Source organism: Pristiophorus japonicus, chromosome 23 (genome assembly GCF_044704955.1).
Source record: "Pristiophorus japonicus isolate sPriJap1 chromosome 23, sPriJap1.hap1, whole genome shotgun sequence".
Taxonomy (NCBI): domain Eukaryota; kingdom Metazoa; phylum Chordata; class Chondrichthyes; family Pristiophoridae; genus Pristiophorus; species Pristiophorus japonicus.
In genome coordinates, this window is record NC_091999.1 from 15705583 (window position 1) to 15849761 (window position 144179).

Genomic DNA, 144179 nt, shown 5'->3' on the forward strand with positions numbered 1-144179 from the left:
AACTGTGACTAACCCTTGCTGTACCTGAGCTGGGATTCTTTAGGACAGTGCAGGAGGAGCTTTACTCTGTATGTAACCCGTGCTGTATCTGCCGTTGGACTGTAGAGAGAGAGAGATTTACTCTGTGTTTAAACCGTGCTGTACTTCACCTCAGAGTGTTTGATGGGACAGTGTAGAGGGAGCTTTACTCTGTATCTAACCCGTGCTGTACCTGCCTCAGAATTTTTGTAGGGGTATTGTAGAGGGAGAGATCACTCTGTATTTATCCCGTGCTGTACCTGCCCTGGGAGTGTGTGATGGGACAATGTAGACGGAGATTTATTCTGTTTCTAACCCCGTGTTGTACCTGCCCTTGGAATGTCTGGTGGGACAGTGTCGAGGGAGCTTTACTCAGTATCTAAGCAAGGCAAGTCTCTCATTCCTTAGATAAGGAGACCAAAACTGTGCACAGTGCTCCAAGTGTGGTCTCATCAAGGCCCTGTACAATTGTAGAGAGAGATTAGAGAGAGAATTACACTGTATCTAAATTATGCTGTATCTGCCCTTGGAATGTTTATTTGGACAGTGCAGAGGGAGCTTTACTTAGTATCTAACCAATGCAGTACCTGCCCTGGGAATGTCCGGTGGAACAGTATAGAGGGAGATTTAGTCTATATCTAATCCATGCTGTACTTGCCCTGGGATGGTTGGGACAGTGCAGTGGAAGATGCACCCCGTGTCTAACCCATGCAGTAACTGCCCTGGGAATGTTTGATGGGACAGTGTAGAGGGAGGTTTATCCTGTATCTAACCCCGTGCTGTACCTGCCCTGGTGCTGTTTGATGGAACAGTGTTGAGGGAGCTTTTCTCTGTATCTAACACATGTTGTAACTGCCCTGGGAGTGTTTGGGATATTGTAGACTGAGATTTAATCTGTATCAACCCTAGTAGTGTTTGGGACAAGATGGAGTGAGATTTACTCTATATCTAACCCCTGCATTACTGGTCGTCCTGACATCAGTCACAGCAAAAATGCTAAAATCTACTATTAAGCACGTTGTAAGTACTAACAGGATTGGGCAGAATCAGCACGGATTTATTTAGGGAAATTGTACTTGACAAATCTGTTCGCATTTTTTGAGGCTGTAACTAGCAGGATAGATAAGGGCGAACCACTGGATGTGGTGTATTTAGATTTGCAGAAGACATTCGATGAAGTGCCACACAAGAGGTTATTAAACAAAATTAGGGCTCATGGGATTGAAGGTAATATACGAGCAAGGATTAAGGATTGGTTAAAGGACAGAAAACAGAGAGTAGGAATAAACGGGTGATTTTTGGGTTGGCAGGCTGTAACGGGTGGGGTGCTACAAGGATCGGTGCTTGGGCCCCAGCTATTCACAATCTATATCAATAATTTGGATGAGGAGACCAAATGTAATATATCAAAGTTTGCTGAGGTTGCAAAGCTAGTTGGGAATGTAAGTGTGAGGAGGATGAAAAGAGGTTTCAAGGGGATATATACAGGCTCAGTGAGTGGGCAAGAACATGGTAAATGGAATATAATGTGAATAAATGTTATGTTAGACACTAATAGTAAAAATAGAAAGGCAGAGTATTGTTTTTTAAATGGTGAGATTGGGAAACATTGTGTTCAAAGGGACCTGGGTGTTCTTGTACACAAATCGCCAAAAGTTAATATGCAGGTGCAGCAAGCAATTAAGAAAGCAAATGGTATATGGGCCTTTATTACAAAAAGATTTGAGTATTTGCGTCTTACTGCAATTATACAGGGCCCTGGTGAGACCACACCAGGAGTATTGTGTACTGTTTTGGTCTCCTGACCTAAGGAAAGATAAACTAGCTGTAGAGGGACTGCAATGAAGATTCACCAGACTGATTCCTGGGATGGGGGGATTGTCCTATGAGAGATTGAGTAGACTCAGCCGATATTCTCCAGCGTTTAGAAGAATGAGAGGTGAGAGGCGACACCCACAATCTTGAACACATTTCTGAAAAGAGATGTGAGGTGTTTAAATTTGATGAAGGACGCCAGCCAAATTATTAGAGACACTCCCTGTCCTTCAGGACATGTATTCAGGGGAGAAGCTGATGGGTTTATCTGATCATCTTTGGGTTAACTGTTGTGTTCATCGAGCTGAGCACCTCGTGCCAGCATCAAACACTCTCCAGTCGGGCACAGCACGGGTTAGATACAGAGTGAACCCATCAGTCGCTCCCCGGCATAGATACTGAGGAACAGGCAGTGTCCGGGACACTGACATTTCTCACTCAATAAGGTATAAATTGATCCTGTACCTCTTCCCATTAATCCTGCGCTCCACACAGCTCGAATCCTGCTCCTGTTTCCTTCCTGTAACAGCACTGCGATCAACCCATCTCATAATGAGCAGGGCTCAGGGAGGGTGGTTGCTCGGCGCTGCAGTGATGTCATAAAGCAGGGCCATTCAGGCCAGCTGGTCCTCTCCTTGTCCCTTTAAAGGTGGAGAGCTGGGACATCCTGTCTCCATACACATCCCCCTGTTCACACTGAGATTCCCCGGGGAAGGCCCAAGGCCCAGAGTGTGGAACACAACCAAGGGGGAAAGAGGAGGAGAGAAGGGGAGGTAAATCAAGGAGTGAGGACTGAGGGCCACCACGCTTCAGTTTTAGAGCCTGGAGACTTCAGGAGGGATCAGTGAGTTCTGTAGTTTCAGGATCCAGGAAGAGAACAAGGAGCAGATGGGGAGACTGGTGTGGATTCCAGCACAGTGAGGGTGTAGGGGGAGGGAGATTGTGTCGGGCCGTGTATTAGGGATGTAGGAGGGACAAGAGAGGAAAGGTCAGAGAGCAATTACTGCAGCAGTGTCCATCAATAGTGAGAGAGAGAAGGTGGGGGTCAGAGTGTGCCCTGGACAGGCCGGGAAACTGTTTGTTTGCTGTGACCAGCTTTCCTTCTGTCACAAATAGCCTCCTGTCGCCCAGTGACACAAACAGCCCATTAAATGCCACCAATGTCCTTTGGTCGGGTGAGATTTCCCTTTGTGAAACACGGCTGTTGTTAAAGCTTCTCATTCTGACTCGCTCACAGTGAGACAGTATCCACTGTACCCTTTATTCCATGGGCTTCATCTTTGCTAACACGCCCGGGATCACTAAACACAAAACCCAGTCTGTTAATCACTTTCAGCTACTGGACTTAGCGTGTGCCCCACAACATTTCTCTCACCTTCAATGTGTGAATAGAGCATCATGCCTGCAAAGCTCATTTAAGTTTGTATCCATGGAGCAAATTTATTTGAGAAAAGCCGGCAGGCCGATGAGACACTGTTCAGGTGCCAGTGTGCTGCTGGTTTGCCCGGCATTTTGCCTGTCATGGAAAATAACTGAACATTTCTCCCAGTGTAACCTTTGCTGTAATGAAATGTGTCTTTTAATAAGCCTCATGTCCTTGCTCATGTCTGCTGCAATTGTGTAGAAAGGGGATGTGTGAAGTGATGGTGTTTGTATGGAGATGTGAAACAAGGAAATGGTTTCTGTGTGTGGCAGTGACACAGCCTTGTGGTCACAGGCAGAACCATGCACCGATATCCTTGTGGTTATGGTTTGAGCAGGGTCAGTTCATGAATGCTCAAGCTAAGAGGTGCCAGGGATCAGGAGCAGCGGCAGTAAATAAAATCTAAATGTAAATTCCGATGTAGTTTATCTTCATTTATTCCTATTATAATAGCTTTTGCTGAATGTGGCCCATGCCTCGTGCCAATATATTGGATCAGGCCCACCATAGAAAATGAGTTTGACACCTTGAGGTAGACAATGTCAACCGGATTCCCCCATCTACCAACCGAACAACTTCTTTACACTCAAGCTAGTTTGTAAGATGTGACCATGTTTACCAGAATCCATGTTCAATATCTGTAATGGCCCCTTCCCTTTCCCCATGATGGAAAACAACAGCTCTCAGGATCCCTTCAAGCACCTTCCTGGTGATCAAAGTCACGTTGATGGGCCTTCAGTTCCTGAGCTCTGACTTGTGGCCAATTTGGAAAATGGGAACTACATGTGCTACCTTCCAATCTCAGGGAACAACCCATGACTCTACTTGAGCTGATGGAGATATGGGAAAATGGCTGACCGAGCACCCGTCCCATCTCTTTAAACACCCTTGGGTGGATATCATCCGCACCTTACACCGTCAAGATTAACCCGCACGGAGACTTTGCTGACAGTGAAGAGAGATGAGAAAGACCAAAGTGCCGTTTGCCCCTCTCAGTGTAACCCTGAAGGACTGTGTCCAGGCTGAAGTTCTCCCCCCATACGATCTTCCCCCAGATTGTCCTCGCTGAGCTCCAGCCAGGTGATGCTAAACACACGGGTGGGAAAGACAAAAATCTACAGCAATGTGTTGAAAGCAACACGAATTTATTTGTCTATATCCCAAATATTAAACTCCAGTCCAGTTACAGGAGTTATTAAAATCAGTGGAAACAAACCCAACTTGTCAGAATGAACATGGTTCAGTCGGGATGTGATTAACAGCAGCAATAACAGCAGATACCAACCCCTGCAGTCACTTGTGAACTTGCTGGTGTCTCAGTAGGTGCAATGACTGAATGAATCCCTTCTCACACTCAGAGCAGGTGAATGGCCTTTCCCCAATGTGTATTCGCTGGTGCCTCAACAGATGGGATAACCGAGTGAATCCCTTCCCACATTCAGAACAGGTGAATGGCCTCTCCCCAGTGTGTATTCGCTGGTGCCTCAACAGATAGGATGACCGAGTGAATCCCTTCCACACTCAGAGCAGCTGAACGACCTCTCCCCAGTGTGAACTCGCCGCGATGTTTCCAGCTGCAATGGGTAGTTGAAACGTTTCCCACAGTACCCACATTTACACAATTTCTCCCCAGTGTGACTGCACTTGTGTATCTCCAGGTTGGATAATAGGCTGAAGCATTGCCCACACACAGAGCACGTGTACAGTTTCTCCCCGCTGTGAACAGTGCTTTTTGCTTCCATGGTCAAAGACCGATGATATTCTGTTCCCATGAATCGAGTGACTCCATCAGATCTGAATGTGATGGTTGGTTTGAGCCTCCAGTCGACAAATCCTCCTCTTTTACTACCCTGCAAAGTGAATTTCAGACAGGAAAAAGGGTGGGTGAGAGAGAATCCTCAAAAACACAAAGGCATGTTGAGAAATTGAGCTGAGTGAACTTGTTAATTTGTGGGGCCAGCACTAGAAATAGTAACCATGAAAGCTGCCAATTTGTGATAAAACCCAACTGGTTCATTAATGTCCTTCAGGGAAGGGAACCCACCTCCATTGACAGCCCCACATGGGGAATTGTTGGTCCCACTGGGCCCAGAAATACTGGGGTGAAACCCAGCAGCTTTTCCTCCATCTCCACTCCAGCTCAAACTGATGCAACAAACAGATCCACACAGGAGGCCAGGTATCCAAAGCATCTTTCTAACATTTGCAGCATAGTTGAGAGGCGATCTACTCTAAATTGCCGCAGATTTGGAGATTTGAGAGTCTAGATTTTGCTTTGTACCGGAATCCAGGTCAGTGATTGGAGCATGGGTAGGACCATTGGAACGGCCCAGGTACAGCAGGCGATGCGGCAAGCAGCAGAGGAGTGGTGAGGTCGGGGTGGAGTAGCGGCGAGGGATCAGGGCTGAGAGATTGGGGCCCACAAGAGGTGAGAGTTTGGGGTGGAGAGATTGTGGCCTACGAGAGGCACGAATTCGGGGCCCAGAAGAGGCAAGGGCCCAGGGACAGCATGGGCCAGACCACACTGTGATCTATGGGCAGTAGGAGTATGTGCACCAGGTCTGTGCAGCAGAGCTTGGTCTCCAGTCATCTTGTTTAACACTTGCCACTGGACCAAGACCTCACTCTGTCCAGCCCGTGTGGTGGCTGGTGTACAACGGACACACACATTAAAAGAATCTACGCACAGGCATCTCCCACCCTTCAATATGTAGTTTGGGACCTGGAATATCAGATCTCATATTGAAACATCTGTGAACTCATCCCTTTTTGGTGTGGAAGTGGGTCATCCTCGATTCAAGGGACTGTCTAATACTATACTGCACAGGAGGCCAGGGAATGACTTCCGCATCCAGCACCCACCCTGATACAGAATGGCTGGAAATTGCTGGGCCTGCTGTATAAATGCAACCAGTTGTTTTCATGGTTTGGGGGAGGCGTTGCCCCCGGTGTTTGCTGGTGCTGAGCCCAGCTCTCTGACTTTAGGCGGGGGAGGGGGCCGCACTCGGTGTTGCCCGGGGCCTGAGAGCCACACTCGGTGTTGTCCGGGGCCTGAGAGCCGCACTCGGTGTTGCCTGGGGCCTGAGAACCACACTTGGTGTTGCCTGGGGCCTGAGAGCCACACTCGGTGTTGTCCGGGGCCTGGGAGCCAAACTCAGTGTTGTCCGGGGCCTGAGAGCCACACTCGGTGTTGTCCGGGGCGTGAGAGCCACACTCGGTGTTGCCCTGCGCTGTGCTCGCTCCGCTCTGTCCCTGGGAGCCTCTCCGCACAGGGTGGTGCTCTCTGGAACCAGCCCTTCTCACGTGTTGCCTCCCTGCTGATGGAGATAGGGTGTATTCCCCCGGGTGGAGCACTCTGGGTACAATCATTCGCCATTGTCAGGGAGTGGTACAGCACAGAAGGCCATGCGACCCATCGTGTCTGTGCCAGTTCTTTGGTGGAGCTGTTCAATGAGTCTCACTGCTCTGCTGTTTACCGATAGCTCGGTATATTTTTCCCGGCAAGTATTTATCCAATTACCTTTTAAAAGTTACTATTGAATCTGCTTCCACCACCCTTTCAGATAGTGCATTCTGGATCATAACAATTTACTGGGTAACAAATGATCCCACATTTCACCTCTCGTTATTTTGCCAATCATCGGAAGTCTGACTCCTCTGGTTACCTTCCCTAATGCCGCTGGAAAGAATTTCCATATTTACTCGTTCTTCTAAATCATTCATAATTTTGTACATCTCTGTCAAATCTCCTTTTACCCTTTTTTGCTCTCTGGAGAAAACTTCACCAGGCTCTCCACATCACGGAAGTCCCACATCCCTGGCACCGCTCCTTCTGCACCTTCTCGAAAAGCTTGGCATCATTCCCAAAGTTTGGATTCCAAACTTGAATACAATTCTCCTGCTGAGGCCGAACCAGTTTTTTATAAAGGTTTGGCAAACTAAACATCAAATGCTGATATTTCTCTGATGGGGTTTAAAGGGCGACGTCCATCCAGTCAGTGTCAATGAGACTGCGATCTGAAATAAGCGCATTTGGAGTGGAGAGCCAGGGACATGCTGTGTAACTGGGCGCAAACAGTCCTGCACTCCCCCCACATCACTTGTTTCCCATTTGGCATGAAAGGAACGTGTTAGTTGCAACAATTCATTTGATTTGATTTCAAATAGTTTAGTATAGAAATTGAATTATGTTTTTATGTTTTTTTTGCCCCAACTCAGGTTCAAGGCCTCAATTTTTCGCTTCGACTGTGTACAGGATTCCAAATCTGCGACTGTACATTGCAATTCCAACCCTGGGACTGTACATTGGGATTCTAACCCTGGGAGTGTATGTGGGCATTCTAACCCTGGGGGAGAGTACATGGGGATTCTAACCCTGGCACTGTACATGGGGATTCTAACCCTGGGACTGTACATGGGGATTCTAACCCTGTGACTGTACATGGGAATTCTAACCCTGGGACTGTACATGGGTATTCTAAACCTGGGAGAGTACATGGGGATTCTAAACCTGGCACTGTACATGGGGATTCTAAACCTGGCACTATACATGGGGATTCTAAACCTGGCACTGTACACGGGGATTCTAACCATGGAACTGTATATCGTGTCCAGGCGTTCGGGCCCCCTTTGGAGACGACCAGGCCTCTACTTCCCCGCAGTGCTCCAGGTATGGTCTAGCCAGGGCTTTGTGCAGCTGCAGAAGGCTGGCAGTGCCCATGGAATAGTATCAAGGGAGGTAGCTTAGTCGTGACTTTCATTTTAAACTTTAAATCAACTTGGGAAGCTTATAAATAACTTGGGAAAACTTTTTTAAAACTCCAGAAGAAACATTTAAAACTTCTGAAAAAACTTTTAACCAACGTGGAAGAACTTTCAAGAATTCTTTTCTTTAAAAATGTTTTTTATTGAGGAATTGAATACTGTACCCCAATCTAACGAGAAAATAGTTTGGTGTGTTTTATTAGCATCATTTTCAGTCATTTGAAACCAGGTTACACACGACGATGCCTGGCAAGCAGGTGTGCCTCCGACCAGGTGACCTGGACACCAGCCTCCCGTCTCCTGCCTCCCCCCAGAGGCGGGATTTCATCCCTCCATTTATGTATTTATTTGTCTATATTCCAAATATTAAACTCCAGTCCAGTTACAGGAGTTATCATCAGCAGAAACAAACCCCAATTGTCAGAATGAACATGGTTCAGTCAGGATGTGATTAACAACAGATTCCAACCCCTGCAGTCAGTTGTGAACTCGCTGGTGTGCCAGCAGGGTGGATGACCGAGTGAATCTCTTCCCACACTCAGAGCAGGAGAATGGCCTCTCCCTAGTGTGAACGCCCTGGTGTGTCAGCAGGTGGGATGGCTGAGTGAATCCCTTCCCACACACGGAGCAGGTGAACGGCCTCTCCCAAGTGTGAACTCGCTGGTGAACTACAAGGTGGGATGACTGAGTGAATCCCTTCCCATACGTAGAGCAGGTGAACGGCCTCTCCCTCGTATGAACTCGCAGGTGTGTCAGCAGGTGGGATGACTGAGTGAATCTCTTCCCACACACGGAGCAGGTGAATGGCCTCTCCCCAGTGTGAATGCGTCGATGAATTTCCAGTTCTGATGGAGACCTGAATCCCTTCCCACAGTCCCCACATTTCCACGGTTTCTCCATGGTGCGGGTATCCTTGTGACTCTCCATGGTTGGATGATCAGTTGAAGCCTCGCCCACACACACAACACATTTACAGATTCTCCACGCTGTGAATGGTGCGATGTTTCTTCAGGCTGTGTAACTGATTAAAACTCTTTCCACAGGCAGTGCACTGGAACACTCACTCGGGTGTGTGTGTCTTGGTGCCTTTCCAGTCACACTGATATTTGAAATCTTTTCCCACAGGCAGGACAGACAAATATTTCTCCTTCCGCTTTCAAAGACCGATGATATTCAGGTCCTGATGTATCGATTGACTATGTCAGATCTTGACGCGATGTTTGGTTTCTGTTTCCTGTCTGAAAATCTCCCCTTCTAATACGCTGTAAAAGGAGATAACAAAACTCATCACTGTCAGTACAAGACACAAATTCAGGATCTAGGGGCCAAGTTTCGACAGGAGTTGCTCCTATTGTTTTGGAGTATCCAATAAATCACAATTCTCCACGTTTGGTTTGTTCCACTTTCAGTCAGTTAGTTCAGTTTATTTTTCCAGCCACTTACGCCCGTTTTGGCCAGTTAAGCAAGTTTAGACAGCGAAAAGTTACTCCAAACTAACTTAGGCCTGAGTCAGTGCCCACTTTTGTACGCTCAGAAAAACCTTGTGGACACTTCAGAAATCAGGCGCTGGTAGCAAGAGATGGCGGGCGGGGGAGGGGTTGTGGAGGGAAGGGAAGTTCAAGAATTTTCCAAAGCATTAAACACTTCACTTTTAAAAATAAAGAACCATCATCAATAATAAATGATCAATAACTCAATCAATAAATAAAATTTAAAAAGAAATTAAAAATCAATCAATAAATAAAAAACTAAAAGTTCCTACCTCACCTACTGCAGCACCTATCCGTTCCGGAGCACTGCGAGCCCTCCAGCAGCACACACAGCCCTGCCTGCCTCCTTACATTTTCAAGGTTGAAGAGTTCGGGCGGGGCGCGCCACCGGGGAGGTGGTCGGGCGGGGCGCGCCGGAGAGATGGTCACGGAGTTGGTGTTTGGGCGGGCCGACAGGGAGGCCTCGAGGTAAGAGCAGTGGCAGTGATGCGACGCCCAAGGACAGGCAGCGGCGAGGTGAGTGATGGTGAGGCAAGGCGAGGGGCGACGAGGCGAGGCAGGCAGGCCACTCGGCCCGGGCTAGGGGCAGCGAACATCGCGTCGTTCCTTCGGCCAGGGATAGGGTCGCCCGGAGCCACGACACGCTGGGAGGGCCAGGAGCTACTGTGTACACACGCAGACCCCACTGCACACACGGGCAGCTGCCGACATTCTTTTTGACGCATGGCTGTAGCTCCGCCCCCCGCTGCTTCTCTTGTGCTCAGCCCAAAGCAGGCCAGATCACCGTGGAGAATCGCGAGGTAAGTATAAGGCTCACTTTTCCTTCGAGAAAGTCGGCGGACCTCTCGGAGGTGCACCGTTCTATGGGTCAGTCGAAACTTGGCCTCCTCGTTTTCATGGAACATTCTTTCCTCTCTTGTTCTTCCAAAGCTGTAAATCCCTGTCCCACACATTGTCCCTCCTGCTGTGCTGAAATCCAAATCAACACACAATTCTAAACTGTTTCTCCTCCGCTCCCACTTTTCACCACCAATTCTGACTGGGTTCAGAAATACACTCACTGGTACACTTCCTTCTCCTATAGGAGTGGACTCTGGCTAGATTCACTTGTACACTCACTGGTTCCCCTTCCTCTCCTCCCCTGAAGGTACTGACTCTGGCTGGGTTCAGTTCTACACTCGCTGGTTCCCCTCCCCTGAAGATGCTGACTCTGGCTGGGTTCAGTTCCATACTCACTGGTTCCCCTCCCTCTCCTCCCCTGAAGGTGCTGACTCTGGCTGGGTTCAGTTCTACACTCACCAGTTTCTCTCCAATATGTGCCCCATGTGCCCGATCTCCATGTGTGAACCTCGACAGTGAGTGTCGACAGTCTATTCCACTGTTCTCACCTGAGGCCTCACACATGCATTTTCCAGCAGGATCACTGGACCCTCCTCACAATGGCTCAGTTTCTAAACAATAAGGTGATAAGTGGTTATGGGGAGCGGGCAGGGAACAGAAGAACATAAGAAATAGGAGCAGGAGTAGGCTATAGGGCCCCTCGAGCCTGCTCCGCCATTCAATAAGATCATGACTGATCCGATCATGGACTCAGCTCCACTTACCGGCCTGCTCCCCATAATCTCTTATCGTTTAAGAAACTGTCGATTTCTGTCTTAATTTTATTCAATGTCCCAGCTTCCACAGCTCTCTGAGGCAGCAAATTCCACAGATTTACAACCGTCTGAGAGAAGAAATTTCTCCTCATCTCTGTTTTAAATGGGCGGCCCCATATTCGAAGATTATGCCCTCTAGTTCTAGTCTCACCTATCAGTAGAAACATCCTCTCTGCATCCACCTTGTCAAAACCCCTCATAATCTTATACGTTTCGATAAGATTACCTCTCATTCTTCTGAATTCCAATGAGTAGAGGCCCAACCTACTCAACCCCCTCATCCCCAGAATCAACCTAGTGAACCTTCTCTGAACTGCCTCCAAAGCAAGTATATCCTTTCGTAAATATGGAAACCACAACTGCACGCAGTAGTCCAGCTGTGGCCTCACCAATACCTTATATAGCTGTAGCAAGACTTCCCTGCTTTTATACTCCATCCCCTTTGCAATAAAAGCCAAGATACCATTGGCGTTCCTGATCACTTGCTGTACCTGCATACTATTCTTTTGTGTTTCATGCAGAAGTACCTCCAGGTCCCGCTGTACTGCAGCACTTCGCAATCTTTCTCCATTTAAATAATAACTTGTTCTTTGATTTTTTTTTCTGCCAAAGTACATGACCTCACACTTTCCAACATTATACTCCATCTGACAAATTTTTCCCCACTCACTTAGCCTGTTTATGACCTTTTGCAGATTTTTTGTGTGCTCACACATTGCTTTTCCTCCCATCTTTGTATCGTCAGCAAACCTGGCTACGTTACACTCAGTCCCTTCTTCCACGTCGTTAATATAGATTGTAAATAGTTGGGGTCCCAGCACTGATCCCTGCGGCACCCCACGAGTTACTAGTTGCCAACCCGAGAATGAACCATTTATCCCGACTCTCTGTTTTCTGTCAGTTAGCCAATCCTCAATCCATGCTAATATATTGCCCCCAACATCCTCAACATTTCCTCATTAGTCCACCCCCTCATCTCCAGAATCAACCTCGTAAACCATCTCTGAACTGCCTCCCCTCTCCACTGCTGAAGATGCTGAATCTATCTGGTTTCAGTTATGCACTCACTGGTTCCCCTGCCCTGAAGGTGCTAACTCTGGCTGGGATCCATTTTGCACTCACTGGTACCCCTCCCTCCCATCTGCCACTCCCCTTAGGGTGCTGACTCTTGCTGGGTTCAGATATAGACTCTCTGGTTCCCCTCTCATTCCCTGAAGGTTTAGACTCTGGCTGCGATCAGTTCGACAATCACTTATTTCCCTCCCACCCATCTCTCTCCTCCCCTGAAGGTACTGACTCTGGCTGGGTTCAATTCCACACTCACTGGTTCCTCTCCCCTGAAGGTACTGACTCTGGCTGGGTTCAGTTCTACACTCACTGGTTCCTCTCCCCTGAAGGTACTGACTCTGGCTGGGTTCAGTTCTACACTCACTGGTTCCCCTCCCCTGAAGTTACTGACTCTGGCTGGGTTCAATTCCACACTCACTGGTTCCTCTCCCCTGAAGGTACTGACTCTGGCTGGGTTCAGTTCTACACTCACTGGTTCCCCTCCCCTGAAGGTACTGACTCTGGCTGGGTTCAGTTCTACACTCACTGGTTCCCCTCCCCTGAAGGTACTGACTCTGGCTGGGTTCAGTTCTGCACTCACTGGTTCCCCTCCCCTGAAGGTGCTGACTCTGGCTGGGTCAGTTGTACACTCACTGGTTCCCCTCTCCTCCCCTGAAGATGCTGACTCTGTCTGGTTTCAGTTCTGCACTCACTGGGTAACATACGACATAGGAGCAGCAGTAAGCCATGCGGCCCCTCGAACCTGCTCCGCCAGTTAATACCATCATGGCTGATCCGATCATGGACTCAGGTCCCCTTCCCTGCCCACTCCCCATAACCCCTTATTGTTCAAGAAAGTGTCTATTTCTGTCTGAAATTTATACAATGTCCCAGCTTCCACACCTCTCAGAGGCAGTGAATTCCACACATCCACAACCCTCAGAAGAAATTTCTCCTCATCTCAGTTTTAAATGGAGGCCCCTTATTCTAAGATTATGCCGTCTCGTTCTAGTCTCCCCCATCAGTGAAACATCCTCTCTGCATCCACCTTGTCATGCCCCCTCATAATCTTATATGTTTCGATAAGATCACTTTTCTATCTTCTGAATTCCAATGAGTGTAGGCCCAACATATTCAACCTTTCCTCAGAAGTCAACCCCCTCATCTCCAGAATCAACTTTGTGAACCTTCTCTGAACTGCCTCCAAAGCAAGTATATCCTTTCATAAATATGGAAACCAAAACTGCACGCAATATTCCAAGTGTGGCCTCACCAATACCCTGTACAACTGTAGCAAGACTTCCCAGCTTTTATACTCCATCCCCTTTGTAATAATGGCCAAGATTCCATTGGCCTTCCTGATCACTTGCTGTACCTGCATACTAATCTTTTATGTTTCATGCACAAGTACCCCCAGGTCCCGCTGTACAGTAGCACTTGGTAATCTTTCTCCATTTAAATAATAATCTGCTCTGTGATTTTTTTTTCTGCTAAAGTGCATGACCTCACACTTTCCAACATTATACTCCATCTGCCAAGTTTTTGCCAACTCACTTAGCCTGTCAATGTGGTTTTGCATATTTTGTGTGTCCTCCTCACACATTGCATTTCCTCCCATCTTTGTATCATCAGCAAATGTGGCTACACTACACTCGGTCCCTTCTTCCAAGTCGTTAATATAGATTGTAAATAATTGGGGTCCCAGCACTGATCCCTGCGGCAACCCGCTAGTTACTGATTGCCAAACTGAGAATGAACCATTTATCCCGACTCAATATTTCCTTATAAGTCAACCCTCTCATCTCCGGAATCAACCTCCTCTCAACTGCCTCTCCTTTCCTCCCCTGAAGATGCTGAATCTATCTGGTTTCAGTTCTGCACTCACTGGTTCCCCTCCCCTGATGGTGCTGACTCTGGCTGGGTTCAGTTCTACACTCACTGGTTCCCTCCCCTGAAGGTACTGACTCTGGGTGGGTTCAGTTCCACACTCACTGGTTCCCCTCCCCTGAAGGTACTGACTCTGGCTGGGTTCAGTTCTACACTCACTGGTTCCCCTCCCCTGAAGGTGCTGATTCTGCCTGGGTCCAGTTGTATACTCACTGGTTCCCCTCTCTCCCATCTGCCCCGTCCCTGAAGGCACTAACTCCGGCTGTTTTCAATTCCACACTCACTGTTTCCCCTCCCTCCCCTCTCCAGCAAGCAGAGTTTAGGGAGCTAGGAGAGAGATTAAAAAGCAGGACCTCAAAGGGTAGTAATCTCCGAATTCCTCCCGATGTCACGAGCTAGTGACTACAGAAACAGGAGGATAGAGCAGATAAATGCCTGGCTGGAGAGATAGTGCAGGCGGGAGGGCTTTACTTTCCTGAGGCACTGGGACCACTTCTGGGGGAGGTGGGACATGGACAAATTAGATGGGTTGCATCTCAACAGAGCCGGGACCAATATCCTCACGGTGGGGTGTGCTCGTGCTTTTGGGGAGGGGTTAAACTAGCTTGGCAGGGGGATGGGAACCTGAAAATAGATTCAGTAGGGAGGGGAGTAAAACTGGAATTAGAAAGCAAAAATAAAGAAAGTGAGTTTGAAGGAGAGAGGAAACAAGCAGGAAAAAAGTGTAAAAAAACACTTTGTCTCAATGCACATAGCATTTGAAACAAAATAGATGAGTTGACGGCACAAATAGATACAAATGGGTATGATCTGATAGCCATTACAGAGGCGTGGTTGCAAGGTGACCAGGTCTGAGAATTAAATATTTAGCGCTACTGGACAGTCCGGAAGGACAGACAGAAAGGAAAAGGAGGTGGAGTAGCTCTATTGATAAAGGATGGAATCACTGCAATAGTAAGAAACGATATTGGCTCAAATGATCAGGATGTTGAAATGGTTTGGGTGGAGATAAGGAACAATAAGTGGAAAAAGTCACTGGTGGATGTCGACAATAGGCACCGTAACAATAGCTACTCTGTTGGTCAGCGCATAAACCAGGAAATAGTGGGGGCTTGTAAAAAGGGAACAGCAATAATCATGGGTGATTTTAACCTCCATATTGAATGGACAAATCAAATTGGTCAGGGTAGCCTTGAGGAGGAGTTCATAGAGTGCATAAGGGACGGGTTCCTTCAGCAGTATGTAACGGAACCAACCAGGGGGCAGGCCATCTTCGATCTGGTCCTGTGTAATGAGACAAGATTAATAAACAATCTCCTAGTAAAGGATCTCTTGGAATGAGTGATCATAGCATGATCTGAATTTGAAATTCAGATGGTGGGTGAGAAAGTTGGATCTCTAACCAGCGTACTAATCTTAAATAAAGGAGACTATGCAGGTATGAGGGCAGAGTTGGGTTAAGTGGACTGGGAAAATAGATTTAGGTGTAGGACGGTTGATGAACAGTGGTGTACATTTAAGGAGATATTGATTGCACAACTCTCAAGAAAAATATATTCCAGTGAGGAGGAAAGGGTGTAAAAGAAAAGATAGCCATCCGTGGCTAACTCAAGAAATAAAGGACGGTATCCAATTAAAAACAAGGGTATACAAAGTGGCCAAAACTCGTGGGAGGACAGAAGACTGGGAAGCTTTTAAAAGCCAGCAAAGAATGACTAAAAAAAATGATTAAGAAAGGGAAGATAGACTATGAAAGTAAACTAGCACAAAATATAAAAACAGATAGCAAGAGTTTCTATAGGTATATAAAAAGGAAAAGAGTGGCTAAAGTAAATGTTGGTCCCTGAGAGGACGAGATCGGGGAATTAGTAATGGGGAACATGGAGATGGCAGAAACACTGAACAAATATATTCTATCAGTCTTTACGGCCGAGGACACTAACAATATCCCAACAGTGGACAGTCAAGGGGCTACAGGGGGGAGGAACTTAACACAATCACTAAGAAGGTGGTACTCAGTAAGATAACGGGACTAAAGGCGGATAAATCCCCTGGAGCTGATGGCTTGCATCCTAGGGTCTTGAGAGAAGTCGCAGCAGGGACAGTGGATGCATTGGTTGTAATTTACCAAAATTCCCTGGATTCTGGGGAGGTCCCAGCGATTGGAAAACTGCAAATGTAATGTCCTTATTTAAAAAAGGAGGCAGAAAAAAAGCAGGAAACTATAGACCAGTTAGCCTAACATCTGTGGTTGGGAAAATGTTGGAGTCCATCATTAAAGAAGCAGTAGCAGGATATTTGGAAAAGCAAAATTTGTTCAGGCAGAGTCCGCATGGATTTATGAAGGGGAAGGCATGTTTGACAAATTTGCTGGAATTCTTTGAGGATGTAACAAACAGGGTGGATAAAGGGGAACCAGTGAGTGTGGTGTATTTGGACTTCCAGAAGACATTTGACAAGGTGCCACGTAAAAGTTCACAGGGTTGAGGGTAATATATCAGCAAGGATAGAGGATTGGCTAACTAACAGAAAACAGAGAGTCGGATAAATGGTTCATTCTCTGGTTGGCAACCAGTAACTAGTGGGTTGCTGCAGGGATCAGTGCTGGGACCCCAACTATTTACATTCTATATTCAAGAACTTGGAAGAAGGGACTGAATGCAATGTTGCCGAGTTTGCTGATGATACAAAGGATGGGAGGAAAAGCAATATGTGAGTACACATAAAATCTGCAAAAGGACATAGACAGGCTAAGTGAATGGGAAAAAATTTGGCAGATGGAGTATAATATTAGAAAGTGTGAGGTCATGCACTTTGGCAGAAAAAAAATCAAAGAGCAAGTTATTATTTAAATGGAGAAAGATTACAAAGTGCTGCAGTACAGCGGGACCTGGAGGCACTTGTGCATGAAACACAAAAGGATAGTATGCAGGTACAGCAAGTGATCAGGAAAGCGAATAGAATCTTGGCCTTCCTGATCCATGTTTCTGAAAAGATATACTTGCTTTGGAGGCAGTTCAGAGAAGGTTTCGGGGATGAGGGGGATGACTTATGAGGAAAGGTTGAGTAGTTTGGGCCTCTACCCATTGGAATTCAGAAGAATGAGAGGTGATCTTATCAAAACGTATAAGATTATGAGGGGGCGGGACAAGGTGGATGCAGAGAGAATGTTTCCACTGATGGGGGAGACTCGAACTAGAGGGCATAATCTTAGAATAAGGGGCCACCCATTTAAAATTGAGATGAGGAGGAATGTCTTCTCTCAAAGGGTTGTAAATCTGTGGAATTTGCTGCCTCAGAGAGCTGTGGAAGTTGGGTCATAGAAACATAGAAAATAGTTGCAGGAGTGGGCCATTCAGTGTTTTTGTGACTGGAAGGCTGTTTCCAGTGGGGTTCTGCAGGGCTCAGTGCTGGGTCCCTTGTTTTTTGTGGTATATATCAATGACTTGGACTTCAATGTTGGGGGTATGATTAAGAAGTTTGCAGGTGAAACTAAAATAGGCTGTGTGGTTGAGAATTAAGAACAAAACTGCACACTGCAGGAAACTATAAATGTACTGGTCAGGTGGGCAGTAAAGTGGCAAATGGAATTTAATCCAGATAAGTGTGAGGTAATGCATTTGGGGAGGTCTAACAAGGCAAGGGATTACACATTAAATGCTACAACACTGAAAATTGTAGAGGAACAAAGGGACCTTGAAGTGTAGGTCCACAGATCCCTGAAAGTGGCAGGCCAGGTCGATAAGGTGGTTAAGAAGGCATATGGAATACTTGCCTTTATTAGTCGAGGCATGGAATACAAGAGCTAGGAGGTTATGCTTGAAATGGTTAGGCCGCAGTTGGAATACTGTGTGCAGTTCTGGTCATCACATTACAGGAAAGATGTGATTGTACTGGAAAGGGTACAGAGGAGATTTACAAGAATGTTGCCTGGACTGGAGAATTTTGGCGATGAGGAAAGATTGGAGATGCAGAGTCAATTTTCTTTGGATCAGAGGACACTGAGGGGAGACCTGATGAAAGTATTAAATTATAAGGGGCTTGGATAGAGTGGATAGGAAGGACCTGTTTCCTGTGGCAGAGTGGTCAATAACAAGGAGGCACAGATTTAAAGTAATTGGTTCAGAGGAGATACGAAGGGAAATTTCTTCACCCAGAGGTTTGTGGGGGTCTGGAACTCACTGCCTGAAAGGGTGGTAGAGGCAGAAACACTCAGCACATTTGAAAAATACTTGGATGTGCACTTCAACTGTCATCACCGACAGGGCTACGGACCGAGAGCTGGAGAGTGGGATTAGGCTGGATAGCTGTTTGTTGGCCGGCACGGACACAGTGGGCTGAAATGGTCTCCTGCCATGCTGTAAATTTCGATGATTTTATGATTTATGACCTAGATGAAGGGACCGAGTGTAATGTATCCAAATTTGCTGATGATACAAAACTAGGTGGGACAGTAAGCTGTGAGAACACAAGAGTCTGCAAGATATACATAGATAGATTATGTGAGTGGGCAGTAAGGTGGCAGATGGAGTATAATGTAGGGAAATGTGAGGTTATTCACTTTGGTAGGAAAAACAGAAGAACAGAATATCTTTTAAATTATGAGAAACTTTTAAACTTTGGTGTTTAGAGAGATTTGGGGTGCCCTTGTGCAAGACACACAGAAAGTGAGCATGCAGGTATGCAAGCAATAAGGAAGGCAAATGGTTTGTCCTTTATTGCAAGGGGTTAGAACACAAGAGTAAGGAGGTCTTGCTACAATTGTACAGGGTCTTGGTGAGACCACACCTGGAGTACTGGGCACAGTTTTGGTCTCCTTATCGAAGGACGGAACCACTTGCCTTGGACACTGTGCAACAAAGGTTCACAAGATTGATTCCTGGGCTGTCTTATGATGAGATAGTGTGTAGAATGGGCCTATACACTCTCAAGTTTAGAATAATGAGAGGTGATCTCATTGAAACATACAAGGTTCTGAAGGGGACTGACAGGTTAGATGCCGAGTGGTTGATTCCCCTGGCTGGACTGTCTCAAACTAGGGGGCACAGTCTCAGGATAAGTGGTAGGCCATTTAAGACAGAATTGAGGAGGATTTTCTTCATTCAGAGGGTTGTGAATCTTTGGCATTCTCTCCCCCAGAGGGCTGTGGATGCTCAGTCTATTCAAGGTTGAGATAGATAGATTTTTGTATATTAAGCGAATCAAGGGATATGGAGATCAGGCGGGAAAGTGGAGTTGAGGGCGATGATCAGCCATGATCTCATTGAATGGCGGTGCAGGCTCGAGGGACCTTATGGCCTCCTCCTGCCCCTATTTCTTATGTTGATATCCAGGGGGCTCTAGATTTTTTAGTCCCACCCTTTTTCTTGAAGGTAACATACTTCCTCTGAACCCTCATTATCTCCTCATTGAATGCCTCCCACTGCTCTGAGACTGATTTGACTTCAACATAACATAAGATTTCAGAGCAGGAGTATGCCATTCGGCCCCTCGAGCCTGCTCTGCCATTCAATGAGATCATGGCTGATCTTCTACCTCAACTCCACTTTCCTGCACTATTCCATATCCCTTGATTCCCTTAATTTACAAAAATCTATCGATCTCTGTCTTAAATATGCTCAAAGGCAGAGCCTCCACAGCCCTCTGGGGTAGAGAATTACAAAGATTAATGAGTAAATAAGTTTCTGCTCTTCTCAGTCCTAAATGGCCAACCCCTTATTTTGAGACTGTGACCCCTGGTTCTAGACTCCTCAGCCAGAAACATCCTCCCTCCATCTATCCTGTCACGCCTTGTAAGGATTTTGTATGTTTCAATGAGTTCATCTCTCATTCTTCTAAACTCTAGAGAATACATGCCTAGGTCTACTCAATCTCTCCTCATAGGACAATCCTCCCACCACAGGAATTCAGTTTGGTGAACCTTCGTTGCCATCCTCAATGGCAAGTACATCCTTCCTTTGGTAAGCAGCCAAAACTGTACACAATACTCCAGCTGCAGTCTCACCAGGGCCCTATATAATTGCAGTAAGACGTCTTTACTCCTGTACTCAAATCCTCTTGTAATAAAGGCCAACATACCATTTGCTTTCTTCGTTGCTTGCTGTACCTGCATATTAACTTTCAGTGATTCGTGTACAAGGACACCCAAGGTCCCTCTGAACACCAACGTTTCCCAATCTCTCACCATTTCAAATAGCTGTTTCCAGTCCACTTTGGCTAAATCACATGTCAGCTTCGTAAAATTGGCTTTTCCCCAATTGAGAACTTTTATTCCTGGTCTATCTTTGTCCTTTTCCATAACTACCCTAAATCTAACTGAATTACGATCACAAGCACCAATGCTCTCCCACTGATACCCCTTCCACCTGCCCAGCTATAGACCCTAATACTAAGTCCAGAACTTCCCCCTCTCTTGTTGGGCTTGCTATGTACTGGCTAAAAAGTTCTGCTGGTTGCTGACCCCTCTGTGAAGGGAAACAGGTCCTTCCTCTCCACTATATCTGGGCCCCTCATAATTTTATACACCTCATTAAAGTCTCCCCTCAGCCTCCTTTGTTCCAAAGAAAACAAACTATGAAGAGGGTTGGTGGAGGAGGTTACAGAGATAGCAAAGGGTGAGACCCTGAAGAGAGTTGAACAAGAGAATGCCACCAGCCATCTCGCCCAGCACAGAATGTAACTCACTACTAACAGGAAGGATGTTACTTTAACTACTACGAATGCATAATGCGGGGAAATCAATCTCTGTCCCTTTAACTAACAGTGTCATGGAAAGAGGGAAATGAATGACCTTTAAACACCTGATTATCTTGGCACTGAAGTGTCAGAAACTCATAATAGGAACTCCAGGAAAACAAAGTACTGAGCAATGTTACATTGTTTTGTTAACAAAAGAAATCTCGATTTAATTTTTAAAAGATAAATTGTTTAACAGGGGTTCACACAGACTCACCTGACAGGCCGACTCAGGATCCACCCCTCAAGCACCGCGATTGGTTGCAGAACACGCTGCTCCCTGGGCCCAACGGCCCCTGACCTCTCTTCCTGTTGGTTCCCAGGGCAATCAATCACCACTCGCCAACATTACACTGCAAGATCAAGTTGAGGGGCTTGGAGGAAGAAATAAAACAAGACCGTGAACCTGAGTGAAGAAATAAAATTGGAGAAGCATGATGAAATAAACAAGGATAGACAATATAAACTGAAGGGTACAATCCGAAAGGGGGTGCATGAACAGTGAGACCTGCGGGTATATGTGCACAAATTACTGAAGGTGGCAGGACAGGTTGAGAAAGCAGTTAAAAAAGCTTACAGGTTGCTGGGCAAGAAAGTTATGATGAACCTTTGTAAAACACTGGTTCGGTCTCAACTGGAGCATTGTGTCCAATTCTGGGCACCGCACATTAGGATGTGAAGGCCTCAGAGAGGGTGCAGAAAAGATTGACAAGAATGATTCATGAGATGAGGGACTTTGGTTACGTGGATTGACTGGAGACGCTGGGGTTGTTCTCCTTGGAGCAGAGAAGGTTGAGAGGAGAATTGATAGAAGTGTTCAAAATCATTAGGGGTCCGGACAGAGTAGATAGAGAGCTACTGTTCCCACTGGCAGAAAGGTGGAGAATCAGAGGAGATGGATTTGAGGTGAATGGCAAAAGAACCAAAGGTGACATCAGAAAATCTATTTTATGCAGCGAGCGGTTAGAATCCGGAAAGCACGGCCTGAAAGGGTGGTGGAGGAAGACTCAATCACAGCTTTCAAAAAAAAAAGTTGGATAAGTATCTGAAAGAAAACATTTGCAGGACTGAGGAAAGGGCGGGTCAGTGGGACTAGCTGGGAGCAGGCAAGGGCTCGACGGGCCGAATGGCCTTCCGTGCTGTAACCATTCTCTGATTGTGTGAGCAGAACCACTCTGTTCCCTGACTCAATCTAAAGCCTTCCTGATTGTGAGCACCTGTTAAACCTGCCCTGCATCTTCACTACTCCAGGAGAACCACCCCAGATGCTGCAGCCATCATCTTATTGAATGGCAGCAGGCTCGAGGGGCCAAAGCGCCGACTCATCTCCTATTTCTGATGATCTCATGTGTTCATGTCACTGGTCCCCATCCTGCACCTGCTCCCTGCAGTAAGATGGCCGCCGCGTATGCTCCCTGCCCTGCAGCGGGACAATGGAAAGTATTGTGACGCCGAGGAAGCCCCGCCCCTGTTGTTCCCTGCTCCCCATGGCGGGCGGACCCGTGCTGCCCAAATATGGCGGCCAAACTCCCGGCAACCCCCGACAGTAACCAAGGCCCGTCCCCGCCCGAAGGTGCCTCAGCCGCCGACTCGGCGGCAAATCTCACCGCCCGAGCGTGTCCGTGAGTCTGTGAGTCCTCAGGGAGGCTGGGCGCACTGCCCGGGCTGCTCAGCCATCCTCCGCGGGGGGGCAAAACGTCGTCTGTCCGCAGCTAATCTCCCACAATAGGCTGTCCCCACGTCTGCGCACAACTCCGCCTCACCTCACCTGGGCCCGAGCTCAAAGGCTGCGAGCGGAGCCCACCAACAAACTCCCCAACCGCCCGCAATCAGTGGCGGGGGGCGGGGCCGCGGCACCAATCAATCACTGGTCCCTGAAGATGCTGACTGTGGCTGGGTTCAGTTCTACACTCACTGGTTCCCCTCCCCTGAAGGTACTGACTCTGGCTGTGTTCAGTTCTACACTCACTGGTTCCCCGCCCCTGAAGATACTGACTCTGGCTGGGTTCAGTTCTACACTCACTGGTTCCCCTCCCCTGAAGGTATTGACTCTGGCTGGGTTCAGTCCTACACTCACTGGTTCCCCTCCCCTGAAGGTACTGACTCTGGCTGGGTTCAGTTGTACACTCACTGGTTCCCCTCCCCTGAAGGTACTGACTCTGGCTGGGTTCAGTTCTACACTCACTGGTTCCCCTCCCCTGAAGGTACTGACTCTGGCTGTGTTCAGTTCTGCACTCACTGGTTCCCCTCCCCTGAAGGTACTGACTCTGGCTGGGTTCAGTCCTACACTCACTGATTCCCCTCCCCTGAAGGTACTGACTCTGGCTGGGTTCAGTTGTACACTCACTGGTTCCCCTCCCCTGAATATACTGACTCTGGCTGGGTTTAGTTCTGCACTCACTTGTTCCCCTCCCCTGAAGGTACTGACTCTGGCTGTGTTCAGTTCTGCACTCACTGGTTCCCCTCCCCTGAAGGTACTGACTCTGGCTGGGTTCAGTTCTACACTCACTGGTTCCCCTCCCCTGAAGATACTGACTCTGGCTGGGTTCAGTTCTACACTCACTGGTTCCCCTCCCCTGAAGGTACTGAGTCTGGCTGGGTTCAGTTCTACACTCACTGGTTCCCCTCCCCTGAAGGTACTGACTCTGGCTGGGTTCAGTTCTACACTCACTGGTTCCCCTCCCCTGAAGGTACTGACTCTGGCTGGGTTCAGTTCCAGACACTGGCATCATTCACTTTGTTCCTGCACCAAGATGGCTGCGCATGCGCTCTGCTACTCACCATCAAGATGGCGGAGCGCTGAACCTGCCTTCCTGCACGAAGATGGCCGCCGTTAGCCGGAGAAAGCCCCGAAGCTGCAACCGCCGATATTCCTATTATTATTCCGGGCTTAGGGCGTGCACCGGTTCTTTATGAAGCCTCCACGACTCCCTGCTGGTCGATTATTCCCCTCCGCCCCGCCGAAATGAACAGTTCTCAGGAACCTCTGAAAAAGATATCTCCTCCGCCATTACACGCACTGCGCATGCTCCTGTAGTCTGGGTGCGTCACATTCTCCCCCGCGGGGCATGCTGGGTACATAGGGCCATGAGAAACAGGAGCAGGAGTGGGCTCGTTACGACACGGTTATATACAGAGTAAAGCTCCCTCTGTGATGTCCTAAAGAATCCCAGGGCAGGGACAGCACGGGTTAGTTACAATTTAAAGCTTGCTGTACGCTGACTCATCAAACACTCCCAGGGCAGGTACAGCACATGTTAAATACATAGCAAGGATCCATCTGCACTATCCCACCAGGTATTCCCAGGGGATGCACAGCACAGGTTAGATACAGAATAAAGCTCCCTCTGCACTGTCCCAAGAAACAATCCCAGGGCAGGTACAGCACAACTATTTTGTTGTTGACCTGTAAATCAAATGCATCCTGATTAAAGGAGGGAGGGGAACTATAACCGACAAATAAACCAATTAAACTTTGGACGGTAAACTTAAATCAAATTAAAATTTGGTTGCTGGAGCTGATGATGCACTCCAGTCCCTCCGGTGCCGACCTCTTACAGAAGGCTGCAAGCGCACTGGTGGCAGGTACAGCACGGGTTAGATACAGAGTAAAGCTCCCTCTACACTGTCCCATCAAACACTGCCAGGATATGTACAGCACATGTTAGATACAGAGTAAATCTCCCTCTACACTGTCCCATTAAACACTCCCAGTGCAGGTACAGCATGGGTTAGATACAGAGTGAAGCTCCATCAACAGTGACGCATCAAAAACTCCCAGGTCAGGTACAGCACCAGTTAGATACGGAGTAAATCTCCCTCTACACTGTCCCATTAAACACTCCCAGTGCAGGTACAGCATGGGTTAGATACAGAGTGAAGCTCCGTCTACACTGTCCGATCAAACACTCCCAGGGCAAGTACAGCATAATTTAGATGCAGGGTAAACGTCTCTCGAAACAGCCAATCCAAAAATGCACAGGACAGGCACAACACAGGTTAGGTACACATCATCATCATCACAGGCAGTCCGTCAAAATCGAGGAAGACTTGCTTATACTCTAAAGGTGAGTTCTTACATGACTAAACAATCCAGTACGGGAATTACAGTCTCTGTCACAGGTGGGACAGCCAGTCGTTGAATGACAGGGTGGGTGAGACTAGTTTGCCGCATGCTCCTACGCTTGGTTTCTGCATGCTCTCAGTGATGAGACACGAGCTGCTCAGAGCCCTCCCGGATTCACTTCCTCAACTTAGGGCGGACGTTTGTCAGGGACTCCCAGGTATCAGGGGGTTGTTGAATTTTATCAAGGAGTCTTTGAGGGTGTCGTTGAAAGGTTTCCTCTGCCCACTGTAGGCTCGCTTGCCATGTAGGAGTTCCGAGTAGAGCCTTGCTTTGGGAATCTTGTGTCAGGCATGTGAACAATGTGTCGAGCCAGGGTATCCCTGGAGATTGAGCATGCAGTGTCCACCGGTAGACTCGTGGCCTTCCATGAGAGGTGAGCAGCAGAGAGACTGGAGTGCATCATTCCAGAGGGAAAAGAATTGTAATTTTAATTCATTTGATTTGATTTGACAAAAGTTACCTTTAGGTTGAATTGTTAATATGTGTTTTTGGTTCCCTCCAAAAAAACAAGGGGGCACTTTAATGAAAGTTTCTGGAGTGTGACCCCCCTCCACCCTTTAATCAGGGGGAACCTGATTATTGTTCTACTTAAAATAGTTGTGAACAATGTGGCCCACCCAATGCAGCTAGTCGAGTGTGGTCAGTGCCTCGATGCTGGGGATGTTAGCCTGATCGAGGAAACACCAGGACTGGTTTGATGAGAATGACCAGGAGATGCAAGAGCTAATTAATCACAAGCACAGGGTATTTCTGAACCTAAAACAACAACCCAACTCGGGAGCAGCAAAGCAGCATTACAGACGGCTTAAGGCCGAGGTCCAAGAAAAAAACCTGTGACCTAAAGCATAGATGGTGGGTGGAGAAATTAAAGGAGGTTCAGCAGCTGGCTGACAGCCATGATGTGCGAGGATTCTTCATCGCAGTCAAGGCCACCTATGGCCCAAGCACCCAAGGCACCACCCCACTGCTGGCCAAGAATGAGGAAACACTCATCAAGGACACTGAGGCCGTCAGGACTCGCTGGAAGGAGCACTTCGAAGATGTCCTTAACCGAGACTCTGCCTCTGACTCGAGTGTCCTCGACTCCATCCAGCTGCATGCTACCCGCCAACATCTCAGCAAAACCTCAGCCCTGCACGAGATAGAAAAGGCCATCCGCCAGCTCAAGAACAACAAGGCAATGGGAGCAGATGGAATCCCCACTGAGGCACTAAAGTATGGTGGAGAGGCAATATTGGCATGAATGCATGACCTCATCTCTCTCATCTGGAAGGAGGAGAGCAGGCCTGGAGATCTCAGAGATGCAGTAATCGTGACCATCTTTAACAAAGGAGATAAGTCCGACTGTGGCAATTACAGATAAGTCTCCCTGTTACCAGCCACTGGGAAAGTCATCGCTAGAATCCTCCTCAACCGTCTTCCCCTGTGGCTGAGGAGCTCCTCCTGGAGTCACAATGTGGATTTCGTCCTCTACAGAGTACAACGGACATGGAGTAGATACAGATTAAAGCTCCCTCTACACTGTCCCATCAGACATTCCCAGGGCAAGTACAACATGGGTTATGTTATGTATGCAACCTGATGAAACCAGCAATCTACCGCCATCAGAGGGCATATCTGTTGGAGTCCCAAGGGATCCCAGCATCGCTTGGGAGCATTGTATATAAGCAGGCCCCCCATGCTGTATGTGCACTCTGGAGTTAGAAAAAAAGAGACCAAGATCACACTTCCTCATGTCTACAGTACTCAATCACATTACTTTATTCTGGACATAACAATTGGCGACGAGATAATGAAACATCATGCAAAAATGCAGAGAACTGTTGGTATCCTGGAGAAATTCTCAGAAGGGGACGATTGGGATGTCTTCATGCAGCGACTCGACTAATACTTCATGGCCAACTGGCAGGGAATGTGAATGCTGCCAAACAAAGGGTGATCCTCCTCACTCTCTGCGGGGCAACAACCTATGACCTCATGAAGAATTTTCTTGCTCCGGTGAAACCAACAACCAAATCGCATGAAGAACTGTGTACGCTGGTCCAGGAGCACCTAAATCCGAAGGAGAGCATTCTGATGGCAAGGTATCGATTTTACACATGTCAACGGTCTGAAGGCCAGGAAGTGGCGAGCTACGTCGGCGAAATAAGGCATCTTGCAGGACATTGCGAATTTGATGGATGCCTGGAGTAAATGCTAAGAGATTTTTTGTGTTTGGCATTGGCCATGAGGATATCCTTCACAATCTATTGACTGTTGAAACACGGCACCTAAGCAAAGCCATAATGATAGCCGAGGCATTTATGTCCACCAGCGATAACACCAAACAAATTTCGCAGCAATCAGATGTTTCGGCAAGTACTGTACACAAAGTAACATCGTTTTCAGGCAGGAGTCGAGAGAGGCAGCGGCCTATAAAGGACTCAGCAGTCCGGGGAGCGTCGAGAGAGGCGGGAGTCGAGAGAGGCAGCGGCCTATAAAAGACTCAGCAGTCCGGGGAGCGTCGAGAGAGGCGGGAGTCGAGAGAGGCAGCGGCCTATAAAAGGCTCAGCAGTCCGGGGAGCGTCGAGAGAGGCGGGAGTCCAGAGAGCCAGCGGCCTATAAAAGGCTCAGCAGTCCGGGGAGCGGTGCAGCTCCAGCTGAGAGAAGTCAAAAAAGAAGTCGAAAGAAATCAAAAGGTGACGTCACAGCCAACGTGGTAAGTGATTGGCTGCTGATTGGTGAGTAGTTTTTCTTTTTCTTTATTAGTCAGTAACTTTTAACATTGTTGTCGGCAATTTAAGTGTATCTAAGGGTTAAGTCATGGCAGGACAGCTCGGTCATGTGATATGCTCCTCCTGTACCATGTGGGAACACGGGGACAACACCAGTGTCCCTGACGACTACATGTGCGGGAAGTGTGTCCACCTCCGGCTACTGACGGTCCGCGTTGTGGAGTTGGAGCTGAAGGTGGATTCACTCTGGAGCATCCACGATGCTGAGAATGACGTGAGTATCACGTGTAGCGAGTTGGTCTTACCGCAGGAGAAGGGTCCATGCCAGCGAGGGAATGGAAGACCAGCAGGAAGAGTAGTGCAAGGAAGGTAGTGCAGGGGTCCCCTGTGGTCATCCCACTGCAAAACAGATACACTGCTTTGAGTGCTGTTGAGGGGGATGACTCATCAGGAGTGGGCAGCAGCAGCCAAGTTCATGGCACCGTGGCTGGCTCTGTTGCACAGGAGGGCAGGAAAAAGAGTGGGCGAGCGATAGTGATAGGGGATTCAATTGTAAGGGGAATAGATAGGCGTTTCTGCGGCCGCAACCGAGACTCCAGGATGGTATGTTGCCTCCCTGGTGCAAGGGTCAAGGATGTCTCGGAGCGGGTGCAGGACATTCTAAAAAGGGAGGGAGAACAGCCAGTTGTCGTGGTGCACGTTGGTACCAATGACATAGGTAAAAAAAGGGATGAGTTCCTACGAAATGAATTTAAGGAGCTAGGAGCTAAACTAAAAAGTAGGACCTCAAAAGTAGTAATCTCGGGATTGCTACCAGTGCCACGTGCTAGTCAGAGTAGGAATCGCAGGATAGCTCAGATGAATACGTGGCTTGAGCAATGGTGCAGCAGGGAGGGATTCAAATTCCTGGGGCATTGGAACCGGTTCTGGGGGAGGTGGGACCAGTACAATCCGGACGGTCTGCACCTGGGCAGAATCGGAACCAATGTCCTCGGGGGAGTGTTTGCTAGTGCTGTTGGGGAGGAGTTAAACTAATATGGCAGGGGGATGGGAACCAATGCAGGGAGATAGAGGGAAACAAAAAGGAGGCAAAAACAAAAGACAGAAAGGAGATGAGGAAAAGTGGAGGGCAGAGAAACCCAAGGCAAAGAACAAAAAGGGCCATTGTACAGCAAAATTCTAAAAGGACAGAGGGTGTTAAAAAAAACAAGCCTAAAGGCTTTGTGTCTTAATGCAAGGAGTATCCGCAATAAGGTGGATGAATTAACTGTGCAAATAGATGTTAACAAATATGATGTGATTGGGATTACGGAGACGTGGCTCCAGGATGAGCAGGGCTGGGAACTCAACATCCAGGGGTATTCAACATTCAGGAAGGATAGAATAAAAGGAAAAGGAGGTGGGGTAGCATTGTTGGTTAAGGAGGAGATTAAGGCAATAGTTAGGAAGGACATTAGCTTGGATGATGTGGAATCTATATGGGTAGAGCTGCAGAACACCAAAGGGCAAAAAACGTTAGTGGGAGTTGTGTACAGACCTCCAAACAGTAGTAGTGATGTTGGGGAGGGCATCAAACAGGAAATTAGGGGTGCGTGCAATAAAGGTGCAGCAGTTATAATGGGTGACTTTAATATGCACATAGATTGGGCTAACCAAACTGGAAGCAATACGGTGGAGGAGGATTTTCTGGAGTGCATAAGGGATGGTTTTTTAGACCAATATGTCGAGGAACCAACTCGGGGGGAGGCCATCTTAGACTGGTGTTATGTAATGAGAAAGGATTAATTAGCAATCTCGTTGTGCGAGGCCCCTTGGGGAAGAGTGACCATAATATGGTGGAATTCTGCATTAGGATGGAGAATGAAACAGTTAATTCAGAGACCATGGTCCAGAACTTAAAGAAGGCTAACTTTGAAGGTATGAGGCGTGAATTGGCTGAGATGGATTGGCGAATGATACTTAAGGGGTTGACTGTGGATGGGCAATGGCAGACATTTAGAGACCGCATGGATGAACTACAACAATTGTACATTCCTGTCTGGCATAGAAATAAAAAAGGGAAGGTGGCTCAACCGTGGCTATCAAGGGAAATCAGGGATAGTATTAAAGCCAAGGAAGTGGCATACAAATTGGCCAGAAATAGCAGCGAACCTGGGGACTGGGAGAAATTTAGAACTCAGCAGAGGAGGACAAAGGGTTTGATTAGGGCAGGGAAAATGGAGTATGAGAAGAAGCTTGCAGGGAACATTAAGACGGATTGCAAAACTTTCTATAGATATGTAAAGAGAAAAAGGTTAGTAAAGACAAACGTAGGTCCCCTGCAGTCAGAATCAGGGGAAGTCATAACGGGGAACAAAGAAATGGCGGACCAATTGAACAAGTACTTTGGTTCGGTATTCACGAAGGAGGACACGAACAACCTTCCGGTTATAAAAGGGGTCGGGGGGTCTAGTAAGGAGGAGGAAGTGAGGGAAATCCTTATTAGCCAGGAAATTGTGTTGGGGAAATTGATGGGATTGAAGGCCGATAAATCCCCAGGGCCTGATGGACTGCATCCCAGAGTACTTAAGAAGGTGGCCTTGGAAATAGTGGATGCGTTGACAGTCATTTTCCAACATTCCATTGACTCTGGATCAGTTCCTATGGAGTGGAGGGTAGCCAATGTAACCCCACTTTTTAAAAAAGGAGGGAGAGAGAAAACAGGGAATAATAGACCGGTCAGCCTGACATCGGTAGTGGGTAAAATGATGGAATCAATTATTAAGGATGTCATAGCAGTGCATTTGGAAAGAGGTGACATGATAGGTCCAAGTCAGCATGGATTTGTGAAAGGGAAATCATGCTTGACAAATCTTCTGGAATTTTTTGAGGATGTTTCCAGTAGAGTGGATAAGGGAGAACCAGTTGATGTGGTATATTTGGACTTTCAGAAGGCGTTCGACAAGGTCCCACACAAGAGATTGATGTGCAAAGTTAGAGCACATGGGATTGGGGGTAGTGTACTGACATGGATTGAGAACTGGTTGTCAGACAGGAAGCAAAGAGTAGGAGTAAATGGGTACTTTTCAGAATGGCAGGCAGTGACTAGTGGGGTACCGCAAGGTTCTGTGCTGGGGCCCCAGCTGTTTACACTGTACATTAATGATTTAGATGAGGGGATTAAATGTAGTATCTCCAAATTTGCGGATGACACTAAGTTGGGTGGCAGTGTGAGCTGCGAGGAGGATGCTGTGAGGCTGCAGAGCGACTTGGATAGGTTAGGTGAGTGGGCAAATGCATGGCAGATGAAGTATAATGTGGATAAATGTGAGGTTATCCACTTTGGTGGTAAAAACAGAGAGACAGACTATTATCTGAATGGTGACAGATTAGGAAAAGGGGAGGTGCAAAGAGACCTGGGTGTCATGGTACATCAGTCATTGAAGGTTGGCATGAAGGTGCAGCAGGCGGTTAAGAAAGCAAATGGCATGTTGGCCTTCATAGCAAGGGGATTTGAGTAGAGGGGCAGGGAGGTGTTGCTACAGTTGTACAGGGCATTGGTGAGGCCACACCTGGAGTATTGTGTACAGTTTTGGTCTCCTAACCTGAGGAAGGACATTCTTGCTATTGAGGGAGTGCAGCGAAGGTTCACCAGACTGATTCCCGGGATGGCGGGACTGACCTATCAAGAAAGACTGGATCAACTGGGCTTGTATTCACTGGAGTTCAGAAGAATGAGAGGGGACCTCATAGAAACATATAAAATTCTGACGGGGTTAGACAGGTTAGATGCAGGAAGAATGTTCCCAATGTTGGGGAAGTCCAGAACCAGGGGTCACAGTCTAAGGATAAGGGGTAAGCCATTTAGGACCGATATGCGGAGGAACTTCTTCACCCAGAGAGTGGTGAACCTGTGGAATTCTCTACCACAGAAAGTTGTTGAGGCCAATTCACTAAATATATTCAAAAAGGAGTTAGATGAGGTCCTTACTGCTAGGGGGATCAAGGGGTATGGCGAGAAAGCAGGAATGGGGTACTGAAGTTGAATGTTCAGCCATGAACTCATTGAATGGCGGTGCAGGCTAGAAGGGCCGAATGGCCTACTCCTGCACCTATTTTCTATGTTTCTATGTTTCTATGAATGCATATGGCAGAATGTAAACGCCTGCAGCTGCATGATCTCAGATGACTCAGAGTCTGCCATCAAGCATTAATGCGAGGCAGTTAACAGCTTGTTGGCACTGCGGAGGTGATCATCGAGGCCATCAATGCAGCTTCAAACACTATGCGTGCAAAGGCTGTGGAACAATGGGACACCTCCAGCGAATGTGCAGATGAGCTGCAAACACTGCAAAGCACCACATTGCAGTGGAAGACCGATCCATGGTGGATCAAACTGAACTAGAGACTCAACCCGAGGAGGCAGATGTGTATGGGGTACACACCTTCACCACGAAATGTCCACCGATCATGTTAAATGTTGAACTGAACGAAATTCCAGTATCCATAGAATTGGACATGGGTGCGAGTCAGTCCATCATGAGAAAACGGCCTTCGACAGGCCCAAGCTGAGCCCCATTCACACCAAGCTGAAAACCTGCACGAAAGAGCTGATTCCTATAATTGACAGCACAGCATATTAAAAGTCTCTTATGATGGAACAGTACACGAACTACCACTAAGGATCGTGTCAGGAGATGGCCCCACACTGTTCGGCAGAAGCTGGCTGAGAAAAATACGCTGGAACTGGGATGACATCCGAGCGCTTTCATCCATCGATGATGCCTCATGTGCCCAGGTTCTGAGCAAGTTTCCATCGTTGTTTGAGTCAGAAATCGGAAGTTTCTTGAGGGCGAAGGTGCAGATCCATTTGATTCCCGGTACATCACCCATCCATCACAAGGCACGGGCAGTGACATATATGATGCGAGAGAAAGTGGAGATCGAGTTAGACAGGCTGCAATGAGAGGACATCATCGCACTGGTGGAGTTCAACGAGTGGGATAGTCAGATTGTTCTGGTTTTCAAGGGTGATGTCACGGTCAGCATATGCGGGGACTATAAATTAACGATTAAGCATTTTTCGCTGCAGGACCAGTACCAGCAACCCAAGGCAGACAATCTATTTGCGACACTGGCAGGAGGAAAGATATTTACCAAGTTTGACCTGACCTCGGCCTACATGACGCAGGAGCTGGCGGAATCTTAAAAAGGCCTCACCTGCATCAACACGCACATAGGTCTGTTCATCTACATCAGATGCCCGTTTGGAATTCGATCGATCGCGGCTATTTTTCAAAGGGACATGGAGAGTCTGCTAAAGTCGGTGCTGCACATCGTGGTTTTCCAGGATGATATACTGGTCACAGGTCGGGACACCATCGAGCACATGCAGAACGTGGAAGAAGTTCCAAATCGGCTAGATCATGTGGGACTCAGGTTGACACGCTCGAAGTGTGCTTTCCGGGCGCCAAAGGTCGAGTTCTTAGGCAGAAGAATCGCGGCAGATGGCACCAGGTGCACTGACGCCAAGACAGAGGCCATCAAGAACGCACCGAGACCATAGAATGTGACGGAGCTGCGGTCGTTCCTGGGCTCCTCAATTATTTTGGTAATTTCCTACCCGGGTTGAGCACCTTGCTAGAACCTCTATACATATGGCTGTGCAAGGGAGATTATTAGGCATGGGGGAAGATCAAAAGAGACTGATTTTGAGAAAGCCCGAAATCTGTTATGTTCCAACAAACTGCTTGTCCTGTATGATCCATGTAAACGTTTAGTGCTAGCTTGCGATGCATCTTTGTACGGGGTCGGGCGTATGTTACAATAAGCAAACGAATTGGGAACATTGCAACCGGTCGCCTATGCGTCCAGGAGTTTGTCCAAGGCCGAAAGAACTGACAGCATGATTGAAAAAGAAGCTCTGGCATACGTTTACGGGATGAAAAAATACACCAGTATCTGTTTGGGCTTTAGTTCGATTTAGAAACTCACCATAAGCCGCTCATATCGCTATTCACAGAGAGCAAAGGTATTAAAACCAATGCTTCTGCTCGCATCGAAAGATGGGTGCTCACGCTGTATGCATATAAGTATGTAATTCATCACTGGCCAGGCACAGAGAACTACACTGATGCCTTCAGTCGGCTACTTTTCCCACCACCGGGGTGGAAATGGCACAGCCTGCAGACTTGCTCTTGGTGATGGATGCATTTGAAAATGAAAAGTCACCCGTTACGGCCGCCAGATGAGGACCTGGACCAGCCAGGGTCCTTTACTGTCCCTTGTAAAAACTGTATCCTCCATGGGAGCTGGCCCAGCATCCCAGCGGAGATGCATGAAGAGATCAAGCTGTTCCAGCAGCGTAAAGACGAAATGTCCATACAGGTGGCCCGATATTGACTCAGATTTGGAGTCTTGCGTGTGCCAATGCACCACTTGCTCGTAACTGAGCAATGCACCCAGGGCACCCAAGTTTGTGGTCATGGCCCTCCAAACCGTGGTCTAGGATCCACGCTGACTTTGCTGGCCCATTTATAGGCAAAATGTTCTTCGTTCTTGTGGATTTTTATTCCAACTAGATTGAGTGTGTAATAATGTCTGTAAGCACGTCCACTGCCACCCTCGAAAACCTACGAGCCACGCACGGCCAGCCTGATGTCCTTGTCAGCGACAACGGGCCGTGCTTCACCAGCGCTGAATCCAAGGAATTCATGACACACAATGGGATCAAGCACATCACAACTGCCCCGTTCAAGCCCGCATCCAATGACCAGACAGAACGTGCAGTCCAAACCATCAAACAAAGCTTGAAACACCTGTCAAAAGAATCCCTGCAGACCCACCTGTCCCGAGTCCTGCTCAGCCACTGCACCAGACACCATTCTTTCACCGGGGTTCCCCAGCTGAGCTGCTCCTGAAAAGGGTGCTCAAAACAAGGCTTTCTCTCGTTCACCCTGATCTCCATGATCAAGTCGAGGGCAGGCGGCATCAATAAAGCATGTACCGTGATCGCACAAATTTGTAACGCAATATTGAAGTCAATGACCCTGTATTTGTACTCAACTATGGACATGGTCCCAAATAGCTTGCTGGCACTGCCATAGCCAAAGAAGGGAGGAGGGTGTTTCAGGTCAAACTCGCAAATGGAATAACTTGCAGAAAGCATTTGGACCAAACCAAACTGCGATTCACAGACAGCCACAAGCAACCAACTTCGACCCTCCGACGCACACACAAGTGGCAGCCAACATCATGGTAGACCACGAAGCTGAACTCATCATCCCCAGCAGCCCAGCAAGGTCATCTGCGCAGCAGTCCAGCGAAGAACCAACCAACTCACCTGCACCTGTATTTGTACTGAGACGATCGACTCAGGAGCGAAAAGCCCCAGATCATCTCAGCTTGCAAATAAGTGTACTATTGACTTTGGGAGGGAGTGATGTTATGTGTGCAACCCTATGTAACCAGAATTCTACCACCACAATAGGCCGTATCTGTTGGAGTCCCAAGGGATCCCAGCGTCCCTTGGGAGCACTGTATATAAGCAGACCTTCCATGTTGTACGTGCACTCTGAAGTTAGAATAAAGAGACAGGTCACAATTACTCACGTCTACAGTACTCAATCACATAACTTTTTCTGAACTGAACAGGTTAAATATAGAATAAAACTCACTCTATACTGTTACACCAAACGTTTCCAGTGCAAGTACAGCACAGGTTAGACACAGACTACATCTCCCTCTAACTTGTCTCAGCCATTCCAGGACCGATACAGATCTGTTAGATCTAGAGAAAATATCCCTCTATACTGTTCCAGCGGATATTCGCGGTACAGGTGCAGCACGGGTGAGATACAGAGTAAAGCTCCCTCTACACTGTCCCACTGTAATAAAAAGGCAAGCATGAAAATTAAAACACTCTACCTAAACGCATACAGCATTCGAAATAAAATAAATGAGTTGACGGCACAAATCATTACAAATGGGGATGATTTGGTGGCCATTACAGAAACGTGGTTGCAGGGGGGCCAAGACTAATGCGAGGAGTATTCGGAACCAAGAGAGGGCTCTGAGCTAGTTAGAGTGGGGGAGAGCTCAGATGAACAGGACCCCAAGAAAGAATGCAAAAGGCAGGAGGCAACAGAGCAGAGCAGCACTGTGGTAAGAGTAAACCATAAGGTGATAGGAAGGGACAATATTTATAAATATAAAGGGGCTGCAGGAGGGGTCAAAACTAAAAATTATGGTTCAAAAACTAGTATTAAAACACTCTACCTAAACGCATACAGCATTCGAAATAAAATAAATGAGTTGACGGCACAAATCATTACAAATGGGGATGATTTGGTGGCCATTACAGAAACGTGGTTGCAGGGGGGCCAAGACTGGGAATTAAACATACAGGGGTATCTGACAATTCGGAAAGATAGACAAGAAGTGAAAGGAGCTGGGGTAGCTCTGTTAATAAAGGATGATATCAGGCCAGTTGTGAGAGACGATATTGGCTCTCATGAACAAAATGTTGAATCATTGTGGGTGGAGATTAAAGATAGTAAGGGGAAAAAAGTCACTGGTGTGCGTAGTTTATAGGCCCGCAAATAATAACTTCATGGTGGGGCGGACAATAATCAAGGGAATAATGGAGGCATGTGAAAAAGGAACGGCAGTAATCATGGAGATTTTAACCTACATATCGATTGGTCAAATCAAATCGCACAGGGTAGCCTTGAGGAGGAATGCATAGAATGCATACGGGATTTCTTCTCGGAACAGTATGTTCCAGAACCTGCAAGGGAGCAAGCTATCTTAGATCTGGTCCTGTGTAATGAGACAGGAATAATAAACGATCTCCTCGTAACAGATCCTCTCGGAATGAGTTATCACAGTATGGTTGAATTTGTAATACAGATTGAGGGTGAGGAAGTAGTGTCTCAAACAAGCGTACTATGCTTAAACAAAGGGGACTACAGTGGGATGAGGGCAGAGTTGGCTAAAGTAGACTGGAAACACAGCTGAGTGGCACAATTGAGGAACAGTGGAGGACTTTTAAGGAGCTATTTCATAGTGCTCAGCAAAATTATATTCCAGTGAAAAAGAAGGGCGGAAAGAGAAGGGATAACCAGCCATGGATAACCAAGGAAATAAAGGAGAGTATCAAATTAAAAACCAATGCTTATAAGGTGGCCAAGGTTAGTGGGAAACTAGAAGATTGGGAACAGTTTAAACGACAGCAAAGAATGACTAAGAAAGCAATAAATAAAGGAAAGATAGATTACGAAAGTAAACTTGCACAAAACATATAAACGGATAGTAAAAGCTTTTACCGATATATAAAACGGAAAAGAGTGACTAAAGTAAATGTTGGTCCATTCGAAGATGAGAAGGGGATTTAATAATGGGAAATGTGGAAATGGCTGAGACCTGAAACAATTATTTTGCTTCGGTTTTCACAGTGGAAGACACAAAAACCATGCCAAAAATTGCTGGTCACGGGAATGTGGGAAGGGAGGACCTTGAGATAATCTCTATCACTAAGAGGGTAGTGCTGGACAGGCTAATGGGACTCAAGGTAGACAAGTCCCCTGGTCCTGATGAAATGCATCCCAGGGTATTAAAAGAGATGGCGGAAGTTACAGCAGGTGCATTCGTTATAATCTACCAAAATTCTCTGGGCTCTGGGGAGGTACCAGCGGATTGGAAAGCAGCAAATGTAACGCCTCTGTTTAAGAAAGGCGGCAGAGAAAAGGCAGGTAACTATAGGCCGGTTAATTTAACATCTGTAGTGGGGAAAATGCTTGAAGCTATCATTAAGGAAGAAATAGCGGGACATCTAGATAGGAATAGTGCAATCAAGCAGATGCAACATGGATTCATGAAGGGGAAATCATGTTTAACTAATCTACTATAATTATTTGGGGATATAACGGGCATGGTGGATAGAGGTGTACCGATGGATGTGGTATATTTAGATTTCCAAAAGGATAAGGTGCCACACAAAAGGTGACTGCAGAAGATAGAGGTACACGGAGTCAGAGGAAATGTATTCGCATGGATCAAGAATTGGCTGGCGAACAGAAAGCAGAGAGTCGGGATAAATGGGTCCTTTTCGGGTTGGAAATCGGTGGTTAGTGGTGTGCCACAGGGATTGGTGCTGGGATCACAACTGTTTACAATATACATAGATGGCCTGGAAGAGTGGACAGAGTGTAGTGTAACAAAATTTGCAGATGACACAAAGATTAGTGGGAAAGCGGGTTGTGTAGACGACACAGAGAGGCTGCAAAGAGATTTAGATAGGTTAAGCGAATGGGCTAAGGTTTGGCAGATGGAAGACAATGTCGGAAAATGTGAGGTCATCCATCTTGGAAAAAAAAACAGTAAAAGGGAATATTATTTGAATGGGGAGAAATTACAACATGCTACGGTGCAAAGGGACCTGGGGGTCCATGTGCATGAATCCCCAAAAAGTTAGTTTACAGGTGCAGCAGGTAATCAGGAAGGCGAATGGAATGTTGGCCTTCATTTCGAGAGGGATGGAGTACAAAAGCAGGGAGGTCATGCTGCAACTGTATCGAGTATTGATGAAGCCGTACCAGGAGTACAGCGTGCAGTTTTGGTCACCTTACTTAAGGAAGGATATACTAGCTTTGGAGGGGGTACAGAGACGATTCACTAGGCTGATTCCGGAGATGAGGGGTTTACCTTATGATGATAGATTGAGTAGACTGGGTTGGAGTAAAGTCTCGTTGGAGTTCAGAAGGATGAGGGATGATCTTATAGAAACATTTAAAATCATGAAAGGGATAGACAAGATAGAGGCAGAGAGGTTGTTTCCACTGGTCGGGGAGACGAGAACTAGGGGGCACAGCCTCAAAATACGGGGGAGCCAATTTAAAACCGAGTTGAGAAGGAATTTTTTCTCACAGAGGTTTGTGAATCTGTGGAAGTCTTTGCCCAAGGAAGCAGTTGAGGCTAGCTCATTGAATGTATTCAAATCACAGATAGATAGATTTTTAACCAATAAGGGAATTAAGAGTTATGGGGAGCGGGTGGGTAAGTGGAGCTGAGTCCACGGCCAGATCAGCCATGATCTTGTTGAATGGCGGAGCAGGCTCGAGGGGCTAGATGGCCTACTCCTGTTCCTAATTCTTATGTTCTTATGTTCTTATCAAACACTCCCAGAACAGATACAGCGTGGGTTGGAGACAGAGTAAAGTTTCCTCTTCACTGTCTCATTAACCATTCCCTGGGCAGGTACAACCAAGCTCATGGTCTACAGGGCTGTCGTAATACCCGCCCTCCTGTATGTCTCAGAGGCATGGACAATGTACAGTAGACACTTTTTCTCGCTGGAGATATATCACCAACAACGTCCCCGCAAAATCCTACAAATCACCTGGCAGTACAGGCACACCAACATCAGCGTCCTAGACCAGGCTAACGTCCCCAGCATTGAAGCACTGACCACCCTCGATTAGCTCCGCTACGCAGACCACATAGTTCGCATGCCAGACACGAGACTCCCAAAGCAAGTCCTCTATGCGGAACTTCTTCACGGAAAATGAGCCAAAGGTGGGCAGCGGATACGTTACAAGGACACCCTCAAAGCCTCCCTGATAAAGTGTGAGATCACCACTGATATCTGGGAGTCCCTGGCCAAAGACTACCCTAAGTGAAGGAAGTGTATCTGGGAGTTTAATCGCCAAGAGCATGCAGAAAACAAGTGCAAGCAGTGGAAAGAGCGTGCTGCAAATCGGTCCCACCCACCCCTTCCTTCAACAACTATCTGTCCCACCTGCGACAGAGTCTGTGGCTCTCGTATTAGACTGTTCAGCCCCAATTAACTCACTTCAGGTGTGGAAGCAAGTCTTCATCGATTCTGAGGGACTGCCTATGATGATGATGATGATGATAACACAGGTTAGATGCAGAGTAAAACTCCCTCTACAATGTCTCACCAGACATTCCCAGGCAGATACAGCTTTGTTGATTGAAGGTTAAATCTCCCTCTCGACTGTCCCAAACACTCCCAGGGTATGTACAACATTGGTTAGATACAGAGTTAATCTCCCTCTACACTGTCCCATCAAACACTCGCACAATAGGCACAGCAGGGGTTAGTCAGAGAGTAAAGCTCCCCATAGACTGATCCATCAAATACTCGCATCGCAGTTACGGCATGGATTAGATAGAGAGTACAACTCTTGCAACACTGCCCCATCAAACACTCCCAGCGCAGGTATAGCACGGGTTACATACAATGTAAAGCTCCCCCAACACTATCCATCAAACACACCCAGGGGAGGAACAACACGGGTTAGATACTGAGTAAAGCTCACCCTACACTCTCCTATCAAACACTCCGTGGAAAGATGCAACACGGAGTAGATGGAGAGAAAAGCTTGCTCTACACTATCCAATCAAGAACTGCCAGGGCAGGTACAGCACGGGTTAGACAGAAATGTTTCGGCTGGGTTTTCCAGAACTTGGGGCCTTGGCAACAGAAGGCACAGCCACCAAAGCCATCAATGGTTGAACAATTATAATCAGGGATGCTCAGGAAGACAGATATCTCATGGGTGGGCGGGGGGGGGGGGGGCGGTGTGGTGCTGGTTAGGGCTGGAGCAGTTTACAGAGCTAGGGAGGGGCGAGGCCATGGAGAGTTTTGAAAATGTATTAGAATTTTGAAAGCAAGGCGTTGCTGAACCAGAAGCCAATGTAGTTCAGCGAGCACAGGGCTGATGGGTGAGCTGGACTTGGTGAGAGTTAGGGCATGGGCAACCGAATTTTGGATCAACTCAAGTTTATGCAGGTGAGAATGTGGCAGGAATGCGTTGGAATAGTCAAGTCCAGAAGTAACAAAGGCAGGGATGACGGGTCAGCAGCGGATGAGCTGAGGCAACGGCGATGTTACAGAGGTGGAAATATGTATTCATAATTATGCTGTGGATATGTGGTCAAAAACATACTTCAGGGTTAAGTATGGCACCAAGGTTGCAAACAGTCCGGTTCAGGCACAGACACAAGTTGGGGAGAGGGATTGAGTCGGTGGCTAGAGAGCTGAGTTTGTGGCAATGACAATTACAAATATCAGAATATTTCACAGGCTATCACGTGCAAAATGTGTGGATGCATTTTAAAATTCAATCGGTTCCAAAACCAGGTTACAGAAAGTTACGGATTTCAAATCTTATGCAAGACAGTTCAATAAAGGGGCGGTTCAAAGGATTTCAGCTGAGTTTAAACTGCAGTTAAGTCTATTACAACGACAACTCGTGTACTCAAACGGAACAAGTTTGGGGTTTGATATAATAGAAGGTGAACTAGGTGAGAAGTGATGTAAGTTAGATTAAGAAAAAGCACTAAAATGGAACAGTCGGTAACAGAACATCAATTAGTCTCCTCTGATCATGGAGCAATCAAAAAGTCGACACACTGTTTTTGAAACGAAGATAATTTGTTCAACATTTATACAAGATATTAATCTCCAGCCCATATATAGGGGTTATTAAGATAATCGGAAACAAACAAGAGCTGCCAGAATGAACATGGTTCAGTGCCCAAAGCAATCCCAGTAAATCCTGTTCTATTTACAAATGCAGCTTTTCTCCTCAGACCATTTAAAACTAAGATGAGGAGGAATTTCTTCTCTCAGAGGGTTGTAATCTGTGGAATTCTCTGCCCCAGAGAGCTGTGGAGGCTGGGTCATTGAATATATTTAAGGCTGAGGTAGACAGGTTTAACAGAGTTGTTCACAATCAGGAAGGCTTTAGATTGAGTCAGGGAGCAGAGTAGTTCTGCTCACACAATCAAAGAATGGTTACAGCACGAAAGGCCATTCGGCTCGTCGAGCCCTTGCCGGCTCCCAACTAGTCTCACTGCCCCGCCCTTTCCCACCGGTCCTGCAAATGTTTTCTTTCAGATAATTATCCAATTCCCTTTTTAAAGCTGTGATTGAGTCTGTCTCCACCACCCTTTCAGGCGGTGCATTCCAGATCCTAACGACTCACTGCATAAAATAGATTTTTCTTCCATTGTCTTTGGTTCTTCTTCTCATCCACTTTAAATCCGTCTCCTCTGGTTCTCGACCCCTCCACCAATGGGAACAGTATCTCTCAATCTACTCTGTCCGGACCCCTCATGATTTTGAACACCTCGATCAATTCTCCTCGCAACCTTCTCTGCTCCAAGGAGAACAACTCCAGCTTCTCCAGTCAATCCACGGAACTGAAGTCCCTCATCTCGTGAATCATTCTTGTCAATCTTTTCTGCACCCTCTCTAAGGCCATCACATCCGAATCTGCGGTGCCCAGAATTGGACACAATGATCCAGTTGAGACCGAACCAGTGTTTTACAAAGGATCATCATAACCTCCTTGCTTTTGTACTCTGTGATGCCCAGGATCCTGCAAGCTTTTTTAACTGCTTTCCCAACCTGTTCTGCCACCTTCAGCGATTTGTCCACATATACCCGCAGGTCTCACTGTTCATGCATCCCCTTTAGGATTGTACCCTTTCATTTATATTGTCTCTCCTTGTTCATTTAATCATGCTTTTCTAATTTTATTTCTTAACTCAGATTCACGGCCTCATTTTGTTTCTTCCTCCGAGCCCCACAACTTAATCTGGCAGCGTAATGTTGGCGAGTGGTGATTGATTGCCCTGGGAACCAACAGGAAGAGATGTCAGAGGCCGGAGGGCAGAGGGAGCAGCGTGTTCTGCAACAAATCACGGTGCTTGAGGGGTGGATCCTGAGTCGGCCCATCGGGTAAGTATGTTTCAACATCTGTTAAACAATTTATCTTTTAAAAGTTAAATTGAGATTTCCTTTGTCAACAAAACAGTTTAACATCTGTCAGTATTTTATTTCCATTTATGAGTTCCTATTATGAGTTTCAGACACTTCAGTTCCAAGTGTACCAGGTATTTAAAGGTCATTCATTCCCTCTTTTCATGTCGCTGTTAGTTAAAGGGACAGAGATTGATTTCCTCTCATTATGCATTTGTAGTAGTAAAAGTAACATCCTTCCTGTTGGTAGTGATTTACATTCTGTGCTGGGCGAGATGGCTGGTGGCATCAACCGTTAAAATACACATTCTCGTGTTCAAATCTCTCCAGGGTCTCACCCATCCCTAACTCTGTAACCTTCTCCAGCCCACCAATCCTCTTAACAGTTTGTTTTCTTTGGAACCGAGGAGGCTGAGGGCAGACGTTAATGAGGTGTAGAAAATTATGAGGGACCTAGATAGAGTGGATAGGAAGGACCTATTTCCCTTTGCAGAGGGGTCAGCAACTAGCTGAACCTTTTAGCCAGTTTGTAGCAAGCCCAGCAAGAGAGGGGGAAGTTCTGGACTTTGTATTAGGGATTGAAGCAGGGCAGGTGGAAGGGGTATCAGTGGGAGAGCATTGGTGCTATTGATCGTAATTCTCTTAGATTTAGGGTAGTTATGGAAAAGGACAAAGATAGACCAGGAATAAAAGTTCTCAATTGGGGAAAAGCCAATTTTACTGAACTGAGATGTGGTTTAGCCAAAGTGGACTGGAAACAGCTACTTGAAATGGTGAGAGATTGGGAAATGTTGGTGTTCAGAGGGACCTTGGTGTCCTTGTACACGAATCACTGAAAGTTAACATGCAGGCACAGCAAGCAATTAAGAAAACAAATGGTATGTCGGCATTTATTACAAGAGGAGTTGAGGATAATAGTAAACATAAGAACAGGAACATAAGAAATAGGAACTGGAGTAGGCCATACGGCCCCTCGAGCCTGCTCCACCATTCAATGAGATCATGGCTGATCTGATCATAGACTCAGCTCCACTTACCCGCGAGCTCTCCATAACCCCTTATCCCCTTATCATTTAAAAAACTATTTCTGTCTCAAGTTTATTCAATATCCCAGCTTCCACAGTTCTCTGAGGCAGCGAGTTCGACAGATTTACAACCCTCTGAGAGAAAAAATTCCTCCTCATCTGCTTTAAATGGGCGGCCCCTTCTTCGATGATCATGCCCTCTAGTTCCAGTCTCCCCCCATCTTATACGTTTCGATAAGATCACCTCTCATTCTTCTGAATTCCAATGAGTAGAGGCCAAAACTACTCAACCTTTCCTCATAATTCAACCTGCTGATCCCTTATATCAACCTAGTGAACCTTCTCTGAACTGCCTCCAAAGCAATTATATTCTTTCCTAAATATGGAAACCAAAACTGCATTCAGTATTCCAGGTGTGGCCTCACCAAAACCTTCTATAGCTGCAGCAAGACTTCCCCGCTTTTATACTCCATCCCCTTTGCAAAAAAGGTCAAAAAACAATTGGCCTTCCTGATCACTTGCTGTACCTGCATACTATCCTTTAGTGTTTCATGCACAAGTAACCCCAGGGCCTGCTGTTTTGCGGCACATTGCAATCTTTCTCCATTTAAATAATAACTTGCTCCGAGACATCTTACTGCAATTATATAGGACCCTGCTGAGACGGCACCTGGAGTATTGTGTACAGTTATGATTGCTTACCTAAGGAAGGATGTACTTACCATTGAGGATGGCAACGAAGGTTCGCCAGACTGATACCTGGGATGGAGGGATTGTCCTGTGAGGAGAGATTGAGTAGACTAGGCCTATATTCTGTACAGGTTAGAAGAATGAGAGGTGATCTCATTTTAAAACTTAAAAATTCTTACAGGGTTTGACAGTATAGATCAGGGTTGCAAACATACGGCCCGCGGGCCGAACACGGTCCCGCAAGCCTCTTCCTCCGGCCCACCACGTGTTTTAATTTATATGAACCCTCCCCCCCCCCCGCCCCGATCTTTTGCTTGCTGACTGGAACACAACTTGAATTTGACGGCCGTCACGGAACAGGAGGAGGGTGGCGGAGGCACGGGAAAGGTCAGTCGGTGTCCACGGGGAGCAATTCTGGGACAACGAGGGCACTCACATGGACTGTCAATGGGAGATAAGTTTTGAGTGAGGCAGTGAGTAGATAAACACCAAGAGAGAGGGGGAGGAGTGTCGCTGGAACTCCAGGTGATGTAACAGATGATGGGGGTTAGTGCAGGGTAGGTAGTGAGGGGTTTGTGTTCTTGCACTTCCCCCCCCTCCTCAGCCCCAGTGAGGCGCTGATTTTAAAATTCTCAGCTTCCTGTTCAAACCCCTCGATGGCCCCGCCCCTCCCTATCTCTGTAACCTCCTCCAGCCCCTACAACTTTCCCTCTCTCTGTAACCTTCTCCAGTCCCGACACCCCTCCCTATCTCTGTAACCTCCTCCAGCCCCTACACCCTCCCTATCTCTGTAACCTCCTCCAGTCCCTACACCCCTACCTATCTCTGTAACCTCCTCCAGACCCTACACCGTCCCTATCTCTGTAACATCCTCCAGCCCTACACCCCTCCCTATCTCTCTAACCTCCTTGAGCCCCTACACCTCTCCCTATCTTTGTAACCTCCTCCAGCCCTACACCCTTCCCTATCTCTGTAACCTCCTCCAGCCCTACACCCCTCCCTCTCTCTCTAACCTCTTCGAGCCCCTCCACCTCTCCCGATCTCTCTAACGTTGTTAGGGTTAACTTCAACCCACCACTAGGATTCTGTTAGCCTTAAAGTAAATGCAGGTTTTATTAATACAAGCCGGCAGGGGAGCTATCCTTGAAGGAATGCTCGAAGATAGAGCCAGAGACATATTACTTTATACAGTTTCAGATTATAGCATTAAGTAAATACGCAAGTTCGAATTAATACATGCTGATTGATTAATACATGATTGGTACAGCGCTTCCTCCAATCTGGCTTCTATATGCCTTAATTGGCAATTCCAAATACATGTTGTTATGATTCTTTTTAATTAACTCTTATCTTGCTATACAATTCAAATTCTATGTTATCTGTGTCTGTGCCCAGCTCCCAAGGCCTTTGGTCTATGAATTGGAACATCTGCTCCTCTGTGGAAGGCATCCCACACATGGTTCCCACAGTCTGAAAACAGGCTGTGGGATCCATTTTAAAAACCTCTTAACTCCATTTTAAAACATCGCAATTGTTATTATTAATTGTAATTTCAATTTGTAATCTGCCCTTTCAGTCCCTCCTGTTGATCCCTGATTATTTACAAATAATCAGCTGACCACATATATGTTCTGAGCCATCTGCTGGAAATGGAGATATCAAGTCCATATTCCTGGGATCGCTCTTGGTTCCATCTTTTGCGGAGTCTTTACATACTACCCCTGACCATTTCCCTGGGATATTGGCACGCCATTTATATTTCTTTTTGTACATACAGTGCATAAGCTCGGGGGTCTTGGTTGTTTCCCTAACGCGTTACAAAATCATTCGCCTCCCTATCATGCCTACATTACATAATTAACAAGGCTGTTTGATGTTCGGCTAGAACCACGTGGTTGTATATCTCTCTGATCTGACACATCAGATATAGTTGGATCACGATACATGTCCCTTCCACTACCATTATTATCTCAATTAAATGCCACATCAATTTGAGGACTGCGTAGGCTTCAGGTGACCAGACCTTAAAAATATCCCACCATGAACAACAATCTTCCTTTCCCTGCCTTATCCTAACCTGATTCCTATGTCTCCCGCCTCGGTTTCGTTGATCAGGCGATAGGATTGGGACACTCACGACTCAGATCAGGTGTTCATGCCGTTTTTTTTTGTTTGATTAACCCTCTTTGGATCTAGCAAAGGCTTTCTGCGTTCTTGGTTACGGGCCTTGGCCAACCTCTTCTTCCTGCATCTCTTGTATCTGCCTGTGCAGTCTCCCAGGAGCATCAACACCACTATCAGCTGCACTAGGACTAACACATGGGATATAATTCGAATCCCTATCTTGTAACTTTACTCGGGTAAGCCTCGCCTGTCTTTGCACTTGTTACATAACATCACCAACCAATTCAAGGCTATTACTATCTTTACTGCCACTAGGGTATGGGAAAGGATCCTTATCCAGGGATGTATAATCACAAGTACCAAGGCGGGTTTTTCAGGTTATCCTTTATTTCACTGTCCAGTTCTTCAGCTTTCTCCTTCAGCTCTTAATATCTTTTAATGTTATTTCTTGAGCTCAGTTAAATCTTCAAGTAACAGGTGAATTGATTGTGCTTGCTCTTCCATGTAAACATCAATGCCTTGCTTAATCTCATCACTTATATTTCATGTCATTGTCTTCCTGGCATGTCATGTTTGCTCTTCCCACTGCCACCGACAGTCTTGGAGTAACGTAAGTTCCCAGGCTAGTTACCACACAATATTCTCCTCGCCCATGATAGGTGTAATGTGTGGGTTCAGTTCGGGCAGGGTTTATTCCCATGACACATCCTTCCGTAGTATTGTCAAACCCGCAGCTATCCTTGCTCCCGTCTCCCACTGGGTGAGGGCATACAGTTAGGCTCCCTTCTCTCCGGCACATGGATAAAGATATTCCCCTTATATTTCCATTCTTTTTGATCTCATACTGGTCCATCGCGGATGCACTCTTCCCCTCGTATTATGTTTGTTTCCCCTCACATCCTCCTGTAACCGCATACACCCTTGTCATTCCTTTCAAAAAGGGCCACATTACAGCAAAAGTCTAAAGGGACAAAGTGTGTTAAAAAGACAAGCCTGAAGGTTCTGTGCCTCCATGCGAGGAATATTCGTAATAAGGTGGACGAATTAACTGCACAGGCACCAATTAATGAATATGATATAATTGGCACCACGGAGACATGGCTGTCCTAAGGCTGTGTCCCCTGGTTCTGGACTTCCCCAAAATCGGGAACAAGCTACCCGCATCTAACCTGTCCCGTCCCGCCAGAATCTTTATGTTTCTATGAAATCCCCTCTCATCCTTCTCAACTCCAATATATAAAAATCCAGTTGATCCAGTCTCTCCTCATATGATAGTCCAGCCATCCCGGGAATCAGTCTGGTGAACCTTCGCTGCACTCCCTCAATAGCAAGAACGTCCTTCCTCAGATTATGAGACCAAAACTGAACACAATATTCCATGTGAGGCCTCACCAAGGCCCTGTACAACTGCAGTAAGAATCTGTTGAATCTGCATTTTACTGTAACTCTATGACATTCTGAACCGATAAAGAAATGGAATCGTGAAATGTATCTGTGTCTCTCAGTCTCTGCCTCACTCTCTACCTCTGTCTCTTTAGAGATCTGTGCATGTGTTTGCGTGTTTGAGTCTTTCTCTCCCTCACTCTGCCTCTCTCTGACTCACTCTGTCTTTCCCTGTTTTTCTGTTTGTCTCGATCTCTCAATCTGCCCGTGTCTTTCTCACAGTGTCCAGTTCTGTTCCAAAGGGATTCTCTCAGTCTCTCCGTCTGACTGTCTCTCTCTTTCCCATCATCACTGTCTGTCGATGTCTCTGCCTGTCTCTCTCTCTTTGCCTGTCTCTGTTCGACCCTGTCTCTAACCTGTTGAGTTTTTCCATCATTTTCTGTTTTTGTCTCTGTCTCTCGCTCTCACCTCTCACTATCTCTCTCTCTCTCTCTTTGACGCTCCCTTTTTCCATGTCTTTGTCTTTGTCTCTGGCTTTCCTGTACTCTTTGCCTCCCTCTCTTTATGGAGCACACACACACACATATCTGTGTATGTGTGTGTTTGAGTCTTTGTTTCACTCAGTCTGCCTATCCCTCTCAGTCTCACACTTGCTCTCTCTCTATTTCTCTAGCTCGCTGTCTGTCTCTCCCTGTTCCTGTTTTTGTATCTGTCTCTCAATGTGTCTGTCTCTTTCTCATGGTGTCTAGTTCTTTTCACAGCTCGATTCCTGCTGTCTCAAAATCTACACCCGTCAGTACCTCGTTAGTATAGTCGTGAGTATCCCCACCTGTCATGCGGGAGGAAGCATTTTCGAAATGTAGAATTGTACTTCTGTTATTCGGTATAGATTCATATTAAAAGTTCCAGAGCAACATAGAAGAGTAAAAATACAGCAAGACGATATTCCAAATTTTTAGGAAATGGAGACTTTTTCAGGACTCTGTGGTGTTCTGATGCAGAGAGATGGATGATTGAGTTATATCTTAGTAACATTTAAAAACACACAGACGCAGTAATCGTGGCCGAGTGGTTAAGGCGATGGACTAGATATCTATTGGAGTTTACCCGCGCAGGTTCGAATCCTGCCGACTACGGATTTCAGCATTTTTCATTCAATTTCAGACTTTAACCAGGTCCCTGGAAAACGGATCCTGAGTTGGATGGAATAACGTCCCACACCTTTCAACACTGACATGTTATTCTCATTTTCATTAATCTGCAATATTCACGATACATACGGATGGAAAAACGCAAAAATCAGCTAAATTAGCGACAGTGATTCAGCCTGTCTATCCCTCTATATGTCTAAGGCACTCTGTGTATGTCCATTGGTGCATCTATATTTTTGGTTCTGTATGCGTGTGTGTCTCTGTGTCTGTCTGTCTGTGTGTGTGTCTCTGTGTCTGTCTATCTGTGTATATGTCTCTGTGTATGCGCAACTGTCTGCGGATATCATCACCATGAATTTGGTATGTCCTGGAACTTTTAAAAAAGATTTGGGGAAAATAATACGGTTGTGACATTTGATATCGGCTTTGCTTCAGCGACAGCATTTTCGACTTCAAGTCCCACTCCTGAGACTTGAGCATATAATCTTGGTTGACACTCAAGTGCAGTACTTGGGGAATTTTGCATTGTTGAAGATGTTGACTTTCGGATGAAATGTTAAATTGAAGCTCCATCTGCTCTCTCGGGTGAATGTGAAAGTTCCGACAGCATTATTCGATAAAGAGTACTGAGTTGCCCCCATGTCACTTTTATATAAATATTCTGAAATGCTGACTGAAAACCTGTGTGTATGCGTGTGTCTGTGAGGGTGGAGCTCAAGCCCAGATTCTCACAGAGACAGAATGTGAAGGTTCACAAGTCCAGAATGGCCGAGTGTATAAGTCGTTGCATTTAAGATCCAATGGGTTTATAGTTACGTGGGTTCCAACCCCACTCCTGGTAACTCTTGAATTTAACACCGATTTTCTCCCATCCTGCTCAGTGATACCCTAATGCCTTCTGTTGAAACTGTAACTCTGTCACATTCTCAACTGACCAAGAAATGGGATTGTGAAGTGCCTCTCACTCTATGTCTTTAGAGAGCTCTGTATATCTTTACGTGTTTGTGTCTCTGACTCAATGTGTCTGAGGACCAACAAGCTGAATTCAGGGAGCTAGGAGTTAAATTAAAAAGTAGGACTTCAAAGGTCGCAAACTCAGGATTGCTACCAGCGCCACCTGCTAGTCGGAGCAGGAATCGCAGGATAGCTCAGATGAATACGTGGCTTGAAGTGTGGTGCAGATGGGAGGGATTCAAGTTCTGGGACTTTGGAACCGGTTCTGCGGGAGGTGGGACCAGAACGAAACCGGACGGTCTGCACCTGGGCAGGACCAGAACCAATGTTCAAGGGGGAGTGCATGCTAGCGTTTCTGGGGAGGGTTTAAAGTAATATGGCAGGGCGACAGGAGACAGAGGGAAGTAGAATGGGCGCAGAAGTGAAAGAATAAAAGTAAAGGTGGAGGGCAGAGAAACCCACGGCAAAAATCAAATAGGGCCACTTTACAGCAAAATTCTAAAGGGTCAACGTGTGTTAAAATAACAAGCCTGGAGGTTCTGTGCCTCATTGCGAGGAGTATTCGTAATAAGCTGGACGAATTAACTGCACAAGCAGCAATTACTGAATATGAAATAATTGACATCACGGAGACATGGCTCCAGGGTGACCAAGGCTGGGAATTCAACATTCAGGAAGCATAGACAGAAATGAAAAGGTGGTAGGGTAGCGTTGCTGGTTAAAGAGGAAATTAAGGCAATAGTGAGGAAATTAAGGCAATAGTAAGGAACGACATTAGCTTGGATGATGTGGAATATGAATGGGTGGAGCTGCGGAATACCAAAGGGAAGAAAACGCAAGTGGAGTTGTGTACAGATCAGCAGACAGTAGTAGTGAGGTTGGGGACAGCATCAAACAAGAAATTAGGGATGCGTGCCATAAAGATACAGCTGTTATCAAGGGCGACTTTACTTTACATGTAGATTGGGCTAACCAAACAGGTAGCAATATGGTGGAGGAGTATTTCCTCGAGCGTATTAGGGATGGTTTTCTCACTCAGTATATCGAGGGATCATCTAGAGGGCTGGCCATCCTAGACTGGGTGATGTGTAATGAGAAAGGACCAATTAGCAATCTTGTTGTGCGAGGCCCCTTGGGAAAGAGTGACCATAATAAGGTAGAATTCTTTATTAAGGTGGCGAGTGACACAGTTAATTCAGAGACTAGGGTCCTGAATTTAAGGAAAGATAACTTTGATGGTATGAGGCGTGAATTTGCTAGAATAGACTGGCGAATGATACTTAAAGGGTTGAAGGTGGATAGGCCATGGCAAACATTTAAAGATCAAATGGATGAACTTCAACAATTGTATTTCCCTGTCTCGAGTAAAAATAAAACGGGGAATGTGGCTCAACCGTGGCTAACAAAGGAAATTAAGGATAGTGTTAAATCCAGGGAAGAGGCATATAAATTGGCCAGAAAAAGCTTCAACCTGAGGACTGGGAGGAATTTAGAATTCGGCAGAGGAGGACAAAGGGTTTAATTAGGAGGGGGAACATAGATTATGAGAGGAATCTTGCTGGGAACATAATAAAGTTCGATAGATATGTGAAGACAAAAAGATTAGAGAAGACAAACGTAGGTCCCTTGCAATCAGATTCAGGTGAATTTATAATGGGGAAGAAGGCAATTGTAGACCAGTTGAACAATCACTTTGGTTCTGTCTTCACGAAGGAAGAAACGCATAACCTTCCAGAAATACTAGGGCACCAAGGATCTAGCGAGAAGGAGGAACTGAAGGAAATCCTTATCAGTCAGGTAATTGTGTTCGGGAAATTGATGGGATTGAAGGCCGATAAATCCCCGGGGCCTGATAGTCTGCATTGGAAAGTACTTAAGGAAGTGGCCCTAGAAATAGCGGATGATTGGTGATCATTTTCGAACAGTCTATCGACTCTAGATCAGTTCGTATGAACTGAAGGGTAAATAATGTAACACCACATTTTAAAAAAGGAGGGAGATAGAAAGCGGATAATTACAGACCGGTTAGCCTGACATCAGTAGTGGGGACAATGTACGAATCAATTTATTAAAGATGAAATAGCAGCGCATTTGGAAAGCAGTGACAGGATCGGTCCAAGCTGCATGAATATATGAATGGGAAATCAAGCTCGACAAATCTTCTGGAATTATTTGAGGATGTAGCTAGTATAATGGACAAGGGCAACCAGTGGATGTGGTGTATTTGGACTTTCAAAAGGCTTTCAACAAGGTCCCACACACGTATTGGTGTGCAAAGTTAAAGCACATGGTATTGGGGGTAATGTACTGACGTGGATAGAGAACTGGTTGGCAGACAGAAAGCAGAGAGTCGGGATAAACGGTCCTTTTCAGAAAAGCAGGCAGTGACTAGTGGGGTGCCACAGCGCTCAGTGCTGGGATCCCAGCTATTTACAATATACATTAATGATTTAGATGAAGGAATTGAGTGTAATATCTTCACGTTTGCAGATGATACTAACAGGGTGGCGGTGTGAGCTGTGAGGAGGACGCTAAGAGGCTGCAGGGTGACTTGGACCGGTTAGGTGAGAGGGCAAATGCATGGCAGATGCAGTATAATGTGGATAAATGTGAGGTTATCCACTTTAGTGGCAAAAACACGAAGGCAGAATATTATCTGTATGGCAGCAGATTTGGAAAACGGGAGCTGCAACGAGACCTGGGTGTCATGGTACATCAGTCATTGAAAGCTGGCATACAGTTCCAGCAGGCAGTGAAGAAGGCAAATGGTATGTTGGCCTTCATAGCTAGGGGATTTGAGTATCGGCGCAGGGAGGTCTTACTGCAGATGTACAGGACCTTTGTGAGACCTCACCTGGAATATTGTGTTCAGTTTTGGTCTCGTAATCTGAGGAAGGTCTTTCTTGCTATTGAGGGAGTGCAGCAAAGGTTTACCTGACTGATTCCCGGGATGGCAGGACTGACATATGAGGAGAGATTGAATCGACTGTGTCTCTGTGTCTGTCTATCTGTATATATGTCTCTGTGTATGTGCAACTGTCTGTGGAAATCATCACCGTGAACTTGGTATGTCCTGGAACTTAAAAAAAAAGACTTGGGGAAAGTAATACGGCTGTGAACTTTTGTCTCAGCTTTGGTTCAGTGGCAGCATTCTCGACTGAATCAGGAGTTTGTGTGTTCAAGTCGCACTCCTGAGACTTGAGCATATAATCTTGGCTAACACTCAACTGCAGGACTTGGGGAATTTTGCATTTTTGAAGCTGTTGACATTCGGATGAAATGTTAAATTGAAGCTCCGTCTGCGCACTCGGGTGGATGTGAGAGGTCCCAGAGCATTACTTCAAAAAGAATAGGAGAGTTGCCCCCGTGTCAATATTGCTAAAAATGATCGGAAATGCTCCCTGAAACCCGATGTGCATGTGTGTGGCTGTGGGGGTGGATATGAAGCCCAGATTCTCACAGAGACAGAATCCAATTGCTGACGGGACCAGGATGGCCGAGTGGTCAAGGCGTTGGGCTGGTGATCCAATGGGTTTTTACGCTCGTGGGTTCGTATCCCAGTCCTGGTAATTGCTTAATTAAACAAAGATTTTTTCCCATCCTGCTCAGTGATACCCGAATTTCATCTGTTGCATTTGCATTTTTCTGTAACTCGGTGACACTCTGAGCAGATAATGAAATGAAATTGTGCAATGTATCTGTGTCGCTAAGTCTCTGCCTCTCTCTCCCTTTAGAGAGCTGTGTATGTGTTTGTGTATTTGAATCTTTGTCTCTCTCAGTCTGCCTCTCTCTGATTCACTCTGTCTGTCCCTTTTACTTTGTTTGTCTCTGTCTCTCAATCTGTCTCTTTCTCACGGTGTCAAGTTCTGTTCCAAAGGGATTCTCTCAGACTATCTGTCTGACTGTCTCTCTCTTTCCATCATCTCTGTCTGTCCATGTCTTTGCCTGTCTCTATTACTCCCTGCCTCTAACCTGATGAGTATTTCCATCATTTTCTGTTTTTGCCTCTTTGTCTCTCTCTCTATCTGTAATTTTATCTATCTGTCTCCCTCTTTGTCTCTCTCTTTGTCCCTGGCTTTTTCTTTTCATTCCATCACTATTTGCCTCCCTCTCTTTTTGGAGCACGCAAACACATCTCTGTGTATGTATGTTTTCAAGTCTTTGTCTCACTCAGTCTGACCCTCCGTCTCAGTCTCAAACTTTCTGTCTCTCTCTGTCTCTATCTCACTTTCTGTCACTCCCTGTTTCCCTGTTTGTCTCTGTTTCTCAATGTGTCTCTCTCTTTCTCACGGTGTCCAGTTCTGTTCCAATCGGATTCTCTCAGTCTCTCTTTCTGACTGTCTCACTCTTTCCCATCATCTCTGTCTGTCTATGTCTCTGCCTGTCTGTCTCTCTTTGTCTGTCTCTGTTAGTCCCTGTCTCTAACCTGATAAGAGTTTCCAATCATTTTCTGCTTTTGTCTCTATCTCTCTCTCTCTATCTGTATCTCTCCTTGTCACTGTATTTATAATTGTCTTTCTCTCATTCTATCCCTCTCTCTCTTAATAGATCACACACACAGACCTCTGTATATGTATGTGTTTGAGTCTTTTTCTCACTCAGTCTGCCTCTCCTTATCAGTCTCACACTTTCTGTCTCTCGTTGTCTCTATCTCGCTGTCTGTCTCTCCCTGTTTGTCGGTTTGCCTCTGTCTCTCAATATGTCTGTCGACTTTTCATGGTGTCCAGTTCTGTTCACAACTCGATTCCTGCTCTGATAGAACTGATGCTCGTCAGTTTCTCGTTTGTATAGTGGTGAATATCCCCGCCTGTCATGAGGAGTCCGGGGATCAATTCCCCGACGGGGAGGCAGTTGTTTCAAAATGTTGAATTTTACTTCTGTTTCTTGGAAGAGATTCATATTAAAAGGTTCCAGAGCAATATAGAACTGTAAAAATACAGGTAGAGGAGATTGCCTCTTCCTGATTTTGAGCAAACGGAGACTTTTTCATGATTCTTTGGCCGTCTGCTGCACAGAGATGGATGACTGAGTTGTTTCTGCGTAACGTTCAAGGAGGCAGAAATGCATTAGTCGTGGCCGAGTGGTTAAGGCGATGAACTCGAAATCCATTGAGTTTTCCCCATGCAGGTTCGAATCCTGCAGACTTCGATACCCAGCATTTTTCATTGCATTTCACAATTTAACCATGTCTCTACAAAACTGATCCTGAGATAGGTGGAATAACATCCCACACATTTCAACACTGACATCTCTTTCTGATTTTTATTAATCTGCAATATTAAAGATACATACGGATAGAAAAACGCAAAAAGCTGTCAAAGTTTCTACAGTGATTCAGACTGCCTATCCTTCTATATGTCTAAGGCATCGGTGCATCTCCATTGGTGCGTGTAACTGTCTGTGGAAATCACCACCATGAATTTGGTATGTCCTGGAACTTATAAAAAAGAATTGGGAAAAATAATACTGTTGTGAACTTTGGTATCGGCTTTGTTGCAATGGCAGCAGTCTCGACTGAATCAGGAGTTTGTGTGTTCAATTCCCACTCCTGAGACTTAAGCATATAATCTTGGCTAACACTCTAGTGCAGCACTTGGGGAATTTTGCATTGTTGAAGCTGTTGACGTTCGGATGAAATGTTAAATTGAAGCTCCGTCTGCACCCTCGTATGGATGTGAAACATCCCATAGCATTACTCGAAAAAAAATAGGAGAGTTGCCCCCGTGTCAATATTACTAAAAATGTTCGTAAATGCTCACTGAAAAACGATGTGTATGTGTGTGTCCGTGGGAGTGGGGTTGAATCCAGATTCTCGCAGAGACAGAATCCAGATTGTGACAGGACCAGGATGGCCGCGTGGTTAAGGCGGTGGCTTTAAAATTCAATGGACTTTTCCCGCGTGGGTTTGTACCCCACTCCTGGTATCTCTTTAATTTAACACGGATTTCCTCCCATTCCGATCAGTGATACCGGATTTTCATCTGTTGAATCTGCAATTTTCTGTACCTATGTGACACTCTGAGCCGATAATGAAATGAAATTGTGAAATGTATCTGTGTCGCTCGGTCTCTGCCTCTCTCTCTCTTTCGAGAGCTGTGTATGCGTTTGTATGTTTGAGTCTTTGTCTCAATCTATCTGTCCCTGTTTCTCGATTTGTCTCTGTCTCTCAATCTGTCTCTTTCTCACGGTGTCCACGTCTGTCCCAATGGGATTCTCTCAGACTCTTTGTCTGACTGGCTCTCTCTTTCCCATCATTTCTGTCTGATCATGTCTTTGCCTGCCTCTGTTCGTCCCTGTCTCTAACCTGATAAGTATTTCCATCATTTTCAGTTTTTGTCTCTATCTCTCTCTCGCTATCTGTCTCTCTCCTTGTCACTGTCTTTATCATTGTCTTTCTCTCACTCTTTCCCTCTCTCTCTTTATAAATCACACACACACATCTCTTTATATGTTTGTATTTGAGTCTTTTTCTCACTCAGTCTGCCTCAGACTCATACTTTCTGTCTCTCGTTGTCTCTATCTCGTTGTCTGTCTCTCCCTGTTTGTCGGTTTGTCTCTGTCTCTCAATATGTCGGCCGGCTTCTCATGGTGTCCAGTTCTGTTCACATCTCGATTCCAGGTCTGACAGAGCCACTATCTGTCAGTTCCTCGTTAGTATAGTGATGAGTATCCCTGCCTGTCATGCGGGAGACTGGGGTTCAATTCGCTGACGAGGAGGCAGTTGTTTCAAATATACAAAGTTTTACTTTTGTTTCTTGTTATCGACTCATGTTAAAAAGTTCCAGAGTAATATAGCACATTAAAAATACAGCAAGATCAGATTGCTACTTCCAGATTTTTAGCAAACGGAGACTGTTTCAGGATTCTGTGGCCGTCTGCTGCACAGAAATGGATGACTGAGTTTTATCTGAGTAACATTTAAAAAGGCAGCGGATCAGTAGTTGTGGCCGAGTGGTTAAGACGATGGACTGAAAATCCATTGGGGTTTCCCCGTGCAGATTTGATTCCGGCCGACTGCGTTTCTCAGCATATTTCATTCTGTTTGATAATTTAACCAGGTTCATGCAAAACTGATTCTGAGATCGATGGAACAAAAGCCAGCCAAAGTAGCGACAGTGAACCTGCCTGTCTATCCATCTATTTGTATAAGGCACTCTGTGTATATCTTGATCTGGGTGTCATGGTACATCAGTCATTGAAAGTTGGCACGCAGGTGCAGCAGGCGGTGAAGCAGGCAAATGGCATGTTCGCCTTCATAGCTGGGTGATTTGAGTATAGGAGCAGGGAGGTCTGACTGCAGTTGTACAGAGCCTTGGTGGGGTCACACCTGGAATATTGTGTTTAGTTTTGTTCTCACAATCTGAGGAAGGACGTCCTTGCTATTGAGGGAGTACAGCGAAGATTCACAGCTTGATTCCCGGGATGGCAGGACTGACATATGAGGAGAGACTGGATCAACTGGGCTGGTATCCACTGGAGTTTCGAAGAATGAGAGGCGCTCCCATAGAAATATATAAAATTCTGACGAGATTGGACAGGTTAGAGGCGGGTAGAATGTTCCCATTGCTGTGGAATTCGAGAACCAAGGGTGACAGTGTAAGATTAAGTGGTAAGGTATTTAGGACCGAAATGAGGAGAAACTTCTTCACTCTGGCATTCTCTACCGCAGAAAGTTGTTGAGGCCAGATCGTTTGATATATTCAAAACGGAGTTAGATATGGCCCTTACGGCTAAAGGGATCAAGGGGTATGGAGAGAAAGCAGGAAAGGGGTACTGAGGTTGAATGATCAGCCATGATCTTATTGAATGAAGGTGCAGGCTCGAAGGGCCGAATGGCCTACTCCTGCAACTAATTTATTTGTTTCTATGTTTCTATGTTGATACGTGTATATTTTTGGTTATTGTGTGTGTGTGTGTCTGTGTATGTCTGTCTGTATGCATGTCTCTGTGTATGTGCAACTGTCTATGGAAATCATCACCATGAATTTGGTGCGTCCTGGAAATTTTAAAAAGCTTCGGGAAAATAATACGGTTGTGATCTTTGGTATCGGCTTTGTTTCAGTGGCTCCATTCTCGACTGAATCAGGAGGTTGTGTGTGTCAGTCGCACTCCTGAGACTTGAGCACGTCATCTTGGCTGACACTCAAATGCAGTGCTTGGGGAATTTTGCATTGTTGAAGCTGTTGACATTCGGATGAAATGTTAAATTGAAGCTTCATCTGCACACTCGGGTGGATGTGAAAGGTCCCATAGTCTTCTTATGGTGTCCAGTTCTATTCACTGCTCGAATATTGCTTTGACAAAACCCATGCGCATCAATTCCTTGCGGGAAAGTGGTGAATATCCCCATCTGTCACACGGGAGACCACGGTTCAATTCCCGAACAGGGAGGCTGCATTTTACAAAAGGCAGAATTTTGCTTCTGTTTCTTGGTATAGATTCATATTAAAAAGTTCCAGAGCAATATAGAGCAGCAAAAATACAGCCTCTTCCAGATTTTTAGCAAACGGTGACTTTTTCACTATTCTGTGGCCGTCTGCTGCACAGAGATGGATGGTTGAGTTTTAACTGAGTAACATTTAAAAAGGCAGCGAGCCAGTAGTCGTGGCCCATTGGTTAAGACCATAGACTAAAAATCCATTCGGGTTTCCCCGCATAGATTTGAATCCTGCCGACTCCGTTTCTCAACATATTTCATTCTGTTTGACAATTTAACCAGGTCCCTGCAAAACTGATTCTGAGATAGACAGAACAACGTCCCACACCTTTCAATGCCGCCGCTATTTTCTTTCTTTCATTAACCTGCAATATTCACGATACATACGGATAGAAAATCGCAAAAATCAGCCAAAGTTGCGACAGTGATTCAGCCTGTGTATCCCTCGAGATGTCTAAGGCATCTGTGCATGTCCGTTGGTGCTTGTAAATTTTTGTGTGTGTGTCTCTGTGTCTGTCTATCTGTAAAAATGTCGATGTGTATGTGCAACTGTCTGTGGAAATCATCACCATGAATTTGGTATGTACTGGAACTTAAAAAAAAGACTTGGGAAAGTAATATGGCTGTGAACTTTTGTCTCAGCTTTGGTTCAGTGGCAGCATTCTTGACTGAATCATGAGTTTGTGTGTTCAAGTCGCACTTCTGAGACTTGAGCATATAATCTTGGCTAACACTCAACTGCAGCATTTGGGGAATTTTGCATTGTTGAACCTGTTGACTTTCGGAGGAAATGTTAAATTGAAACTCCGTCTGCGCACTCAGGTGGTTGTGAGAGGTCCCAGAGTATTACTCGAAAAAGAATAGGAGAGTTGCCCCCGTGTCAATTTTCCGAAAAATTTCCGGAAATGCTCCCTGAAACCCGATGTGTTTGTGTGTGTCTGTGGAGGTGGAGTTGAAGCCCAGAATCTCACATAGACAGAATCCAATCGCTGACGGCACCAGGATGGCCGAGTGGTTAAGGCTTTGTGCTTAAGATCCAATGGGTTTATACCTGCGTGGGTTCGAACACCACTCCTGGTAATTACTTAATTAAACAGTGATTTCTCCCATTCTGCTCAGTGATAACTGATTTTCATCTGTTGCATTTGCATTTTTCTGTAGCTCGGTGACAATCTGAGCAGATAATGAAATGAAATTGTGAAATGTATCTGTATCGCTCAGTCTCTGCCTCTCGCTCTGTCTTTAGAGAGCTGTAAATGTATTTGTGTGTTTGAGTCTTTGTCTCTCTCAGTCTGCCTCTCTCTGATTCACTCTGTCTGTCCCTGTTTCTCTGTTTGTCTCTGTCTCTCAATCTGTCTCCTTCACACGGTATCCAGTTCTGTTCCAATGGGATTCTGTCATACTCTCTGTCTGACTGTCTCGTTCTTTCCCATCATCTCTGTCTTTGCCTGTCTCTGCTCGTCCCTGTCTCTAACCTGATGAGTATTTCCATCATTTTTTTTTTGTCTCGATGTCTCTCTCTCTCTATTTATCTTTCTCTCTATCTGTCTCCCTCTTTGTCTCTCTCCTTGTCCCTGTCTTTCTCTCACTCTTTCCCTCCCTCTCTTTATAAATCACACAAACACATCTCTGTATATGTATGTGTTTGAGTCTTTGCCTCACTCAGTCTGACCCTAACTCTCAGTCTCAAACTTTCTGTCTCTCTCTGTCTCTACCTCGCTGTCTGTTTCTCCCTGTTTTGCTGTTTTCCTCTGTCTCTCAATGTGCCTGTCTCTTTCTCACGGTGTCCAGTTGTGTTCCAATGGGATTCTCTCAGTCTCTCTGTCTGACTGTCTCACTCTTTCCCATCATCTCTGTCTATCTATGTCTCTGCCTGCCTGTCTCTCTTTGCCTGTCGCTGGTAGTTCCTGTCTCTAACCTGCTGAGAATTTCCAACATTTTCTTTTTATTTCTTTGTTTCCCTGTCTATCTGTCGCTCTCTCTCCATCTGTCTCTCTCCTTGTCACTTACTTTATGATTGTCTTTCTCTCACTCTTTCCCTCTTTCTCTTTATAGATCACACACACAGATCTCTTTAGATGTATGTGTTTGAGAGTCTTTTTCTCACTCAGTCTGCCTCTCGTTTTCAGTCTCACACTTGCTGTCTCTCGTTGTCTCGATCTCGCTGTCTGTCTCTCCCTGTTGGTCGGTTTGTCTCTGTCTCGCAATGTGTCTGTCGACTTCTCATGGTGTCCAGTTCTATTCACAGCTCGAATATTGCTTTGACAAAGCCCATGCGCATCAATTCCTCGTGGGAAAGTGGTGAATATCCCCGCCTGTCACACGGGAGACCACGGTTCAATTCCCCAACGGGGAGGCTGAATTTTACAAAAGGCAGCATTTTGCTTCTGTTTCTTGGTATAGATTCATGTTAAAATGTCCCAGGGCAATATAGAGCAGCAGAAATACAGCCTCTTCCAGATTTTTAGCAAACGGTGACTTTTTCACTATTCTGTGGCCGTCTGCTGCACAGAGATGGATGGTTGAATTTTAACTGAGTAACATTTAAAAAGGCAGCGAGCCAGTAGTCGTGGCCCATTGGTTAAGGCCAGAGACTAAAAATCCATGCGGGTTTCCCCGCATGGATTTGAATCCTGCCGACTCCGTTTCTCAGCATATTTCATTCTGTTTGACAATTTAACCAGGTCCCTGCAAAACTGATTCTGAGATAGACGGAACAACGTCCCACACCTTTCAATGCCGCCGCTATTTTCTTTCTTTCATTAATCTGCAATATTCACGATACATACGGAGAGAAAATCGCAAAAATCAGCCAAATTTGTGACAGTGATTCAGCATGTCTATCCCTCGAGATGTCTAAGGCATCTGTGCATGTCCGTTGATGCGTGTAAATTTTTGTGTGTATGTCTCTGTGTCTTTCTATCTGTAAAAATGTCTATGTGTATGTGCAACTGTCTGTGGAAATCATCACCATGAATTTGGTATGTCCTGGAACTTAAAAAAAAGACTTGGGAAAGTAATATGGCTGTGAACATTTGTCTCAGCTTTGGTTCAGTGGCAGCATTCTTGACTGAATCAGGAGTTTGTGTGTTCAAGTCGCACTCCGGAGACTTGAGCATATAATCTTGGCTAACACTCAACTGCAGCATTTGGGGAATTTTGCAGTGTTGAAACTGTTGACTTTCGGATGAAATGTTAAATTGAAGCTCCGTCTGCGCACTCGGGTGGTTGTGAGACGTCCTAGAGCATTACTCGAAAAAGAATAGGAGAGTTGCCCCCGTGTCAATATTCCGAAAAATGTTCGGAAATGCTCCCTGAAACCCGATGTGTTTGTGTATGTCTGTGGAGGTGGAGTTGAAGCCCAGATTCTCACATAGACAGAATCCAATCGCTGACGTCACCAGGATGGCCGAGTGGTTAAGGCGTTGGGCTTAAGATCCAATGGGTTTATACCCACGTGGGTTCGAACCCCACTCCTGGTAATTACTTAATTAAACAGTGATTTTTCCCATTCTGCTCAGTGATAGCTGATTTTCATCTGTTGCATTTGCATTTTTCTGTAGCTCGGTGACAATCTGAGCAGATAATGAAATGAAATTGTGAAATGTATCTGTATCGCTCAGTCTCTGCCTCTCGCTCTGTCTTCAGAGAGCTGTATATGTTTTTGTGTGTTTGAGTCTTTGTCTCTCTCAGTCTGCCTCTCTCTGATTCACTCTGTCTGTCCCTGTTTCTCTCTTTGTCTCTGTCTCTCAATCTGTCTCCTTCACACAGGATCCAGTTCTGTTGCAATGGGATTCTGTCATACTCTCTGTCTGACTGTCTCGTTCTTTCCCATCATCTCTGTCTTTGCCTGTCTCTGCTCGTCCCTGTCTCTAACCTGATGAGTATTTCCGTCATTTTCTGTTTTTGTCTCGATGTCTCTCTCTCTCTATTTATCTTTCTCTCTATCTATCTCCCTCTTTGTCTCTCTCTCCTTGTCCCTGTCTTTCTCTCACTCTTTCCCTCCCTCTCTTTATAAATCACACAAACACATCTCTGTATATGTATGTGTTTGAGTCTTTGCCTCACTCAGTCTCAAACTTTCTGTCTCTACCTCGCTGTCTGTTTCTCCCTGTTTTGCTGTTTGTCTCTGTCTCTCAATGTGCCTGTCTCTTTCTCACGGTGTCCAGTTGTGTTCCAATGGGATTCTCTCAGTCTCTGTCTGACTGTCGCACTCTTTCCCATCATCTCTGTCTATCTATGTCTCTGCCTGCCTGTCTCTCTTTGCCTGTCGCTGGTAGTTCCTCTCTCTAACCTGCTAAGAATTTCCAACATTTTCTTTTTATTTCTTTGTCTCTCTGTCTATCTGTCGCTCTCTCTCCATCTGTCTCTCTCCTTGTCACTTTCTTTATGATTGTCTTTCTCTCACTCTTTCCCTCTTTCTCTTTATAGATCACAAGCACAGATCTCTTTAGATGTATGTGCTTGAGAGTCTTTTTCTCACTCAGTCTGCCTCTCGTTTTCAGTCTCACACTTGCTGTCTCTCGTTGTGTCGATCTCGCTGTCTGTCTCTCCCTGTTTGTCGGTTTGTCTTTGTCTCGCAATGTGTCTGTCGACTTCTCATGGTGTCCAGTTCTATTCACAGCTCGAATATTGCTTTCACAAAACCCATGCGCATCAATTCCTCGTGGGAAAGTGATGAATATCCCCGCCTGTCACACGGGAGACCACGGTTCAATTTCCTAACGAGGAAGCTGCATTTTACAAAAGGCAGAATTTTGCTTCTGTTTCTTGGTATAGATTTATATTAAAAAGTTCCAGAGCAATATAGAGCAGCAAAAATACTGCCTCTTCCAGATTTTTAGCAAACGGTGACTTTTTCACTATTCTGTGGCCGTCTGCTGCACAGAGATGGATGGTTGAGTTTTAACTGAGTAACATTTAAAAAGGCAGCGAGCCAGTAGTCGTGGCCCATTGGTTAAGGCCATATACTAAAAATCCATTCGGGTTACCCCGCATGGATTTGAATCCTGCCGACTCCGTTTCTCAGCATATTTCATTCTGTTTGACAATTTAACCAGGTCCCTGCAAAACTGATTCTGAGATAGACGGAACAACGTCCCACACTTTTCAATGCCGCCGCTATTTTCTTTCTTTCATTAATCTGCAATATTCACGATGCATACGGATAGAAAATCGCAAAAATCAGCCAAAGTTGCGACAGTGATTCAGCATGTCTATCCCTCGAGATGTCTAAGGCATCTGTGCATGTCCGTTGGTGCGTGTAAATTTATGTGTGTGTGTCTCTGTGTCTGTCTATCTGCACAAATGTCGATGTGTATGTGCAACTGTCTGTGGAAATCATCACCATGAATTTGGTATGTCCTGGAACTTAAAAAAAAGACTTGGGAAAGTAATATGGCTGTGAACTTTTGTCTCAGCTTTGGTTCAGTGGCAGCATTCTTGACTGAATCAGGAGTTTGTGTGTTCAAGTCGCACTCCTGAGACTTGAGCATATAATCTTGGCTAACACTCAACTGCAGCATTTGGGGAATTTTGCAGTGTTGAAACTGTTGACTTTCGGATGAAATGTTAAATTGAAGCTCCGTCTGCGCACTCGGGTGGTTGTTGGAGGTCCCAGAGCATTACTCGAAAAAGAATAGGAGAGTTGCCCCCGTGTCAATATTCCGAAAAATGTTCGGAAATGCTCCCTGAAACCCGATGTGTTTGTGTGTGTCTGTGGAGGTGGAGTTGAAGCCCAGATTCTCACATAGACAGAATCCAATAGCTGCCGGCACCAGGATGGCCGAGTGGTTAAGGCGTTGGGCTTAAGATCCAATGGGTTTATACCCGCGTGGGTTCGAACCCCACTCCTGGTAATTATTTAATTAAACAGTGATTTCTCCCATTTTGCTCAGTGATAACTGATTTTCATCTGTTGCATTTGCATTTTTCTGTAGCTCGGTGACAATCTGAGCAGATAATGAAATGAAATTGTGAAATGTATCTGTATCGCTCAGTCTCTGCCTCTCGCTCTGTCTTTAGAGAGCTGTGTATGTATTTGTGTGTTTGAGTCTTTGTCTCTCTCAGTCTGCCACTCTCTGATTCACTCTGTCTGTCCCTGTTTCTCTGTTTGTCTCTGTCCTTCACACGGTATCCAGTTCTGTTCCAATGGTATTCTGTCATACTCTCTGTCTGACTGTCTCGTTCTTTCCCATCTTCTCTGTCTTTGCCTGTCTCTGCTCGTCCCTGTCTCTAACCTGATGAGTATTTCCATCATTTTCTGTTTTTGTCTCGATGTCTCTCTCTCTCTATTTATCTTTCTCTCTATCTGTCTCCCGCTTTGTCTCTCTCCTTGTCCCTGTCTTTCTCTCCCTCTCTGTATAAATCACACAAACACATCTCTGTATATGTATGTGTTTGAGTCTTTGCCTCACTCAGTCTGACCCTAACTCTCAGTCTCAAACTTTCTGTCTCTCTCTGTCTCTACCTTGCTGTCTGTTTCTCCCTGTTTTGCTGTTTGTCTCTGTCTCTCAATGTGCCTGTCTCTTTCTCACGGTGTCCAGTTGTGTTCCAATGGGATTCTCTCAGTCTCTGTCTGATTGTCTCACTCTTTCCCATCATCTCTGTCTATCTATGTCTCTGCCTGCCTGTCTCTCTTTGCCTGTCGCTGGTAGTTCCTGTCTCTAACCTGCTAAGAATTTCCAACATTTTCTTTTTATTTCTTTGTCTCTCTGTCTATCTGTTGCTCTCTCTCCATCTGTCTCTCTCCTTGTCACTTTCTTTACGATTGTCTTTCTCTCACTCTTTCCCTCTTTCTCTTTATAGATCACACACACAGATCTCTTTCGATGTATGTGCTTGAGAGTCTTTTTCTCACTCAGTCTGCCTCTCGTTTTCAGTCTCACACTTGCTGTCTCTCGTTGTCTCGATCTCGCTGTCTGTCTCTCCCTGTTTGTCGGTTTGTCTCTGTCTCGCAATGTGTCTGTCGACTTCTCATGGTGTCCAGTTCTATTCACAGCTCGAATATTGCTTTGACAAAACACATGCGCATCAATTCCTCGTGGGAAAGTGGTGAATATCCCCGCCTGTCACACGCGAGACCACGGTTCAATTCCCTAACGGGGAGGCTACATTTTACAAAAGGCAGAATTTTGCTTCTGTTTCTTGGTATAGATTCATTTTAAAAAGTTCCAGGGCAATATAGAGCAGCAGAAATACAGCCTCTTCCAGATTTTTAGCAAACGGTGACTTTTTCACTATTCTGTGGACGTCTGCTGCACAGAGATGGATGGTTGAGTTTTAACTGAGTAACATTTAAAAAGGCTGCGAGCCAGTCGTCGTGGCCCATTGGTTAAGGCCATAGACTAAAAATCCATTCGGGTTTCCCCGCATAGATTTGAATCCTGACGACTCCGTTTCTCAGCATATTTCATTCTGTTTGACAATTTAACCAGGTCCCTGCAAAACTGATTCTGAGATAGACGGAACAACGTCCCACACCTTTCAATGCCGCCGCTATTTTCTTTCTTTCATTAATCTGCAATATTCACGATACATACGGATAGAAAATCGCAAAAATCAGCCAAAATTGCGACAGTGATTCAGCATGTCTATCCCTCGAGATGTCTAAGGCATCTGTGCATGTCCGTTGGTGCGTGTAAATTTTTGTGTGCATGTCTCTGTGTCTGTCTATCTGTAAAAATGTCGATGTGTATGTGCAACTGTCTGTGGAAATCATCACCATGAATTTGGTATGTACTGGAACTTAAAAAAAAGACTTGGGAAATTAATATGGCTGTGAACTTTTGTCTCAGCTTTGGTTCAGTGGCAGCATTCTTGACTGAATCAGGAGTTTGTGTGTTCAAGTCGCACGTCTGAGACTTGAGCATATAATCTTGGCTAACACTCAACTGCAGCATTTGGGGAATTTTGCATTGTTGAAACTGTTGACTTTCGGATGAAATGTTAAATTGAAGCTCCGTCTGCGCACTCGGGTGGTTGTTGGAGGTCCCAGAGCATTACTCGAAAAAGAATAGGAGAGTTGCCCCCGTGTCAATATTCCGAAAAATGTTCGGAAATGCTCCGTGAAACCCGATGTGTTTGTGTGTGTCTGTGGAGGTGGAGTTGAAGCCCAGATTCTCACATAGACAGAATCCAATCGCTGAAGGCACCAGGATGGCCGAGTGGTTAAGGCGTTGGGCTTAAGATCCAATGGGTTTATACCCGCGTGGGTTCGAGCCCCACTCCTGGTAATTACTTAATTAAACAGTGATTTTTCCCATTCTGCTCAGTGATAACTGATTTTCATCTGTTGCATTTGCATTTTTCTGTAGCTCGGTGACAATCTGAGCAGATAATGAAATAAAATTGTGAAATGTATCTGTATCGCTCAGGCTCTGCCTCTCGCTCTGTCTTTAGAGAGCTGTATATGTTTTTGTGTGTTTGTGTCTTTGTCTCTCTCAGTCTGCCTCTCTCTGATTCACTCTGTCTGTCCCTGTTTCTCTGTTTGTCTCTGTCTCTCAATCTGTCTCCTTCACACGGTATCCAGTTCTGTTGCAATGGGATTCTGTCATACTCTCTGTCTGACTGTCTCGTTCTTTCCCATCAACTCTGTCTTTGCCTGTCTCTGCTCGTCCCTGTCTCTAACCTGATGAGTATTTCCGTCATTTTCTGTTTTTGTCTCGATGTCTCTCTCTCTCTCTATTTATCTTTCTCTCTATCTGTCTCCCTCTTTGTCTCTCTCTCCTTGTCCCTGTCCTTCTCTCACTCTTTCCCTCTCTCTCTTTATAAATCACACAAACACATCTCTGTATATGTATGTGTTTGAGTCTTTGCCTCACTCAGTCTGACCCTAACTCTCAGTCTCAAACTTTCTGTCTCTCTCTGTCTCTACCTCGCTGTCAGTTTCTCCGTGTTTTGCTGTTTGTCTCTGTCTCTCAATGTGCCTGTCTCTTTCTCACGGTGTCCAGTTGTGTTCCAATGGGATTGTCTCAGTCTCTGTCTGACTGTCTCAGTCTTTCCCATCATCTCTGTCTATCTATGTCTCTGCCTGCCTGTCTCTCTTTGCCTGTCGCTGGTAGTTCCTGTCTCTAACCTGCTGAGAATTTCCAACATTTTCTTTTTATTTCTTCGTCTCTCTGTCTATCTGTCGCTCTCTCTCCATCTGTCTCTCTCCTTGGCACTTTCTTTATGATTGTCTTTCTCTCACTCTTTCCCTCTTTCTCTTTATAGATCATACACACAGATCTCTTTAGATGTATGTGTTTGAGAGTCTTTTTCTCACTCAGTCTGCCTCTCGTTTTCAGTCTCACACTTGCTGTCTCTCGTTGTCTCGATCTCGCTGTCTGTCTCTCCCTGTTTGTCGGTTTGTCTCTGTCTCGCAATGTGTCTGTCGACTTCTCATGGTGTCCAGTTCGATTCACAGCTCGAATATTGCTTTGACAAAACCCATGCGTATCAATTCCTCGTGGGAAAGTGGTGAATATCCCCGCCTGTCACACGGGAGACCACGGTTCAATTCCCTAACGGGGAGGCTGCATTTTACAAAAGGCAGAATTTTGCTTCTGTTTCTTGGTATAGATTCATGTTAAAAAGTTCCAGGGCAATATAGAGCAGGAGAAATACAGCCTCGTCCAGATTTTTAGCAAACGGTGACTTTTTCACTATTCTGTGGCCGTCTGCTGCACAGAGATGGATGGTTGAGTTTTAACTGAGTAACATTTAACAAGGCTGCGAGCCAGTAGTCGTGGCCCATTGGTTAAGGCCATAGACTAAAAATCCATTCGGTTTTCCCCGCATAGTTTTGAATCCTGACGACTCCGTTTCTCAGCATATTTCATTCTGTTTGACAATTTAACCAGGTCCCTGCAAAACTGATTCTGAGATAGACGGAACAACGTCCCACACCTTTCAATGCCGCCGCTATTTTCTTTCTTTCATTAATCTGCAATATTCACGATACATACGGATAGAAAATAGCAAAAATCAGCCAAAGTTGCGACAGTGATTCAGCATGTCTATCCCTCGAAATGTCTAAGGCATCTGTGCATGTCCGTTGGTGCGTGTGAATCTTTGTGTGTATGTCTCTGTGTCTGTCTATCTGTAAAAATGTCTATGTGTATGTGCAACTGTCTGTGGAAATCATCACCATGAATTTGGTATGTCCTGGAACTTAAAAAAAAGACTTGGGAAAGTAATATGGCTGTGAACTTTTGTCTCAGCTTTGGTTCAGTGGCAGCATTCTTGACTGAATCAGGAGTTTGTGTGTTCAAGTCGCACTCCTGAGACTTGAGCATATAATCTTGGCTAACACTCAACTGCAGCATTTGGGGAATTTTGCATTGTTGAAACTGTTGACTTTCGGATGAAATGTTAAATTGAAGCTCCGTCTGCGCACTCGGGTGGTTGTGAGAGGTCCCAGAGCATTACTCGAAAAAGAATAGGAGAGTTGCCCCCGTGTCAATATTCCGAAAAATGTTCGGAAATACTCCCTGAAACCCGATGTGTTTGTGTGTGTCTGTGGAGGTGGAGTTGAAGCCCAGATTCTCACATAGACAGAATCCAATCACTGACGGCACCAGGATGGCCGAGTGGTTAAGGTGTTGGGCTGAAGATCCGCTGGGTTTATACCCGCGAGGTTTCGAACCCCACTCCTGGTAATTACTTAATTAAACAGTGATTTTTCCCATTCTGCTCAGTGATAACTGATTTTCATCTGTTGCATTTGCATTTTTCTGTAGCTCGGTGACAATCTGAGCAGATAATGAAATAAAATTGTGAAATGTATCTGTATCGCTCAGGCTCTGCCTCTCGCTCTGTCTTTAGAGAGCTGTATATGTTTTTGTGTGTTTGTGTCTTTGTCTCTCTCAGTCTGCCTCTCTCTGATTCACTCTGTCTGTCCCTGTTTCTCTGTTTGTCTCTGTCTCTCAATCTGTCTCCTTCACACGGTATCCAGTTCTGTTCCAATGGGATTCTGTCATACTCTCTGTCTGACTGTCTCGTTCTTTCCCATCATCTATGTCTTTGCCTGTCTCTGCTCGTCCCTGTCTCTAACCTGATGAGTATTTCCGTCATTTTCTGTTTTGGTCTCGATGTCTCTCTCTCTCTACTTATCTTTCTCTCTATCTGTCTCCCTCTTTGTCTCTCTCTCCTTGTCCCTGTCTTTCTCTCACTCTTTCCCTCCCTCTCTTTATAAATCACACAAACACATCTCTGTATATGTATGTGTTTGAGTCTTTGCCTCACTCAGTCTGACCCTAACTCTCAGTTTCAAACTTTCTGTCTCTACCTCGCTGTCTGTTTCTCCCTGTTTTGCTGTTTGTCTCTGTCTCTCAATGTGCCTGTCTCTTTCTCACGGTGTCCAGTTGTGTTCCAATGGGATTCTCTCAGTCTCTGTCTGACTGTCGCACTCTTTCCCATCATCTCTGTCTATCTATGTCTCTGCCTGCCTGTCTCTCTTTGCCTGTCGCTGGTAGTTCCTCTCTCTAACCTGCTAAGAATTTCCAACATTTTCTTTTTATTTCATTGTCTCTCTGTCTATCTGTCGCTCTCTCTCCATCTGTCTCTCTCCTTGTCACTTTCTTTATGATTGTCTTTCTCTCACTCTTTCCCTCTTTCTCTTTATAGATCACACACACAGATCTCTTTAGATGTATGTGCTTGAGAGTCTTTTTCTCACTCAGTCTGCCTCTCGTTTTCAGTCTCACACTTGCTGTCTCTCGTTGTCTCGATCTCGCTGTCTGTCTCTCCCTGTTTGTCGGTTTGTCTTTGTCTCGCAATGTGTCTGTCGCCTTCTCATGGTGTCCAGTTCTATTCACAGCTCGAATATTGCTTTGACAAAACCCATGCGCATCAATTCCTCGTGGGAAAGTGATGAATATCCCCGCCTATCACACGGGAGACCACGGTTCAATTTCCTAACGGGGAGGCTGCATTTTACAAAAGGCAGAATTTTGCTTCTGTTTCTTGGTATAGATTTATATTAAAAAGTTCCAGAGCAATATAGAGCAGCAAAAATACAGCCTCTTCCAGATTTTTAGCAAACGGTGACTTTTTCACTATTCTGTGGCCGTCTGCTGCACAGAGATGGATGGTTGAGTTTTAACTGAGTAACATTAAAAAAGGCAGCGAGCCAGTAGTCGTGGCCCATTGGTTAAGGCCACAGACTAAAAATTCATTCGGCTTTCCCTGCATAGATTTGAATCCTGCCGACTCCGTTTCTCAGCATATTTCATTCTGTTTGACAATTTAACCAGGTCCCTGCAAAACTGATTCTGAGATAGACGGAACAACGTCCCACACCTTTCAATGCTGCCGCTATTTTCTTTCTTTCATTAATCTGCAATATTCACGATACATACGGATAGAAAATCGCAAAAATCAGCCAAAGTTGCGACAGTGATTCAGCCTGTCTATCCCTCGACATGTCTAAGGCATCTGTGCATGTCCGTTGGTGCGTGTAAATTTTTGTGTGTGTGTCTCTGTGTCTGTCTATCTGTAAAAATGTCGATGTGTATGTGCAACTGTCTGTGGAAATCATCACCATGAATTTGGTATGTCCTGGAACTTAAAAAAAAGACTTGGGAAAGTAATATGGCTGTGAACTTTTGTCTCAGCTTTGGTTCAGTGGCAGCATTCTTGACTGAATCAGGAGTTTGTGTGTTCAAGTCGCACTCCTGAGACTTGAGCATATAATCTTGGCTAACACTCAACTGCAGCATTTGGGGAATTTTGCAGTGTTGAAACTGTTGACTTTCGGATGAAATGTTAAATTGAAGCTCCGTCTGCGCACTCGGGTGGTTGTGAGAGGTCCCAGAGCATTACTCGAAAAAGAATAGGAGAGTTGCCCCCGTGTCAATATTCCAAAAAATGTTCGGAAATACTCCCTGAAACCCGATGTGTTTGTGTGTGTCTGTGGAGGTGGAGTTGAAGCCCAGATTCTCACATAGACAGAATCCAATCGCTGACGGCACCAGGATGGCCGAGTGGTTAAGGCGTTGGGCTTAAGATCCAATAGGTTTATACCAGTGTGGGTTCGAACCCCACTCCTGGTAATTATTTAATTAAACAGTGATTTGTCCCATTTTGCTCAGTGATAACTGATTTTCATCTGTTGCATTTGCATTTTTCTGTAGCTCGGTGACAATCTGAGCAGATAATGAAATGAAATTGTGAAATGTATCTGTATCGCGTCAGTCTCTGCCTCTCGCTCTGTCTTTAGAGAGCTGTGTATGTATTTGTGTGTTTGAGTCTTTGTCTCTCTCAGTCTGCCACTCTCTGATTCACTCTGTCTGTCCCTGTTTCTCTGTTTGTCTCTGTCCTTCACACGGTATCCAGTTCTGTTCCAATGGGATTCTGTCATACTCTCTGTCTGACTGTCTCGTTCTTTCCCATCATCTCTGTCTTTGCCTGTCTCTGCTCGTCCCTGTCTCTAACCTGATGAGTATTTCCATCATTTTCTGTTTTTGTCTCGATGTCTCTCTCTCTCTATTTATCTTTCTCTCTATCTGTCTCCCGCTTTGTCTCTCTCCTTGTCCCTGTCTTTCTCTCCCTCTCTGTATAAATCACACAAACACATCTCTGTATATGTATGTGTTTGAGTCTTTGCCTCACTCAGTCTGACCCTAACTCTCAGTCTCAAACTTTCTGTCTCTCTCTGTCTCTACCTTGCTGTCTGTTTCTCCCTGTTTTACTGTTTGTCTGTGTCTCTCAATGTGCCTGTCTCTTTCTCACGGTGTCCAGTTGTGTTCCAATGGGATTCTCTCAGTCTCTGTCTGATTGTCTCACTCTTTCCCATCATCTCTGTCTATCTATGTCTCTGCCTGCCTGTCTCTCTTTGCCTGTCGCTGGTAGTTCCTGTCTCTAACCTGCTAAGAATTTCCAACATTTTCTTTTTATTTCTTTGTCTCTCTGTCTATCTGTCGCTCTCTCTCCATCTGTCTCTCTCCTTGTCACTTTCTTTATGATTGTCTTTCTCTCACTCTTTCCCTCTTTCTCTTTATAGATCACACACAGATCTCTTTAGATGTATGTGTTTGAGAGTCTTTTTCTCACTCAGTCTGCCTCTCGTTTTCAGTCTCACACTTGCTGTCTCTCGTTGTCTCGATCTCGCTGTCTGTCTCTCCCTGTTTGTCGGTTTGTCTCTGTCTCGCAATGTGTCTGTCGACTTCTCATGGTGTCCAGTTCTAGTCACAGCTCGAATATTGCTTTGACAAAACTCATGCGCATGAATTCCTCGTGGGAAAGTGGTGAATATCCCCGCCTGTCACACGGGAGACCCCGGTTCAATTCCCTAACGGGGTGGCTGCATTTTACAAAAGGCAGAATTTTGCTTCTGTTTCTTGGTATAGATTTATATTAAAAAGTTCCAGAGCAATATAGAGCAGCAAAAATACTGCCTCTTCCAGATTTTTAGCAAACGGTGACTTTTTCACTATTCTGTGGCCGTCTGCTGCACAGAGATGGATGGTTGAGTTTTAACTGAGTAACATTTAAAAAGGCAGCGAGCCAGTAGTCGTGGCCCATTGGTTAAGGCCATATACTAAAAATCCATTCGGGTTTCCCCGCATGGATTTGAATCCTGCCGACTCCGTTTCTCAGCATATTTCATTCTGTTTGACAATTTAACCAGGTCCCTGCAAAACTGATTCTGAGATAGACGGAACAACGTCCCACACTTTTCAATGCCGCCGCTATTTTCTTTCTTTCATTAATCTGCAATATTCACGATACATACGGATAGAAAATCGCAAAAATCAGCCAAAGTTGCGACAGTGATTCAGCATGTCTATCCCTCGAGATGTCTAAGGCATCTGTGCATGTCCGTTGGTGCGTGTAAATTTATGTGTGTGTGTCTCTGTGTCTGTCTATCTGCAAAAATGTCGATGTGTATGTGCAACTGTCTGTGGAAATCATCACCATGAATTTGGTATGTCCTGGAACTTAAAAAAAAGACTTGGGAAAGTAATATGGCTGTGAACTTTTGTCTCAGCTTTGGTTCAGTGGCAGCATTCTTGACTGAATCAGGAGTTTGTGTGTTCAAGTCGCACTCCTGAGACTTGAGCATATAATCTTGGCTAACACTCAACTGCAGCATTTGGGGAATTTTGCAGTGTTGAAACTGTTGACTTTCGGATGAAATGTTAAATTGAAGCTCCGTCTGCGCACTCGGGTGGTTGTGAGAGGTCCCAGAGCATTACTCGAAAAAGAATAGGAAAGTTGCCCTCGTGTCAATATTCCAAAAAATGTTCGGAAATACTCCCTGAAACCCGATGTGTTTGTGTATGTCTGTGGAGGTGGAGTTGAAGCCCAGATTCTCACATCGACAGAATCCATTCGCTGACGGCACCAGGATAGCTGCGTGGTTAAGGCGTTGGGCTTAAGATCCAATAGGTTTATACCCGCGAGGGTTCGAACCCCACTCCTGGTAATTACTTAATTAAACAGTGATTTCTCCCATTCTGCTCAGCGATAACTGATTTTCATCTGTTGCATTTGCATTTTTCTGTAGCTCGGTGACAATCTGAGCAGATAATGAAATGAAATTGTGAAATTTATCTGTATCGCTCAGTCTCTGCCTCTCACTCTGTCTTTAGAGAGCTGTATATGTATTTGTGTGTTTGAGTCTTTGTCTCTCTCAGTCTGCCTCTCTCTGATTCACTCTGTCTGTCCCTGTTTCTCTGTTTGTCTCTGTCTCTCAATCTGTCTCCTTCACACGGTATCCAGTTCTGTTCCAATGGGATTCTGTCATACTCTCTGTCTGACTGTCTCGTTCTTTCCCATCATCTATGTCTTTGCCTGTCTCTGCTCGTCCCTGTCTCTAACCTGATGAGTATTTCCATCATTTTCTGTTTTTGTCTCGATGTCTCTCTCTCTCTATTTATCTTTCTCTCTATCTGTCTCCCTCTTTGTCTCTCTCCTTGTCCCTGTCTTACTCTCACTCTTTCCCTCCCTCTCTTTATAAATCACACAAACACATCTCTGTATATGTATGTGTTTGAGTCTTTGCCTCACTCAGTCTGACCCTCCCTCTCAGTCTCAAACTTTCTGTCTCTCTCTGTCTCTACCTCGCTGTCTGTTTCTCTCTGTTTCACTGTTTGTCTCTGTCTCTCAATGTGCCTGTCTCTTTCTCACGGTGTCCAGATGTGTTCCAATGGGATTCTCTCAGTCTCTCTGTCTGACTGTCTCAATCTATCCCATCATCTCTGTCTATCTATGTCTCTGCCTGCCTGTCTCTCTTTGCCTGTCACTGGTAGTTCCTGTCTCTAACCTGCTGAGAATTTCCAACATTTTCTTTTTATTTCTTTGTCTCTCTGTCTATCTGTCGCTCTCTCTCCATCTGTCTCTCTCCTTGTCACTGTCTTTATGATTGTCTTTCTCTCACTCTTTCCCTCTTTCTCTTTATAGATCACACACACAGATCTCTTTAGATGTATGTGTTTGAGAGTCTTTTTCTCACTCAGTCTGCCTCTCGTTTTGAGTCTCACACTTGCTGTCTCTCGTTGTCTCGATCTCGCTGTCTGTCTCTCCCTGTTTGTCGGTTTGTCTCTGTCTCGCAATGTGTCTGTCGACTTCTCATGGTGTCCAGTTCTATGCACAGTTCGAATATTGCTTTGCCAAAACACATGTGCATTAATTCCTCGTGGGACAGTGGTGAATATCCCCACCTGTCACACGGGAGACCACGGTTCAATTCTCTAACGGGGAAGCTGCATTTTATAAAAGGCAGAATTTTGCTTCTGTTTCTTGGTATAGATTCATATTAAAAAGTTCCAGAGCAATATAGAGCATCAAAAATACAGCCTCTTCCAGATTTTTAGCAAACGGTGACTTTTTCACTATTCTGTGGCCGTCTGCTGCACAGAGATGGATGGTTGAGTTTTAACTGAGTAACATTAAAAAAGGCAGCGAGCCAGTAGTCGTGGCCCATTGGTTAAGGCCATAGACTAAAAATCCATTCGGGTTTCCCCGCATAGATTTGAATCCTGCCGACTCCGTTTCTCAGCATATTTCATTCTGTTTGACAATTTAACCAGGTCCCTGCAAAACTGATTCTGAGATAGACGGAACAACGTCCCACACCTTTCAATGCCGCCGCTATTTTCTTTCTTTCATTAATCTGCAATATTCACGATACATACGGATAGAAAATCGCAAAAATCAGCCAAAGTTGCGACAGTGATTCAGCCTGTGTATCCCTCGAGATGTCTAAGGCATCTGTGCATGTCCGTTGTTGCGTGTAAATTTTTGTGTGTGTGTCTCTGTGTCTGTCTATCTGTAAAAATGTCTATGTGCATGTGCAACTGTCCTTGGAAATCATCACCATGAATTTGGTATGTCCTGGAACTTAAAAAAAAGAATTGGGAAAGTAATATGGCTGTGAACTTTTGTCTCAGCTTTGGTTCAGTGGCAGCATTCTTGACTGAATCAGGATTTGTGTGTTCAAGTCGCACTCCTGAGACTTGAGCATATAATCTTGGCTAACACTCAACTGCAGCATTTGGGGAATTTTGCATTGATGAAACTGTTGACTTTCGGATGAAATGTTAAATTGAAGCTCCGTCTGCGCACTCGGGTGGTTGTGAGAGGTCCCAGAGCATTACTCGAAAAAGAATAGGAGAGTTGCCCCCGTGTCAATATTCCGAAAAATGTTCGCAAATACTCCCTGAAACCCGATGTGTTTGTGTGTGTCTGTGGAGGTGGAGTTGAAGCCCAGATTCTCACAGAGACAGAATCCAATCGCTGACGGTACCATAATGGCCGAGTGGTTAAGGCGTTGGGCTTAAAATCCAATGGGTTTATACCCGCGTGGGTTCGAATCCCACTCCTGGTAATTACTTAATTAAACAGTGATTTTTACCATTCTGCTCAATGATAACTGATTTTCATCTGTTGCATTTGCATTTTTCTGCAGCTCGGTGACAATCTGAGCAGATAATGAAATGAAATTGTGAAATGTATCTGTATCGCTCAGTCTCTGCCTCTCGCTCTGTCTTTAGAGAGCTGTATATGTATTTGTGTGTTTGAGTCTTTGACTCTCTCAGTCTGCCTCTCTCTGATTCACTCTGTCTGTCCCTGTTTCTCTGTTTGTCTCTGTCTCTCAATCTGTCTCCTTCACACGGTATCCAGTTCTGTTCCAATGGGATTCTGTCATACTCTCTGTCTGACTGTCTCGTTCTTTCCCATCATCTCTGTCTTTGCCTGTCTCTGCTCGTCCCTGTCTCTAACCTGATGAGTATTTCCATCATTTTCTGTTTTGGTCTCGATGTCTCTCTCTCTCTATTTATCTTTCTCTCTATCTGTCTCCCTCTTTGTCTCTCTCCTTGTCTCTGTCTTTGTCTCACTCTTTCCCTCCCTCTCTTTATAAATCGCACAAACACATCTCTGTATATGTATGTGTTTGAGTCTTTGCCTCACTCAGTCTGACCCTCCCTCTCAGTCTCAAACTTTCTGTCTCTCTCTGTCTCTACCTCGCTGTCTGTTTCTCTCTGTTTCGCTGTTTGTCTCTGTCTCTCAATGTGCCTGTCTCTTTCTCACGGTGTCCAGTTGTGTTCCAATGGGATTCTCTCAGTCTCTCTGTCTGACTGTCTCACTCTTTCCCATCATCTCTGTCTATCTATGTCTCTGCCTGCCTGTCTCTCTTTGCCTGTCGCTGGTAGTTCCTGTCTCTAGCCTGCTGAGAATTTCCAACATTTTCTTTTTATTTCTTTGTCTCTCTGTCTATCTGTCGCTCTCTCTCCATCTGTCTCTCTCATTGTCACTGTCTTTATGATTGTCTTTCTCTCACTCTTTCCCTCTTTCTCTTTATAGATCACACACACAGATCTATTTAGATGTATGTGTTTGAGAGTCTTTTTCTCACTCAGTCTGCCTCTCGTTTTCAGTCTCACACTTGCTGTCTCTCGTTGTTTCGATCTCGCTGTCTGTCTCTCCCTGTTTGTCGGTTTGTCTCTGTCTCGCAATGTGTCTGTCGACTTCTCATGATGTCCAGTTCTATTCACAGCTCGAATATTGCTTTGACAAAACCCATGCGCATCAATTCCTCGTGAGAAAGTGGTGAATACCCCCACCTGTCACACGGGAGTCCACGGTTCCATACCCTAACGGGGAAGCTGCATTTTACAAAAGGCAGAATTTTGCTTCTGTTTCTTGGTATAGATTCATATTATAAAGTTCCAGAGCAATATAGAGCAGAAAAAATACAGCCTCTTCCAGATTTTTAGCAAACGGTGACTTTTTCTCTATTCTGTGGCCGTCTGCTGCACAGAGATGGATGGTTGAGTTTTAACTGAGTAACATTTAAAAAGGCAGCGAGCCAGTCGTCGTGGCCCGTTGGTTAAGGCCATAGACTAAAAATCCATTCGGGTTTACCCGCATAGATTTGAATCCTGCCGACTCCGTTTCTCAGCATATTTCATTCTGTTTGACAATTTAACCAGGTCCCTGCAAAACTGATTCTGAGATAGACGGAACAACGTCCCACACCTTTCAATGCCGCCGCTATTTTCTTTCTTTCATTAATCTGCAATATTCACGATACATACGGATAGAAAATCGCAAAAATCAGCCAAAGTTGCGACAGTGATTCAGCCTGTCTATCCCTCGAGATGTCTAAGGCATCTGTGCATGTCCGTTGGTGCGTGTAAATTTTTGTGTGTGTGTCTCTGTGTCTGTCTATCTGTAAAAATGTCGATGTGTATGTGCAACTGTCTGTGGAAATCATCACCATGAATTTGGTATGTCCTGGAACTTAAAAAAAAGACTTGGGAAAGTAATATGGCTGTGAACTTTTGTCTCAGCTTTGGTTCAGTGGCAGCATTCTTGACTGAATCAGGAGTTTGTGTGTTCAAGTCGCACTCCTGAGACTTGAGCATATAATCTTGGCTAACACTCAACTGCAGCATTTGAGGAATTTTGCAGTGTTGAAACTGTTGACTTTCGGATGAAATGTTAAATTGAAGCTCCGTCTGCGCACTCGGGTGGTTGTGAGAGGTCCCAGAGCATTACTCGAAAAATAATAGGAGAGTTGCCCCCGTGTCAATATTCCGAAAAATGTTCGCAAATACTCCCTGAAACCCGATGTGTTTGTGTGTGTCTGTGGAGGTGGAGTTGAAGCCCAGATTCTCACATAGACAGAATCCAATAGCTGACGGCACCAGGATGGCCGAGTGGTTAAGGCGTTGGGCTTAAGATCAAATGGGTTTATACCCGCGTGGGTTCGAACCCTACTCCTGGTGATTACTTAATTAAACAGTGATTTTTCCCATTCTGCTCAGTGATAACTGATTTTCATCTGTTGCATTTGCATTTTTCTGCAGCTCGGTGACAATCTGAGCAGATAATGAAATGAAATTGTGAAATGTATCTGTATCGCTCAGTCTCTGCCTCTCGCTCTGTCTTTAGAGAGCTGTATATGTATTTGTGTGTTTGAGTCTTTGTCTCTCTCAGTCTGCCTCTCTCTGATTCACTCTGTCTGTCCCTGTTTCTCTGTTTGTCTCTGTCTCTCAATCTGTCTCCTTCAAACGGTATCCAGTTCTGTTCCAATGGGATTCTGTCACACTCTCTGTCTGACTGTCTCGTTCTTTCCCATCATCTATGTCTTTACCTGTCTCTGCTCGTCCCTGTCTCTAACCTGATGAGTATTTCCATCATTTTCTGTTTTTGTCTCGATGTCTCTCTCTCTCTATTTATCTTTCTCTCTATCTGTCTCCCTCTTTGTCTCTCTCCTTGTCCCTGTCTTACTCTCACTCTTTCCCTCCCTCTCTTTATAAATCACACAAACACATCTCTGTATATGTATGTGTTTGAGTCTTTGCCTCACTCAGTCTGACCCTCCCTCTCAGTCTCAAACTTTCTGTCTCTCTCTGTCTCTACCTCGCTGTCTGTTTCTCTCTGTTTCGCTGTTTGTCTCTGTCTCTCAATGTGCCTGTCTCTTTCTCACGGTGTCCAGTTGCGTTCCAATGGGATTCTCTCAGTCTCTCTGTCTGACTGTCTCAATCTATCCCATCATCTCTGTCTATCTATGTCTCTGCCTGCCTGTCTCTCTTTGCCTGTCACTGGTAGTTCCTGTCTCTAACCTGCCGAGAATTTCCAACATTTTCTTTTTATTTCTTTGTCTCTTTGTCTATCTTTCGCTCTCTCTCCATCTGTCTCTCTCCTTGTCACTGTCTTTATGATTGTCTTTCTCTCACTCTTTCCCTCTTTCTCTTTAGAGATCACACACACAGATCTCTTTAGATGTATGTGTTTGAGAGTCTTTTTCTCACTCAGTCTGCCTCTCGTTTTGAGTCTCACACTTGCTGTCTCTCGTCTCGATCTCGCTGTCTGTCTCTCCCTGTTTGTCGGTTTGTCTCTGTCTCGCAATGTGCCTGTCGACTTCTCATGGTGTCCAGTTCTATTCACAGCTCGAATATTGCTTTGACAAAACCCATGCGCATCAATTCCTCATGGGAAAGTGGTGAATATCGCTGCCTGTCACACGGTAGACCACGGTTCAATTCCCTAACAGGGAGGCTGCATTTTACAAAAGGCAGAATTTTGCTTCTGTTTCTTGGTGTAGATTCATGTTAAAAAGTTCCAGAGCAATATAGAGCAGCAAAAATACAGCCTCTTCCAGATTTTTAGCAAACGGTGACATTTTCACTATTCTGTGGCCGTCTGCTGCACAGGGATGGATGGTTGAGTTTTAACTGAGTAACATTTAAAAAGGCAGCGAGCCAGTAGTCGTGGCCCATTGGTTAAGGCCATCGATTAAAAATGCATTCGGGTTTCCCCGCATAGATTTGAATCCTGCCGACTCCGTTTCTCAGCATATTTCATTTTGTTTGACAATTTAACCAGGTCCCTGCAAAACTGATTCTGAGATAGACGGAACAACGTCCCACACCTTTCAATGCCGCCGCTATTTTCTTTCTTTCATTAATCTGCAATATTCACGATACATACGGATAGAACATCGCAAAAATCAGCCAAAGTTGCGACAGTGATTCAGCCTGTCTATCCCTCGAGATGTCAAAGGCATCTGTGCATGTCCGTTGGTGCGTATAAATTTTTGTGTGTGTGTCTCTGTGTCTGTCTATCTGCACAAATGTCGATGTGTATGTGCAACTGTCTGTGGAAATCATCACCATGAATTTGGTATGTCCTGGAACTTAAAAAAAAACTTGGGAAAGTAATATGGCTGTGAACTTTTGTCTCAGCTTTGGTTCAGTGGCAGCATTCTTGACTGAATCAGGAGTTTGTGTGTTCAAGTCGCACTCCTGAGACTTGAGCATATAATCTTGGCTAACACTCAACTGCAGCATTTGGGGAATTTTGCATTGTTGAAACTGTTGACTTTCGGATGAAATGTTAAATTGAAGCTCCGTCTGCGCACTCAGGTGGTTGTGAGAGGTCCCAGAGCATTACTCGAAAAAGAATAGGAGAGTTGCCCCCGTGTCAATATTCCGAAAAATGTTCGGAAATGCTCCCTGAAACCCAATGTGTTTGTGTGTGTCTGTGGAGGTGGAGTTGAAGCCCAGATTCTCACATAGACAGAATCCAATCGCTAACGACACCAGGATGGCCGAGTGGTTAAGGCGTTGGGCTTAAGATCCAATGGGTTTATACCCGCGTGGGTTCGAACCCCACTCCTGGTAATTACTTAATTAAACACTGATATCTCCCATTCTGCTCAGTGATAACTGATTTTCATCTGTTGCATTTGCATTTTTCTTAGCTCGGTGACAATCTGAGCAGATAATGAAATGAAATTGTGAAATGTATCTGTATCGCTCAGTCTCTGCCTCTCGCTCTGTCTTTAGAGAGCTGTATATGTATTTGTGTGTTTGAGTCTTTCTCTCTCTCAGTCTGCCTCTCTCTGATTCACTCTGTCTGTCCCTGTTTCTCTGTTTGTGTCTGTCTCTCAATCTGTCTCCTTCACACGGTAACCAGTTCTGTTCCAATGGGATTCTGTCATACTCTCTGTCTGACTGTCTCGTTCTTTCCCATCATCTCTGTCTTTGCCAGTCTCTGCTCGTCCCTGTCTCTAACCTGATGAGTATTTCCATCATTTTCTGTTTTTGTCTCGATGTCTCTCTCTCTCTATTTATCTTTCTCTCTATCTTTCTCCCTCTTTGTCTCTCTCCTTGTCCCTGTCTTTCTCTCACTCTTTCCCTCCCTCTCTTTATAAATCACACAAACACATCTCTGTATATGTATGTGTTTGAGTCTTTGCCTCATTCAGTCTGACCCTCCCTCTCAGTCTCAAACTTTCTGTCTCTCTCTGTCTCTACCTCGCTGTCTGTTTCTCCCTGTTTCGCTGTTTGTCTCTGTCTCTCAATGTGCCTGTCTCTTTCTCACGGTGTCCAGTTGTGTTCCAATGGGATTCTCTCAGTCTCTCTGTCTGACTGTCTCACTCTTTCCCATCATCTCTGTCTATCTATGTCTCTGCCTGCCTGTCTCTCTTTGCCTGTCACTGGTAGTTCCTGTCTCTAACCTGCCGAGAATTTCCAACATTTTCTTTTTATTTCTTTGTCTCTTTGTCTATCTTTCGCTCTCTCTCCATCTGTCTCTCTCCTTGTCACTGTCTTTATGATTGTCTTTCTCTCACTCTTTCCCTCTTTCTCTTTAGAGATCACACACACAGATCTCTTTAGATGTATGTGTTTGAGAGTCTTTTTCTCACTCAGTCTGCCTCTCGTTTTGAGTCTCACACTTGCTGTCTCTCGTCTCGATCTCGCTGTCTGTCTCTCCCTGTTTGTCGGTTTGTCTCTGTCTCGCAATGTGCCTGTCGACTTCTCATGGTGTCCAGTTCTATTCACAGCTCGAATATTGCTTTGACAAAACCCATGCGCATCAATTCCTCATGGGAAAGTGGTGAATATCGCTGCCTGTCACACGGTAGACCACGGTTCAATTCCCTAACAGGGAGGCTGCATTTTACAAAAGGCAGAATTTTGCTTCTGTTTCTTGGTGTAGATTCATGTTAAAAAGTTCCAGAGCAATATAGAGCAGCAAAAATACAGCCTCTTCCAGATTTTTAGCAAACGGTGACATTTTCACTATTCTGTGGCCGTCTGCTGCACAGGGATGGATGGTTGAGTTTTAACTGAGTAACATTTAAAAAGGCAGCGAGCCAGTAGTCGTGGCCCATTGGTTAAGGCCATCGATTAAAAATGCATTCGGGTTTCCCCGCATAGATTTGAATCCTGCCGACTCCGTTTCTCAGCATATTTCATTTTGTTTGACAATTTAACCAGGTCCCTGCAAAACTGATTCTGAGATAGACGGAACAACGTCCCACACCTTTCAATGCCGCCGCTATTTTCTTTCTTTCATTAATCTGCAATATTCACGATACATACGGATAGAACATCGCAAAAATCAGCCAAAGTTGCGACAGTGATTCAGCCTGTCTATCCCTCGAGATGTCAAAGGCATCTGTGCATGTCCGTTGGTGCGTATAAATTTTTGTGTGTGTGTCTCTGTGTCTGTCTATCTGCACAAATGTCGATGTGTATGTGCAACTGTCTGTGGAAATCATCACCATGAATTTGGTATGTCCTGGAACTTAAAAAAAAACTTGGGAAAGTAATATGGCTGTGAACTTTTGTCTCAGCTTTGGTTCAGTGGCAGCATTCTTGACTGAATCAGGAGTTTGTGTGTTCAAGTCGCACTCCTGAGACTTGAGCATATAATCTTGGCTAACACTCAACTGCAGCATTTGGGGAATTTTGCATTGTTGAAACTGTTGACTTTCGGATGAAATGTTAAATTGAAGCTCCGTCTGCGCACTCAGGTGGTTGTGAGAGGTCCCAGAGCATTACTCGAAAAAGAATAGGAGAGTTGCCCCCGTGTCAATATTCCGAAAAATGTTCGGAAATGCTCCCTGAAACCCAATGTGTTTGTGTGTGTCTGTGGAGGTGGAGTTGAAGCCCAGATTCTCACATAGACAGAATCCAATCGCTAACGACACCAGGATGGCCGAGTGGTTAAGGCGTTGGGCTTAAGATCCAATGGGTTTATACCCGCGTGGGTTCGAACCCCACTCCTGGTAATTACTTAATTAAACACTGATATCTCCCATTCTGCTCAGTGATAACTGATTTTCATCTGTTGCATTTGCATTTTTCTTAGCTCGGTGACAATCTGAGCAGATAATGAAATGAAATTGTGAAATGTATCTGTATCGCTCAGTCTCTGCCTCTCGCTCTGTCTTTAGAGAGCTGTATATGTATTTGTGTGTTTGAGTCTTTCTCTCTCTCAGTCTGCCTCTCTCTGATTCACTCTGTCTGTCCCTGTTTCTCTGTTTGTGTCTGTCTCTCAATCTGTCTCCTTCACACGGTAACCAGTTCTGTTCCAATGGGATTCTGTCATACTCTCTGTCTGACTGTCTCGTTCTTTCCCATCATCTCTGTCTTTGCCAGTCTCTGCTCGTCCCTGTCTCTAACCTGATGAGTATTTCCATCATTTTCTGTTTTTGTCTCGATGTCTCTCTCTCTCTATTTATCTTTCTCTCTATCTTTCTCCCTCTTTGTCTCTCTCCTTGTCCCTGTCTTTCTCTCACTCTTTCCCTCCCTCTCTTTATAAATCACACAAACACATCTCTGTATATGTATGTGTTTGAGTCTTTGCCTCATTCAGTCTGACCCTCCCTCTCAGTCTCAAACTTTCTGTCTCTCTCTGTCTCTACCTCGCTGTCTGTTTCTCCCTGTTTCGCTGTTTGTCTCTGTCTCTCAATGTGCCTGTCTCTTTCTCACGGTGTCCAGTTGTGTTCCAATGGGATTCTCTCAGTCTCTCTGTCTGACTGTCTCACTCTTTCCCATCATCTCTGTCTATCTATGTCTCTGCCTGCCTGTCTCTCTTTGCCTGTCGCTGGTAGTTCCTGTCTCTAACCTGCTGAGAATTTCCAACATTTTCTTTTTATTTCTTTGTCTCTCTGTCTATCTGTCGCTCTCTCTCCATCTGTCTCTCTCCTTGTCACTGTCTTTATGATTGTCTTTCTCTCACTCTTTCCCTATTTCTCTTTATAGATCACACACACAGATCTCTTTAGATGTATGTGTTTGAGCGTCTTTTTCTCACTCACTCTGCCTCTCGTTATCAGTCTCACACTTGCTGTCTCTCGTTGTCTCGATCTCGCTGTCTGTCTCTCCCTTTTTGTCGGTTTGTCGTTGTCTCTCAATGTGTTTGTCGACTTCTCATGGTGTCCAGTTCTATTCGCAGCTCGGATATTGCTTTGACAAAACCCATGCGCATTAATTCCTCATGGGAAAGTGGTGAATTTCCCCACCTGTCACACGGGAGACCACGGTTCAATTCCCTAACGGGGGAGCTGCATTTTACAAAAGGCAGAATTTTGCTTCTGTTTCTTGGTATAGATTCATATTAAAAAGTTCCAGAGCAATATAGAGCAGCAAAAATACAGCCTCTTCCAGATTTCTAGCAAACGGTGACATTTTCACGATTCTGTGGCCGTCTGCTGCACAGAGATGGATGGTTGAGTTTTAACTGAGTAACATTTAAAGAGGCAGCGAGCCAGTAGTCGTGGCCCAGAGGTGAAGGCAATAGACTAAAAATCCATTCGGGTTTCCCCGCATAGATTTGAATCCTGCCGACTCCGTTTCTCAGCATATTATATTCTGTTTGACAATTTAACCAGGTCCCTGCAAAACTGATTCTGAGATAGACGGAACAACGTCCCACACCTTTCAATGCCACCGCTGTTTTCTTTCTTTCATTAATCTGCAATATTCACGATACATACGGATAGAAAAACGCAAAAATCAGCCAAAGTTGCGACAGTGATTCAGCCTGTCTATCCCTCGAGATGTCTCAGGCATCTGTGCATGTCCGTTGATGCGTGTAAATTTTTGTGTGTGTGTGTCTGTGTCTGTCTATCTGTAAAAATGTCTCCGTGTATGCGCAACTGTCTGTGGAAATCATCACCATGAATTTGGTATGTCCTGGAACTTAAAAAAAAGAATTGGGGAAAGTAATATGGCTGTGAACTTTTGTCTCAGCTTTGGTTCAGTGGCAGCATTCTTGACTGAATCAGGAGTTTGTGTGTTCAAGTCGCACTCCTGAGACTTGAGCATATAATCTTGGCTAACACTCAACTGCAGCACGTGGGGAATTTTGCATTGTTGAAACTGTTGACTTTCGGATGAAATGATAAATTGAAGCTCCGTCTGCGCACTCGGGTGGTTGTGAGAGGTCCCAGAGCATTACTCGAAAAAGAATAGGAGAGTTGCCCACGTGTCAATATTCCGAAAAATGTTCGGAAATGCTCCCTGAAACCCGATGTGTTTGTGTGTGTCTGTGGAGGTGGAGTTGAAGCCCAGATTCTCACATAGACAGAATCCAATCGCTGACGGCACCAGGATGGCCGAGTGGTTAAGGCGTTGGGCTTAAGATCCAATGGGTTTATACCCGCGTGGGTTCGAACCCCACTCCTGGTAGTTACTTCGTTAAATAGAGATTTGTCCCATCCTGATCAGTGATAACTGATTTTCATCTGTTGCATTTGCATTTTTCTGGAGCTCGGTGACAATCTGAGCAGATAATGAAATGAAATTGTGAAATGTATCTGTATCGCTCAGTCTCTGCCTCTCGCTCTCTCTTTAGAGAGCTGTATATGTATTTGTGTGTTTGAGTCTTTGTCTCTCTCAGTCTGCCTCTCTCTGATTCACTCTGTCTGTCCCTGTTTCTCTGTTTGCCTCTGTCTCTCAATCTGTCTCCTTCACACGGTATCCAGTTCTGTTGCAATGGGATTCTGTCATACTCTCTGTCTGACTGTCTCGTTCTTTCCCATCATCTATGTCTGTCCATGTCTTTGCCTGTCTCTGCACGTCCCTGTCTCTAACCTGATGAATATTTCCATCATTTTCTATTTTTGTCTCGATGTCTCTCTCTCTCTATTTATCTTTCTCTCTATCTGTCTCCCTCTTTGTCTCTCTCCTTGTCCCTGTTTTTCTCTCACTCTTTCCCTCCCTCTCTTTATAAATCACACAAACACATCTCTGTATATGTATGTGTTTGAGTCTTTGCCTCACTCAGTCTGACCCTCCCTCTCAGTCTCAAACTTTCTCTCTCTGTCTCTACCTCGCTGTCTGTTTCTCCCTGTTTCGCTGTTTGTCTCTGTCTCTCAATGTGCCTGTCTCTTTCTCACGGTGTCCAGTTGTGTTCCAATGGGATTCTCTCAGTCTCTCTGTCTGACTGTCTCACTCTTTCCCATCATCTCTGTCTATCTATGTCTCTGCCTGCCTGTCTCTCTTTGCCTGTCGCTGGTAGTTCCTGTCTCTAACCTGCTGAGAATTTCCAACATTTTCTTTTTATATCTTTGTCTCTCTGTCTATCTGTCGCTCTCTCTCCATCTGTCTCTCTCCTTGTCACTGTCTTTATGATTGTCTTTCTCTCACTCTTTCCCTCTTTCTCTTTATAGATCACACACACAGATCTCTTTAGATGTATGTGTTTGAGAGTCTTTTTCTCATTCAGTCTGTCTCTCGTTATCAGTCTCACACTTGCTGTCTCTCGTTGTCTCGATCTCGCTGTCGATCTCTTCCAGTTTGTCGGTTTGTCTCTGTCTCTCAATCTGTCTGTCGACTTCTCATGATGACCAGTTCTATTCACAGCTCGAATATTGCTTTGCCAAAACCCATGCGCATCAATTCCTCGTGGGAAAGTGGTGAATATTCCCGCCTGTCACACGGGAGACCACGGTTCAATTCCCTAACGGGGAGGCTGCATTTTACAAAAGGCAGAATTTTCCTTCTGTTTCTTGGTATAGATTCATATTAAAAAGTTCCAGAGCAATATAGAGCAGCAAAAATACAGCCTCTTCCAGATTTTTAGCAAACGGTGACTTTTTCACGATTCTGTGGCCGTCTGCTGCACAGAAATGGATGGTTGAGTTTTAACTGAATAACATTTAAAAAGACAGCGAGCCAGCAGTCGTGGCCCAGTTGTTAAGGCCATAGATTAAAAATCCATTCGGGTTTCCCCGCATAGATTTGAATCCTGCCGACTCCGTTTCTCAGCATATTTCATTCTGTTTGACAATTAAACCAGGTCCCTGCAAAACTGATTCTGAGATAGACGGAACAACGTCCCACACCTTTCAATGCCGCCGCTGTTTTCTTTCTTTCATTAATCTGCAATATTCACGATACATACGGATAGTAAATCACAAAAATCAGCCAAAGTTGCGACAGTGATTCAGTCTGTCTATCCCTCGAGATGTCTATGGAATCTGTGCATGTCCGTTGGTGCGTGTAAATTTTTGTGTGTGTGTCTCTGTGTCTGTCTATCTATAAAAATGTCTATGTGTATGTGCAACTGTCTGTGGAAATCATCACCATGAATTTGGTATGTCCTGGAACTTAAAAAAAAGACTTGGGGAAAGTAATATGGCTGTGAACCTTTGTCTCAGCTTTGGTTCAGTGGCGGCATTCTTGACTGAATCAGGAGGAATCATTTTTGATGCAGCGTGTTGTTGTGATCTGGAATGCAATGCTTGAAAGGGTGGTGGAGGCAGATTCAATAGTAACTTTCTAAAGGGAATTCGATAAGTACTCTAAGGTGGAAATAGCACGGTTCCGAGAGGAGAACAGGGGATAGCTCTGTTAAAGAGCCTGCACAGGCACGATGGGCCGAATGGTTTACTTCTGTGCTGTATCATTCTCTGCTTGGCCCTCGGCCTCCTACTTCAGATTGGAGCAACCCCTTGGTCATTTTACTGGAGTCGGTCAACCAGTGGCTCATTTGCTCCTCCATGATGTTTCTGTGTAACTCCTAATCCCATCTTCAAACCGGGAGCCAAAATCCAAATTTAACCCGACCGTTCATCATCCCTTGTGGCACGGTCCACATTCACCACCTCTGAAATGATTCACAACATTTAACGTGTCTTTTACAATCTGCTTCTTGTTGCATGTCCGATTCTGAATGGGTGGCTCCCATTAAACACTCCGTCACCACCTATCCCGCAGGCTATAAGCTCATCCCCGATGTCACTTAGTGGCTCCCATTAAACGCTCCCTCAACACGTTTCACGCAGGTTCTAGACAGACCCCGGCTCTCACTGAGTGGCTCCCATTAAACGCTCCCTCACCAACTATGCCGCAGGTTATAAGCTCACCCCCGGCTGTCACTGAATGACTCACATTAAAGGCTCCCTCACCACCTATCCAATGAGTTATAGACTCACCCCCAGCTCTCACTGAGTGGCTCACACTAAACGCTTCCTCACTACCTATCCCACAAGTTATGGACTAACACCCGGCTCTCATTGAGTGGCTCCCATTAAACGCTCCCTCACCACCTATCCCACAGGTTATGGACTCACCCACGGCTCTCACGGAGTGGCTCACACAATACTCTCCATCACCTTCTATCCCACAGGTTATGGACTCACCCCCAGCTCTCATTAAGTGGCTCTCATTAAACGCTCCCTCACCACCTATCCCGCAGTTTATAGGCTCACCCCCGGCTCTCAAGGAGTAGCTTACACTATACGCTCCCTCACCACCTATCCCGTAGGTTATAGACTCATCCCCGGCTGTCACTGAGTAGCTCCCATTAAACGCTCCCTCACCACCTAACCCACAGGTTATGGACACACCCCCGGCTGTCACTGAGTGGCTCATGTTGAACGCTCCCTGAACACGTATCACGCATATTATAGACTGACCACGGCTCTCACTGAGTGGCTCCCATTAAACGCACCCTCATCAAGTATTCATCAGGTTATAAACTCACCCCCGGCGGTCACTGAATGGCTCCCATTAAACGTGCCCTCACCACCTATCCAATGGGTTATAGACTCAACCCCAGCTCTCACTGACTGGCTGAGACTAAACGCTCCCTCACCACCTATCCCGCAGTTTATAGACTCACCTCAGCTCTCATGGAGTGGCTCACATTATATGCTCCCTCACCACCTATCCCACAGTTTATAGGCTCACCCCCGGCTCTCACTGAGTGGTTCCCATTAAAGGCTCCCTCACCACCTGTCCAATGGGTTATAGACTCACCACCAGCTCTCACTGAGTGGCTCACACTAAATGCTCCCTCACCACTTGCCCCGCATTTTATAGACTCACCCCCGGCACTCATTGAGTGACTCCCATTAAACTCTCCCTCACCACCTATCCCGCAGTTTATAGACTCACCTCGGCTCTCATGGAGTGGCTCACACTATACGCTCCCTCACCTGCTATCCCACAGTTTATAGGCTCACCCTCGGCTCTCACTGAGTGCTTCACATTAAATGCACCCTCACCACCAATCCCACAGATTATGTACTCGCACCCGGCGCTCACTGACTGGCTCCCATTAAACGCTCCCTCACCACCTATCCCACAGGTTATGGACTCACCCCCGGCTCTCACTGAGTGGCTCCGATTACACACTCTCTCACCACTTATCGCGCAATTTATAGACTCACCCCCAGCTCTCAAGAAGTGGCTCACACTATACGCTCCCTCACCTTCTATCTCACAGGTTATGGACTCACCTCTGGCTCTAACTGAGTGGCTCCCATACAACGCTCCCTCACCACTTATCCTGCAGTTTATAGGCTCAACCCAGCTGTCACTGACAGGTTCTCTGCAGTGCCGCCATTACAGTGATACTGGATACCATGACACTGTCTAATGGTCAAGGAACAACTGGACCGAGTGCTGGGAGTTGTGCCCTGGCCAACATTTGTCCCTCAACCAATATCACAAAGGTGCAGTTTGCTGGTCAATGATCTCATTGCCTTTTGTCACCGCCCATTAGCAGAATGGCTGCTCCATTAACCAGATAGCAACAATCGTACTTTGGAGTCATTCCATATGGGAATTTTACGATTCTCCTGAGGTGTAAATAGCAGTCGATCGCACTCTTTCTACCATCAATTTTCAAGGTGACATTATGTTTAGCTTGTCCTATTTAATGTTGGGATAAATTATTCATTAACTATTAGTTTATGTCTGTTCTTTACTATGGTCAGTTTCGCTCTCCGTCTCTTTTTGTGCCGAGTTCAGGCGATTATAGCTTCAAGTCTATCGAGCAAAACGCTTTCCCTGCGATTCCATATTGTTCCGTATTTAGTAAAGCTCTGCTGATCTGGCAAATTGATTGGTTTCCATCAACTGATCAGGTAATGAACTCAGAAACCATGTCCAGTCAAACTAAGACTTTGAATGGCTATGGAGGCTGGGTCACTGAAGATAATTAAGGCGGAGATAAACAGATTTTTGAGCGATAAGTGAAAGAAGGTTTCGGGGGGGTGGGCAAGGAAGTGGAGCTGATCCATGATCAAATCAGCCATGATCTTATTAAATGGCGGAGCAGGCCCGGGGGAGGGGGGTGCGGTGGGAGGCAAATGGCCTACTCCTGCTCCTATTTCATATGTGCTTATGTTCTTATGATGGTACTCTGATGTGTAATTTCCATTTTGCTCCTTTTTGCAGCGAACATCGCGGCGATTGTGATCCTGTCCCGAGGAAGGTGCAGTGTCTCCACGTGTATCACTCGGTACCTGGTGTTCATGGCGGTGACCGATCTCCTGGTCATTATCACCGCTGTGATATTGAATAGAATTGGTGGTATCTATTTCCGGAATAGCATTCTGTCCACCACACCAGCGTGCAGCATCAGCACTGTGCTCATTTATTCATCAAGAGACAGTTCTGTCTGGTTAACGGTCGCGTTCACCTTTGATCGATTTGTGGCCATTTGTTGCCAGAAGCTGAAAACAAAATACTGCACCGAGGCAACGGCGGCTGTGGTGATAGGAGCGGTCTGTGCCCTGAGATGTTTAAAAAACATCCCTTTCTACTTCACGTATGAGCCATTATTTACTATTAATAAGGTGGCCTGGTACTGCAACATAAAACTTACTTTTTATGTTTCACCCGCTTGGACAGCGTTTGACTGGCTGGACCGTATTCTAACCCGTGTGCACCGTTCCTCCTGATGTTACTGCTCAATGCTGTGACCGTCAGATACATTCTAGGGGCTAGTAGGGCCCGCAGGAGACTCCGGGCCCAAAACAATGGAGAGAGTCAGAGTGATCCAGAGATGGAGAGCCGGCGAAAGTCCATAATTTTACTCTTCACCATCTCGGGAAGTTTCATCCTGTTGTGGTTGACGTATGTTATCAATTTTCTCTATGTCCGAATTGAAAACAATAATTATTTCACAGGTTTTAATTTCAATTACCCCAAATTTATTCTGCAGGAAAGTGGAAACATGCTTCAGCTCCTAAGCTGCTGCACTAACACGTTTATTTATACAGTGACTCAGAGTAACTTCAGACAGCAGTTAAAGAACGCGCTGAAATATCCATTGAATCTAGTTGTTAAATTACTTCTATAATGAAACTAGCTATTCCAGCACTCAACCACCATTAAGCTCTGCACTGTAGTCTTTCGTTCCAATTCTCCAAACCCGCTGGTCATTCCTATTCTCCACAGTGGAAACATGCACTTTATCACCCAATTTAATGTTGTAAACTGATTTATTTTATTTCCAAGTGACCCGTCATGTCCTATGGATGCTGACACTTACCTTAGTGCAGTAAGTCAGTTGTATCTTTAGGAATAGCTTGGTTTTTGAGGTGGATGCACTCAGCCGTGGTAGCCCTCTTGCACCTCAGTTAGAAGAATGTGGGTTCAAGTCCCATTACAGGCTGACCCGCCAGTGCAGTACTGATGGAATGCTTCTTTGTCAGATGGTGCTGTCTTTCAAGTGAGACTTTAAACCGAGGTTCCGTCTTCCCTCTCAGGTGGATGCCAAGGATCTGAGTGTATTATTTTCAAGAAGTGAGTAAATGTTCTGCCGATGCCCTGACCAATGCTTATCGCTCAACAAATATCACCAAAACTGATTATATGCGCCTGTATTTATTTCTCGGTAGGTGGAACTTTGCTGAGTGCAAATCCGCTGCCACGTTTCCCTGCATTACAACAGTGACTACACTTCAATATAAAGCACCTTGGAACTTCCCTGGGTGTGAAGCTCCATGGAACCTCCGTGGGAGTACATCGCCTTGGAACCTCCCTGGGAGTAAAACACTTTGGAACCTTCCTGGGTGTAAAAAACTTTGGATCCTCCCTGGGTCTGAAATACTTTGGAACCTCCCTGGGAGAAAAACACTTTGGAACCTACCTGGGTGTAAAACACTTTGGAACCTCACTGGGTGTAAAGCTCCAGGGAACCTCCCTCGGTGTAAATCGCCTAGGAACCTCCCTGGGTGTAATACATTTTGAAACCTCCCTGTGGGTGTCAAACACTTTGGAACCACCCCCCATCCCGGGTGTAAAATACTTTGGAACCTCTCTGGGAGTAAAACACATTGGAACCTTCCTGGGTGTAAAACACTTTGGAACCTCCCTGGGTGTAATGCTCTTTGGAACCTCCCTGGGTGTAAAACACTTTGGAACCTCCCTAGGTGTAAAACACTTTGGAACCTCCCTGGGAGTAAAATACTTTGGAACCTCCCTGGGTGTAAAACACTTTGGAACCTCCCTGGGTGTAAAACACTTTGGAACCTCCCTGGGTGTAATGCTCTTTGGAACCTCCCTGTGTGTAATGCCCTTTGGAACCTCCTTGGTTGTAATGCGCTTTGGAACCTCCCTGGGTGTAATGCTCTTTGGAACCTCCCTAGTTGTAAAACACTTTGGAACCTCTCTGCATGAAAACATTTTGGAACCACCCTGGGTGTAAAACACTTTGGAACTTGCCTGGCTGTGAAACACTTTGGAACCTCCGGGTGTAAAACACTTTGGAACCTCGCTGGGTGTAAATATCTTTGGAAACTCCCTGGGTATAAATCTCTTTGGAAGCTCCCTGCGTGTAAAACACTTTGGAACCTCCCTGGGGATACATATCTTTGGAAACTCCCTGGGTGTGAAGCACTTTGGAACCTCACTGGGTATGAAACACTTTGGAACCTCCCTGAGTGTAAATATCTTTGGAACCTCCCTGGGTGTAAATATCTTTGGAACATCTCTGGGTGTAAAGCACTTTGGAACCTCCCTCGCTGTAAACCTCTATTGAACCTCCCTGGGTGTAAAGCCCTTTGGAACCTCTCTCGGTGTAAAGCACTTTGGAACGTCTCTGGGTGTAAAGCCCTTTGGAACCTCCCTGGGTGTAAAGCACTTTGGAACCTCCCTGGTTGTAAATTTCTTTGGTACCTTCCTGCATGTCACACTCTTTTGGTCAACCCTGGCTGCAACTCCATTTGGAGCATCCCGATAGGTTGGACAGACAAGTTCATTACTGCTCCCAGATGAGAACAGCTTCGTTGTTCTATCCTCCTAGTGCCCACCGCTCAGCCGCAGTCCTTTGTCCGTACAGCTGAGATTGGACATTGCATCAGGAAAGGGAAAAGGATTGAAACTGCAGCGAGTTAGCTGTGTCCCGAAAATGGAATACTGTTACTTTGCCTCTAGCAGAGATAAGCTATAATTTTATTATCCCTCTTTCGTTCTCCTTTTTACCAAATTTGCTGTCTCCACTTTAAACACAAGTAGCTGTATCCATTAATGAGAGAGCTACAGGCCCGAATCTTAAACTTAACACTGCCAGCTCACTTGGATGTACAAAATGTCCCTCGTTGTTTTCACTTGGAATAGACTAAACGGGCAAGGAATAATTGCGCCATTACTGATACAGTAAATATAAGAAAATATATTCTCCATCGTTAGTTCTAGCGAAATTGAAAGAATGTTTGTACAATATTTCGCTAGAAATCTCCGAAAAATAAAACTGTAAAGTGTCTACACACAAAAGTGGGACTACATCTCGGTCGCAGCTTTTTCGTAATGTTGTTCTGTTGCATTAATCGTTGATTAATGTAAACAACACGCACTTTTACATCGCAATCTCTTCCTGTTGTAATTTGAAGAACAACTCTTCAGTCTTACATGTGATGAACCTCCCCTATCCATTCCAGCTGCCTCTGTTCCAATTAAATGATAAGAATATATACACTGAGACTGTGAAATAGGAACGTGAAGGGTAAGTGTTAGAGAAAACATGGTGATGTACTGGGCCAACGGATTACCAGGCACTAACTGGCACTTGTTCAATGTATAAATATACACTCTGAACTTTATGGCTTTAAAGGAATGTTTGCAATTCACCAAATCAACACGCTTCTCTTCCGTGTGCTATTCGCTGATACCAAAAAATAAATGCTTCGTGTTATTCTGGCTAATATATCATTCCTCTTGCGCGGTGCACAACAACAATAAATTACATTTATTCAGCGCCTTTAACATAGTAAAGAATCTCAAGGCACTTCACAGGATCTTTATCGAACAAAATGTGACAACGAGTCACTTAAGAAGATATTAGCGCAGGTGATCAAAAGTTTGGACAAAGAGGTAGGGTATAAAGAGCGTGTTAAAGAAGGAGAAGGCGTCAGAGAGGCGTAGATGTTTAGGGAGGGAATTAGAAAGCTTATGCCTTTTCAGCTGAAGGTATAGCTGTCAAAGGTTGAGCGATTAAGAACACAAGAAATAGGAGCAAGCATAGGCCATTTGGCCCGTCGAGCCTGTTTATTAAGATCATGGCTGATCTGATCACGGAATCAATTCCACTTCCTTGATCGCTCCCCATCACCCTTTACACCCTAATCACTCAAAAATCTGCCTATCTCCGCTTAAAAATATTCAGTGACCCAGCCTCCACAGCTTTCCTTGGCAGAGAAATCCAGAGATGTAAGACACACTGAGAGAAAAATTCCTCCTCATTTCCGCTCTGACTGGGCGACCCCTTATTTTAAAACTATGCCCCCTAGCTCTTGAATAACCCACGAGGGGAAAAATCCTCTCTGCATCTACCGTGACGAGCCCTCTCAGTATCTTGTATGTTTCAATAAGATCAACTCTCATTCTTCTAAACGCCAAGGAGTATATGCCCAACTTGCTCAACCTTTCTTCACAAGTCAACCTGTTCATCTCAAGAAGCAACCTAGTGAACCATCTCTGAATAGACTCCAATGCAAGTATATCGCTGCTTGTATAATGAGACCAAATTCGTACACAGTACTCTAGGAGTGTTTTCACCAATACTTTACACAGTTTTTGTAGGCCTTGTCTGCTTTTATACTCTTTACACCTTGCAATAAAGGTTAACATTCCATTTACCTTCCCAATTATTTGCTGTATCTGCATACCAAATTTTTATGTTTCATGCACACGGACCCCAGTTCACTCTGTACTGCAGCATTTCGCAATTACTCTCAATTTAAATAATAATTTGCGTTTTTATGTTTCCTGCCAGATTTTCTGTGTCCTCCTCACAATTTGCTTTCCCACCCATCATTGTATCATTAGCAAACTTGACAACATTACATGGACCCTTCATCCAAATAATAATTATAGATTGTAAATAGTTGAGACACTTGCACCGCAGTCTTTATCATTTGCCAACCGGAAAATGTTGCATTATTCCAGACTCTATGTTTTCTGTTCGGTAGCCAGTCCGCTATCCATGGTAATATATTTCCCGAAACCCCGTGCACTCTTATCTTGTGCAGTAACCCTTTATGTGGCACTTTATAGACTGCCTTCTGGAAATCCAAACACGTCACATCCACTGGTTCCCCCTTTTATATCCTCAAACAACTCCAGAAAATTTGTCGAACATGATTTCCCTTTCATAAAACACAGCTGACTCTGCTTGACTTTATTATTGGTTTCCAAATGTCCTGCTATTGCTTGCTTAATAATGAACTCCAGCAATTATCCAACGTCACATAGTAGTCTAACTGGTCTATAGATTCCTGCTTTCTATCTGCCTCCTTTTCAAATAGGGGTGTTGCATTGGCGGTTTTACAATCCACAAACTCCAGGATATTTTACTAGATTAGAACCAATGCATCCAGTATCTCCGCAGCAACTTCTGTTAAGACCCTAGGATGCAGGCCACTAGGTCCAGATGACTTGTCCATCTTTAGTCGCCATATTTTACCGAGTGCTTTTACTTTAGTGATAAGGATAGTTTAAAGTTCCTCCCTCCCTATACCCCCTTGATTATTTTTATTGCGATGTTTTTATTCTACCATAAAAACCGATACAAAATATGTATTCAAAGTATTAGCCACTTCCCTGTTCCCCATTATTTTTTCACCAGTCTCATCATGTAAGGGACCAATGTTTACTTTTGCTACTCTCGTCCTTTGTTTATACCTGTTGAAGCTCTTACTGTCTGTTTGTTTATATTTCTTGCTAATTTACTCTCATAATCTATCTTTCCTCTCTGAGATTTTTTTTTAGTCATCCTTTGCTGTTAAAAAAAATTCCCAATCCTCTGGCCTCCCAGTTACCGGAGATATTCAAGAGGCCAGAACTGGAGCAGCGCAGAGATCTCGTAGGAGAGTCGGGTTGGAGGAGACTACAGAGGTCGGGAGAGGCGAGACCGTAGAGGGATTGGAAAACAAGAATTAATGTTATAAAATCGAGCATTTATCAGACGAGGAGCCAATGTAGGTCAGCGAGCACAGGGATGATTGTTAAGCAGGATTTATAGCGAATTAAGCCATGGACAGCAGAGTCTTGGATGATCTAAAGTTTACGGTGGGGTAGAATGTAGGTAAGCTGCAAGGAGTGCATTGCAAAGTCAAGTCTAGATGTCAAAAAGCAATGGCTCATGTTTTCAGCAGCAGCTGAGATGAGGCAGAGATAGATTTTGCGAAGTTATGGAGTTCGGAGTAGGCGGTCGTGGTGATGGATCAATAATGTGGTAGGGTGCACATCCAATATTCAATTATGGCACCAAGATTACGATCAGTCTCGTTCAGGCTCAGAAAGTTACCAGGTAGAGTCAGTAATTAGGGAACGGGGTTTGTGTCAGAGACCAAAGACAATGATATTTAGTACTGGATGTAGCACAGGCTGTTTGACAAATCTGAGAGAGTTTAGGTGTCGAGAGACCAGATGATGAGGTAAAGCGTGGTGTCATCAGCATACATGTGCAATCTGTAATATTGTGTTCGGATATAATCGCCGAGGGGCAGCACGGAGATGGGAAGCATGAGTTGCCAAGGATAGATACTTGGGGAACTCCAGAGGTAACAGTGCTGGAATGGGAATTGAAAGAGGTCCAGAATTGAACACAATACACTAAATGTGTTTTACCTACAGTCTTATATATGTACTTGTACTTCCACCTTTTTGTATTCCAGTTCGCTTGTAATAACTTGAGATAATGGCCAATATTCCATTAGCCTTTCTGAATATATTTTGTGCCTGTCCACTGAATTGTAGTGCTTCCTGTACGTGGGAACCTCTCTGTTCCTCTCAAGTTCCAAGCTTCTCACAATTTAGTAAATACTCTGATCTATCCCTCTTAGGTCCAATTGGATGATCTAAAACATACTCACATTAAACTCCAACTGCCACAGTTTTGCCCGGTTTTGGATTATATCTCAATGTATTGGCATTAAGTATGATCTCATTGAAAGACGTACGATTCTCAGAGGGTTTGATAGGCTAGATGCTCAGACGGTGTTTCCCTTGCCTGGATGGTCTAGAAATAGGATATTTCATCTCAGGAACAAGGGTCGACCATTGAGGACTGAGATGAGGAGATTTAGTTTCGCTCAGAGGGTTGCGATTCTTTGGAATTCTGTAACGCAGAGGACTGTGGATGTTCAGTCGTTGATTATATTCAATGCTTAGAGTGATAGATATTTGGACGCAAATGTAATCATGTGATATGGGGATCAGGTGGAAAATTGGGGTTGAGGTCGAAGAACAGCCATGATCTTATTAATTGGCGCTCAGGTTCAAGGGGCCGTATGGTCGACTTCTGCGCCTATTTATTATGTTCTATGCTATTCAGCATTCTTTGCCAGACTTCGCATCAATACAGTTCAATTCCAATAGCGTGCTTTCCCATTCATCTCGCATTGTAGGCGTGTGATCTCCATTGGGCTGGGAAATCATTTTTCCCCTTGCAGATTAGGTCAAGGAGCTATATCCAGGAACTGTGGATTTTAGACTTTGCAACCAGATCGCATAATGCCCTCACCCCACATCAACATAAACCAGTTAACTGCTAGATTTGCATTTAAAATGTATTTCACATGGCTTCCTCCTGAATTTCGAGCAGGAATTTCCTGGATCCTAGTTACTTAACAATCACGCTGACCTATGAACCAGTATATGCCTCAATCTGGGCGCCAGTAACTTTCGCCCAAATTTGCATGGATCTTACAAGAGAGCATATACCCCATCCGATTTGATTCCCATTAACAAATAAATAAATTAGGGTGGGAGGCCACCTACTGCAGGATTTGATGCCCTCTAGAGGTTACAAGTTTTAATCTTGTTTTAATAAAGCTGTCAAAACTATACACCCGCAGCTAACCTTTGACTGCAGTGCATGCGTATGTCAATAATCAAACTTGTTAATAAATTAAACCTAATTTTCCACCAATCTTTGTTGTTTCTTGATAAGGGCAACTGTCAGAAACCCGAATGTGAATTTTGCTACTGAAATATTTGACACCGAGCCGCATTAGGAGAAATTAGCGCAGGTACCAACAGCTTGGTCAAAGAGGTAGGTTTTAAGGAGCGCCTTGAAGGAGGAAAGGGAGGTAGAGAGGCGGAGAGGTTTAGGGAGGGAGATCCAGAGCTTGAAGCCCAGGGAACAGAAGGCACGGCCAACAATAGTTGTGCGATTATAATCAGGGATGCGCAAGAGGGCAGAATTAGAGGCTGGAAGAAATTAGAGAGATTGGAGAGGCGATGCCATGGAGGGATTTCAAAATAAGGATGATAATTTTGAAATTAAGGCATTACTTAACCAGAAACCAATGTAGCTCAGTGAGCCCAGGGGCGATGGGTGAGCAGGAAACGGGCAGCTAAGTTTTGGATACCTATCGTTTATGTAGGGTAGAATGTGGGAGGCCAGCTATGAGTGCATTGGAACAGACACATCTAGAGGTAACAAAAACATGGATGAGGGCTACAGCACCGGATGCGCTGAGGCAAGTGCTGTGGCCACGTCGTCAGAAGCTCATATCAGGGTCAAAATATGATATCAAGGTTTGCTTCAGTCTCAGACAGAAGTTGGGCAGAGGGATGGAGTCAGCTGCTCCAACGAAATCACGTTTCACACATTTATTTGAGTTATGATATTCTTTTATCATTTCCTCAGTAATGTATTCCAGCATGTGCCCTATGACTGAGTTCAGGCTACCTGGCCTGTAGATCCCTTTTTTTAATCTTTGCTCCATTTCTTGAATAGTGGCGTTATATTTATTACCTCCCAATCCACTGGGCCATTCTATTATCAGAAAAGTTTGGAAGATGACAACCAATGCATCCACTATCTCTGCAATCACCCCATTTAGAACCCTAGGGTGTAGGCAATCCGGTCGAATGGATTTGTAGGCCTTTAGTTATTTTGGTTTCTCAAGTACTTTTTCTCTACTGATATTAATGAATTTAAGTTCCTCACTCTTAATATTCCCTTGTTTTTCCATTGCTTTTTTATGTTTTTGTGTCTACTACTGTGAAGGCAGAAATAAAATATTTGTTTAAAGTCTATGCCATTTCATTATTTCACCTGTCCCAGCCTGTAAGGAACCAACACTTACTTTTGCTACTCTCTTCCTTTTTACCTACTTGTAAAAGGTCTTACAATCTGTTTTTATCTTTCTTGCTACTTACTCAACATTTACCAAAAGATGTAGTAGAAAAACATCTATAAACTAGAAACTAGATGTCATAAAGATTAATCGTTGCGGAATACAAAAGGTCCGATGATGTCTAACCAATCAGCTTAATTTATTTGAGGAAGTAAATAAAGGGTAATGCAGTAGACGTAATGGCTCGGATTTTGCGGTTACAATTGCAGCGAAACTGTCAGCGTTCACCACGTTTATCCTCTGAATCTGACAGCAACTTCTGTCTGATTCCTTCTCTTTCTAGACTACTCTTTATTCTAACGTGCCTTATCTCCCAGTTATATTCGTGACATGTTTCTCCTCTCTGACACATCACCCTTGTTTCCCTCCCTCTGCCAAATAGGTTTGAACAGTAACAGTGTTACTGTGACCTCCTTTCATGTTTGGCTCTTTGTTTCACCATGGCAACTCCACAACAAGCTTTTCATAGAATCTCTTAAAATCGCTTTAGGCCTGTATAATTTCTATTTGAATCCAGTCTAATGCATCCAACCCATTCGAGTAAAAGTGACTCACATCTGCTTGTTCCATTCACTGTATTCAATTCCCATGTGTGAAAATCAATGTTAATTTGTTTGTTTAAATAACTGACAAAAATAAATTTATGATGTGATCAAATCGTCTCTCGGACGAGTAACACCAGATATAAACAAAGGTACCTTTTTATGTGTCACAGAGAATGGCTCACAGAAAATGCATGCACTACAAAAGAGCCTGATTTATACCATTTACTACATCGTTCTTGCAGCTCTCGGAGTCCCATGTAAGTTATTGTATTAATTTATTATTGATACAAATCGCTTACTTGTTGGAGTTAAGTTATAATTGTCTCGTTGTCTTAACCACCAATTCCTCCCTTAAAGTTGTATCCTTTCAGACAATAATGTATCCCAGCTTTCTGTTTTTTATTTTTTTGAAACAATTAGTTAACTTCCGATTCACACTCTTACACACACTCATACACTCATGCACACAATGGATACAGGATTATTCTCCTTCACAACTGATTTGCAGCCTCGTATCTGAACCCGCCCAGGTTCATTTTATGGAACACAGCACTGATAGCCTTGCCGTTGTTTCTACAGGAAAATCCAAGACATTGTGTCTTACTTCTGATCAGTGCCTTGAAATGAGGTTTAAAAGCTTTGGCCCTGACTTTGCTAAAACAATTAAAGGCGAGGCTATCAGCGCTTACTCTTATTAAAAGTAAATCGGACATCAACTTGCGGCGTCCACACATGCAGAATCAAATGGTGAAATCAGAAAGTTGCCATCCGAGTTGCTTGGCTCCTACAGGAGCTTCCTGTATCCTTTAACCGGTACTTGCCGACAGACTCGGCTTTCAAATACACGGCGTGAAGTAGGAATAGTTATGTGATAGATACACACTTTACACCGCAGAATCATTTAGGGTAAGTCAATTGATATGTAAATTATTTTTAACGGCGAGATAATTATTAATGACAGTCAAGCTATCTCTCTGGGACTGTAACATAACGTTTACATATGCAGAGTCCTGTTCCTTCAGTTGTTAATTTTTGTTGGAGATGTTCAATAAGTGTAAAAGATAAATATTTGTTATTTCTTTCACTTTTATCTCTCTCCCTTTATCCTAGCTTTCGTTGCTTCAATTTATTTCGCTTTACCTTATTGGTTTTGAAGTAACTATTCTAACTACACTTCTTGGTTCAGATTCTGCGGATTGTTCGATCTGATTGGTTAATTGTGGACAGCGTTTAACGAACAACGCTAGCCGTTCATTGTACTTACAATTGCCCACAGACTTTACATGGATTTTTGCACTGGAACTTTTGGTCTGCAGAAATCCAAAACAGCACCGATCAGTGTGTGTAGAGGACCAGTAACTGCGTATCTCCTTAACCAACCAAACTGAAAAAAATCCTTACACAGACATGCCAAGTTTGATCCAGGAAGTGTAAGTTATAATAGTTAATTAAAAGCCAAGTCATGGACACAAAGCAAAAGAAAGTGATGGAAAAAAAGGAGAGGATAAAGGAGAGCCACGGATTTTGCTGTTAGCTGCCCTCAATTAATACTGCCCACAATCATTTAGCGATCACTGTGGCATGGATTGCACCTTTCCCAACATTAATTTCATTCTGGTGTTACCTATAGGGGATCACTGGCGTGCAGCGACAGTGATGTCATCAAGCAGGCTAAGAAGACGGTGACAATGAATAATTCTTTAAACAGCAACCCAGGAAGTAGAAAGCATGGATTATCATTCACTTTTTAATCATTTAATAACAAGCGAAAATTATATTGGGACATACTCATGGCATTAAGAATGAAGCTGAAATATAAATTAAAAAAACTTAAAATATATATTTTATTAATTTAACAATCTAGGATTTTTTTCACAATGCAGAAATTTAACAGTCTACAACGTATTTATCCAATGCAAGAGAGCGTTTTCAACAGTAATTATGACTTGCTATGCCTTTAAACCCGCCGTTCGCCGCATTCAACAAGGCATAACGTTTTCAGTTTTTTAGATGCGATATTAGAGTGTAAAAGTGGAAGTTCACGTTAATTCCGATGATTTTAAGATTTCTTTCTTCGAGAGCTTCATCAGTGCATCCGATGGAGGAGCAGGGTATTACTTGCAGCAACTTCCAGATTTCGACATTTAAATCTGCGTCTTTGGACACTAGAATGTGCTGGTAGTTTCATAAGTTAATGAAGGCAAACGCTGAGAGTTTCGTCATTCTTACAAAGACAAAATCCTGGCCAAATTATTTGCTTGATTTTGAATTGATGATTCATTAAATTATTAATTCTTACCTTGACGTTGAAAGCTCATTTTCTGTTTTTATATTTTCATCATTTACCGTTGCTTTTTAATTTATTGTGATTTCACAGTTTCTTATTTTCCAATTAACTTCAAATGTTCCATGTACTGCAACAAACTACCTTCACTTTTAACCCATTATTTTTCACGTTATTTTACTTTCACTCAGGTCTTTTGACAAACTTCAGTTGTAATTTCAAATGTTACTGTATTATTCCATAAAAACATAAGAATATGTGAAAAAGAAGCAGGATTAAGTTACCTGGCCCCTCGAGCCTGCAACGCCAATTAATGAGATTATGGCTGATGTGATCATGGACGTCCCTGCCCGCTCCCCATAACCACTTCCGCTCTATTCAATGACCCAGCCTTCACAGCTCTCCGGCGTCGAGAATTCCTTAGATTTAGAACACTCTGAGAGAAGAAATTCCTCCTCACCTCAATTTTAAATGGTCGGCCTTGATTCTGAATCTCTGTCCACTAGTTTAAGTTCCCCTATGAGTGGAAATATCCTTTTTTGAACACCGACTAATGCAAGTATATCTTTCCTTAAATACGGAGACCAACGCTGTACACAGTACTCCAGGTGTGGCCTCACCAATACCCTGTACAGTTGTTGGAGAACTTCTCTGCTTTATGTTCTATCCCTCTTGCAATAAAGGTCAACATTCCATTTGCCTTCCTGATTACTTGCTGCACCTGCATACTCACTCTTTGTTTTTCATGCACAAGGACCCCACAGGTACCTATGTACTTCAGGTCTTTGCAATGTTTCATGTCCTCCTCACAATTTACTTTCGCACTTATACCATTTGGTAATATGCCATGCATCGGTATCAATGGACACTATGTAGTTCTGTAAAATAAAGAGGCTACTACCTTCAGACACCATTCACACAAAGTCATATTGTAATTCTAATCTGCCATTTCTCTTACTTGCAGCGAATTTAGTGACGAAAGGGATCCCTTCCCAAGGAAGGTGTGGTCTCTCCAGATGTATCATTTTGTATCTGGTGTCAATGGGGCTGACCGATCTCCTGGTCATTATCATCGCTGTAATATGAAATAGGATCAGTATTACTTATTCGCCAGGTAGCTTCCTATCCATTACCCCGCTGTTTAATGTCAGTAGTGTATTAATATTTGCAGCCAGTTCGGCCTGGTTCACACATCGCTTTCACTTTCGATCAATTTGTAGCCATTTCTTGCAAAATCGTAAAACAAAATACAGCATCGAGAAAACGGCGGCTGTGGTTATATGAACGGTCTGTGTGCTGTGCTTTACATCCATTTTGATTTTATCTATAAATCATCGTATATAATTAACAAGATATCGTGTTACTGCAACGTTAAGTTACTTTTTTATACGCCTCCTTTATGGACAGCGTTTGACTGGAGTGGCTGCATTCTAGCCCCGTGGCTCCCGTTGATTCTGATCTTGCTGCTCAATGCTCTGACCGTTAGACGCATTCTAGGCCAGTAGAGCCCGTAGGAGACTTCGAGCCCACGGCAATGAAGATACTCAGAGTGAGCTAGAAACAGAGAACCGCAGAAATTCCATCGTTTTACTCTTTGCCATGTCAGGAAGTTTTAACTTATTATGGATGGCTATGTTGCAAAGGCATTATTTGTTGAAATTACAAAAGGTAATTATTCTGTTGGTTTCAACTTCAATGAGCCAAAGTTTATTTTCAGGTTATTTGTAACTATGCTGAAGCTTTTGAGTTCCAACACCAACACCTGTATTTATGCCATTATCCAGAATAAATTCAGACAAAAGTTGAAGAATATGGTGACGTTTCCTCTCAATCTACTTGTTAAATGATTTACATAATTACATAGATTGTAACATTGATTCTGCCCAATATCCCACGGTGCAGACTTTTACCAAACATATGCACTCACTACCTTTGCTTTCACACGGAACTCCCAGATTGCCTCTCGCTCCAAGATTGTTCCACATACACACAACGTGGGCATGTTTGAGGGTATTTTAACTATTTCTCCCAAATCGAATCTTGTAAAAGGCTCTGATTATGTTTTCAGTAATTCTATCCATTCTGTAGGCGCTGTCTTACTTTTGCACAGATTTTAGAGCGCCAATCACCCTTGACAATCTCGACATTAATAATTGAGATAGTCAGATTATTGAATATAAGCAGATGCACGTATAGATTATGAAATAAAATAACTTAGTTGGTATTTTGTGTAATTAAACGAAAGTACTGTCAGATTGTAAGGTTAAAACACACAACAGCGAGATGCAAAGCTGTAGAAGTGAGGTTTTATCAGAGGGGAGTGTGAAGAAGGAATTTCGATTGCCAGCTTAGAAAAGAGAAAATCAATATTATGAAATAAAGGTTTGAAGAGATAAGACATCAACACATGCACAACAAATGGTAACAGTTAAACTTAGGACTAAATGAGTGCAACTGTATCAATAGCATTTACGCAGAGATGTAGTCCTAACATATGGTGCAAACATTCTTTAGAAAAATACCATTGTCTGAAGCTGCTGGAAAATCTTCAATCTGCTTCTTCTGAGGCTAGTGTAAAAAGCAAACACAACACGCATGTGATCTCCTGATGACCAATCATTTGCAAATTATTTATAAATACTACCGATCTCATATGCATTGTGCATAATTGGTGTGTATTATTATCTCTTTGAATTGATTTCCTACATTACAACAGCGATTGTACTTCAGAAGAACTTTATTGATTGTAAAGCGCTTTGGTGCATCCGCGGTTCATGAAAGGCGCTATATAAATGCAGGAGCTTTAAATAATCTTTTAATTGTTTTCCATTTTTCGAACTTGTGTTACAGGTAAAGAATGCATGATGAATTTTAATACCTTCATATTAAAGCAATAAGGATAATTGACAATATTCTATAATACCTCTAAACATAGGCAATACAGATACATGACAATTATCAATAATGCCTCTACTTAAAGTAAACAGCGATATATGACACTATTCTATAATATCTTCACATAAAGCAATAAATATACATGACAATAACCAATAATATAAACGAATTAATCCAATAGTGTGATGTATAGCCATATCCTATGTAAACGCAACAATGATGTGTTAGACTTTTAGTTTCATGTTAGTTTCATGATGTGGAATCTTTATGGGGAGAGCTGCATAACAGCAAAGGGCAAAAAACGTTAGTGGGGGTTGTGTACAGACCTCCAAACAGTAGTAGTGATGTTCGGGAGGGCATCAAACAGGAAATTAGGGGTGCATGCAATAAAGGTGCAGCAGTTATAATGGGTGACTTTAATATGCACGTAGATTGGGCTAGCCAAACTGGAAGCAATACGGTAGAGGAGGATTTCCTGGAGTGCATAAGGGATGGTTTTCTTGACCAATATGTCGAGGAACTAACTAGGGGGGAGGCCATCTTAGACCGGGTGTTGTGTAATGAGAGAGGATTAATTAACAATCTCATTGTTCGAGGCCCCTTGGGGAAGAATGACCATAATATATTGGAATTCTGCATTAGGATGGAGAATGAAACAGTTAATTCATGAAACCATGGTCCAGAACTTAAAGAAGGGTAACTTTGAAGGTACGAGGCGTGAATATGCAAGGATAGATTGGTGGATGATACTTAAGGGGTTGATTGTGGATGGGCAATGGCAGACATTTAGAGACCGCATGGATGAGATACAACAATTGTACATTCCTGTCTGGCGAAAAAATAGAAAACGGAAGGTGGCTCAACCGTGGCTATCAAGGGAAATCAGGGATAATATTAAAGCCAAGGAAGTTGCATAGAAATTGGCCAGAAATAGCAGCGAACCTGGGGACTGGGAGAAATTTAGAACTCAGCAGAGGAGGACAAAGGTTTGATTAGGGCAGGGAAAATGGAGTACGAGAAAAAGCTTGCAGGGAATATTAAGACGGATTGCAAAAGTTTCTACAGTTATGTAAAGATAAAAAGGTTAGTAAAGAAAAACGTAGGTCCCCTGCAGTCAGAATCAGGGGAAGTCATAACGGGGAACAAAGACATGGCAGACCAATTGAACAAGTACTTTGGTTCGGTATTCACTAAGGAGGACACAAATAACCTTCCGGATATAAAAGGGGTCAGAGGGTCTATTAAGGAGTAGGAACTGAGGGAAATCCTTATTAGTCGAGAAATTGTGTTGGGGAAATTGATGCGATTGAAGGCCGATAAATCTCCAGGGCCTGATGGACTGCATCCCAGAGTACCTAAGGAGGTGGCCTTGGAAATAGCGGATGCATTGACAGTCATTTTTCAACATTCCATTGACTCTGGATCAGTTCCTATCGAGTAGAGGGTAGGCAATGTAACCCCACTTTTTAAAAAAAGAGGGGGAGATAAAACAGGGAATTATAGACCGGTCAGCATGACCTCAGTAGTGGGTAAAATGAAGTAATCAATTATTAAGGATGTCATAGCAGCACATTTGGAAAGAGGTGACATGATAGGTCCAAGTCAGCATGTATTTGTGAAAGGGAAATCATGCTTGACAAATCTTCTGGAAATATTTGAGGATGTTTCCAGTAGAGTGGACAAGGGAGAAGCAGTTGATGTGGTATATTTGGACTTTCAGAAGGCTTTCGACAAGGTCCCATACAGGAGATTAATGTGCAAAGTTAAAGCACATGGGATTGGGGGTAGTGTGCTGACATGGATTGAGAACTGGTTGTCAGACAGGAAGCAAAGAGTAGGAGTAAATGGGTACTTTTCAGAATGGCAGGCAGTGACTAGTGGGGTACCACAAGGTTCTGTGCATTACTGTACATTAATGATTAAGACGAGGGGATTAAATGTAGTATCTCCAAATTTGCTGATGACACTAAGTTGGGTGGCAGTGTGAGCTGCGAGGTGGATACTATGAGGCTGCAGAGTGACTTGGATAGGTTAGGTGAGTGGGCAAATGCATGGCAGATGAAATATAATGTTGATAAATGTGAGGTTATCCACTTTGGTGGTAAAAACAGAGAGACAGACTATTATCTGAATGGTGACAGGTTAGGAAAAGGAGAGGTGCAACGAGACCTGGGTGTCATGGTCCTTACTACTAGGGGGATCAAGAGGTTTGGCGAGAAAGCAGGAAGGGGATACTGAAGTTGCATGTTCAGCCATGAACTCATTGAATGGCGGTGCAGGCTTTAAGGGCCGAATGGCCTACTCCTGCACCTATTTTTCTATGTTTCTATGTTTCTATGTTAACTAAATGTTCGTCCTGGGAAGGATTCAATTACCAATAATAGGAAGGTTCCTGAATTTAGAACACCTACCATGCCCATCCGCTGTCTTTCCCTCATTTGTCACCACCACTCAGGCACGCCGCTGTGTGACTGAAATGTCCTTAAATATCTTTGTTGTGTACCCTCTGTACCTGCTGCGTTAGAAGTTGCCCCATGTCATCTGCAAGGACCAACTTCGGAAGCCATCTGGACTGGAAGATGACATTCTTTGCTGCTTCGAGAAGCCTTTATGAAGGATAAGAGCATAAAATATGACTCTGACATGTTAACTCTACTTCAGTCAGGTACTCCCAGATAACCGCTTTCCTAGATGAACGATAACGATGGGAGTCACAGTGAGTCACTGAGAGACAATATTCCCATTTATTTTACCAGGGATACAAACAGCCGCAGGAACAGGATGTGTTTGGAGTCGATCCCCATCTGTGTGTAAAACAGATTCTGACCAGTGACCCACCGATTTATCAGATTCATGTCATGTCGTAGATATATATCACAACGTTGACACCAAACATCTTACCAATGTTAGTCAAACTCTTTCCATTGCTGATTCTTCCAACATGCTTCGAGTTTGCACATGTCATTTCAGTATACAGAAATGACTTTATTTCTCCAGCATGGATGATCAGTCCAAGGAGTTGCGGTAGCACTGATATTAAAGGAAGAGGTAAAGGCAATAGGGAGAAAGACTCTTAGCTCAGAACATCAGAATGTGGGTTCAGTATGGGTGGAGGTCGGATGAAACAAAGGGCAGTAAACAGTGGTGGGAGTACTTTATAGCTGCACTGAGAGTACTAATAGTAGTGGACAATGTATAAATTGTGAATGATTATTAATCTTCATATGGACTGTGAGAAACACATTGGCAAAAAGTACTTGAAGGATGAGTTCTTGGAATGCATTCGAGAGAGTTTACTAGAACAATGTGTCGATGAACCAAAAAGGAACAGGTTATTTTATATCTAGCATTGTGTGAAGAGGCAGGGTTAATTAGTAATCTTCTAGTGAAGTATCATCTGGGGAAGAGTGATCAAATTATGATAGTATTCCATGTTAAGTCCGAAACATCAGTCTTAAATTTAAACAATGCCATTTAGATGCGAGTTGGCTGAGATACATTCTAGTAATTAGATTAAAAAATATGACGGAAGATGAAGTGGACAATATTTAAATAAATAATTCATGATTGTCAACGAGTATACATAACGTACGGGAAGAAACTCCATTGGAAAATCACGACAACCATGACGAACTAAACAAGTTATGGATAGTACTTGGTTAAAAGAAGAGGCTTATAGTGTTTCAAGAACTACTAATAACCATAAAGATTGGAAAGGTTTTAAATATCAGCAATGATGAGTAATAAATTGATGAACAGGGAGAATATAAATTATGAGAGTTAACCAGAAATGAACTTTAAAAGATATTAAAAGCTTTTGTAAGTATGGAAAAAAAATATGAGCGAAATTAAACGTGGGTCCCTGAGAGGCAGACACATGAGAAATGTTAATTGCAATAAGAAAATCGCAGAGGGTTTCTACAAATGTTTTTTGTGTGTCTTCACAGTAGAAGACACAAAGATCATAACGGAAATTGTAGGGAATCAAATGTGTATTTATAGTGAGGAACTTAAAGTATTTATTATCAGTAAAGTAAAAGTATTGGAGAAATTAATGGACTGAAAGACGACAATCCCCTGGACCTGACGGCCTACCTCATAGGGCTCTAAAAGAGGTGGCTGCAGAGATAGTGGATGCATTGATTCCCCAGAATCTAGAACGGTACCAGTGGATTGGAAGGAGGAAAATATATCCCGGCTATACAAGAAAGGAGGGAGAGAGAAAACAGGAAACCATAAACTGGTTAGCCTGACATCAGGAATAGGGAACATGCAAGAATCTAATATTAAGGGCATAGCAACATGGCACTTGGAAAAACTCAAAAAAGTTAGGTAGAGCCAAAATTGTTTAATGAAAGGAAAATAGTGTTTGACAAATATATTCATGTTTTTTAAGGGGTAGATAAGGCAGAACCGGTGGATGTAGTATATTTGCACTTCCATAAGGCATTCAATAAGTTGCCACACAAGAGGTTTTTACACAGGATTAGGGATCATGCAATTGCAAAATGTAGCATGGATTGAGGATTGCTTACGGCCAGTAAAAATGAAAAATAAAGACTTGCATTTAGAGAACACGCTTCATGAACACCGGACATCACAAAGAATTTTACAGTCAATAAAGGACTTTTGAAGTGTAGTTATTGTTGTATTGTAGGAAACACGGCAGCCAATTTCACACAGCAATCTCTCGCAAACATCAATGTGCAATGTCGAGATAATCTGTTTTACGGGATATTTACTAAGGAATACATATTGGCAAGAACAACGGGGAATATTCCCCTATTCAGTGCTGTGGGATCTTTTACATACACCTGAGAGCACAGCAGGGGCCTCAGTTTATTGTCTCATCTGAAAGACGGCAACGCCAACAATTCAACACTGCTTCAGCCTAGAGTTTTGTGCTGAACTATTTGGTGTGGGACTTGAAGCCAGAAGCTCTGATTCAGAGGGGAGTGTGCTGCCTACCGAGCCACGGCTGGAAAGGAGAGCAGGAATAAACAGGTGTTTTTCTGAATGGCTGGTTGCAACTTGTGGATTACCAAGAAGACCAATGCTTTGGCTTGAGCAATTTCAAATCTACATCAATGACTAAATGAGGAGACGTGCAGAAATATATCCAAGTTTTCTGATGAAACAATGTGACGTGGGAAGGTAAGTTGTGGGCAGGATGCAAGGAGGCTCAAAATGGATATAGACCTTTAAATGAGGTTAAATGATTCGGCAAATCGTGTCAAACCCTGCAGTTCACGGGCTGGTTCATGTTAACAGAGGCTGAGTTGTATGTTAAGTGGCCAGGTTCATTTTAGCAGAGGCCGAAAACTTTGGTCAGGGGCCGGCTTCATGTTAGCTTAAGGGGACAATTCTACAGGAGGTGCATGAATAGCGAGACCAGGGGCTATATGTGCATAAATCGTTGAAGATGGCAGAGCAGGTTGAGAAAGCGTCAAAAGATACTGGGCTTCAAAATAGAGGCATAGAGTACAAAAGCATGGAAGCTTTGACATACCTTTTATGAAACACTGGTTCGGCCTCGACTGGATTATTGTCTCCAATTCTGGACAACTATTTTACGAAGGCTGTTAACGCCTTAGGGAAGGTGCAGAAACAATGTACGTCAAAGGTTCCTGGGTGAGGGAATTGAGTTACATGGATAGACTGGACATACTGTGGTTGTTCTCCTCAGAAGAACATGGAAGTTGGAAAAGTGACTGGATTGAGGTGTTCAAAATTATGAGCGGTCTGCACAAAGTAGTTAGAGAGAAACTATTCCCATTGGCAGAATGGTGGAGAATCAGAGGACAGGTGATTTAACGTGATTGGCAGAAGAACCAAAGGCTACATGAGGATAAACATTTTTTATCCAGCTAGTGATTAGAATCTAGAATGCACTGCCTGAAAGGGAATGGAGGTAGTTTCAATCACTGCCTTCAAAATGGAGTTGGATAAGAACCCGAAGGAAAAAAAAAACTGCAAAGATACGGGGAAAGGACGGGGTAGTGGAGCTAGCTACATTTTGAACACCTCAATCTCGTCACTTTTCCAACTTCCATGTTCTGAGGAGAGCAACCACAGCTTGTCCAGTCTCTCCATGTAACTCAATTCCCTCACCCAGGTACCTTCGACGTACTTTGTGTCATAGAGGTGCAGTGGTAAACATAGTTGCTTTCCAAGCAGTTGACCCGGGTTCAATTCCCAACCATCAGATTTCTTATTTTTTGAGGCTGTCTCCAGTAGAGTGGACAAGGGAGAACCAGTTGATGTGGTATATTTGGTCTTTCAGAAGGCTTTTTACAAAGTCCCACACAAGAGATTAACGTGCAAAGTTAAAGCACATGGGATTGGGTGTAGTGTGCTAACTTGGATTGAGAACTGGTTGGCAGACAGGAAGCAAAGAGTAGGAGTAAATGGGGACTTTTCAGAATGGCAGGCAGTGACTAGTGGGGTACTGCAAGGTTCTGTGCTGGGGCCTCAGCTATTTACACTGTGCATTAATGATTTAGACGAGGGGATTAAATGTACTGTCTCCAAATTTGCTGATGACACTAAGTTGGGTGGTAGTGTGAGCTGCGAGGAGGATGCTATGAGGCTGCAGAGTTACTTGGATAGGTTAGGTGAGTGGGCAAATACATGGCAGATGAAGTATAATGTGAGGGTATCCACTTTGGTTGTAAAAACAGAGAGACAGACTATTATCTGAATGATGACAGATTAGGAAAAGGTTATGTGCAACGAGACCTGGGTGTCATGGTACATAAGTCATTGAAGGTTGGCATGCAGGTACAGCAGGCGGTTAAGAATGCAAATGGCATGTTGGCCTTCATAGCGAGGGAATTTGAGTACAGGGCAGAAAGGTTTTACTACAGTTGTACAGGGCCTTGATGAGGCCACACCAAAGTATTGTGGACAGTTTCTGTTTCCTAACTTGAGGAAGGGCATTCTTGCTATTGAGGGAGTGCAGCGAAGGTTCGCCATACTGATTCCCGGGATGGCGGGACTGACATATCAAGAAAGATTAAATCAACTGGGCTTGTATTCACTGGATTTCAGAAGAATGAGAGGGGATCTCATTGAAACGTTTAAAATTCTGACGGGATTAGACAGTTTAGATGCAGGAAGAATGTTCCCAATGTTGGGGAAGTCCAGAACCAGGGGTCACAGTCTAAGGATAAGGGGTAAGCCATTTAGGACCGAGATGAGGAGAAACTTCTTCACCCAGAGAGTGGTGAACCTGTGGAATTCTTTACCACAGAAAGTTGTTGAGGCCAATTCGCTAAATATATTCAAAAATGAGTAAGATGTAGTCCTTACTACTAGGGGGATCAAGGGCTATGGCGAGAAAGCAGCAATGGGGTACTGAAGTTGCATGTTCAGCCATGAACTCATTGAATGGCGGTGCTGGCTCGAAGGACCGAATGACCTAATCCTGCACCTGTTTTCTATGTTTCTATGTTTCTATGATCTGGCAGAAACCCGGTACCGGCTTATCTGGCAGAATGGCCTCCTTCTGCGTTGTAACTATTCTATCATTTCTGATGAAAAGACGAGTCCTGTGTTAAAGGAGCCGAGGTCATGTTAACAGAGACCGAGTTCTGTGCTCAGAGGGCCGGTTTCATATTAACAGAGATCGATTTCTGTGCTCAGAGCCGCGTTCATGTTAGCGGAGACCCAGTCCTGAGTTCAGGGACCGGGTTCATGTTAACAGAGGCTGACTCCTGCGACCAGGGGCCGGGGTAATGTTAACAGAGGCCGAGTCCTGTGTTTAGAACCGAGTTTGTGTTACCAGTGACCCAGTCCTGAGCTCAGGGGCTGTTTTAATGTTAACTGAAGGATATAATCCTAAAGTGGGTGCATGAACAGAGAGAGCTAGCTGTATATGTGTGCAAATCGTTGAAGGTGGGCAGGGTAGGTTGACAAAGCGGTTACAAGTCACACGAGACACCGGGCTTCAAGAATACAGGTATAGAGTACTGTCGAGGAAATTTCTAAGTTAAAGTAACTCAAGCGGAGATTTCAGAGTCTTGCTTCAAGAGATTCTTTTAATATGTACAGGCGAGATATCTCGGAGAGCTGCTTGGTCCTTACCAAGGCAATACTCTGAAATTCTATAGAAACTTGTTCCATCTTTATACAGAAAAAAAAGGAATTTTATCTCTACAATTGACAATTCAGGAACATTACCAATTCTAAACAGGGCACAAAGGTCAGTTTACACAGCCCAACAGTATCTTGTCACGTCATTATTCAATCTTTTCGAGGGTCAGCAAGATCATCACTAAAAGCCCCTCTTATCAGAGAAATCAGTTTGTCCAGGCAATGGGGGTATCTTAACATATACAAATACCAGATGTACAGCTTTCATGTTATCTGTTCTTTTCTAACAAAGAAGAGACATCAAGTATTTTCTGGCCTTGCAGGATTCTGCAGTCTCAGCACAGAATTAAACTTACTAAAAGGAAAAGAGAAATTTAACCCCTTCCTATATCGTGAACTAAAGTTCTTCCACAACTCCCTCCTTGTTGATCTTTTATCTTTAATGATCAACATGCTTTCCTTCTTAGAAAGAAAAGGGAGGCTCATACCCCTCGGGGTAAGGTCTCATTCTAAACATTCTTTTTCATTATAGTCATCTAACTGTCCCTCTATTCTGTTTAACCTTCCTTTCACGATCACATTTTTCTGCTCTATTTTTTCTACTAGGTTCATTACTTGTCCTAACAGGGATCTTGCTTTCAGCCCCATTCCACAGACAATTAGCAGCAGAATCAGCAAAATTACACCAAGTACTACTATCGGGTGTATTGCCAGTTTTAATACCGCTGTTGCCCTGGGGGACCAGCCTAGGAATATATCCCACCAGTGATGCGCTGTTATAGAGGTAACTGTGTTTGCTATTCGTACTAATTGTCCCTTTTTAAAACTCATTTCTATCTCAAATTGGTGAATATCTCTGCCCCGCTTGGACAATGCCTTTTCTATTTCTTTGTCATTTTGTATTAGATTATGCAGTCGGGTTAAATTAATTGTAGGTGGTAATGGTTCAATTCTGTGCACCGTTAAATACTTCTCCACATTTTTCCACTGTCCAAAAGTATAAGTTCTTTTTTCTTCTGGGTTATATAGAGTGTAAACTCCTTTCACACAAATATTAATAGGAGGTATATATAAAATCCCGTCTAAGTAGACGGGTTTATTTCCTGTTAGGCAAACTTCGTTTTGGCCTATCTCTGAGACCTCTGTGTCATTAGCTTGTTTTAGTTCCCACTTGCATATTCCTGTCGAGTGCTGTAAAGAACATGGTTCGTGGATGGCGGTTCGGTAAGGACAAACCATCCCGAATGGCCATTTAACACATCCCCTGTCATGATGTGTTAGATTCCTTTCATCGACCCAGTCCCCTTTAAATTTTGGATACCAAAAGTTCTGTCCGAATAATTGGGGTATTACTTGATACTGACACCAAATTTCCTTCTTAGTCATACTTATTATTTCCATTGTGATATTACATCCGTCTATATCACAGCTAGTGTATTTTTCTTGAGGTTTGAGGGCAAGATCTGGAAACTTATTGATTCCCAGTAATCTTTCCCAGGTCTCAGCGTGGAAAGATAGTATTTTCCTTTCTAACTCGGCTCTCAATAACTGTCTGATAGTCTCCTTAAACATGCAGCTGGTGTACCAATTTACCCCTTTCTGTTCCTTCATCAGGTTTTCGATTTCCTTTTCTATTTCTTTACTTTGCCTCCACGTCATTTTGTCTGTTATGTAGCCAGATACCTGTAGTTGCTGTAGCCCTTCATCCCACGCGTTTCTCAACTCTATACTTTCTCCTATTAGTCCTCCTACAACCTGGATTTTGTTTTGCAGGGTCTCTATATCTATTGTGTTCAAGGCTCCCATTCCTACTCCTACCCCACCTAATACAGTTCCCAGCACGTCTCGCTTTTTTCTCAAGGATCGGTCCAGTGTGACTCCAACACTGGTCGTGTTGCAACCATCCCTCTCCCTTAGCGGATATAGGATTTGTATGGTTAAATTTACTATACCTGGGGATCTTACTACCGATATGCAGGTGGTCAATATCCGTTTTAAATGGCCCGGATCTCTGGGGGAATGCCTATTTTTATTATGTGTCCACTGTTTAATATAGGTTCCCCCATGTAGTATTTTTGTATGGTTCATGCACTTTACCCATCCTCTGTTTTCTATTTTAAAATGACAATCTTCTTCGGGGTCACAAAACGTGCCATTAGTTTCTTGGCTCTCAGCTATTTCCTTGCTGGTCAGGCATGTCATATGTACCTTCCATTTCAAGGTTATGTTAAATCCTTCCTCACTGGTTATTTTCACTTCCCCTGATCTTGGGTCCACCCCTATTCCGCAGGCCTCACACCTTACTGTGAAGTTCCCCACTTTGCAATCCTCTTTTTCCGAACATACATAAGTGTCCTGCTGTCCTGCTTTGTCAATCGTGCCCCAGGCCATTTCTCCTTTCCATATTTTACCTTCTTTTATAAACCTTTCTTCTGTTTTAACTCTTCCCACTGCCAGAAGGATTAACATACCCAGTGTCCCCTGATAGTTTTGCCAGGAGTCCTTCCTCATCTTCCTCCCTTTGTTTTCTTCTATAATGCTCCTGAACCAATTCGTTAAAATAATAGCTTACTAGTACAATAGTAACAGTGATCCACAAGATAAAGACCCAAATTGGTATGCAGGCAAGTTCTGACATCTAGCTTGATACTTCGGGGTATTATGCTCTTAGTCCAGCCTGGCTCGGTAGAAACAAAAGGGGATGAGTACAGTTCTTTTCGGGGTGTGTCCGCCCTAGCTCGGTATTTCTTCTTCTTGCTGTGTTTCGTCTGGAAGGTAGTATTTACATCGGGTGGCGTGTATCCAATTTGGATGTTTTTCCAGTTTCAGGGCGGTTCTTGTTGTGAGGATTATCTGATATGGTCCCTTCCACCTAGGAGAAAAAGATTCCTTGTTTAGAGTTTTCACTAATACTTGCTCTCCCGGCCTGAAAGGGTGCATGTTTCCCTCTGACGGAGGTACTTGGGTCTGTTTTATTCGCTCATGCAGGCTTCTCGCTATTTCACACATGGCCTGAGCATATTTTAGCGACTTTTCGTCATTCCAAATTAATGCTACCTTTTCTGCTCCTAGTGGCGGTTTCACACCAGTAGGCATTGGCCTTCCTAATAAGGCTTCATGGGGTGTCAAACCAGTATTTCGGTTCTTTTGGTTTCTTATGGTATATAGTACCAATGGAAGGGCATCTGGCCATTTTAGTCCTGTTTCTTGACATACTTTAGTAAGGGTGGACTTTATCACTCCATTGACTCTTTCCACCATGCCTGAGGACTGAGGTTGATACGGTATGTGCAATTTCCACTGGAAACCTAGCGCTTCGGCTAGATTCTGCACTATTTTTCCTGTAAAATGTGTTCCTCTGTCACTGTTGATTCCCATAGGTATCCCATATCTTGGCACTATTTCTTTAAATAGGATCTTCACTACTGTTCGGGCATCATCCTTCCTTGTTGCATATGCCTCTACCCACCTTGTAAACATATCTACTATTACTAATAGATACTTAAAGCCTAATACTGGAGGCATGTGGACAAAATCAATTTGCAAATTTTCAAAGGGCATGCTTGGTTGGGGTAGATGGTCATATTCTGCAGGCGTCTTTCCTCTATTGTTTTGTTGGCAAATTTGGCAGGTTTTAGCAATTTTCTCAATTATTACTGTTATTCCTGGTGCATACCATTGCGCATTGATAGCATGTATCATCCCTCCTTTGCCCATGTGAGCCTGACCATGAGCTAGGCGAGACAAGGGCAAAAACAAAGACCTGGGACATACAGTTCGTCCGTCAGGATGGGTCCAGATATTATTTTTTTAAAAACATCCTTGTTTCTCCCATGTTTTTCTTTCCTGCACTGTAACTTGTTGCTGTGCTATTTCAAGTTGTTGGGCGCTCAGTGTTGGCAGAGGGGAGACTGAGGCTGCCTGTAGGCAGCACGTCTGTTCCAAAGCGGCTCGTCGGGCCGCCTCGTCGGCCCTCCTATTTCCTATTGATACTTCATCTTCACCAGTTGTGTGGGCTGCGCATTTAATAACAGCAACCCTTTTTGGCAATTGAATGGCATCTATCAGGTTAAGCACTAATTGTGAGTGCTTAATATGCTTCCCGCCAGAGGTGATGAAGCCTCTGTTTTTCCATAGTTGTCCAAAATCATGGACTACACCAAATGCATATCTTGAATCGGTATATATATTAGCAGATTGATTTTTAGCTAATATACATGCTCTAGTTAGGGCGAACAATTCAGCTGCCTGTGCCGAGGTTCCGGGGGGCAAGGCAAATGCCTCAACAATTTCATATGGGTTCACAATAGCATAGCCTGCCAGGAGCAAATTGTCTGATGGTCTGTGAGACGACCCATCTGTATAAATAATGAGATCGGGATTGTCCATTGGTTCCGTAAGCAAATCTGGTCTAGGCATGGTAGCCATCTCCACTGTTGACAGACAGTCGTGCTGGTCTGGGTCCTCTATTTCTCTAGTGGAGCTGGTAGGAACAAAAACAGCAGGGTTTACTGCAGGCGCACGGCGAAAAGTGTAGTTAGGGTGTGACAACAGCAGCACCTCGTAGCCTGTCCTTCGGGATGCTGTGAAATGCTGAGTTGCTGCGGAATTCAACAATAACAGCACCGCATGCGCGGTGATAACAGTGCACGGATAGTCCAATACAATTGGTACTGATTTTTCCACCATGACCGCAGTAGCGGCTACAGCACGCAGACAAGCAGGCATTCCTCGTACTACTGGGGGGAGCATTACCGAATAATAAGCAACTGGTCTATTTCCCCCACCATGTTCTTGGGTTAACACTGCTGTTGCGAATCCTTCTTTTTCAGTCACATACATTTGAAAAGGTTTCGAATAGTTCGGAAGTCCCAATGCTGGAGCGTTAGTAATAGCATTTTTTAACTGTTTAAATGCTTCTTCCCTCTCAGGGGTCCATTCCACTTTAGGTGGGGCTTCTTTTAGGGCAGCTGATCGTAGAGCCGCATCCCATTCCCGATAGTCGGGGATCCATTGTCTACAGTATCCCACCATCCCTAGAAAAGATAAAACATCCTTCTTTGTCCTTGGTGTGGGGGTGTTTTGGATGGTTTGAATTTTTTCAGGTCCCAGCTGCCTCTGCCCCTGGGATATACGAAACCCTAGGTACTGCACTTGGACTTGGCAGAATTGTAACTTTTGCAGTGAAACCCGATGCCCTCTTTCACATAGGTGCTGTAAAAGCTTTATAGAGTCTTGCATACATTCAAACCCGTGGCTGGAGGCCACGAGCAGATCGTCAGCGTATTGTAATAGCACCGACTGATCTGATAATGAGCAGTCCTCGAGGTCTCTTTTTACGGCTGCCGCATAAACTGCGGGGCTTTCGGTATATCCCTGGGGCAGCCTAGTCCACGTATACTGTTGCTTCTTATACGTGAAGGCAAACAAATATTGACTTTCCTCCTTTAAAGGGATGGAGAAGAATGCCGAACACAGATCTACTACAGTAAAGACAGTCGCTGTGGGTGGGATAGCGGATAGTATGATGTTGGTGTCCGGTACCACAGGGGTGATAGGGACTACTATCTTATTTATAGCTCTTAGATCTTGTACAAATCTCCACTCATTTGGTCTATTAATCTTCGGGATAGGCAGTATCGGCGTATTACACGGGCTCTGTGTCTTTTTCAGGACGCCTTGCTCTAACAGTGCTAAGATGACTGGCTCTATCCCTTCTTCCGCCTCCGGTGGCAGTCTGTACTGCCTTATACTTGGCAATACAGCATTTTTTATCAACTGTACCCTATGGGGCACCGCAGAATAGACTTGTCCAACATGGTTTTTATGTTTAGCCCAGAGTTCGGGGGACACTTGACTCAGTGCCATTGGTATGTTAGGGCTAGTTTGTCCGGGGGGTTGCTGTTTTTCAAACGTAGCATCGTGCCCTTTTCTCTCCCAGTGGAGAATTCCTCTGTCACGGGTGATAAATTCTAGCCGTATATCCTGCAGTTCTATCATCGCCCATGGTTGATAACCTGGTCGCTGTCTTTTCTCTTCTATGTCTAAGATCATCCTGCCCATGTCTTTAGGTTTTGCTGGGGGCTTTACAGCCAATGTCAGATGGGGTGTCGTATTTTCTTCTTTAAATCGTTTTTGTTGTAAGGCTGTTAGCTCCACGGCCACCCCCAACCCTTCAGATCCGAAATAAATGTGGGGAGTAGCTTCTATTACTTCGTTTTTATTTAAGAACGGTTGCACAAAGCGCTGATAGTCTTCAGCCCTGTGTCGAGTATACCAGGCTGTACAGTGAAGCTGAACTGCCTCAAAGCTTGTTAAGATGATATACAATAACTCTTTAATATTAGGGTCAATTTTAATCTTTAAGTTTTCCACTGCCTCTTTTATCAGGGGGGAGTAGAAGTTGCCACTCAGTTGCCAACTATAAAGGGCAGCACTTTCTTCATTCTTTTCCTCTTTCTCTCTTTCTATCCCATTAAAGAACTGATGAATGTTATTTGGAGGGATCTCCATAAACATCCCTTCCTTTGTGCAATATATTGTGGCTCCTAGTTTGCACAAAGTCTGTCTTCCTAATAGAGGGAGAGGGGTTGTCTTAGAGACTATCAGGGTTTCGTCATTAACTTGTTGTCCTTCAATTGTCAATTTAGTAGGTTCGGATAAAAAATCTTTCAAGGGGACGCCGGCCACACCCATGCTTAAAACAGTGGTGTTGCTTACGGGTAATCCCACAGAGGGCGGTACAGAGGACATAGTGGCGCCGGTATCCACCAGGAACTTTACATAAGTGTTTCCTACTTTTAGTATTGCTATAACACTCAAGTGCAGCACTTGGGGAATTTTGCAATGTTGAAGCTGTTGACTTTCGGATAAAATGTTAAATTGAAGGTCCGTCTGCAACCTCGGGTGGATATGAAAGGTCCCAGTGTATTACTCGAAACAGAGTAGGAGATTTGCCCCCGTGTCAATATTCCTAAAAATGTTGGTAAATGCTCACGAAAAGACGAGGTGCATATGTTTGTATATGGGGTTGGGGTTGAAGACCAGTTTGTCACAGAGACACAATCCAAACTCTCACAGGACCAGGATAGCCGAGTGGTTAAGGCGCTGGCCTTAAAATTCAATGCGTTTTTCTCGAGTGGGTTCGTACCTCACTCCTGGTATCTGTTTAATATAACACGGATTTCCTCCCATTCTGATCAGTGAGACCGGATTTTCATCGGTGAATCAGCAATTTTCTGTAACAATGTGACTCTCTGAACCGATAATGAAATGAAATTGTGAAATGTATCTGTGTCGCTCTGTCTCTGCCTCTCTCTCTCTCTCTTCAGAGAGTTGTGTTTTTGTTTGTATGTTTGAGTCTTTGTCTGTCTCTGTTTGTCTCTGTCTCTCAATCTGTCTCTTTCTCACGGTGCCACGTCTGTTCCAATGGGATTCTGTCTGACTGGCTCTCTCTTTCCCATCATTTCGGTCTGTCCATGTCTTTGCCTGCCTCTGTTAGTCCCTGCCTGTAAGCTGAGAAGTATTTCCATCATTTTGTGTTTTAGTCTCTATCGCTCTCTCTCCATCTGTCTCTCTCCTTGTCACAGTCTTTATCATTGTCTTTCTATCACTCTTTCCCTCTCTCTAATAGATCACACACACACATCTCTGTATATGTATATGTTTGAGTCTTTTTCTCACTCAGTCTGCGTCTCCTTCTCAGTCTCACACTTTCTGTCTCTCGTTGTCTCTATCTCGCTGTCTGTCTCTCCCTGTTTGTCGTTTTGTCTCTGTCTCTCAATGTGTCTGTCGACTTCTCATGGTGTCCAGTTCTGTTCACAGTAGCTCGATTTCTGCTCTGACAGAACTGGCACACGTCAGTTCCTCTTTAGTATAGTGGAGAGTATCCCCGCCTGTCACGCGGGAGACCGAGGTGCAATTCCCCGACGAGGAGGCAGTTGTTTCAAAATGTAGAATTTTACTTCTGTTTCTTGGAAGAGATTCATATTAAAAAGTTCCAGAGCAGTATCGAACTGTAAAAATACAGGTAGAGGAGATTGCCTCGTCCAGATTTTTAGCAAACGGAGAATTTTTCAGGAGTCTTTGGCCGTCTGCTGCACAGAGATGGATGACTGAGTTTTTTCTGAGTAACGTTTAAAAAGGCAGCCACATAGTAGTCGTGGCCGAGTGGTTAAGTCGATGGACTAGAAATCCATTGGGTTATCCCGTGCAGGTTCGAATCCTGCCGACTACGATTCTCAGAATTTTTCATTCCATTTCACAATTTAACCGGTTCTCTGCCAAACTGATCCTGAGATAGATGGAATAACGTCCCACACCTTTCAACACTCACATTTATTTCTCATTTTTATTAATCTGCAATATTCACGATACATCCGTTTCAAAAATCGCAAACATCAGTCAAAGTTGCGACAGTGATTCAGCCTGTCTATCCCACAAGATGACGAAGGCATCTGTGCATGCCCGTTGGTGCGTGCAAATTTTTGGTTATGTGTGTTTGTGTCTCTGTGTCTGTCAATCTCTATATATGTCTCTGTGTATGTGCAACTGTCTGTGGAAATCATCACCATGAATTTGGTATGTCCTGGAACTTATAAAAAAGACTTGGGGGAAATAATAAGGTTGTGAACTTTTGTATCGGCTTTGGTTCAGTGGCAGCACTCTCGACTGAATCGGGAGTTTGTGTGTTCAAGTCGCACTTCTCAGACTTGAGCATTATCATCTTGCCTAACACTCAAGTGCAGCACTTGGGGAATTTTGCAATGTTGAAGCTGTTGACTTTCGGATGAAATGTTAAATTGAAGCTCCGTCTGCACCCTCGGGTGGATATGAAAGAAAATATCCCAGTGCAGTACTCGACTAAGAATAGGAGAGTTGCCCCCGTCTCAATATTACTAAAAATGTTCGTAAATGCTCACTGAAAGCCGATGTGCATGTGTTTGTATGTGGGGTTGGGGTTGAAGTCCAGATTCTGACAGAGTGGAATGCAGGTACTTACAGGACCAGGATAGCCGAGTGGTTGAGGCGCTGGCCTTAAAATTCAATGGGGTTTTTTCTCGAGTGGTTTCGTACCTCACTCCTGGTATCTGTTTAATTTAACTCGGATTTCCTCCCATTCTGATCAGTGAGACCGGATTTTCATCGGTGAATCAGCAATTTTCTGTAACAATGTGACACTATGAACCGATAATGAAATGAAATTGTGAAATATATCTGTGTCGCTCTGTCTCTGCCTCTCTCTCTCTCTTCAGAGAGTTGTGTATGTGTTTGTATGTTTGAGTCTATGTCTCTCTCAGTCTGACTCACTCTGTCTGTCCCTCTTTCTCTGTTTGTCTCTGTCTCTCAATCTGTCTCTTTCTCACGGTGCCACGTCTGTTCCAATTGGATTCTATCAGACTCTTTGTCTGACTGGCTCTCTCTTTCCCATCATTTCGGTCTGTCCATGCCTTTGCCTGTCTCTGTTAGTCCCTGCCTGTAAGCTGAGAAGTATTTCCATCATTTTCTGTTTTAGTCTCGATCGCTCTCTCTCCATCTGTCTCTCTCCTTGTCACTGTCTTTATCATTGTCTTTCTATCACTCTTTCCCTCTCTCTCTTCATAGATCACACACACACATCTCTGTATATGTATATGTTTGAGTCTTTTTCTCACTCAGGCTGCCTCTCCTTCTCAGTCTCACACTTTCTGTCTCTCGTTGTCTCTATCTCGCTGTCTGTCTCTCCCTGTTTGTCGTTTTGTCTCTGTCTCTCAATGTGTCTGTCGACTTCTCATGGTGTCCAGTTCTGTTCACAGTAGCTCGATTCCTGCTCTGACAGAACTGGCACACGTCAGTTCCTCTTTAGTATAGTGGTGAGTATCCCCGCCTGTCACGCGGGAGACCGAGGTGCAATTCCCCGACGGGGAGGCAGTTGTTTCAAAATGTAGAATTTTACTTCTGTTTCTTGGAAGAGATTCATATTAAAAAGTTCCAGAGCAATATCGAACTGTAAAAATACAGGTAGAGGAGATTGCCTCGTCCAGATTTTTAGCAAAGGGAGAATTTTTCAGGAGTCTTTGGCCGTCTGCTGCACAGAGATGGATGACTGAGTTTTTTCTGAGTAACGTTTAAAAAGGCAGCGACACAGTAGTCGTGGCCGAGTGGTTAAGTCGATGGACTAGAAATCCATTGGGTTATCCCGCGCAGGTTCGAATCCTGCCGACTACGATTCTCAGCATTTTTCATTCCATTTCACAATTTAACCGGTTCTCTGCCAAACTGATCCTGAGATAGATGGAATAAGGTCCCACACCTTTCAACACTCACATTTATTTCTCATTTTTATTAATCTGCAATATTCACGATACATCCATTTCAAAAATCGCAAACATCAGTCAAAGTTGCGACAGTGATTCAGCCTGTCTATCCCTCGAGATGACGAAGGCATCTGTGCATGCCCGTTGGTGCGTGCAAATTTTTGGTTATGTGTGTATGTGTGTCTGTGTCTCTCTATCTCTATATATGTCTCTGTGTATGTGCAATTGTCTGTGGAAATCATCACCATGAATTTGGTATGTCCTGGAACTTATAAAAATGATATGCTCAAGTCCAAGGAGTGCGACTTGAACACACAAACTCCTGATTCAGTCGAGAATGCTGCCACTGAACCAAAGCCGATACAAATGTTCACAACCGTATTATTTTCCCCAAGTGTTTTGTATAAGTTCCAGGACATACCAAATTCATGGTGATGATTTCCACAGACAATTGCACATATACAGCGACAAAAATAGAGATAGACAGACACAGAGACACACACACATAACCAAAAATTTACACGCACCAACGGGCATGCACAGATGCCTTAGACATCTCGAGGGATAGACAGGCTGAATCACTGTCGCAACTTTGACTGATTTTTGCGATTTTTTAATCGTGAATATTGCAGATTAATAAAAATGAGAAACAAATATCAATGTTGAAAGGTGTGGGACGTTATTCCATTTATCTCATGATCAGTTTGGCAGAGAACTGGTTAAATTGTGAAATGGAATGAAAAACGCTGAGAATCGTATGTGGCAGGATTCGAACCTGCGTGGGAAAATCCCAATGGATTTCTAGTCCATCGCCTTAACCACTCGGCCACGACTACTGTATCGTTTGCTTTTTAAACGTTGCTCAGAAAAAAAATCAGTCATCTATCTCTGTGCAGCAGACGGTCAAAGATTCCTGAAAAAGTCTCCGTTTGCTCAAAATCTGGAAGAGGCAAAATCCTCCACCTGTATTTTCACAGTTCGATGTCGCTCTGGAATTTTTAATATGCATCTCTACCAAGAAACAGAAGTAAAATTCAACATTTTGAAACAACTGCCTCCCCATCGGGGAATTGAACCCCGGTCTCCCGCATGACAGGCGGGGATACTCACCACTATACTAACGAGGAACTGACGGATGTTTACTCTGTCGGAGCAGGAATCGAGCTGTGAACAGAACTGGACACCATGAGAAGTCGACAGACACATTGAGAGACACAGACAAACTGACAAACAGGGAGAGACAGACACCGAGATAGAAACAACGAGAGACAGAAAGTGTGAGACTGAGAAGGAGAGGCAGAATGGGTGAGAAAAAGACTCAAACACAAACAGAGACAGAGATGTGTTCGTGTGTGATCTATTAAGAGAGAGAGGGAAAGAGTGAGAGAAAGACAATGATAAAGACAGTGATAAGGAGAGAGACAGATAGGGAGAGAGATAGAGACTAAAAAAGAAAATGATGGAAATACTTCTCAGGTTCGAGGCAGGGACAAACAGAGACAGGCAAAGACATGGACAGACCGAAATGATGGGAAAGAGAGAGCCAGTCAAACAAAGTATCTGAGAGAATCCCATTGGAACAGACGTGGGCACCGTGAGAAAGAGACAGATTGAGAGACTGAGACAAACGGAGAAACAGGAACAGACAGAGTGAGTCAGACTGAGAGAGACAAAGACTCAAACATAAAAACACATACACAGCTCTGTGAAGAGAGAGAGAGAGGCAGAGACCGAGCGACACAGATTTCACTATTTCACTATTTCATTTCATTATCGGTTCAGAGTGTCACATAGTTACAGAAAATTGTTGATACAACCGATGAAAATCGGATATCATTGATCAGAATGGGAGGAAATCCGTGTTAAATTAAATAGATACCAGGAGTGGGGAAGAACCCACGCTGGAAACACCCTTTAAAGTTTATGGCCAACGCTTAACCACTCGGCTATGCTGGTACTGTGAGAGTTTGGATTGTGTCTCTGTGACAAACTGGGCTTCAACCCCAACCATACATACAAACACATGCACATAGTCTTTTTGTGAGCATTTACGAATATTTTTAGGAATATTGACACGGGGGCAACTCTCCTACTCTGTTTCGAGTAATGCTCTGGGACCTTTCATATCCACCCGAGGTTGCAGACGGAGCTTCAATTTAACATTTCATCCGAAAGTCAACAGCTTCAACATTGCAAAATTCCCCAAGTGCTGCACTTGTGTGTTAGCCAAGATGATATGCTCAAGTCCAAGGAGTGCGACTTGAACACACAAACTCCTGATTCAGTCGAGAATGCGGCCACTGAACCAAAGCTGACACAAAAGTTCACAACCGTATTATTTTCCGCAAGTCTTTTTTATAAGATTCAGGACATACCAAATTTATGGTGATGATTTCCACAGACAATTGCACATATAGAGAGAAAAAATAGAGATAGACAGACACAGAGACACACACACACATAACCAAAAATTTACACGCACCAACGGGCATGCACAGATGCCTTAGACATCTAAGGGATAGACAGGCTGAATCACTGTCGCAACTTTGACTGATTTTTGCGATTTTTTAAACTGATGTATCGAGAATATTGCAGATTAATAAAAATGAGAAACAAATATCAGTGTTGAAAGGTATGGGACGTTATTCCATTTATCTCATGATCAGTTTGGCAGAGAACTGGTTAAAATGGAATGAAAAATGCTGAGAATCGTAGTCGACAGGATTCGAACCTGCGCGGAAAATCCCAATGAATTTCTAGTCCATCGCCTTAACCACTCGGCCACGACTACTGTGTCGCTGGCTTTTAAAACGTTACTCAGAAAAAAATCAGTCATCTATCTCTGTGCAGCAGACGGCCAAAGAATCCTGAAAAAGTCTCCGTTTGCTCAAAATCTGGAAGAGGCAAACTCCTCTACCTGTATTTTCACAGTTCGATGTTGCTCTGGAATTTTTAATATGTATCTTACCAAGAAACAGAAGTAAAATTCAACATTTTGAAACAACTGCCGCCCCGTCAGGGAATTGAACAATTGTCTCCCGCAAGGACAGGCGGGGATAGTGACCACTATCCAAACGAGGAACTAACGGATACTTGCTCTGTCGGAGCAGGAATCGAGCTGTGAACAGAACTGGACACCATGAGAAGTCGACAGACACATTGAGAGACAGAGATGTGTGTGTGTGTGATCTATTAAGAGAGAGAGGGAAAGAGTGAGAGAAAGACAATGATAAAGACAGTGACAAGGAGAGAGACAGATAGAGAGAGAGATAGAGACTAAAACAGAAAATGATGGAAATACTTCTCAGGTTCGAGGCAGGGACTAACAGACACAGGCAAAGACATGGACAGACCGAAATGATGGGAAAGAGAGAGCCAGTCAGACAAAGAATCTGAGAGAATCCCATTGGAACAGACGTGGGCACCGTGAGAAAGAGACAGATTGAGAGACTGAGACAAAAGGAGAAACAGGGACAGACTGAGAGAGACAAAGACTCAAACATAAAAACACATACACAGCTCTGTGAAGAGAGAGAGAGAGGCAGAGACCAAGCGACACAGATACATTTCACAATTTCATTTCATTATCGGTTCAGAGTGTCACATAGCTACAGAAAATTGTTGATTCAACCGATGAAAATCGGATATCACTGATCAGAATGGGAGCAAATCCGTGTTAAATTAAATAGATACCAGGAGTGGGGGAAAACCCACGCTGGAAACACCATTTGAAGTTTAAGGCCAACGCCTTAACCACTCGGCTATCTTGGTCCTGTGCGAGTTTGGTTTGTGTCTCTGTGACAAACTGGGCTTCAACCCCAACCCCACATACAAACACATGCACATAGTCTTTTAGTGAGCATTTCCGAACATTTTTAGGAATATTGACACGGGGGCAACTCTCCTACTCTGTTTCGAGTAATGCTCTGGGACCGTTCATATCCACCCGAGGGTGCAGACGGAGCTTCAATTTAACATTTCATTGGAAAGTCAACAGCTTCAACATTGCAAAATTCCCCAAGTGCTGCACTTGAGTGTTAGCCAAGATGATATGCTCAAGTCCAAGGAGTGCGACTTGAACACACAAAGTCCTGATTCAGTCGAGAATTCTGCCACTGAACCAAAGCCAATACAATAGATCACAACCGTATTATTTTCCCCAAGTATTTTTTTAAAGTTCCAGGACATACCAAATTCATGGTGATGATTTCCACAGATAGTTGCACATATACAGAGACAAAAATAGAGATAGACAGACACAGAGACACACACACACATAACCAAAAATTTACACGCACCAACGGGCATGCACAGATGCCTTAGTCATCTCGAGGGATAGACAGGCTGAATCACTGTCGCAACTTTGACTGATTTTTGCGATTTTTTAAACGGATGTATCGTGAATATTGCAGATTAATAAAAATGAGAAACAAATGTCAGTGTTGAAAGGTGTGGGACATTATTCCATTTATCTCATGATCAGTTTGGTAGAGAACTGGTTAAATTGTGAAATGGAATGAAAAATGCTGAGAATCGTAGACGGCATGATTCGAACCTGCGCGGAAAAATCCAATGGATTTCTAGTCCATCGCCTTAACCACTCAGCCACGACTACTGTGTCGCTGGCTTTTTAAACGTCACTAAGAAAAAAATCAGTCATCTATCTCTGTGCAGCAGACGGCCAAAGAATCCTGAAAAAGTCTCCGTTTGCTCAAAATCTGGAAGAGGCAAACTCCTCTACCTGTATTTTCACAGTTCGATGTCGCTCTGGAATTTTTAATATGTATCTTACCAAGAAACAGAAGTAAAATTTAACATTTTGAAACAACTGCCTCCCCATCAGGGAATTGAATCCTGGTCTCCCGCATGACAGGCGGGGATACTCACCACTATACTAACGAGGAACTGACGGGAACCTGCTCTGTCGGAGCAGGAATCGAGCTGTGAACAGAACTGGACACCATGAGAAGTCGACAGACACATTGAGAGACAGAGACAAACCGACAAACAGGGAGAGACAGACACCGAGATAAAAACAACGAGAGACAGAAAGTGTGAGACTGAGAAGGAGAGGCAGAATGGGTGAGAAAAAGAATGGGTGAGATAAAGACTCAAACACATACAGAGACAGAGATGTGTGTGTGTGTGTGATCTATAAAGAGAGAGAGGGAAAGAGTGAGAGAAAGACAATGATAAAGACAGTGACAAGGAGAGAGACAGATAGAGAGAGAGATAGAGACTAAAACAGAAAATGATGGAAATACTTCTCAGGTTCGAGGCAGGGACTAACAGAGACAGGCAAAGACATGGACAGACCGAAATGATGGGAAAGAGAGATCCGGTCAGAAAAATAATCTGAGAGAATCCCATTGGAACAGACGTGGGCACCGTGAGAAAGAGACAGATTGAGAGACTGAGACAAACGGAGAAACAGGGACAGACAGAGTGAGTCAGACTGAGAGAGACAAAGACTCAAACATACAAACACATACACAGCTCTGTGAAGAGAGAGAGAGAGGCAGAGACCGAGCGACACAGATATATTTCACAATTTCATTTCATTATCGGTTCAGAGTGTCACATAGTTATAGAAAATTGTTGATTCAACCGATGAAAATCGGATATCACTGATCAGAATGGGAGCAAATCCGTGTTAAATTAAATAGATACCAGGAGTGGTGAAGAACCCACGCTGGAAAAACCCTTTGAAGTTTAAGGCCAACGCCTTAACCAAACGGCTATCATGGTCCTGTGCGAGCTTGGTTTGTGTCTCTGTGACAAACTGGGCTTCAACCCCAACCCCACATACAAACACATGCACATAGTCTTTTAGTGAGCATTTCCGAACATTTTTAGGAATATTGACACGGGGGCAACTCTCCTACTCTGTTTCGAGTAATGCACTGGGAACTTTCATATCCACCCGAGGGTGCAGACGGAGCTTCAATTTAACATTTCATTGGAAGGTCAACAGCTTCAACATTGCAAAATTCCCCAAGTGCTGCACTTGAGTGTTAGCCAAGATGATATGCTCAAGTCCAAGGAGTGCGACTTGAACACACAAAGTCCTGATTCAGTCGAGAATTCTGCCACTGAACCAAAGCCAATACAAAAGTTCACAACCGTATTATTTTCCGCAAGTGTTTTGTATAAGTTCCAGGACATACCAAATTGATGGTGATGATTTCCACAGACAGTTGAACATATACAGAGACAAAAATAGAGATAGACAGACAGAGACACACACACATAACCAAAAATTTACACGCACCAACGGGCATGCACAGATGCCTTAGACATCTCGAGGGATAGACAGGCTGAATCACTGTTGCAACTTTGACTGATTTTTGCGATTTTTTAAACGGATGTATCGTGAATATTGCAGATTAATAAAAATGAGAAACAAATGTCAGTGTTGAAAGGTGTGGGACGTTATTCCATTTATCTCATGATAAGTTTGGCTGAGAACTGGTTAAATTGTGAAATGGAATGAAAACTGCTGAGAATCGTAGTTGGCATGATTCGAACCTGCGCGGGAAAATCCCAATGGATTTCTTGTCCATCGCCTTAACCACTCGGCCACGACTACTGTGTCGCTGAATTTTTAAACGTTACTCAGAAAAAACTCAGTAATCCATCTCTGTGCAGCAGACTGCCAAAGAATCCTGAAAAAGTCTCCGTTTGCTAAAAATCTGGAAGAGGCAAACTCCTCTATCTGTATTTTTGCAGTTCGATATAGCTCTGGAATTTTTAATATGTATCTCCACCAAGAAACAGAAGTAAAATTCAATGTTTTGAAACAACTACCTCCCCGTCGGGGAATTGAACCCCGGTCTCCCGCGTGACAGGCGGGGATACTCACCACTATACTAACGAGGAACTGACGGGAACCTGCTCTGTCGGAGCAGGAATCGAGCTGTGAACAGAACTGGACACCATGAGAAGTCGACAGACACATTGAGAGGCACAGACAAACCGACAAACAGGGAGAGACAGACACCGAGATAGAAACAACGAGAGACAGAAAGTGTGAGACTGAGAAGGAAAGGCAGAATGGGTGAGAAAAAGACTCAAACACATACAGAGACGGAGATGTGTGTGTGTGTGATCTATTCAGAGAGAGAGGGAAAGAGTGAGAGAAAGACAATGATAAAGACAGTGACAAGGAGAGAGACAGATAGAGAGAGAGAGATAGAGACTAAAACAGAAAATGATGGAAATACTTCTCAGGTTCGAGGCAGGGACTAACAGAGACAGGCAAAGACATGGACAGACCGAAATGATGGGAAAGAGAGAAGTGCATGACCTCACACTTTCCAACATTATACTCCATCTGACAAATTTTTGCCCATTCATTTTGGCTGTCTATTTTCTTTGTCAGGTTTTTTGTGTCCTCACAGATTGCTTTTCCTCCCATCGTTGTATCGTCAGCAAACTTGGCTTCGTTACACTCAGTACCTTCTTCCAAATCGTTAATATAGATCGTCAATATTTGAGAGCCCAGCACTGATCCCTGCAGCAACCCACTAGTTACTGGTTGCCAACCCAAGAATGAACCATTTATCCCGACTCTCTGTATTCTTTTCGTTAGCCAATCCTCTATACATGCTAATATATTACCCCCAACCTCGTGAACTTTATCTTGTGCAGTAACCTTTTATGTGGCACCTTGACAAATGCCTTCTGCAAGACCAAATACATCACATCCACTGGTTCCCCTTTATCCACCCTCTTCATTGCATCCACAAAGAACTCCGGCAAATTTGTCAAGCAAGGCTTCCCCTTCATAAATCCATGCTGACACTGTCTGACCGAATTTTGCTTTTCCCAATCTCCATCTATTGTTTCTTTAATAATGGACTCCAACATTTTCCCAACGACAGATGTTAGGCTAACTGGTCTATAGTTTCTTGCTTGGTGTCTGCCTCCTTTTTTAAAGTAGTGGTGTTACATTTGCAGTTTTCCAATCTGCTGGGAGCTCCCCAGAATCCAGGGAATTTTGGTAAATTACAACCAATGCATCCACTATCCCTGCCACTATTTCTCTTAAGACCCTAGGATGCAAGCCATCAGGTCCAGGGGATTTATCTTCCTTTTGTCCCGTTATCTTACTGAGTACCACCTCCTTAGAGATTGTAATTGTGTTAAGTTCCTCCCCCTACCCCCCACCCCCCACCCACACAGCCCCTTGACTATCCACTGCCGTATTATTGCTACTGCCCACTACCTTAAAGACTGATACAAAATATTTGTTCAGAGTTTCTGCCATCTCCATGTTCCCCATTACTAATTCCAGTCGGGCGAACTGTAGTCTGGAAATAGGAGACTGAGTGTTAGGGTTAATTGGTGTTGTTGAGATTAGAGCAGGATTGGAGGTGGTTACTTTGCTCCTCAGTCTGTTAAAACGTTTGGACATGGGAGTCATTTAAAGAGGCTAATCCAAAACCAAAAATCATTGTACGTGCCCTCCCTGACAGGAGGGCTGCACTCGCATATTTGGCCTGGTCAAAATTAAATGGTATTAGATCAGAATTGGACTTTTCCCAGCGATCACACAGCTGCCAATATCAATGTTTAAAAATGTATAGAGACATTGAAGTTGAGAACGTGGGAATTGTATAGGGACGGTATAAGATAACAAACAATTCATGGTGGAATAGCCATGACATCTCAGACTCGCGACTGCGAAATGTTACAGCTCTAACACATATTGAAACAAAACCCACAGCTTGCAGAAAAACCTCAAGGTCTTATTAAATCATGTTATTAACCTGAAACATTGACAGAAGGTCTTTGTTTAAAATCGGACCATGCTTGGGTCGGCTTATGAGTGGACAAAGGGAAGAAGGGATCAAAAGAGATGGGCTGAGCTGGGATGTCACTCTGGCCCTATCTTGTTATCTTTTGCCGAAAATGTATAACCATCGTCCCTTTACAATGTAACGTCACTTTGTCTGTAGGAAGTGAGTGCGTTCGAACAGACTTGCATTCCTTCTGTCTGATAAAGTCCCCGATCGGGATTTGCTTTTTAAATAAAAGCTTGCTTTGTTTAAAGCACAAACTGTATTCGTTTCAGTAATTTTGCTGAACCAGATTGAGGTAAAAGAATCCAGGAATCAACATTTGGTGTCAGAAGTGGGATCTCAACGGACGACTGCCGAAAACTTGCGAATTAAGAGCCAGACTAGCCTTGGACGAGACGAGGGGAAAGTGGCCACTAGTGTGAGTATGATTTCAATACTGCTCCAATTTCCCCCGGTTTCAAATGTCTGAGGAAAGTTTAGCCACTCGCTGGTTCTCAGGTAGTGTCTGAACGAGATCCAGGACAATCTGGTGAATACCTTTCAAACTTAGAATAGGGATAGAGATAGGGAAATTGCGCGATGACGCAAACCAAGCGGCGACTTGGAAAGATAGGTGATAGTTAGAGCTAGATAGGGATAGATGATCAATCATGGATCTAAAAATTAATAGGAAAGAAAAGAGACTCTTGTGAACGTCTGTTTAAATGAGAAATGCTTCTGTGATTTTACTGTAAAAAAAAAAGCCGGGGAGTTGTGGTTTGTTTTATCTCAAACAGAATGAAAGTTTTTTTTAACCCTTCATAGTGTTGTCCTGTATGTGGGAAGTTTAAGAGTGTGAACCTTATTAAATTACGTATGTTCGGATGATAAGTTACGGAGCCAGGAAATGCACAAAGGATAGGGTTGTTGAGTTAAAAAAAAAAGAAAAAAATTACATGGTCCCGGTGGTTAAAAAAAAAGATGTAACATGCTCACTTACTTGTCGAAAGAAAACATTCAGAGAAGGCACAGCAAAACAACTGAGATGGATTCAAAAGGATTCAAAAAAATATATTATATTAAATAACACGACCTTGAGGCTGGAACAATTGAGATAACGAAAAGCAGTCCGCAGCCTACGTGCCAGACTTCTCTCTAGTTATGGAAAAGACAAATAAAAGTAACGTGCTAAATAGGTGCTGAAAAGAAAAATGTCCTGGTATTTTAAATTATGAGAAAAATTCCACTGCAGTCTAAAAAAAAAATCACTCCTCTCCAATTGGCAGAAAAACTCCATTAAATTAGGGATTTCATTGACTGATTGGATTTAAACTGCGCAGTGACGTGAAAGGATAGGGAAATTTGGAGACTAAAAGAAATTAAATAAGGCTCATAAAAAATCAAATTTAGAAAATTAGGCTCACAGGAAATTAAGTAAGGCTTATGGGGAATTAAATAGAGTATAGGTGTTCAAGTCAGGTGTGACGTCGACCTCGTATATCACTTGGCCCGTCCAGGCACTGATTGAATTTAAATCACCCAGCAACTCGAAAGGTAGGGCCGACGCGGATGCGCAGCGGCGCGAACGCGCAGCGACGTGAGACGTGCGGCGGTGCGAGCATGCGGCCGAGTAAAGGAGGGCTGATGCAGATGCGCAGCAGCATGGAACGCGTAGCGACGCGAGACGTGCGGCGGCCGCGAGCGTGCGGCCGAGTGAAGGAGGGCTGACGCAGACGCGCAGCAGTGTGGAACGCATGGTGGCGCGGGACGTGCGACGGCGCGAGCGCGCGGCCGAGTGAACGTGGGACGACGTGAACGCGCGGCAACGCGAACCGCGGGGTGATATCAAAGTCAGTGCTGGTGTCAGTAAGTCTTTGTTTATTTTAAGTGTTTTAAATCGCGCGGCGACGTGAACCGCGGGGCGACGCGTATCAGTGTTAGATTTAGTAAAGTCTTTGTTTATTTTAAGTGTTTTAAATCACGCGGCGATGCGAACCGCGGGGCGATGCGGATCAGTGTTAGATTTAGTGAAGTCTGTTTATTTTGAGTTTGTTCAAAGTCAGTGTTAGTTTCATAAAGTCTGTATTTATTTTAAGTATGTTCAAATTGCACGACGACACGAACGCGTAACGACACGGTAATACGAGGGGCAGCGTGAAAATGGGTAATCAGTTGGATAAAACAATGGATGCGGACAGTCCGCTACAAAAGTTATGTGAGGAATTCCCTGAAAGAGCAGAAGACTTTAGAAAATTATCAGGAGCCCTGAACAAATTATTAGGAGATGACCAGTGGCCTCTAGGTGGCACTAGAAGCGTAGAGGTAGCAAAAAAAAGCACAGGGATTGTCAAAAATTAAAAGATGCATCACTTCTGTCAAGTTGGCAAATAAATGCTATTAAATTGGGATTCTCATTGACAGAGGGAACACATGTTAAAACTGTAGACGTCTTAAAAAAAAAGAATGTGTGCACGAGAAACTTACTAAGAGATCCTCTGGGACCTCTGAGAAAGGTATTGACCGACTACGTAGTCAAATGGCTGGCTTTGTGTTAACCGAGGCTGATGATGAAATTGGTGAGTGGTCACTGACTCAGCGCCCAACGCCGCCTCCCGCACCCCCTGGCCCCTTGCTCCAGTCCTCTTCCCAACACCCTCCACCTTACACTCCGGTGAGAGGAGTTAAAAATAACCCCATACCACCAAAGCAACAAACCCAAACTGACTCCTCATCCTCTGATAGCGATTCGGATCCCCAGTTCACAAGCAATATAGCCGAAAGGACCAGATCTCACACTCGAAAGGGCAGAACTATATCTCGATATCACAGACAGTCCCGTAAACCTTCTAGTCAATCTACCAGTCCAAGTTGTGAAAGACATAGCAAACACCCCCGCTGATCGAGACGCAGAACTGTCAAGCAGTCAGACAGCTCCGAAACATCCTCCGACCTAGAAATGATTTCCAGGATCCCAAAATCCCGACACCAATTCCCTGTCAGACCAATGCCAAACCCTGATGCACAACAAGCTGCAGACCACCCCACTATAGATGTCGATGTGATCTTCGAACAACTATTCGATTGCACACGCTATCCAGACAAATGGAAAGGGCAGTTAGATATTATTGGCAGGAAAAGAAAGGGGAGGGGGGAGGTGCACCCCCAACCCGGGTCAAGACTGAATACGTGACTAGAAAGGAAGAGCCATCTCGGGAGGAAGGATCAATAGAACCGCAGTGTTGCGTACAGGATTGGATGGATAAGCAAGGATACGGTTATACTAAACAACCAAACGGCCCGAGCCCTGCTAATAAACCTCCCTATTGTCCCCGGCATGGTATGGGAAGAGGCCGGGACTGGGTAAGAGGAATTGACTGTTTTAATTGTGGGCAGGAAGGACATTGGAATAAAAATTGCCCCTACCGTCAGCATGGAAAAGGAAGAGGAGGGGGGCAAGGGGGGAGAGGAGGATCTTACACTAACTTCTCCCAGAACAACCCCTTTGGTCAATTGTCCCCCGATTGACTACGCAGCTTGATTGTGCAGGGATCCTCCCCGAATGACGAACCAATGATATTGTTAAAGATTCTGAATGAGTGGCAACCCTTTTTGATAGATACGGGAGCCTTCATGTCTTCTGTACAATCAAAGCTTAAACTCCCTGCCTCTACTGAAACACAGGAACTTTCAGGATTCCTGGGACAAATCTCGACATTCCCGGTGTCAGAACCGGTTAAAATGGGTTACTAGGAAGAATCGGTGGAACATCGATTTGTTATCACAACCAATCTGGACTGTAATTTTATGGCTAGAGACCTCCTCTGCAAATTCCAGTTGCATTTGGAGTGTGGAGATGATGGGATCATTGTAAAACAGGGAACCCTTAATCGGCAGTATTATATCACTAGAACCCCTCAGTGGTGGTCTCTGGACCTGCGGCAGGCACCCTATCACGTGACCCTAGCATATGATCCCAGTGGAAAGAATCAGGACCTGCAGAACTTTTATCAGGATCACGAAGGGGAAGTGAAGGAAATTCTATTAAGGGCTAGAGTGACTGGACCGGAAGGGAAGGCAGATTTGGTGGAAATGGACAGCCCCCAACGGTGGCACCACATTTTACTCGTGAAGTATTATCTCCCCACCACGCTAAAGATTTGGGAGTTATGGTGCGCCAGGCTATAGACGAGGCTGACCCTACCAGCCGGGATGTGCAAATTGTAAAACATGGCCGAACAGTCCAATTCCACGGGGACCCCGAGAAGGTCTTAACGACTATGCAGCATCATACTGGCTCTGACATACCTGACTATGTGGATCCTCATGTGTGGGCAGAGGACCCCTCCCAAGTGGGTTATCACAGGCAATACTGAGTATCCACCGAGCTTTGGAGGCTAGCCGAGTCGAACCAATTTGCCAGTTTTCAGTCCCTAGCACGGCTAAACAAATGCGACAGTGTTTGGGGATGATCAATTACTGCAGATCCTGGATCCCTAATGTTGCCCTAATGACTAAGCACCTCATTCCGTATACAAATAAGGAAGGCAGCTTTGAAATGGAAACCGTAGACGTCCAAGCCTTTAAGGAACTAAAGACAGCCCTGCTGCAAGCTCCGGCTTTGGGCCGGCCCCTCTATGACCGGCCTTTTCAACTGTATTGTACAATTCTGAAAGACTGTGCTACCGTTGTCTTAACACATCTCACTCCGTAGCTGCCCTCCTGGGCCAACTGCAGACTCAACACTTTACCATGGCCAGGCAAAGCAGATATGAGATCTACTTACTAAACAATCCTAAGCTGACCTTTTGGCACTGTACTGCAATTAATCCGGCCTGTTTTCTTACTGAGCCACCCCAAGATGAGGAAGAACCCAGTCATGATTGTTTATCTTTAATTTAAGAGGCCACATCAGTCAGGGAAGATTTTGTTGATGTACCAATTGAAGATCCAGACTGTATTATGTATGTTGACGGAATTAATCCAGAAGGTACACGAATCTCAGGATACGCCATAGTAAACCAGGAGAATCAGGTCTTGGAATCTGCCGCTTTTGAAACTGCCTATACCGACTCTAGGCATGCCTTTGGGGTGGCCCATGATTTCGGACAACGATGGAAAAATAGGGGATTCCTAACCTCACAGGGGAATGAGATATCCCATAAACAGCTAGTATCTGATTTGTTGCAAGCCCTCATGTTCCCCAAACGCATTGCCATTGTCAAATGTACTGCCCACACTACCGGAAGTTCTCTGGTTGATATAGGGAATCGTTGTGCTGACCAAGAGGCCAAACAGTGCTCTCATGACCAACAGATGGTAGTGCCCAAAATTATGAGTCAGACTAAAAATCCTGCGAAGGGTAAGTTAGCCTCGGAAAAACCAATGCGAGCTATCCAAGATGTTATAAAAGCACAGGAGGACGCTCCTGAAAAAGATAAACTGTTGTGGAAATATTACGCATGTACTTATGACAATGTTTCTAAACTCTGGACCACTCCCGCGGAACAGACTTGTATGTCTGATGAGTTGGCTCTATGGGTTATTGAATGTATGCATTTTGCTACTCATTGTGGTGCAAGGACCACGAGTGACACATTTTTGGCTACTTGGTGGCGCCCTAGACTCCAGGCGCTCACCCAGAACATCAGTAGTCGTTGCCTGGTTTGCCAGCAACATAATCCAGGGAAGGGAGTCCCCTGTGATTGGGGTAAAACGCCCCTACCCGAAGGTCCCTTTGAGACATTTCAGTTGGACTACATTGAGTTGCAAAAGGTTCAGTGTCACAAATATGTGTTAGTAATAGTAGATGTGCTTAGCAGATGGATTGAAGCCTACCCTACCCTGGACAATAAGGCTCAAACTGTTGTTAAGGTGTTAATGAGGGAAATTGTTCCTAGATATGGTATCTCAGCTCGACTGATGACCACCTATGTTCTTTCTCTGACTCAGGCTCTGCGACTAGCTCACAACCAGGTTCAAGATGCTCACCTCGACCTTCCAGTTTTACCCGAATTGTCCCTCGTGGCACCAGGGAAGTATGGATTCGGAAGGGATTAGAGCCACCATGGGAGGGGCCTTTTCAGGTGTTACTCATTACTCCCACTGCAGCCAAGGTTGAGGGGAAAAGTGCCTGGGTTCACCTGCACCACTGCAAGCTCACCACCCTCTAACGAACCTATTTTACTGGTTATTATAACTCCTGTTTCTGTTCCAGACTTCCTCTTCTCCATAGCTGAACAAGGCTGTTGGCATCCTAATTGGAACGTGGACCAGTTTGAACTTTTACCCGTAGTGATAGACAGCCAGCTACACCGACGGTGACCTGAGAAGAGAGACGGGAAAACTGAACTCTTTTAATCAGCAAAATAATTGGACTATTTATCTGAATCCTGAGCCATAAGATGAAACTGTCTGTATGCCACAGTCTGTATAATAGTGTTGATATATGACAGTTTCGGCGCATGGGAGGGGAGACAGAGACAAGAGCTACATGTCTTATGTTTATGCGCAAAATGGGAACTTTTCTAGATGTTGGGTGTGTTCACATTCCCTATACATTCCAAAGGGGGAGTTCCACTAACCCTAACTGAGACTGTCAGGAAATAGAGTGTGAACGGATGAATGCGATACTCCTAGAATGATCCTAAGTGTTATCATGGAATGATAAAAGGGGGGAATGTGAATGTTTAAAAATGTATAGAGAGATTGAAGTTGAGAACGTGGGAATTGTATAGGGACAGTATAAGCTAACAAACAATTCATGGTGGAATAGCCATGACATCTCAGACTCGAGACTGCGAAATGTTACAACACTAACACATATTGAAACAAAACCCACAGCTTGCAGAAAAACCTCAAGGTCTTATTAAATCATGTTATTAACCTGAAACATTGACAGAAGGTCTTTGTTTAAAATCGGACCATGCATGGTTCGGCTTATGAGTGGACAAAGAGAAGGAGGGATCAAAAGAGATGGGCTGAGCTGGGATGTCACTCTGGCCCTATCTTGTTATCTTTTGCCGAAAATGTATAACCATCGTCCCTTTACAATATAACGTCACTTTGTCCGTAGGAAGTGAGTGCGTTCGAACAGACTTGCATTCCTTCTGTCTGATAAAGTCCCCGATCGGGATTTGCTTTTTAAATAAAAGCTTGCTTTGTTTAAAGCACAAACGGTATTCGTTTCAGTAATTTTGCTGAACCAGATTGAGGTAAAAGAATCCAGGAATCAACACCCCCACTGAGCCCACCAGCGGAGAAGGGTCAATAATACTCGCAGGCATCGTCTGGCGCCACCTCACATCTCCCTGAAATATTGTCTAAAAGCTGGAGCCTTTCTGTGTGTTCAAGTGGAAAATTGAGAGAGTCGGTGTGCATAACAGAAAACGATCGAGAGAGCGTGTGTGTGTCTGATAGGCATCGGGCTCTGGGAATCATTCCCCGGGGTTGTGTTCTCTGGGGTGTTTGTGTCAGATTTCTAACCCGTGCTGGACCTGCCCTTGGAATGTCTGGTGGGACAGTGTTGAGGGAGCTTTACTCTGTATCTAAGCAAGGCAAATATATCCTTCCTTAGATAAGGAGAGCAAAACTGTGCACAGTACTCCAGGTGTCGTCTCACCAAAGCCCTGTACAATTGTAGAGCGAAGTTAGAGAGAGGGTTACCCTTAATCTAAATTATGCTGTACCTGCCCTAGGAGTGTTTATTTGGAAAGTGTAGAGGGAGCTTTACTTAGTATCTAACCAATGCAGCACATGTCCTGGGAGTGGTTGATGGGACAGTGTAGAGGCAGCTTTACTCTGTATCCAACCCGTCCCATACCTGCCCTGGGTGTGTTTGATGGGACAGTCGAGAGAGAACTTTTTGCTGTAGCTAACCTGTACTATACCTGCCCTGGAAGTGTTTGATGGAGCAGTGTAGACGGAGATTTACTTTGTATCTGCGTCAAGATAAATGGGTCATTTTTCTTTTGGCAAACAGTGACTAGTGGAGAGCTGCAGGGATCGGTGCTGGGTCCTCAACTATTTACAATCTATATTAATGACTTGGATGAAGGGACTAACTGTAATGTAGTCAAGTTTGCTGATGATACAAAGATGGGTGAGAAAGCAAATTGTGAGGAGGTCACAAAAAATGTGCAAAGTGATAGACACGCTAAGTGAGTCGGCAAAAATATGGCAAATGGTGTACAATGTAGGAAAATGTAAGGGAATCCACTTTGGCAGAAAAAATAGAAAAGCAAATTATAGTTTAAATGGTGAAAAATTGCAAAGTGCTGCATTATAGTGGGACCTGGGGGTCCTTGTGCATGAAACACAAAATGTTAGTATGCAGGTGCAGCAGGTAATCAGGAAGGCAAATGGAATATTAGCCATTATTGCAAGGGGGATGGAGTATAAAAGCAGAGAAGTATTTCTACAACTGTACAGGGTGTTGGTGAGGCCACACCTAGAGTACTGCGTATAGTTTTGGTCTCCGTATTTAAGTAAGGATATACTTGCATTGGAGGCTGTTCAGAGAAGGGACACTAGGTTGATTCCAGAAATGAGGGGGTTGACTGATGAAGATAGTTTGAGTAGGTTGGCCTATACCCATTGGAGTTCAGAAGAATGAGAGCTGATCTTATCGAAACAGATAAGAAAATAAGGGGCCTCGACAAGGTGGATGCAGAGAGGATATTTCCATTCATCAGGGAAACTAAAACTAGGAGACATAGTATCAGAATAAAAGGCTGCCCATTTAAAACTGAGATGAGGAAGAATTTATTCTCTCAGATGGTTGTAAATCTATGGAATTCTCTTCCCAGAGCGCTGTGGAGTCTGGTTCATTGAATATATTTAAGGCGGAGATCGACAGATTTTTGAGCGATAAGGGAATAAAGGTTTATATGCAGCGGGCAGGGAACTGGAGCTGAGTCCATGATGAAATCAGCCATGATCCTATTAAATGATGGAGCAGGCTCGAGGGGCCAGGTGGCCTTCTCCTGCCCTTGGAATGTCTGATGGGACAATGATGAGGAAGCTGTACTCTGTATCTAAGCAATTCAAGTATACCCTTCCTTAGATAAAGAGGCCAAAACTGTGCACAGTACTCCAGGTGTGGTCTCACCAAGGTCCTGTGCAATTGCAGAGCGAGGTTAGAGAGAGGATTACCCTCTATCTAAATTATGCTGTACCTGCCTTGGGAGAGTTTGATGGTACTGTGCAGAGGGAGATTTTCTCTATATCTAACAAGTGCTGTACCTGCCCTGGGAGTGTTTGGGATGTTGTAGACTGAGATTTACTCGACATCAACCCTGGTAGTGTTTGGGATAGGCTGGAGTGAGATTTACTTTGTATCTAACTCGTCCAGTACCGGTAATCCTGACATCAGTAGCGGGAAAATGCTACAATCTCTTATTAAGCACGTGGTAACAGGACACTTCGGAAGTGATAACAGGATTGGGCAGAATTAACACGGATTTATGAAAGGGAAATTGTTCTTGACAATTCTGTTGGTGTTTTTTGAGGTTGTAACTCGTAGGTTAGATAAGGGGGAACCACCGGATGTGGTGTATTTAGATTTACAGAAGGCATTCAATGAGGTGCCACACAAGAGATTAACAAAATTAGGACTCATGAGATTGAAAGTAATATACGAGCAAGGATTAAGGATTGGTTAACGGACAGAAAACAGAGAGTAGGAATAAACGGGTGATTTTCGGGTTGGCAGGCTGTAACTGGTGGGGTGCTGCAAGGATCCGTGCTTGGGCCCCAGCTATTCACAATCTATATCAATAATTTGGATGAGGGGACCAAATGTAATATAGCGAAGTTTGCTGAGGATACAAAGCTGGTTGGTAATGTAAGTGTGAGAAGGATGAAAAGAGGTTTCAAAGGGATATATACAGGCTCAGTGAGTGGGCAAGAACATGGTAAATGGAATACAATGTGAAGAAATGTTAAGCTGGACATTGATAGTAAAAATAGAAAGGCAGAGTATTTTTTTAAATGGTGAGAAATTGGGAAATGTTGGTGTTCAGAGGGATCTGGGTGTTCTTGTCCATAAATCGCTAAAAGTTAATATGAAGTCCAGCAAGCAATTAAGAAAGCAAATGCTATAATGGCCTTTGTACAAAAAGATTTGAGTACTTACGTCTGACTGCAATTATACAGGGCCCTGGTGAGACCACACCAGGAGTATTGTGTACTGTTTTGGTCTCCTTACCTAAGGAAAGATAAACTTGCTGCAGAGGGAGTGCAATGAAGGTTCATCAGACTGATTCCTGGGATGGAGGGATTGTCCTGAGAGAATGAGTAGACATGGCCTATATTCTCCCACATTTAGGAGAGGTGAGAGGTGACACGCACATCCCATAAACACATTTTTAAAGAGAGATCGGAGGTGTTTCAATTTGATCAAGGACACCAGGCAAATTATTAGAAACACTTCCTGTCGTTCAGGACCTGTGTCCAGGGACAAGGTGATGGGTTATCTGATCATCTTTGGGTTAAATGTTGTGCTTATAGAGCTGAGCACCTCGTGCCAGCATCAAACACTCTCCAGTCGGGCACAGCACAGGTTAGATACAGAGTGAACCCATCGGTCGCTCCCCGACACAGATACTGAGGGACAGGGAGTGTCAGGGACACTGACATTTCTCACTCTAATGTATAAATTGATCCTGTGCCTCTCCCCATTAATGCTGGGCTTCACACGGGTCGAATCCTGCTCCTGGTTCCCTTCCTGGAACAGCACTGAGCTCAACCCAGCCCATAATGAGCAGGGCTCAGGGCGTTTGGTTGCTAGGCACTGCAGTGATGTCATAAAGCAGGGCCATTCAGCCCAGCTGGTCATCTCCTTGTCCCTTTAAAGGTGGAGAGCTGGGGCATCCTGTCTCAACACACATCCCCCTGTTCATTCTGAGAATCCCCAGGGAAGGCCCAAGGTCCAGAGTGTGGAACACAACCAAAGGGGAAAGAGGAGGAGAGCTGGGGCATCCTGTCTCAACACACATCCCCCTGTTCATACTGAGAATCCCCAGGGAAGGCCCAAGGTCCAGAGTGTGGAACACAACCAAAGGGGAAAGAGGAGGAGAGCTGGGACATCCTGTCTCAACACACATCCCCCTGTTCATTCTGAGAATCCCCAGGGATGGCCCAAGTCCCACAGTGTGGAACAGAACCAAGGGGGAAAAGGAGGAGAGAAGTGGAGGTAAATCAAGGAGTGGGGACTGAGGGCCATCAAGCTTCAGTTTTAGAGCTTGTAGGCTTCAGGAGGGGAAGAGTGAGTAAGAAACATATAAAATAGGTGCAGGAGTAGGCCATTCGGCCCTTCGAGCATGCAGCACCATTCAATAAGATCATGGCTGATCATTCACCTCAGTACCCCTTTCCTGCTTTCTCTCCATACGCCTTGATCCCTTTAGCCATAAGGGCCATATCTAACCCACTCTTGAATATATCTAACGAACTGGCATGA

General features: G+C 44.5%; 16 non-coding genes and 1 pseudogene across 16 annotated transcripts; 14 read left to right on the plus strand and 3 right to left on the minus strand.

Annotated features, from left to right (window-relative positions):
* Positions 1 to 22349: 22349 nt before the first annotated feature.
* LOC139235402 (probable G-protein coupled receptor 139) lies at positions 22350 to 94061 on the plus strand (annotated as a pseudogene).
* Positions 53258 to 53340, plus strand: trnat-ggu (transfer RNA threonine (anticodon GGU)). Its single transcript has one exon. It is a non-coding gene; the product is annotated as a tRNA-Thr (tRNA).
* Positions 59206 to 59288, plus strand: trnal-uaa (transfer RNA leucine (anticodon UAA)). Its single transcript has one exon. It is a non-coding gene; the product is annotated as a tRNA-Leu (tRNA).
* On the plus strand, positions 61608 to 61690 carry trnal-uaa (transfer RNA leucine (anticodon UAA)). The gene has a single exon. It is a non-coding gene; the product is annotated as a tRNA-Leu (tRNA).
* Positions 63984 to 64066, plus strand: trnal-uaa (transfer RNA leucine (anticodon UAA)). Its single transcript has one exon. It is a non-coding gene; the product is annotated as a tRNA-Leu (tRNA).
* On the plus strand, positions 66360 to 66442 carry trnal-uaa (transfer RNA leucine (anticodon UAA)). The gene has a single exon. It is a non-coding gene; the product is annotated as a tRNA-Leu (tRNA).
* Positions 71160 to 71242, plus strand: trnal-uaa (transfer RNA leucine (anticodon UAA)). The gene has a single exon. It is a non-coding gene; the product is annotated as a tRNA-Leu (tRNA).
* On the plus strand, positions 75938 to 76020 carry trnal-uaa (transfer RNA leucine (anticodon UAA)). Its single transcript has one exon. It is a non-coding gene; the product is annotated as a tRNA-Leu (tRNA).
* trnal-uaa (transfer RNA leucine (anticodon UAA)) lies at positions 78342 to 78424 on the plus strand. The gene has a single exon. It is a non-coding gene; the product is annotated as a tRNA-Leu (tRNA).
* Positions 80742 to 80824, plus strand: trnal-uaa (transfer RNA leucine (anticodon UAA)). The gene has a single exon. It is a non-coding gene; the product is annotated as a tRNA-Leu (tRNA).
* trnal-uaa (transfer RNA leucine (anticodon UAA)) lies at positions 83141 to 83223 on the plus strand. Its single transcript has one exon. It is a non-coding gene; the product is annotated as a tRNA-Leu (tRNA).
* On the plus strand, positions 85545 to 85627 carry trnal-uaa (transfer RNA leucine (anticodon UAA)). The gene has a single exon. It is a non-coding gene; the product is annotated as a tRNA-Leu (tRNA).
* A 27737-nt stretch (positions 94062 to 121798) lies between the features above and the next one.
* On the plus strand, positions 121799 to 121879 carry trnas-aga (transfer RNA serine (anticodon AGA)). Its single transcript has one exon. It is a non-coding gene; the product is annotated as a tRNA-Ser (tRNA).
* A 1889-nt stretch (positions 121880 to 123768) lies between these two features.
* trnas-aga (transfer RNA serine (anticodon AGA)) lies at positions 123769 to 123849 on the plus strand. The gene has a single exon. It is a non-coding gene; the product is annotated as a tRNA-Ser (tRNA).
* A 1144-nt stretch (positions 123850 to 124993) lies between these two features.
* On the minus strand, positions 124994 to 125065 carry trnad-guc (transfer RNA aspartic acid (anticodon GUC)). The gene has a single exon. It is a non-coding gene; the product is annotated as a tRNA-Asp (tRNA).
* Positions 125066 to 126648: 1583 nt separating this feature from the next.
* Positions 126649 to 126729, minus strand: trnas-aga (transfer RNA serine (anticodon AGA)). Its single transcript has one exon. It is a non-coding gene; the product is annotated as a tRNA-Ser (tRNA).
* A 4016-nt stretch (positions 126730 to 130745) lies between these two features.
* On the minus strand, positions 130746 to 130817 carry trnad-guc (transfer RNA aspartic acid (anticodon GUC)). The gene has a single exon. It is a non-coding gene; the product is annotated as a tRNA-Asp (tRNA).
* Between the last annotated feature and the right edge of the window lie 13362 nt (positions 130818 to 144179).